General features: G+C 32.7%; 4 protein-coding genes across 4 annotated transcripts; 2 read left to right on the forward strand and 2 right to left on the reverse strand.

Moving 5' to 3' along the window:
• The first annotated feature begins 12,953 nt into the window (after positions 1 to 12,953).
• LOC149901585 (hemocyte protein-glutamine gamma-glutamyltransferase-like) lies at positions 12,954 to 30,654 on the forward strand. The gene is made up of 15 exons (XM_090110782.1): positions 12,954 to 13,045; positions 15,271 to 15,352; positions 15,969 to 16,099; positions 17,381 to 17,502; positions 21,529 to 21,661; positions 22,286 to 22,469; positions 22,835 to 23,052; positions 24,356 to 24,562; positions 24,825 to 25,044; positions 26,287 to 27,291; positions 27,853 to 27,973; positions 28,466 to 28,574; positions 29,104 to 29,264; positions 29,799 to 29,990; positions 30,503 to 30,654. The coding sequence occupies exons 2-15, from the start codon at positions 15,282 to 15,284 to the stop codon at positions 30,593 to 30,595; spliced, it is 2,967 nt and encodes a 988-aa protein (XP_089966908.1). The 5' UTR covers positions 12,954 to 13,045; positions 15,271 to 15,281; the 3' UTR covers positions 30,596 to 30,654.
• Positions 30,655 to 31,388: 734 nt separating this feature from the next.
• On the reverse strand, positions 31,389 to 43,518 carry LOC149901586 (BOS complex subunit NCLN). Its single transcript, XM_090111023.1, has 10 exons — positions 43,226 to 43,518; positions 41,604 to 41,791; positions 39,470 to 39,656; positions 38,142 to 38,269; positions 36,692 to 36,904; positions 35,850 to 36,071; positions 34,878 to 35,045; positions 34,440 to 34,527; positions 33,542 to 33,671; positions 31,389 to 33,002 (listed from the first exon to the last, which is right to left on the reverse strand). The coding sequence occupies exons 1-10, from the start codon at positions 43,398 to 43,400 to the stop codon at positions 32,861 to 32,863; spliced, it is 1,641 nt and encodes a 546-aa protein (XP_089967149.1). The 5' UTR covers positions 43,401 to 43,518; the 3' UTR covers positions 31,389 to 32,860.
• Positions 43,519 to 47,393: 3,875 nt separating this feature from the next.
• Nckx30C (solute carrier family 24 member Nckx30C) lies at positions 47,394 to 117,248 on the forward strand. Its single transcript, XM_090110591.1, has 7 exons — positions 47,394 to 48,074; positions 57,870 to 57,893; positions 83,039 to 83,198; positions 102,519 to 102,709; positions 104,428 to 104,566; positions 106,265 to 106,517; positions 116,893 to 117,248. The coding sequence occupies exons 1-7, from the start codon at positions 47,394 to 47,396 to the stop codon at positions 117,134 to 117,136; spliced, it is 1,692 nt and encodes a 563-aa protein (XP_089966717.1). The 3' UTR covers positions 117,137 to 117,248.
• LOC149901588 (uncharacterized) lies at positions 63,013 to 64,966 on the reverse strand. The gene is made up of 2 exons (XM_090111122.1): positions 64,957 to 64,966; positions 63,013 to 64,256 (listed from the first exon to the last, which is right to left on the reverse strand). The coding sequence occupies exons 1-2, from the start codon at positions 64,964 to 64,966 to the stop codon at positions 63,013 to 63,015; spliced, it is 1,254 nt and encodes a 417-aa protein (XP_089967248.1).
• Positions 117,249 to 117,588: the final 340 nt, after the last annotated feature.

Here is a 117,588-nt window from a genome sequence, read left to right on the forward strand (position 1 = left end):
ATCGAAGTCCCTGAATCAGTGATGAAAATCCGAAATGCGTCTCCCATTTTTCCACAAGGTAATTTCCTATCTACTGAAATCTATACTTATCACGTGTACGTACCTAATATTTTTATCCTTCAATATATGCTATTCAATTTCATTATCTATATTTAAGTACCTAGTTACTGGAGACTGTACGGTGTACTACCTTTTTCATCTTAACAGCTTATTTAAAGTAATAAATAGCACATTAACTCACAGTTTTTCCAACATAACTTCGGAAGCAAAACAGATGTAGGTTTTCCTTCATTTAAAACAAATAATGGAATCATCTGTACCACATTTAAATTAATGCAATAAAGTAACTTTAATCCAGATAAGGATAAAATAATAAAAATCATAAAATTCATGTTGACTGTTTCAAGTTTTCCTGTGATTTAGTGTTAGTTAAAAAAACAAAAAATGTTGGATGTAATTTTCATTTGTTGCATAAAATATCGCTTGACATAGAAAAAATACGATATATTTTTCATCGGTGTACAATCGAGTCCGAAATGTAATAAAAATAGATTGATTTTATTTATCTAAGTACTTCTATAGCTGTCGTTTAATACTAACGTTAAAATCATGATAATTTACTTCAATCATATTCATATATTTTCTAATGATTATACATCTATTAATAAATGTTTGATTTATGTAATTATTGGCGAGTTAATATTTAAATGATATGCTAATTACTACCTTTATCGTAATCTCTTAGAGACTGTCCTAACTTCTGTTATATAATGAAGTAATAAAAATTACGATTATGAGAGATTAGTATTTCCTCAAGTGTTTGTACATTGTACAAAGTACCTACTTAAACAGATTTTTTTCAGTAAATACCTACTTTTACCGATATCCTTATTTCGTAACAGTAATTGTGATTTATGTAAGGTCCAATTATGTGTATTTTTCTTAAAATTAAATTAGCGACATAGCGCACCTAAAATATAATGAAATTGAAATTTATTAGATATTATTATTAAATTTAAATGAAGAAGCACAACCATACATAATTAATAACCAAATAAAAAATATTAAATTAGATTCACTTATCATCAATAATTAATTAATACACGTTAAATTAAAAATAATATTGACAATTACATATTAGAAAATTTCCTGTTCATGTATCATTTAAATAGACATGATACACTGTGTTCGTGATTACGACCTATTGTTGTTTTCAATAATTATAAATCCTCATACATAAAATAATATAAAATACAATGTATGCAAATAACCTTTAATGCGTAATAAAAGAAACAGTAACTCAATTTAACGCATTTGATAGCTATGTACTAAGCCATTACTAAGCAATATTTTTTTATCCATATGAACTTAATATGACAAAATAATATGCATAATAAATCACCATTTTTGGGTAATAAAATATCTAAAAGAAGAATTTGAACGCGTGCCATAAATTTGTGGATCAAATAAATCGCTTCCTATTTTTCAATCGTTTCAGTAGCTCCGAATTCATCACTCCTCTTTTACAGAAAACTAACACATTTTTTACAAGGATTAAATTGTGTCTATGGAAAAGCTCAAACAAATTCTATCAGGAATAGTTAAGTCATTCGACTTAGGATGTTGTATTTAAGCCTTTATCTAAAGCCAATAAAGAAAAAAATATAGAAAAAACGTAACTTTGTGACTGTACCAAAAGTATTGACGCATTCTGTTTGGGCGCAGCGTAATGATAGGGTTGCCCTAAGCAGTTACCCACTTACAAGCACTTAACATGTCATTACGATTTACTGAGACAAATTACGGCTTCATATATCTTTGAGAAATATTTATTATGATTTCATGTCAAAGCTGAAAACGGAATTACCAATGACAACCATTAAATTGTTTAGGTCTAAAAGGATAAACAATTTTCTATTTAATATTTTTTCATTTTATGTTTATTCTTTAATACTTTTGTACGCAAACTGAATGCGAATTGGTTTGGAATTGGTAGATGCTACATAGAAAACGTCATGAGTATCATGATACAAGCTTCAATAGTCAGAATAATATTCTATACCTATGTACTACTTACTGATGCAAATACTTAAATCTTTAACGCGGAAGTGGTCAAACACATTAAAAACTTCCAACTTTATCATAAAAAACCCTTGCCTTTTCATGCACTATGTAAGTATATTCAAAATTCGTTTTTCATACTTTTTACCATTATAAAACATGTACAAACCTACACATTCAGTAGCTCTATCCAAAATCCCAAGATATGAATTACAATTTACTGTGAAAAATACCCTGAAAGAGTCCTTGTACCTTACATAGTATTTCAAATTTACAGGAAAAAGCACAGCCAATCTTCCAGACGTTACAGTCGATTACCGAAACTCAACGCACATCACTATATGTTCCTAGAACCATGAGTCCCTTTGTAGGTCACGGTGCTTGCGGTAGACGATAACATTACCCGTATTTGGTACTAGTGATGTAATTATAAATACGATAAAATGATTCATCGACCACACCAGCGTGAAACGTAATTAATTGTGATTTACGAGGGAATTATGACGAAAATGTCGTGTCATTGAGATTTTAAAAATCGAGTGCATTGCAATGCGTTGGGAAAAATAGATTTTGCTTTGAGGTATTTTTACGATGGTATTAATTATTTATCTGATGAGATGTCTGTTGCAATACATTATATTATACAACATGATCGATTTTAATAAATCAAGATTTGTACAATGTCCATACATTTAGATATTACCTACAATAACAAAATTTTAATTAAGTATTTGCAAAATGTGGTTTGAGTGGTTTTTGTAGCTGGTAATTTGGATTTACAAAATTTTAATTTCCTGTAGGATATGCGGCATAACGTTTTATATAGGTAGGTATACCTACTTATTTATTTTACAAATCTCTCAATTTTAGTTTTATAAGTGATATTAATAATTGATAAATGTTCCTAGTTACCTACGTATTTGTGTTATTTAATAAAATATGCTCTGTTGGAAGTTAAACAACTCAATTAATCACTAAACGATCATTGTCATGCCAACAATTACTCGTGTCAGAGCAAATTAAGCGAACACACATTAAAACATCAATCATATTTATTACTATTATTATGTTTGAATACTATTTTATATATTTTATTAACTAAGGAACTTTATCATTCCGGTATTGAACAACAGACGTAATTATCCTGATTTTCGAGACCTAAGTTACCTATAAAATCTATCTACTCATTTAGTAAATATTTGGTGTTTGAACATTTCCTTATCGCGAGCCTCTAGTACTTAAGTAAAATAAGTGTGTAGTTAAACTTTAAATTACTGCTTATACATTTACTGATAATATTTGCCCTGTATGTGACCAGGTTTATATTTACAAGATTTACTGAACTTTGTTGATATTATCTTTAACCAATATATCAATAGTATATTATAATATTCATTTCATTCATGCATTTATGCTACACCTTGTTTATTATAATCAATGAATGAATTTGTGTTACATCTAATACACAAATTCATTCATTGACACAGAACTGTTCATTGATTATATCGAATCTTGAACTTGGAGACAAATAGCTTATTTATTTGATTTAAAGTTAAATGCTTGCTTGAATGCATCTATTGAGAATAAACTTAATTTAATTATTCTGAACGAAACGAATTACTCAATTCGATTTTCCGCAGAATTCCATCGACATCAAATAAATTAGTAGGTAGTTAGTTAATATTACCTACTGTAAGTAAATGAAAAAAAAAATGGTTTTTGAGCTTTGCGCTACGTGCTTTGACGTAAGTAGTAAACAAGTAAGTATTTACTAAGGTTAAGATACCTATTTAGACAACTTTTTTAATGAACATCAAATTTAAACACATACATATAATTATATTTTATATGTATATCTCGTCAATGCGAGAAAACGATACTACTTTACATCCTTACCTTGTATTCCTTAATTTACGTAAACATTGATACTTATGTGTGAAAAAACAGTAATACGATACAATCAAGAATTAAGAGGTACTTAATACTTATTATAAAAATGCTTGCGGTTTAAAACTTTAAACAAAACATAAATGCATAAGGAAAGTTTTTATTGAGGTCGAGACAACCTTGTTCAAGTGATGCATTCACGATTTCTCCGAAACAATCTGCACTTTTTCGCATCATTCTTAAAATATGATGTAAATGATGTAAGACGACAGGAAAACGTTATGGGAAGATATTGATTTATAAGGTACTTAGGTACCTAAGTTATAAATCGTAAATATATAGGCACCTAAGTTCTTATCATTATATTTATGAGAAATCACTCAAATAATGTCTAAGTATATTACAAAATTTTATTCCATGACTTGAAGTGGACCCCGTAACTACCTACATAGCTGCTGTTGTTTAAATTTAAAGAAAATCTGCATAAAATAATACATACAAGCAAAATTTAATCCTAAAATTTTTATCTATATAAATAAAACCTTTTGAATCTGAATCTAGATGATCTAAATTTCGTTAAATTTCAGGTTTAAGCCGAGAAAGTGTAACAGATAAACCGTACAACTTTCAAGCAATCAATTAATAAAAAAAATTGCATGAAAGTAGTATTACTAGTTCTTTCGATAATATAATTATTAACAACTATTTTAGCCTTCAAATATTTAATCACTTTAATTATTACTTACTCTCTCAATATCATCATAAGAATTAAGACATATAACCATAAGTTAGATAAAACTCTATACTCTCCTATGTCCATTTGCAGGTCTAAAGCTATATCTGTAACAAATTTCATCGAAATCGGCTCATTAGTTGAGTCGTAAAGAAGAGACAGACAGACTTACGCATTTATAATATAAAAAAAAAAACTAGAATGCGTCATATAATTCATCATATCCGTATACTAATTATTAATAAGTAACAATTAATATTCACGCCTATAACTGGGGTTAATTGATAAATGATAATTATATACTACCTATGTACAGACAGACAGTACAATGACGGATATCAAACGTAATAAATGCAAAACGTAATAAATAATGGAATAGGTATAATAGAAAACAATTATAAATTTTTATTTAATTAATTCTTATTGAAAGTAATGATACCCAGAAATACTTTTACTAATTACCTACTTTACATACTGTCTGCTGAGAATTAAACTTAGATTATTTTTCTACTATTACAAAATTAAAACCGATGATAAAAGGGAGTCGGGCCGGATTTAGTTCTATTTATCGCTTTAAATTGTCTAAACACTTGCTCTGTAGTTTTCAAAGTGTGTCGTTGAGAGCTAAGGTTTTGCATTTTTAATGAATAAATATCATGTATCATACACAGTGGATGTACATTTCTTTGTGTATTTTTTGTTTCACTCTACAAGAAAACTTCTCAAAATAAAATTTTGCAACATTTAAAGTTTAAACACAAACTAACTACAACATCACTAAAAAAATTAATAAATACAATACTTAATTACCTAATATATTAGACTCGAATACAGATGTTTACTTCACATTCCAATATGGCTACTAACTAATTCAGATGCATTTCTATAAAACATTACTTAACAATGTCTACGCATTTTCCAAACACGAATAGGTTATTCGCACGTAAACTGAGTCACACTCGTGATATCCGTCTAGATCATCAATGATTGATCGTATTAATCATTGCATCGTCATGTATTTTGTAATTTTTCAAAGTACACAAAAAACATGCAAAAAGCATAGGCAAAAAGTTAGGTGACCCTTTGAAAATAATTGCCTCTGACACAGACTAAAAAAACCAACCTTAGAAAAAAATCGTTAAACTACATACCTACTTAGGTTATTAAGTAGGGTTTTCTGTACATAATAGATTTTTTTTTTCAATACTTTATTTCTTCTTGAAGCTTTGTATCTTGTACCCAGAAGCGTAGCGTGCCTTGGCGGGGCCCCGTATAAAAATTTGTTTGTGGGCCCTTAGGAAGGGTAAAGATTTCTCACAAAAGAAAAAAATGTTTGCATAAAATTAAAATAAATAGTTATTCATCATAATTATCTATCTGTCACTTATTCCAAAATTTTTACAAACAATTCAATAAAAAAATGCCAGAAAATTGCTTTTTTTGACTTTTGTCATTTCTGAAAAAAAAATTGGGAAGTTTTTAGTAATTTTTGCGCGGGGGCCCCGTATAATTGATACGGCAGATACTGCGGTAGCTACGCCCCTGCTTGTACCACAACACCAAAACTTGATAAAAATATTATGTTGATTATTTAAATGTATATCTTGACTATACAATAGAAAATAATATATATAAATTAATTCTGACCTTTACAATACATAGTAATCCTTATTTTAAATATAATTTATTCTCAGATTACACATAAATATATTCCTTAATTGACAATCACAGTTGATTAACTCCAAATCGATTAAAACAACACTGCAGTTGTAAAAACCGGTATTCTTGCATAATATGACCATAAGAATCGGAAACCGGACTTTTATGGGCATGTTAAAAATATCGATAATTTTGCATTTACAATAATATGGAGACTTGTCAATTCACAACTCTTATTTAATTTTTTGTTTGATTTGCATAAAAATTATAAATAGTTATGTAATGTAAAGTTGAGGGCGAAATTAAAAGTTTTTCTTATTTAAATGTAAATAGTAATTTCAGAAAGTCTAAAATATACATATATTTCCATATTTAAAGGACTGGAAATAATTATTTTTCAACAAATAACTGCACCAGCTTCAAATTCTCACAACTAAACATTTAAATGGTCCAAACCAGTCAGAATGCAACAGCTCTCAAATAATTCATTAAAATCGGTTTACAGTTGAAAGCTCAATACAATCGACTTGAGAACCAAATTCGAATAAAAATTACTTTAATTAAGAAATCCAATATTCAAAATGGTTACACTGTAAGAGGGTTTATTGCATATTCTTGATAGCCATGGACGGAATAATACAACCATCTTGGACATCGCCTCGTTATCCAAACTAGTCGAACAGGATTTGTCCAATGAGTATTTTAGGGTATGTTATTCGTGTTAACATAATATTTAAATCTTATACAGATAACGCATAAATTCTATAAAAGTAATATTTAATAAAACCTCTTACGTGGTTCTATTTTTGAACGTAAAACTGGAGATTTGAAAATAGAACTGCAGATTTCGCGGCTTTTCACGAACATTGTTTTTTCGATGATTATGTTTCGATAAATTTAAACCGCTGTTATTTACGATTAGAAATGAAAATTCCAAATTAACTACATGAGTCAATTTAAGTTTATTTTATCAAGAAAATATTAAAAACAACACTTGTAAACACTGAACAATGCTATAAGTGCTACTGCGCTTTTAAAATTTAATTGAATAAAAACAAATGATGAAATAAATCAATAATCTTCGTTACAATAAACAGGAATATTCAGCAATATGGAGAAAGCAGGTGAGCGAAAGTCGAATAATTAGTGTGTAAAATTTAATTAAAAATATCCTCAAGTATTATTGAATTTTCATTGATGAGAGAATGCTATTCCAGATTGTAATGCCCTTCTACTTTAATAATAATTAATGTCCGTCGAGTTTTACTGGTATGAAAAATTACAAATATAGGTCCCAAATAAGTATACCTAGTATCAAATATCCCATCCAGATCTTTGAAGTCAGATTGAAAGAAATAAAAAAAAATAGTTCGACTCGCAAGTTGCCGGTGAATTGCGAGTCGAACTATTTTTTTTTATTGTATTTGCGAGCAAGGTTGCAGGATGAAGCTAGCTAATATTTTACGGCTTGTCGCTACAATGTGTGATCGGAATATCGTATAAGAATTTATTTAGAAGCCATCAAAATAGTTTCACAGTCGAAAGTTGAACTGTAGCCAAGTAATCTAGACGGCCTGATGTATTTGATTGTATGTTTTCGAGGAACTAGTGTTAATGACCAGGTGAACTAATCTATATGTATTCTAGACGAGATATTTATAGATACTAATATTATAAAGCTGAAGAGTTTGTTTGTTTGCTTGCGCTAATCTCAGGAACTTCTCGTCCGATTTGAAAAATTCCTTCGGTGTTACATAGCCCATTTATCGAGGCAGGCTATAGGCTATATTATATCATCACGCTAAAACCAATTGGAGCGGAGCACTGCGGGTAAAACCGCGGAGCACAGCTAGTATTAGATAAATGGATGGATAAAAAATAAAAATCATACAAGTGAACTTAGGTACATATTACATACATACATACAATTTACATTATTTTAATTTACTTACTGTATGCGTAGTAAATGTTTGTCTGTCTTTCATTCTGTTCGCAACGGAGCAATTAGTGGTACCTTATTGCCGTGTAGTTTTTATTATTACGAGAGCGAAACCGTGGACAATTATTATATTTGTCTGTAGGTTTTAGGAAATAGCTCTTCAGAACTAGTCTACAAAATGTTTATGTAGTCTAGACTCTAGACACCTACCTAATATATTCCTTACGAAACTTGTTTAAAATTACAGATCAATTTTAAATACGTAACTCTAATACAAAAATAACAAATACACTCAGTTTAAAGTCTCTAGAGTATTTCTATTACATTCATAAAGATGTCCATAAGCAAACGTAAGTTCAATAGATAGTTATAAATACGATTAGATATTTATTTATACGTAACTACAACTTAGTAACTTCTTATAAAACCTAGTATAAAACAAAGACGCTTTCTCTGTCCCTAAGTTAGTCAAAGCGGGCGAAGCCGCGGGCGGTAAGCTAGTTTAAAATAAAACTGAACGCCAAAGCTAGACCAAGCATGAATTCTATCATAAAGTCAATACCCTCACAATACATATTTCTCATCCATTTTATGGTGGCTATCAAGGAAAAAATCTTTAAATACTATTAGGTACATAAAATAGTTAATAGACGACTTATAGTTAATCCACTAAGGTCAATAACCGTTTGACATTGGTATATTGTTCCAAACAATAATTTATATTGGAGACATTAGAAAACCACAAAATTGTTATTATAACGCAAAGGTTAAGCAATAAAATGAATAATTTATACACAGATTTTCCCATGTATTAAACCAATATTTTGGAATGTAACTATAAGGAATAAATCATAGAGTCAATAAGTTTAAAATATAGAGAACATTATAATGCTCTCCTAGGTTTTGCATACGTTTTTCATTGCTGCTCCACTCCTTTTGGTAACTATAATGCTCACTTAATGAACTATGCGACACAAAAATATCTTTCTGTTGGTACCAGCAGTTCCCGAGATTAGTGTGACAACCAAACAAACTTTTAAGCTCTATTATAGATTGACTCCTTAGTCGATGTAATAATGAGTCACAACTCACAGCCCTTTTGTTACGTGTGGCAAAACTATGATGAACTTCTCATTCAAAAGCAATGTACAAAGCCTAACTATTTATAGAATTATTATAATTCAATAACTAGAAATAGCTAACGTAGGAAGGATGAATAATTTTAGAAATTCCACGTCACGTACCTCATAGAATATTGTAGAACTGAAACATTGCTTGCTATAATATGGTATGGCCGTATGGGTATGAGAAATTACGACTTATAATTATTATTATGATATATGATTATAGTATACATATATACATTGTAATGTTTTGGGTATACGTACCTGTAAATTACTTGTGTTGGAAAAAATAAATTAAGAATAAAGAATAAAGAATATACGTGGCTCTATCGAATATACACAAAAAACGTAGAGTGGGTCAAAATCAACGCCTATAATAGTTGAATCTCTTTGGTCAAAATGCTTCGGAGGAGTTTAGTTACAAACATTGTTTAAATACGATAATTTTGTATATTACTAGCGGTTCGCCCCGGCTTCGCCCGTGGTACATATGAAAAATAGATGTTGGCCGATTCTCAGACTTACCCGATATGCACAGAAAATTTCATGAGAATCGGTCCACCCGTTTCGGAGGAGTATGCAGACTAACATTGTGACACGAGAATTTTATATATAAGAAGAAAGATATTATTAATAACAATAACAATAACAATAATCTTTATTTCCAAAAAATATAAGATGCATAGAAATTGAAAACCCTTGCTCCCACACTAGGATTCCCTGTGTCGTGGGAACAAGTATCTTCCAGTGGTACATTTTAATCCCTATGCTAAGAAAATAAACTATCACATTAAAAATCTTCTATACAAAACAATTTTTTTATTTATATTAAATACTTTGATACAATATAAATTCGTTAAGATATATAAATTCATGCTAACTACTTAAATAATATAGATTGATTTAAATGTTACCTATAAGCTTCATCCACACAAAAGGAGATAAACATATAAATTCATGCTCTCATCTCACAAATATAAGAATATAGTCTTTAAGATGACAAAGATATATTTTACTTTCGCGTATCTTTCAACCGTTCCAATAATAATTAAGATAACAATGTTTTATACTAATCATTAGAGATATCTAAATATTTGCGTCTATTTCTTCTATATTTTTCATATAAATTATATCGTACCTATTTTCAATCTTGATATAATGATTTTCTTCTACTTTATTAATTTTAATTTGTTATATTTATTTTATTATATCAGCAGGAAGTTTATGTTTATCACTTTCTAAATTCTACGACAAATGAATAATTTTTCGTATTCTTTAAAATTTTTAATTGTAATTAGCTAACTCTACTTTATCAATTAATATTTTTGAGAGATTTTAGTAGAGAATTATTTATTCCTACACTTTAAAAATCTTATACATAGTTAGTCTACAAATCTACAAATGAGCGATTAATCCATATGGATGTTTATGGATGTGTGACCATAACCATGACTCACTGCCAATTACCATAGACATTAGACAATGATTGGGAAACCCTATGCGCAAGGTGCAAGTAATGTATCAAAAATAGTCGTTAAATTTTAAAAATAAATAGACTACCGGATGTCCCAAATGTTTGCCATAAATATGTATATATATGTAAACTATTTTTGTCAATACATTGTACATATAACCAAAAATAAAATATTTATTAGATAATATGATCTATTATTGTAGAAAAACGAATTCATCACTAGAACATTACAAGAACTTACTTATTAAAATAGTTGAAATCTCCAGTAATTTCACACAACGCCATAGCTCAGACGAATATACAAAAAAAATCTTTTATTCTGTTGGATTTTGAGGTAGACCTCTTATTTTGTTTAATTGATGACTAATAACTTAAAAATTGGCTCAAATAAGTAATTTAGTACGGGAATCGTCAATAACTTGCTAGAGAAAGCTGTTTCCTGGTGCCAGTGTTTAACTCATATTATAGTAAACTTAAATGCAAATGTATAATGTACCTAGAATACATTACATACAATATTGTATGTATGCACCTACATAATATTAAAGTTCATTACGGTCCGTAAAAAATATTTGAAAAATTGAAAAAATAAAAATAATTCACAAAAAATGGCCTTGACCTTATCTCATTTTGAAAGGCTTATATTTTTTTAAGTTCACGAAAAATGACCTTGACCCTCAAATTTCAAAAAAGGACATTTACTACGTCACAATCATTACGATTCTAATGTCACGTACAAACGAATTACGAGGAAAGCCGCAGTCATCAACCGTCATCCGCGCGGCTGTGACGTGTCGGTGGCGGCCTTTGGGAATTACTATTTATTTGTATATCGATGTTTATTAATAGGATGACACTGAATTAGGCGCCTCTGCGTAATCGTAGGGTGACCATGATTGAGTTGGGAAATAAAATATCATGTTGTTATTCCAAGAAATAATGATTACATATTAAATTTTTAACATAGGTATACATTTAATCACAATTTATGAAATTCTCTTAATAAATTAAAAATAGGGTAAACATTAAATTCACTATCACAATCACTACGCCCACACCAAATAAAGTAATTTTCTTCCCCATATTAATTAAACTAACACAAATCTAATGACAACAATTTTTTTTACAAACGATTGGCGCTCTACGTGTAAATGCTTATATGTAATTTGATCTCAGTTTTGTCTTTATTAACAAACTTGAAGTTCATAAAGAGGATGTAAAATTATATTATGTTCTACGCAGACTATAAATACTACAAAGTCTAAAAACAACTACAAATTAGGTAGGTATAATTAAAATCAAATAGTATTCAACGTTCTCATTTAACAGATATCATGTCTTTGTAATCATACTTTTAAATTAATTAATACCTAGTTATGTTATCGTTTAATTTCTTTTCCATAATATTTTTTGTTACAGTAATAAGAAATCCTCTCAGTGTTAAAATTGCTTTTCATTGAGACTAAGTTATATTCAATGTGTATTCATGCAGTCTGTATAGGTCTATATTCGATAATTGGAACCATTTAGTTCAATGTGAACTTTGGTAAGTACACGCGTATAAAATATATAAAAAAAAGTTAAATTATACAAATAAATTCATCTGAATGTTCCAATAACAATATAAGCGCGAAAGTTTCTAAGAATTTTGGTACAGATTATTATTTGTTTCTTACTTTTTTACGCAAAAACAGCCGATTAGGTCTGAAATTTGGTACAGAGATAGATTATAATATTATAGTCTGTTCAAAGGTCATTTTTCAAGCGGGTACCACGTGAATGACGCTGTGATTTCCATCTAGTTTGTATATAAATTGAATTACAATAATTGATCAATAATTCTAATAATTATTAATCTACTCCTTCAGCAAATGTACATTTCTTCTCCTACATCAACATACTTGAATCCTATCTCCTCCTCAACATACTTGAATCCTAAGAATAATTTAAACCAAAAAGCAAATATATATAGTTAATATTGTTAAAATGAATTTATCCGCTAAACCCAAAAATCATATACACCACACATCTGAATACAACGTATCAAGATATATGCGGCGCGTTTTGACTGAGGCGTTAGTTGCGTGCGCGCACTTGTGTCGGCGGTTTTTGCTTGTGTTCTGTGCTGTGTTTGTGAAATATATTATTTTTGAGAGTTTATTTGAGAGGTGAATAAAATTACTTTTTTTTTGTTATAAAAAAATGTGTAATTTTTTTGAAAATCGTGTGTTAAATTATATAATTTTTTTGGAATACAAATTCGGTTTACTTAAAGATAACGTATGATCAAATTTGTTTATATTATGTATTTAAAACATGTTACAACAAATTATTAAAAAACTCTCTAAATACAAGTAGTCAAGAATAATTATAGGTATCTCAAATGATAAATACATAACATCCTTAGATTAAGGATTGGTTGGAGGAGATTGGAGGAGGTTGGAGGAGATTTAGATTAAGGAAGTTGGACCAATCCTTAATCTAAGATAACATCATTGTTTGATTTTAAATTATAATAAGACTTAAAAAAATGTTCTTTTGATGGTTTTTGTATTAAACGTTTAACAGGTTTGATAATGAGGACGGGATTGACCTCTACTTTTTGTAGCATATTTCGGTTCAAGTAATTCGTTTTTATTTCACGTAAATCAATAGCTTCTTGAGACGGCTTTCAAAGAGGCTCTTTGAAAACTACTTTTTTAAGCATCAGTATCCCTAAGTATATTCATTACTCAATGTGATTGTATAGTAGTAGAATAAGTAGGTAAATAAATAATTATGTTCAAGATATCTAATACTTATCATACGCCCTCAAATCAATATCAGCAAAAAAAAGAATCAAGCATAAGCAAGCATAATATCTTGTACTATAATAATTATAATAATCTAGAGATCTTCGGAATATTTGAAAATAATGGTATGTCAGAATTATTTACAGAGTTGCATTGTTCAGGAACTTTTTATGACTTCCGATTTTAAAATAGTCGTGTTGTTTCGAAAAGTCGATCGAAATACTAAAATAGACGTGTTATTTGCAACTGTGAATCAGTTTAAATATATTGTACTATTCATTTTCAAAACTAGAGAGATTTTTTTATGAACTACCAATGCTTATGAATTAGAAAGCATATTATATTAAAACAATTGTTATTTTCTTTTTTATTATTAGATTTTAAACTCAAAATGGCGCTATCTTAATCAATACGTTCATTTATGAACACATAACATACAAATATCAAATATACCATAATGATTATACAACGCAAATAATTATCGAAGTACCTATAAATAATTACAATGGGAACAATTCCTATGTAATTCTGCGAACATATGCAATAAAATGCTAAAAATCGTTTAACAATAATAACTTCTAAATTATACCTTTATAATTCTGTATACTTTTCAATCATAGTGATGATTTTGTGTGGGTTTGAAAATATTTACTTTAAACCAGTTTTCTTGTTGACTGTGTATAAAACAATTAATAGGCTCTAAGAGTTAAATTTGTCTTTAGAATTTTTAGAATAATTTTATTAGATATATTTTTACTATAAATACTCTATTGGATGAATGGAATGAGATATCTTTATGGAACAAAAATACAAATAATACTTATATGATTATTATATAAAAATATGAAACGAAAATTTATAGGTAAGCTCTATTATGGACCATTAGATTTCACGCATAGAGCCTCTATCTTATATATATATATATATAAAATTCTCGTGTCACAATGTTAGTCTGCATACTCCTCCGAAACGGGTGGACCGATTCTCATGAAATTTTCTGTGCATATCGGGTAAGTCTGAGAATCGGCCAACATCTATTTTTCATATGTACCACGGGCGAAGCCGGGGCGGGTCGCTAGTAGTCTATATATATGTACAATTCAAATTTTAATTAGAGTAAAATTCCAGAGCTCTACCTAATCTTACGGCTCTTGGGATTTTCTTTAAACAACTAATTTTCTAACAGTGCATTTAGATCAAACGAACATAGAGCTAGAGCATTCGAGCTAGACCATTATTTAGTTACGTTTTAGTCTAAACGAAAACTCGTATTCAGGGTTGTTCAGTATTAGAACATTGCATAGAATCTTTTCAAACGCACTAAGAACAACGAAAGATTGCTCAACACGTTTTTACACTAAATTATAGATTTTCGTTTCATTTAATTAAGTACTTAGTTACTTCAAAGTTATTATAAAATTAGAGTATTATGTGAAAACATAGAACTTTGGAATTAAATAGCAACTCTATGTAAAAACACCGACTAATTTATAGTAAATAACTTTTCCCATAAACTGAACAGTTACATAAAACGTTTATTTGTATACCTACTATACTTTTAAATTGTAAATATTTAACAAAATGTATTAATTTTTATCCAGGAATATAGAAAATGGAGCCCTTACTAGTAGACGTAGTACATTTTTATCCGAGAGAAAACGCACAGCCTCATAATACTGTTAAGTAAGTATGATTACTTTTAAATACTCCTATTTTTTCGGTTTATATAATAGTGTAAGGTTTTTAATGAACTATTCTATGAATTAACTAAGAAATAAATTTATTTATTGTTAAATAAAACCATACGCTAAATAGTACACGGTATACTATTCGCGTGCTATATTTTAGAAGATTTAATTTAAATATTTAATAGTTCTTATTTTATGTATTCCATTAGTAATTTAATTTCTAATTGTAAACTAAAAGCATTAAAAACCAATTACAATGCTCTACATAAAAATACTTTACGAAAATAGATTAATAGTTTTTTTAGGGACAGCTGATAAAAATTAGCAACATTCTGTTTTCTTTGAACGGTTGGCTGATGGTAGCGACTCTCCCTTCGAAGCCAGAGGTCGTGGGTTCGATTTCCACCCAGGGAAAATACTTGTGTGATGAACATCGATGTTTGCTCTGTGTCTGGGTGTTAAATATTATTATCTACATGTCTGTATCAGCCTTTTGGTTTCCATACCTAAAACAAGCGAAAGCTAAGGATCAGATCGTGTCCTGTGTGAAAAATGTCCTGAAATATCAATTTATTCTCATTTTTCAATATCATAAAATTTGATTAAAACAGATTCGAAGTAGTGAACGAAGAAACTCCCGTGTGCACGATAGTGAGGCGAGGTCAACCCTTCAATGGTGTGGTGAGGTTCAACAGACCGTATGATGAAAATGATGATCTGGTGCAATTCGTTTTTACCCTGGGTAAGATGGTATTTTGTAATATTAAGGGCCGACTTTTCAATCCATAGTTAAAAGTTATCCGCCCAATAAAGTATTACACGATAATATTAAAATGTCACCCGTAAACTGTCAAATACGGCCAAAGAATACATTTTTGAAATGGTAGTTTAGTACGTTATTCGACGAATAAGTATTAACCAAGGATTGAAAAATCAACCCTAAACGTTTACAGATAAATAATCAGATAAATTTAGCGAATTTAATATTTTAATTAATGTTTTACTTTACTACTTGAATTTGGTTTATTCTAAAGATAAATTTGATTCAGAAGACAGTTTTGGATATTATGTTAAAATTTTAAGCAGTTGATAAACCTTTCTATTTTATAGAAATGTGTGTGTGCGCATGAATTTTTTTTAAATAGGTAGGTACATGTAGTTTCCTAGTGGGATCCTAAAGTAAGTCTTTATAATATGGAGACCAGATCACTAATAGACTAATTATAGACTAGAACACATACCTACTTCGACACTTTTTTGTGTTTAATTATATCTATACCTACATACTAATATTGTAAATCTGAAGAGTTTGTTGGTTTGAACGCGCTAATCTCAGGAACTACTGGTCCATTTTGAAAAATTCTTTCGGTGTTAGATAGCCCATTTATCGAGGAAGGCTATAGGCTATAATATGTATATACAAGAGGATAAAATAGGGAATGAAGTTTGTATAAGAGTTTGTACCATGAAAATTAATCTATTCCACGCAGGCGAAGCTGCGGGCAACAGCTAGTTGCTGTATAATGTACATAGATAGGTACATTAAGACTGATACGAATTTCACACTCAATAAGTACTCGATCCATCATGTGCAAATAATTAGGGTCATTAACACGTCTGGTCCAGTCTACCTAGATCTCGACTAGAATTATATTTCTATTTCTAGCGCATATCTAAGTCTATAATGAGTATATTCATTTTTTTTTTGTTTTGTATAAATTAGCAATAAGTTTCCCATGTACATACTAGTTTTATTGAAGAGTAATAAATAAATAAATAAATAAAATATTCGTAGTAATTTTAAATACATTTTTTATTAATAGAGTCTACCTATAACGTGGTACTTTCAGTATTTAAATATTATATTTCTTAACTTTTTAACACGTATTTATTATCTTCACCCGTATGTTAGTATGTAACCGTCTCCTTTAGACTCGATTTTGGGACACTTTAAACGGACACATTTAATGCAAACTTAGTACCAAGGATCGGTGAAAATACCATATTATTTATTTATTTTAAGGAGATAAACCTGCGCTAGATACGCAGGGTTCCATCTACTTGAAGCGTGATGCTGTAACAGACAAATATACATGGACTGCAAAGCTGCTCAGCGTACAAGAAGATAACACTTTATCTTTTGAGGTAAGTTACAATTTCCTTTTATATCTCAATACTCCACTAGTTTTTCTTATTTTTTGTAATATTTTTCCTTGACATTTTCCTATTTAATACAAAAATATCTTTATATTAGAAGTTTCGAACGTAGTTCCTGAGAAATATGCAAACAATACAGCTTCAAAATATTAGTAGATATAAATTGGAATAGAACACTTAAACATTAAAATTCTAATCACATAGATGTTGCAGGCCAATTGTACGATTTCCTCATACAAATTTGATTATTTTCTAAACTTTATTTCAAAGAGCACGTAAACCAAATTGAAAACAATTGTGTAAAACTATAGTATTCATACTAAAGCTACTACGTTTCATGTCGTAAATTAATTTAGACCAAACAGCATTGGAATTTCTTAGAAGAGTTGCATGTGCATCTCACATTGGATATGATTTAATCGCTTACTCAACCGTTACGATTGCCAATTGGTAGGAAATAAATATTAATAATATAGTCTGTATAATAATTAAATAACTGTGACAAAGAATATTGTTATTTAAATAAGTGTGGGAAGATTTACGTATCCTTATTCCTTATTGACTATTTAGTAATCTGTCCTAATATGTGGTCAATTATCACTATTATCACAGTAGGTATTACAATTGTAATACTGTGCTATTTTTTTCAGTTTTCACGCCCAAACCGCACGTACAAACTTTTAAGAAAATTCTGCTTGAAAACTTTTTACTAAGTAAAAAGAGTAAAGACACATATTTGGCGCCAAATAAAGACTGCAAAAAAATAATCACCCCCAATTATATTATCTTAAACATTTTTTTTAAGTGTGGCCTTTGATATTTTCATAATAAAATTTAAATTCACAACAATTAAAATTTTTTGTAAGTCTCAGTTAAAATGCATCGCACTAGAAGCAGGAAATGATTACTGTTTATTTTATATCAAGGAAAACAAATTTGTAATTGACCAATTAATTAATGTTTGTTAAATTTGGATAGAGTGGATAAGCTTTTTAGTTCTTATTACAGTTTCAATACTTGATCGTAGCTATGTAGATATTAAAACAAGCCAGTTTTATAATTATAAATGCATGTGGCTTTGGAAAATAAAAAAAGAGTCTGTATTTGTTTTTTTTTTTATTACACATACACATGCATATACCCATAATGATTCGCAAATATTCATTTTGTATAATAATAAAAGATAATATTATAATTTATAACTACCTAATCCTCAGCTATTTATGCAGATATTTGATTAACATAAAACTATGATAAAACGTAAATACAAACGGATTTTATAATCAAACATTTATATTCTAATCTTTGAATAGCTTAGCCAAAAATATATTCACGTTATCATTGTATACTACGTATCATCATCATCATCAGCCCATATAAGTTCCCACTGCTGGGACACGGGCCTCCTATGAGGGTGCAGGCCATAATCCACCACGCTGGCCAGGTGCGGGTTGCTATACTACGTATAGGCGGACCCATAACATTAATTATGAATAGCATGGACGTATAAAAAAAGACGGACGCCGAACAAACAACGTGAAGCCACCATAGTAAGCTAGCGATCGTGTAAAGACAATAAACACGCACACACTCTCACCATAGTAAGCTAGTCGGCCGCCATTACATCGTGAACTACCGACTGATTAACTGCGTCACTGTTTCACAAAAAATATTTAAAATGCCGTCTTGCGTGGTTAAATGGTGTCGCAACAGTACAATTTTAAATAACAAAACACAAGGGATTACATTCCACAGGGAAGCAAGTTATTTCTTTTATGTTTTAATGCCAAAATTATTACGGCAAAATTTATAGAAAAAAATACAGCCGCCATTGTCATCAGGACAGCTGTTGCCATGGCAACATGGCACACACACATGGATGTTTCGCCGCCATTACTAGGCTTCACTCAATGTTTAGGCGATATACCGTCCGTCTTTTTTTATACGTCCATGATGAATAGTATTTCTTTACTCTATGATTTATGATGAGTTGTCAAAAGTATGGCGCCTATTTTAAACATTATTTAGGCACCGTAAATAATTATTTAAATATTGAATACCATAGTTATGATTAAAACAATGTGATTAGTAGTTATAGAGTCATTATAGTTATGGTTAGGTTTGTGTTAGTATTCATAAATTATATAATATTCATAGACATGAATGAACTAAATGAGCTTTTGTTTAATTTAATCTGTTTTCAATTCACAGTTTCATTATCATCTTTTTACGATCTAGTAATACGACTTAGGGTGCACTCACACACATCAGTCACCGTCAAGTCACCGATGACTGATCGGTGACGGTTTGTGTACGTATCCACAAACACCAGTCACCGTCATGTTGTCCGTCAGTCACGTCGCCGGTTTGACTGAATCATTGAACACATACATCAGGTTAGTGAGTGATTAGACGTGTGTCACGCTAGAGAACATGTAGCAATTGACGGTAGCACGACGCTGACTGAACTGAGACGTGACGGCACCGGGTGAGTGGGGATAAAAGTATGATACATGTATGGAAAGATTATTTGACGTGCCTGACCGGGGACGTCACTGATAGATTTCGTGCCGGCGACTGTCGTGTGGGAACAGAGTCATACTAGAACTATTGATACATATTTTTTTTTAATCCTGTCCGGTGACGTGCCGTGACGGTGACTGATGTGTGTGAGTGCACCCTTAATATTAATGTATAAATACCTAATTATTTATCTTCGAATAAACTATTAATTCTCAGGAATTTAGGTCCTTAAACATAAAATAAATCCTAGGACAACCTAGTAGCATAAAAATTCTTGATTTTAATTAAAAAAAAAACAAAATATCATAAATCCTAGACAGTAATGTGCAGTAAAAACTAATTTAAGTTTGTTTTAAATTTACTTTAGAACTTGTTTGAAAATTGCATACTTAGTGCATTTAAATCTATCAAGCGGTCAAATCAAGGTTATGTATATTCTCTGTGTTTGGAATAATAATTCGACGGCAACAAAATGTTAGAAATATTACAAACACGTATATACATCTGCGTGTGCGTATGAAAATTGGAAAATGACGGTGTGGATTAAGAATATCCGTTTAAATACAAATTATTGGTTTCAAACGCATGCCTAATAGATTTACTTAGTGATCTTAGGATTTGGGAAGTTTTATTTGTATTGTTTATGTTATTTATTTGTATGTAGGAGTGGCTATTTATTCTGCGTTACTTCCTAAACGACTAGACAGAATTTTAATAAACTTTTGGTCGTAACAATTGATTTTTAATTAAGTATTGTAAAAAAAAATATTTACATTTTTCTTTTAAATTTTTCTGATTCGGTCGAAGTCGCGGGATATCACCTAGTTATGAGCATATGGGCAAAAACTAATGACCGACAAGTTTCACACAATTATCAGCGAGACATCGTGAAACTGGTTTATTTTCGTCTGGATATCTTATATTAAATTTAAGTTATTACTTATGAAATATTTGACAAGTCGATTTATCAAGTTATTTTAAATTCTAAGATAAAATTGCTTTTAATAACCGGTACCTGTGACATGCGACACTATTGGTGATATGATTAAATTCATTTTTAATTTAAGTTAAATTTATTTAAAGGCAACTAAGTCCCGTTAATAATTATTTTGCTATACAGAAAAAATCTTGATTTAATTTGACATTACAAGCAAAATCATTTACATTTATTTATTTGTATTTACCTACTTAGTACAGGTAAAGATTTGTTAAGGTAAACCTACATTTCGCACCTAAAGGAAATAATGAATAAGGAAAAATGTATGTTTAAACAATTGCATACATAGTCATAATAAGGTTAAATAAAACCAACAATATTATTTAATTTCTTTATTTCGTAAAATATTACAAAAACTAAAGTTCTTCGATAATTTAATTTCATTTATTTATTCAGAACATCAAAGGTCCACTTGTATAATAAACGAGTACTTATATTTTTTCTATGCAAACATTCAAAGTGAAAATAACTATCGACATATTATTTTTTCGTAGATATCTACACCAGTAACATTGCCTGTGGGCTGCTGGTCATTACGCGTAGTCACCAGAACAAAGAGCTCACAATCCCGGGAAGTGTACGACTTTGACCAGGACATCTACTTTTTATTCAACCCATGGAACCCAGGTAAATTTAAATTTATGTAATCTTTATTTAGAATACACCTTTCCATGTAATAACGAAACATTTTGTTAGTTTCTATCGATACGATCCGAAAATTAAAGTTGTCATCAAACAATCTTTCAGCTATAGTCATAACCAAACGACCCATTAGCTATAACATAAAATTCAAACATCCTATCTATAACCATATCTAATATCAGTTCGAAATACCTATAGCAAAGCAAAAACTCGAACAGATATAGCAATAGCAATAATCAATCGAAAGTTAAAAGGTTATAACTATAGATAAGCCGGTTGGCTTTGTTGGTAGTGGCCCTGTCTTCCAGGCCAGAGGTCGTGGGTTCGATTCCCACCCGGGGCAAATATTTGTGTGATGAACATATTTATTTTCTCTGTGTCTGGGTGTTAATTATCTATATAAGTATTTATTTAAAATTATATATGTATGTTTATCAGCCATCTGGTTTCCATAACACAAGCGAAAGCTTAGTATGGGATCGTGCCGTGTGCGAAAAATTGTCCTGAAATATTTATTTATTTATAAAAATAATCTACATCAGCTACAACAAATGTTTAACCATAGCTATAACCAATCGAACTTTAAATATAACTTTTACTACATTCCAGACGACCAAACATTCATGGAAGACACGTCCCTCCTCCAAGAGTATGTGTTGAGCGATGTAGGCAAGGTATGGGTGGGGCCCATTAAGAGTACGCGAGGCAAACCCTGGTTGTATGGGCAGTTTGATGCGGCTGTGTTACCGGCTTGTATGTTGATGCTGGATAGAGCTGAAGTGCCGTTCCAACAGTGAGTGTTCTGTTTGTGTGTCTATTGTATATGTGGTCCATATTTATATGCCTACGTTTTTGATTTCAATTGGGAGCCACCTTCAAAAAGGTATCCAGTAATTTAAGAAGGATACATGGTGATAAAGTTCTAATACAGACATTCATGGTTTAAATGGATTATCAAATACAATTTCTGATTTATTTTCTTAGGCAGTTTACAGTGGATGTTTCACAAATTGTGAAATACAGAAAAATTTCCAAGCTATTGAGTTGGCTACATATTAAGAACTATCGGCATCTCTGTCTACCAAATAACTATAAGAAAATCCATCAGCTATGTTTTGCTTGTGAACTTTGCACCTTCAATAATGTTTTTTCTTACAGCCGCGGTGACCCAGTAAAACTAACCCGCGCGATATCCCGCGTAGTTAACTCTAATGACGAAGGCGGAGTACTTGTAGGGCGTTGGGACGGACAGTATGAAGATGGAACTGCGCCAGCTGACTGGGCTGGATCTGTGGAGATATTGGCACAGTTCCTGGAAACACAGGAGCCTGTGCAGTATGGGCAGTGTTGGGTGTTCGCTGGTGTTGTTACTACTGGTAAGTGTGGGATAGTGGGCGTGGGCAATGTGGGTAGTGCTAGGTATTTCCAGGTACAAACCACTGTAAGTAAGCTGACCCGTATAGTTATCGCTGGTAGTATGGTCAGTGCTGGGTGTTCGACCGTTGTTACTTCTAGTAAGTGCAGTAGCGGGTACATGGTATATGGTAATAAGGTGTTAGACTTCTGCCAATACCCATTTTTAAATCGGGTAACCTTTTAAGCTGGTGGGTCACCTGACAGAAAGCAATCGCGACAGCCCACACATCATAAAGAGCTCAAATACGACATACAACAGTAATACGAATTAAAATTAGCATAATGGATATTCCCTCAGGATATCATCAAGTAGCCATCTGTAGTGTGTTCTGATTTCTCATTGAGATTAAACTAATATTTATTCAAAGTTTATATAAATAGTTAAAATGAAGCTTAAATGTGCTGCGCAGTTAAGTAAATAATAACTCAATTTGTCCATTATCAATATCAACGACGCAATCAATCTATTTGAATTCAAAACAAGTCACGTATTAGATGATATCCTAAAAGTCGTGGATTCTGTCCAAGTCTTATTAATATTAATAAAGGAGGTTTATGTTAAATTAATCTGAGATACAAAGGTTATCTTTTATTCTGTAATTAGGATACATGAATAGGTTCATTGAAATTGTAATTGCTTGTCTTTGAATTTTATATTTTATTCCTCGCGTATTAAGATGAGTTTGTTTTGATTTGTAAAAAGTCAATCATCTTTGTAAGATCTGCACGTTTAAAGTAAAAACGTGACTTTGATCAATCTAAGTCTAAATCTTATTTAGAATCATAAGTAAACAAATAATTTAGAAAATAGTTATATGAATAGGAAAACGAACAGCCGATACCTGTGCATTTTCATTTGTTTTTCATCAAGCAGATAAGAGATAATTTTGGGATTGCCAAATTATTCAGAGTATTGCAATCCATTCGAAAAAAAACATAATATATTTTTTGTTGTTGTTTATTTATTATACCTATTCTGACGACGCGGTTGGCGCAGTGGTAAAGTAACTGCCTACTGAGCCGACGGTCCCGGGTTCGATCCCCGGTCAGGGCAAATATTTGGGTGATGAACTCAATTATTTGTTCTTGGGTCTGGGTGTTATTATATATATATGTATTTATTAAATTAAATATTATATTTATCGTCGCCTAGTACCCACTACACAAGCCTTAATTGAGCTTACTGTGGGACTGGGTCGAATTGTGTAATAATGTCCTATAATATATTTTATTTATTTATTATACATATATTTATCTTTATAGTATGCCGTGCACTCGGCATTCCTTCCCGAGTGGTATCTAATTTGGTATCAGCCCACGACGCAAACAGTTCACTTACAGTGGACAAATATTACACTGAAACTATGGAAGAAATGGACTATGATCCTAATAACCCAGAAGGTGCTGATTCCATCTGGAATTACCATGTATGGAATGATGTGTGGATGGCCAGACCTGATTTGCCACCTGGTGAGTTAGATTTTTGCTCTGGACTGTTATTTCTATAAATGTTTTGTAATTTGATTTTGTTATTCAATTTTGCTTGGAATTGTCTGTTCTGAAATTTCACATTCCCATCTCACAATTTTCCAAATGGTCAACCATTTAACAAAAGAAGTTTTAAGAATTTAAATGCCTTTAATCTATCTCTCTACCCCATTTTTTATGTTTCTATTTAAGTGTTTAAAGTGGCAAAAAAAAATGTCTATAATTTAAAAATCATATTTACCAGGCTACGGTGGTTGGCAAGCAATTGATGCTACGCCACAGGAAACATCATCAGGCCAGTTCCAATGCGGACCGGCTCCGCTAGAAGCGATCAAACAAGGAGTGATAGGTTTAGGGTATGACGTGGAGTTCATGCTGGCTTCAGTCAACGCTGACCTGATGAGGTGGAGGAGAGACCCTGAAGAAGAAACAGGGTTCTCTATGGTGGATACTAATAACTATCAGTAAGTATTCGTCTTACAATTTTCAGCAAGGCTATAAAGTATAAAGGCCTATAAACTTGCCAAGTCTTTACTGGTGCGTCCTTTTACGTGCACCCCTTACGTGTTATGTACTGATTCTTTTTGAAGTGAAAACTTCTTTAGCGTCGTTGGGTATAAAATCTGAAACTCGCGTCAGGACACGTGGCCTGATCGAAAAAGCGTAAGACGGACTTTTTTTTTAGCCCTTATATTCCATGCGTAAGACGGATACCATTCCAAAATATCAAACATGCTGAACGTTAATAATCAAGTTTTCACTTCTGCCGGCACTCCCGGAGTGCAACCCGTCTTTTTTTTATATGTATGCCCTATTCAACTTCCTTTAAGTTTAGGTATTTTATCGTGCGTTTCCACTTTCCTATATCCATATCGTTGTTTATGAATTAAATTAAAAATAGGCTCTTAAATCGTCCTTGTCGATATTATGATGGACTGTCTTATGCCATTTTTAAGCTATTGCATAGCTTCTATCGCGGGCCTTGAGCGCGGGGACCGAATCCAGAAATTGCGTAACGAAAAACCTCACGCTCCCCACTCCGACGGGCGCGGAGGTGTGGCTTGAAGGCATAGCATCCAATAGCTTTATCGCGGCAGTCCCCGAGTGCCACACGTCTTTTTGAAGTGAAAACTTCTTTAGCGGCGTTGAGCACTTTTTCTGTAATGGGTATAAAATCATAAACTCGCGTCAGGACACGTGACCGAAAAAGCGTAAGACGGATACCATTCCAAAATATCAAACATGCTCAACGTTAAGCGCGTCACACACGGTGAAGATACTATAATATTTTATCTTAAGATACTGTTATATTTTATATTACAGTATCTTAACGCATCCGGTATCAGCGTTCGGACCATCATTTTTCTTTTTTTCATTGCGTACTAAGACTCCTGTAGAACCGCCATCCTGTTACAAATGACCCACAAAATTTCGCGTCATTTGTAACAGGATGGCGGTTCTACAGGAGTCTTAGTACGCAATGACAAAAAGAAAAATGATGGTCCGAACGCTGATACCGGATGCGTTAAGATACTGTAATATAAAATATAACAGTATCTTAAGATAAAATATTATAGTATCTTCACCGTGTGTGACGCGCTATAATCATAAAGTTTTCACTTCTGCCGGCACTCCCGGAGTGCAACACGTCTTTTTTTTGGTTTAACTCTCATCTCTATTAATTAAAAGAAACATTTCCCCTACAGCATCGGTCGCATGGTGCTCACAAAGAAGCCGTTCGTGTTCGACCCGCTGGGTGACGCAGACCGCGCTGACGTCACGGCGCTGTACAAGCACCGCGAGGGCACCGCGTCCGAGCGCCTCGCGCTGTGGAACGGCGTGCGGTACTCCGAGCGGGCCAAGAGGTGCTCTACATGTCACTCTACACACTACACACTACACACACACCGCGCTGACGTCACGGCGCTGTACAAGCACCGCGAGGGCACCGCGTCCGAGCGCCTCGCGCTGTGGAACGGCGTGCGGTACTCCGAGCGGGCCAAGAGGTGCTCTACATGTCACTCTACACACTACACACTACACACACACCGCGCTGACGTCACGGCGCTGTACAAGCACCGCGAGGGCACCGCGTCCGAGCGCCTCGCGCTGTGGAACGGCGTGCGGTACTCCGAGCGGGCCAAGAGGTGCTCTACATGTCACTCTACACACTACACACTACACACACACCGCGCTGACGTCACGGCGCTGTACAAGCACCGCGAGGGCACCGCGTCCGAGCGCCTCGCGCTGTGGAACGGCGTGCGGTACTCCGAGCGGGCCAAGAGGTGCTCTACATGTCACTCTACACACTACACACTACACACACACCGCGCTGACGTCACGGCGCTGTACAAGCACCGCGAGGGCACCGCGTCCGAGCGCCTCGCGCTGTGGAACGGCGTGCGGTACTCCGAGCGGGCCAAGAGGTGCTCTACATGTCACTCTACACACTACACACTACACACACACCGCGCTGACGTCACGGCGCTGTACAAGCACCGCGAGGGCACCGCGTCCGAGCGCCTCGCGCTGTGGAACGGCGTGCGGTACTCCGAGCGGGCCAAGAGGTGCTCTACATGTCACTCTACACACTACACACTACACACACACCGCGCTGACGTCACGGCGCTGTACAAGCACCGCGAGGGCACCGCGTCCGAGCGCCTCGCGCTGTGGAACGGCGTGCGGTACTCCGAGCGGGCCAAGAGGTGCTCTACATACATGCTGCTCTACATACAACATGCACGCGTCGCTCTACAACAAACACGCAATACACCAAACTACATATCGCTCTACATACCACTCTACATGTCACTCTACATACTACATGCAACACCTCGCTCTACATATCGCTATATACACTGACTGCTCCTCTACATGTCGCTCTACATACTACACGCAACACGTCGCTCTACATTCTGCACTCTGCCCGTCGCTCTATATAATAACTATGAGCTCTACATTCTGCACTCCCCGTTGCTTAAATACCATCAGCTGCGTCTCGACATGTCACTCCATCTATAATGCACTCTACTCATCGCTCTTAATACAACATGCAAAATGAACGCTCTACACACTGCTCTCGACCCACCGCTCTCTATATACCGCCCCACTACATTCTACATGACGTTTTACATAAAGCTCCGTTACACACTAAATACTACATACTACATTCTACACGATGCTCTACATACCACATTCTACACGATGTTTAACACGCTATTCCACACAAAACCACTTTCCCTAAATCAAAAATTTCCCCATTCCAGGTACTACGCAGTAGCGTCCTCACTAACTAACGACGTGACGTTCAAACTGCGAGACATCGACACAGTGCCCATCGGCAAGGACTTCAGGGTCACTGTGGATATTGAGAACACGTCTGATCAGGTAATTATCCATACTAATATTATAAAATGCGAAAGTAACTCTGTCTGTCTGTCTGTTACTCAATCACGCCTAAACTACTGAACCAATTTGCATGAAATTTGGTATGAAGATATTTTGATACCCGAGAAAGGACATAGGCTACTTTTTATTGCGAAATATGTACCACGGGCGAAGCCGGGGCGGACCACTAGTATCTTATATATTATGAAAGATTTATAGACTATTTAAAATTTACTTAGATTGTATGGTCCTTCTAGCCGGATCTAATTATTGATTCAAATAATCTCGCGCACTGTTATAAAACTTTATATTAATTATTTCATTTCTCATTTATTCAAAATTGAACTTATTGACACTAGATATTTGTGTTTCTAAAATTGTTGATCGTTTGTTATAAGTAGCAGCTTTGAATATTTTTAGAAATTAAGATTTTTTTTTGTAGAGTATTCATTGGAAATAATTAAAAAAATAATCTTATTTGTTTTATCGCAGGGTCGTAACATAAAAGCAGCGTTATCAGCCACAAGTGTCTTCTACAATGGTGTTAAAGCTGATCTGCTAAAAAAAGTCGAAGGCAAAATCTTCGTGGGACCTCAGAAAAGTATGTATTTTTTCTTTCAGATAACTAGTTACTTATTTTGAGATCTCAAAAATTATATGGCTCGAGTAACTAGTCCATTATCATAAATATCAAAAACATTTCAAATAGAAAGCGATATAAGCGATATTAAATTGAATTTTTGTGTTGGAACACAAACATTCGATCACGAAGCGGGATTCGAACCCGCGTCTTCCGCCAAGATCAGATTTTATTTCGCTTGAATCGAATTATTTAGAAATAATTTAATACTTAATCATTTTGAGTGCTATAATTTCTAGCATTGAAAGCTCTTTTTAGTAGTAACTACTTCACTACATTACTATGTAACAGTCGCTTTTTCTGGTCCTATGTCCCTATGTATGCTTAAATCTATAAAACTACGCAACGGATCTTGATGCGGTTTTTTGTAATAGATAGTGATTCTAGATTCAAGAGGAAGGTTTTAGTATATAATTTATTAAGAATTAGACAAAGCGGGCGAAACCGCAGGCGGAAAGCTAGTAAATAATAAACCAAATTTATTTTCTAGAGGAACAAGTGAGCATACTAGTAACAGCAGAGGAGTATCTCCCAAAATTGGTAGAATATTGCAATGTGAAGATATCAGCAATGGCCATAGTGGACGATACCAAGCAGTCCTGGGCTGATGATGATGACTTCCAAGTGTTGAAGCCTAATATTAATATTAAGGTAAGTGGTGAAAGGAAAAAATGGGATTTGTGTTCGATAAAATATTTAGTTATGATTATATTACTTATGGTAGTATTAATTTGAATTCAAATTCAGGTTAAGGTTCATAATGCTCTTGAATAATCTTGATACGGTAGACGTTGGATGAGATTGTCATTTAGTTATTTACTATGAACAACATTGTGTACTGTTCAACGGAGTCGTCAGTGGATAAACATCATCTCATATTCACAAGCCAAAATTATAATTAAATAAGAATAAATATTCTTAATAACTTCATTGGCTTGGCTTTGCTACATTTTCCTTTTATGATATTTTTTTAAAGAATAGGAAAAAGGCCGGATTCGAACCCGCGTCTTTTCGCCATACCAGGCCAACACCTAGTCTCTTAGCCATTTTTCTGGTGACCGATTTTTGTCTATTCTTTAAAAATGTATAAAACATTTGATTGTTATAAAACTAAAATATTAAATGTACTTAGGAATAAACAGGAACTTTGTTGGCTTTTGCCTTACTTTCTATATTTCTCCCCAGTTCAACGAGGACCCCATCCTCGGTTCCCCCTGTACCCTGGAGCTCTCCTTCCCCAACCCCCTGGAGCACCCCCTCACGGGGGGCGAGTTCCGTCTCTCCAGCAGTGGGGTCACTCCCCGCACTGTGAGGCTGCCTGTAGGGGATGTTGACGGGAAGGGGTTGGTTACTGCCACACTGCAGGTTCAACCTACTGTAAGTATTTATTAAATTATCAGCGATAACACAATGCTATCATCATACAGTGAATTATAATTTCGGTCACGGTTACACTACCGGTGCAGCCTACTGTAAGTAGTGTCATTAATTAAAGTGCGTCACACACGGTGAAGATACTATAATATTTTATGTTAAGATTCTCTAATATAAATATTACAGTATCTTAAGGTATCCGGTATCAGCGTTCTGACCATCATCTATCTTTTTGTCATTGCGTACTAAGACCCCTGTAGAACCGCCATCCTGTTACAAATGACCCGAAACACTGACACAAAATTTCGGGACATGTCATAAGTAAAGTCTCGGTGAGTTCCTCTCCAGCAGCAGTTCATGTTATATTTTTATTCTACACACATCATAAATTTTCAAATAGAAACCTGTCCTATGCCTACTTCTTTAATCGCATAATATCTAAATTGTACGAGATCTAAATATAAAAAAATAAAACTCAAATTCAATTTATTAATACTTTTTATTTAAAATTCTAGAAACTGGGCAAGATTAACTTCGTAGCAACGTTCAAATCCAACGAACTGAAGGACATCAACGGAGCGGCTTCTGTTGAAGTTTTCGACGCGTAAAGTAATTAAGAATATAGTATTTCTATTTATAATCTGTACGACTATTGATAAAATTGTCATATTATGTATTCTTATATTATCTGTACTTCCTTCCTTTATTTTGAATAAAATATTGTTTAAAAGCAAGCTAATTAGAATACATTCAAAACTTTACTTTGAATAAAAAATATGCTACAAACTTTGTATAAAATTGATTGTTTCATGTAAGTAGGTTTAAACATTATGAAATATAAGTATTTTTTGTAAGTTATCAGAATAGAATAAGCAATCATACTCATAGTGTAAGTTTAGTGCCATAAAATGGTGTGTATGGTAGCTTTATCTTATATTTTGTATCTGTATTTTTACAAGGAGAAAAAATAAAAAACTGTTATAAAAACAAAGAGTTTTATTTATAACTAATAACTACCACTTATCGCTTACACCAAACCACAAGACAATATTTTGTTCGAATTCATACACCTTAAAATAAAGCACATTCTTGAAACATTTTTCTTCAATTTTTACATAATTTACGCACATAATATTTGGAAAGGAAATCATACAAAAATGCAAACCCATGCAAATACATTTGAGATACCTTTAAATAAATAACGATACATATTCACGCATATTGACATCACCAAAGTCTATGGAAAATTAAATGCATTTTGCTAGAACATTCCTTGAAGTTAGATTATAATATATATTTATGAATTATTTTCTACTTTTGTTTGAAGTTCCATAATATCAAGATTTTAAAACAAATCCATAGACTTTGTTGATGTGTTTTAAAATTGTAAGATGTACTTATAATTATAAAATATGATAGTACAACGGACGAAATTATATTTTTGTCTTTGATAATAATTTAGCTTACTGATATATAAAGTGAATAAATTAATCTTGCTTTGAAAGGATTTTTATTTATTTGACAACACAAAATAAATCAAATATGTCTTATTATGAGCAAATATGAAAATCATCAAAAAATAACACAGTTAATATGTACTAATTATAGGTACATATTATATTATAAACATTGAACGAACAAAAGAAAACTATTGAATAGCTTTGTATTTCATTTTAAATAAATAACTATTTTAACCTTATATGTATGGTTTTGTCACACAAAACCTTATTTGACACTGAAAAACTGAGCAATAAAATATGAATATATTAGGAAAATAATAACTATTTCATATATGTGGATCACAATTAACGCAACTGTAGTTGAGGTAACATTATTAATATATAATTCAAAAATAAATGAAAAAGCTAATTCATTTGGTCTTAAAAATAAAAAATATTCTTACAATAGTGACTCTACGGTTTTAGCTGTTCTTTACTTGACAATAGATTAACAAAAGTTAAATATGTACTTTATTAGATAACTGACTGTAGTCAGACTAGCCTTCCACATAATACAACTTGATCTTAAAAAAAGAGCGTGTGTGCCGAGCACACGTGTCAGAAGTGAAACTTCTTTGGCAAGATTCAAAGGTACCTAAATCGTGGACTCTATGACGTGACAGTATTGCCATGACGCGATCTAGAAATGTTATTCTCAGGGCGGCTAAAGAAGTTTCACTTCAAAAGTAAAACATGTAAATAAAAAATTTACTGCTAATTATAAAAATTGAATAATTGGAAAATTAAAGGACTTTTTTTCGATTGAAATAATTTTTGTACAACTCTTTATTTTGGAATCGAGATTAATTCAATATACATATAATGTAATTCCATAATTTTTAGAAAATCTAATTTATGTAGCTTTATTTATCAAATTTTCTTAATCGAAAGTATTGCTTTATCTGGATGAATTAAATATCTCTCTCCAATATTCTCTCTTATATCTGTTATTTACTTATATTTTTTCGTAAATACATACAATATAATATGTTTGATGCAATAAATTATACGGATTTAAACCCAGTTATATGTTTACACTGTTTACTTTGCAGGAACTTTAGGACGGTAAACAAAACATAATATTATTGACCTGCAAATTTTATCAATAACTGTTAAGCGGTTTTCAATCCATTTAAAAACTTTTACAGCCACCCTCAAAATCCCTATTTGGTATTCATTTCTTACAATAAAACGATTTTTTTCAACAATATACCAAAACGTTCAAGTATAATTTTGTACTAAATAAATAAAAAAAAAAAACTTGGCGCCCAATGTGGCAATAATAAAAAAAATATTGGCGCCCAATGTGTCATAGTTTTTTTTAATAAGTGACGATAATAAAAAAAACGTGGCGCCCAATGTGACATGTTTTTTTTAATAAACTTTTTCTTTTCCCGTGATAATTTTCGCATACTCTGTGTAAAAGCGCGGGAACAGTTGTATCGCGAAGTAGACTAGAGACAGATACGCGACTATGGCTAGTGTTAGAATGAGATCGAATACTGCTGGTTTAACGCTGTAACAAAATAAACACAAATTAGTATAACTTCTATAAAGTTTCGGTCGAATTTATTCAATTTTTCAATAAAATGACAGCCATCAAAATTAAAAAAGAGCGTGTGTATTGAGCACAAATATTAGAAGTGAAACTTCTTTGGCAAGATTCAAAGATAGCAAAATATGCCACGTATTGCAACGTGACGGTATTGCCATGATGCGGCCTTGAAATTCTACTCTCAACGTGTCTAAAGAAGTTTCACTTCAAAAAAATAATGAATAGAAAAAATCGATCATAATATCCCTCCTTACATCGAATCAAAATGTGGTAAACATTTTTTTTTTTTCAAGTTTTAAACATACATTCAACACTTTAAGATAGTGACACTTTAAATTTCAGAGATTTTAATTTACTATAACACTTTTTTCAAAATATTATAACCATTTTTATGCTACAAAACTGAAAATGAAACAACTTGCACTTAAGAGTAATTCTATCTATTATTAGTCTATTATTAGATAAATCTAATGAAATACTTAAATAGTAATAAAACCCACCTATATACATATAAAACGGCCTTGGTCGGTCCGTACAACGCGAACTCCGGCTCACGCTTGTCCACCGCGTGGCTCGAACTCACTACCTCCATGTAACGGGATAATGCTCGCTCTAGGGCACCTGTTATACCTGGATATAGGAAATTAAATTAATCCATACTATATATATAATATTATAAATGCGAAAGTAACTCTGTCTGTCTGTCTGTTACTCAATCACGCCTTAACTACTGAACCAATTTGCATGAAATTTGGTATAGAGACATTTTGATACCCGAGAAAGGACATAGGATAGGTTTTATCCCGGAAATCCCACGGGAACGGGAACTATGCGGGTATTTCTTTGACTGCGCGGGCGATGCCGCGGGTGGAAAGCTAGTTAAATTATAATTAAGGATGAAATAACACGTTTTTTATGATTTTCATGGAAATTTCATAACGTTTTGTGCATAAATATATATTTTTTGTGTAAAAAATATATAGTTAACTAATAGAAAATAAATTTGAATTAAAGATTATAATATTATAAGATCAAATAATAATATCAAAAAGGAAAAGCTACTCGAATTGAGTCTATATAGAGACGAACATTATTGTACTATAAAATTATTTGTGTCCGCTACAGCCTACAGTCAATGTTCAAACAAAAATGAAACGCGAAAAAATTCATGGATATGCATTATATAAAGTACTAGCTTTCCGCCCGCGGCTTCGCCCGCTTTGTCTAAAACATAATAAATTATATACTAAAACCTTCCTCTTGAATCACTCTATCTATTAAAAAAACCGCATCAAAATCCGTTGCGTAGGTTTAAAGATTTAAGCATACATAGGGACATAGGGACAGAGAAAGCGACTTTGTTTTATACTATGTAGTGATTATTATAGATGTATTTACCTCCAGTCTGTGTAGTGAGAGTATGCGGTGAGCGAGATTGCGACGACAAATATTTATACCACTGCGCCACTGACGACTCGTCTACGTTCTGTAAACGTAATAAATTAATTATTATTGCTACAAATACAGTAATTTGAAAGAAAAATAATTAATTTGTAGTCATTTTTAAAAACTATACGTCACTTTGACTATATAAAATGAATCTAATAACACATACGACTAGATTAAAATATCAAAATATGTCCGAAGCAGAACTCTACCTACGCGTGTAAATTGGAGAGATTTCTGGACGAACCTACGAAAAGTGAGACTAATTATTTATAGCACAGTCAATACAATTTGTTATATTTTCAAATAACATCGCATTATTTCTAACTACCGGCAAAAATCAATAATTTTTTTTCCTGGTCAATACATGAACATATAATAAAAACTTACCAACGCGTCATCATACAAAACGGCATCTTCTTCATTGGTTTCATCAGTAATATTATATACGTGAGATGCGAGCGCTCGCGCAGTGAGCTTAATGTTTTCCATCAAATTGTGCACAGCCGTTTCCGAGGGCGTGTCTAGGAGGGAACTGCGCGATGGCGATTTGTGACTCTGAAATTATTAATTACATTATGATATGATGCTTGAATTAATTTTAATATTTTTGTGTGTTTGTTTTTACGCGAGTTTTATATGTAGAAATTAAAGATGTAAATGGATTTTATGCAGTGTACGAAACGTCGGGATAATAATATATTGAATAAATCGCGTTTAAAATCTTTAATTTCTAAAGGAATTAATGATAATTATCTATTTTGCTATGTAACGGATTAGCTTTTGCACTAAATTTCGTCCATTGAGTAGATAATAATATATCTACATTTTAAGTCAAGGATGGGTGAAAATTCATTAAATTTTACTGTGTAGTTTTTGTGAACTTTGTAACTTGAACGTGATTTTTTTCATTTTTAAATTGACATTATATGTAGCACCTTATAATCAGTGTGATTTTTTATCATTTGAGTTATAGCTGCAGCGAACTGAGGGGCCACTTTACCTGCAGCGAACTGAGGGGCCACTTTACCTGCAGCGAACTGAGGGGCCACTTTACCTGCAGCGAACTGAGGGGCCACTTTACCTGCAGCGAACTGAGGGGCCACTTTACCTTGACTTGTAGCCACTTTAACTCATAAAAAAAAAATTGGTTGTCTGTAAAGTCGGTTTACTGACGATAGTTGAACGTGACCAAGTCCGATTGTGCTTCTTTGTCGCTCGTTCCGCGCTCTCGTTCGCACTTCAAGCCTTACATGGAACGCCTCAGATGAGTCAGAGCGAGGTAACGCCGCATGAGTCATGTTTTTTTGTATGTGCAGCCGGCTTTATCAAATTATAAGACGTTATCACGTTAAATTGTACCTGCAGTGCGCTAAGCGTCAATGCGGTCAATCGTCGAATGCTGAACCGCTCGTGAGGCCAAGCTAACAGCTCGTCCGCGAGGTTGATCTTCTTGTGTAGAGCGCGCACTTGCAAACGGGACAGTATAGAGTGCGCAGGGCTCCCGGGACGAGGGGGCTTCGATACGTGCAGAGATGGAGCACCCGAGGTTAGTGAGTCGAGGCATAGCACGAATGATACGTCCTGGAATTGTAAGGGATTCATGGCAAAATTTGTTTAAAAAATTGGTTGTTTGTAAAGTAAGTTTACGATCGAGATGTTTACGTGATAACGTCTTATTGGTGGCAGCGCTCGAGATGAGACGGGAGATCGGTCCGTCTCTCTCTCGTTATACCTGCGATCGCGCTCGTGAGGTTTTGGTGTGACACAAGTTTCTAAACATGTCACCCGACTAAAACGATTTTAAAAACGTTATCACGTCAAAAGAATAATGATATATCGAAATTGTATTATTGTAGATTGTGCTATAATGAGTATAATTTGTAATTACAATTTTGTAATTTATATTACGTGATTGTAATTACAGTACTGTAATTTGTATAACATTGTTGTAATTAGAATAAAACTAAAACTCAATCATTTAATTATTCAAGTGGGCTTCGTTTAGAAGCGCTTTTAAATTGTCAAAATACAGAAAAATAATAACTTACCTAACTACATACGTTATATACACGTTTAAAGAAAAAGTAACCATACTATTAGAAATATTTTAATATTTGTAAAAAAAATATTGACACATTTTCAATTCAAATAACGACAACACTTTTTTTTACCTAAATCACTAATAACATCCCCACACAAACCTGCAGCAACGAAGAATCAGCCGTATCCAAATGTTCCTCCAACCATTTCTTAGTTGCGAAATAATTCAACGAGTGTCCCGTGGACATTAAGGCAAATATCAAAGTTGGTGCGCCTCTCATAGCGGGACTGGAGTAGAGGCGAGAGAAGACACGGGCTAACTCTAGTAGTGCTACCGCACCGGAGGCGTTTGAGTCCGCACCGAATGATAGATCCTGGAATGAATGAACGAATTAATGAATAGTAAGAAGAAAATCACTGGTTACCAAGTAAAAAAAGACAAAAAAAATGTATGCGTGTACTAGAGTACACACGTAAGAAGTGAAACTTCTTTATGACCTTAAAAATGTCACGAGTATGGCGTAACGCAAAAATGTCACGCATACGGCGTAACGCAAAAATGTCACGCGTACGGCGTAACGCAAAAATGTCACGCGTACGGCGTAACGCAAAATGTTACACTAAATTTTTGTCCAACCCCGATAAAGAAGTTTCACTTCAAAAAGACGTGTGGCACTCGGGGACTGCCGCGGTAAAGCTATTGCATGCTATGCCTTCAAGCCACACCTCCGCGCCCGTCGGAGTGGGGAGCGTGAGGTTTTTTCGTTACGGAATTTCTGGATTCGGTCCCCGCGCTCAAGGCCCGCGATAGAAGCTATGTAATAGCTTAATAGTAAGAAGAAAATCACTTGTTAACAAGTAAAAAAGATAAAAACTTATTATTTTATAACAAATTTTGTTTGACAAAAATATATAATACAGGAGGTCCTGAACTCTCAGTAGAGTTGAGGACCTCCTATTTTTTTGATGTCGTTTAATAAATTTATATATATGTATTTGCTGAACAGGATTTAAAAGTTATGTTTTGATCAGTTAAAGCCAGGCAGCCTGACATATTTTCGACTATATTTCAATCATCTGTCGAGTGAGTAGAATATTGCCACTCATTGCTGTCAAACTACAATAATTGAAATTGAATTGAATAATTGAAATGAATTATCCACAAAAATTATTAGAAAATAAAAAGCCCATACATAGCAGGAACATCGTAACTAAGTAAAAGATAATTAATATCAAAGTCATTCAAAACTAAAAGCTACTCACAAAGCACTCGAGTACGACGTCGACCTTAATACTTTAAGTAATTAATAACTATTATTTTATATGTGTATGTTTATCATTTAGTAGGTATATATTATTAATTATTAAGTAATATGTATGTTTATAAAATATTGTTTAGTTTTTAAAATAAGATTTTGATGCCTCCCTTTATACAGCAAACACTTGTCCTTTGCCTGAGGGGTCGCCTGGTAGAGATCACTCTGAAGTGATAAGGCCGCCCCGTTACACATATTTAAGCTGTAACTTTGTGATTTATTATTTACATTTATATTTTATAAAATAATGTGTGTAATGAAGTGTCAAATAAATAAATAAATAAATAATACTCACGGGTACAATGCTAGAAGCGTCATAATGTGCAGCGATCACTATGGTCTGTGTGGCTGACCGGCCGACCAACTTGCCATGTAGTGACACTGGCTTCGATTCCAATTTGTGTGGCGCTGCTGTTGACACCACTAAAATAAGATAACAGATTATTAAATTGAGAAACTATAACTTATAATTTGTAACCTATAATACTTCTAAATATTTTTACAGAGATACTTCATCACAGGATATATTATATCATTTCGTAAAATTTTTTTTTTTCAATAGATAATTCATAATGAAATGGCAAAATTAATTCAGTTTGGTCTTATAAAAATTTACATGATAAATTTTTACCATATTAAATAATTTTTCCTAAAATTTTTGCAGTTGTGAACAAAAGTGAATAGGCTTTGTCCCTTTTTTATTTTATTATCTATACTAATATTATAAAGCTGAAGAGTTTATTTGTTTAGAAAGAAAGAAAGAAAGAAAAGTTTATTTAACACCACACACATAATAAAAGAAAAGAAAATACAAACTAAACAAAAGCAACAAATAAAATAAAAAATAAAAATAGTGACTTATTCCTAATCAGTGTGGCGCTAAAAAGGGTCGCTACTCAGAATGTGCTGCACTTGTTGTGAAGCGCTGATTTTCAGTAGCCCCTTGTTGGAGTGCCAGTCAATAGACTTGAGTTATAAAATATGTATACATAATATTATAATTTCTTATGTATACTTAAATATAGATAATAATATAAATATATAATAATTCATAGATACACAACACAAGTACAAATTAATAATAATAGTAACATAAACAAAATAATTTTTTACATATTATATAGATGTGAAATACAATATAGCACAATAAACAATGAACACAATCGTACCCTGTAATATCCTATGCGAATAAGGCTGGTTACGAAACTCGGTAAGAAGCTGTTTTTTAAAGCCATGTTTAAAACTTGATAAGGACCTCGAGTTTCGTAATGGAGGTGGTAAATTATTCCAGCACTTAGTCGCACTATATTTAAAACTACCTTTAAAAATCGAAGTATGGTGTTTAGGAACTGCCAGTTTGACGAGAGACGCCCTAGTAGTTATGCCATTATTACATCCCATCCATGTCAGTTTATTATAGAGATACGCTGGGGCTTTGGTTTATTTGTTTGAACGCGTTAATCTCAGGAACTACTGGTCCTATTTGAAAAATTCTTTTGGTGTTTGATAACCCATTTATCGAGGAAGGCTATACCACCCTTAGACCATCAGAAGCGAAGCCACGCGGGTGAAACCGCGGAGCGCAGCTAGCTATAAATCTGTTTACAATTTCATTTTACTCACCAATTTGATACCCATTAGACGAGACAGTATTAAACATAGCTTCTAGCGCAGTCCCCGACTTCTCATCTGTGATGAAGCTGTGCTGCAGATCCTTAATGATGTACTCAAACTCCGGAGACCATCGCGCAAAGTATACTGGTATGTTGATCTCTTGTTGTGACATCACCGCTTCGAGGAGGTGGATATGCTGGAAAAAGCAATAAATTATAAATGAAAATAGTTTTTTGTTGTTGATCTAATGATAGTAAAAGTATATTTAAAGAAAAAAAGGCGTGTGGCACTCGGGGACTGCCTCGGTAAAGCTATTGCATAGCATGCCTTCAAGCCACACCTCCGTGTCCATCGGAGTGGGGAGCGTGAGGGTTTTTCGTTACGGAATTTCTCGATTCGGTCCCCGCGCTCAAGGCCCGCGATAAAAGCTATGCAATAGCTTAAAAACAAAGTATGTTTTATAGTTTATATTGTTACTATTCAAACTATATCTTAATCACTTTTAGCAAAGTTAAGAGACCAATGAAGATGATTTCTTTAAATTAAATACTGTAACATATAAGTTACTATATTTTCAACAGAGAATCTGTTACATAAGTTAATATGTAAGTAATACAAAATTTGCTGCACCTTCCTTGACATTTATAATAAGTTATGCTTACAACAAGGTTCTTACTTACATTGGATTAAAACATACCTTTTTTTTTTATCGTTGGGAAATGCATTTACGCATCCCCCTCTACAGTTTTACTGCCCGAGGGGGTATGTGGGACTCGCTTGAAGCCATACCCACTAAAACCCAACGGTGGCCACCGTTCATCTTCGCCGACAGGGGTTAACAGCCAGGCCTTGTACCCCTGCCGCCTACGTGGTGAGTGCCGCAACTGGGCGACTCGCCCAAGCCCCTAATTTGGCAATAGGCGACGGTATCGCATAATGATAACGCTGCCCTATTGCCGGGCTATCGACCCTCTGTCGCAGGGGGGGCCGGTTTACTTACCGCGAGCATATCTGCAGTATGCTCGTCTCTACGTAAACCTCCCCCTGTGCTTAGTTGTTAGCTCTTGTTTCAGGGCAGACGTTGGACATACTGACGCCTCCGTCTACCAGGTCTCCGTCGACGCAGAGGATCCGCCGCTGGGTCATTTTCCCGGGCCCTCTCTGCATCTTCTTTCGCCTTCATTATGGTTTCGCAAAAGGCTGCGACCATCCCCCATTTCGCGTCATCAGCGACCATCATCTTCACAAGGTCATGCAGGGTTAGATCGTTGTTCGCTCCCAGCAAGCCCTCGAGAGACCTTCTTTCGGATGTCCAGGCTGGACACTCGACTAACGTATGTAGGGCCGTGTCTAATTGGCTGCTGCAGTGGTGGCAAGAGGGGGCCGGTTCACGTCCAATCCTATGCAGGTAGCTGCCGAAGCATCCATGCCCCGACAGGACCTGCACAAGTCGGTAGCTGAGTGCCCCCCACCCTCTCTCTACCCACTCTCTTAGCACCGGGCTTATCGCGGTGAGAGTCCAGGCCCCCACGCACGATGCGTTCAGTTCCCGACTCCATTCTCGGAACACCGCGTCTCGAGCTTCCTGCTTCCAGGCATCGAGCGTTTCGGAGGTCAGCTCTAAGCCCCTCCCTCTTGCTTCCGCTCTACGCCAGTAGACATCCGCCAGGGCGGCCGCTTCGAGGTGCCAGGGTGCAGTTCCGGCTATAACACACACCGCATCATACGAAACAGTGCGATACGCCCTTGCAACCCTTATGGCTATCACTCGCTGCGACCGCCTCAGCACAATAGTATTGCGCGTTAAAAGCTTGTCCGCCCATACCGGGCACCCGTACAGCGCCTGTGAGCGCATAACTCCAGCAAAGAGTCGGCGACATGCTCCGCTCGGGAACATGCTCTGCTCGGGGATTAAAACATACCTAGCACAATGAAATAATTTTAAGAATTGAGACAATTTGGTGATTAGATGAATTCAATTTCACGGTTGGCCAAAATGCTAGGGTGTTGCCCTAGAATCCCACCGAAACGAAATTTTCGAAATGTGATCGAAATTTTCCTATTCTATAAAAATTTCTAATTTATAAAGCATTTGAATGCTATAAAACTAAATATCAAGCAATACAATACTTATTGTGCATACCTCCTTTTCATCGTCAGTCAAAACCGTGTCATTCTTGGGCAACAAGAGCACCAATGCGCCAGCCTTGCCCCTAATCTCAATGAACTGTTCAATGGTGACGTCCTGAAGCCGGGCGACGACGCAGTGGCGCGCCGTGCTCCACGAGGTGAGGGAACGACCTTCGAGGTTGAAGCTTGAGCTGCGGCAGCCTTGCATTGGGAAATATAACATTTTAATAGTTTATTGTACACGTAACAGTAACTAGATGTCTCCCATCGCAAAAAACCTACTAATGTTATAAATGCGAAAGTTTGTGAAGACGAATTTTTGATACTGTTTCACGCCAATACTATTGAACCAATTACAATGCAATTTGGTATGTAGGTGGCTGAAGATCCAGAATAAGACATAGGCTTTTTATCCCGGAAGTCCCACAGGAACGGTAACTATGCTATATAACTTCTTTGAAATCGCGGCAAAGCCACGGGTAGCCACGGATAGTTGGTTAAATATAATTTATAGGAGAGATTTAGAAGGTAGGAGAAAGTGCACATATGAAGTAATTATTAGTATATTCCCATTTTACATTATGTATTATGAGGTAAATTTTACACTTACGATAAAATAATAAGTTAAATGACTCTTTTAAAAACTTAGTGTACAGGAACTTAAGATATAATGCCTGAATGATTTGTTTTATTTTCAAGAAATTAGTTTTGAAAACAAATTTAAGTTTTTAAATTATGTCAAACACATAATTTGCAAACATGTCCAATCTGAATTCACCAAATAAATACTGAATTGATGAGAAATACATAAAAAAACATAAACAGTAAGTTTTTTTTTTGGCATAAACCAAATATGTAACGGTACATACAAAAGATTCTCAAAGTTTGATATCTACATTCTAGATTGTTGATAGCAATATATAAACATGTCCCAAATATAAAGATAAGAAGATTTGCTTATTTGTCTGTGTAAATTTTTCGGTGCAAATTCAATGCATGTCATACTCTGAATTAGCTATAGAGATAACTATTATTATTTTATTGTGATTTTTTACTAAAGCCTGTAAAAAGGCTGATGAGTTGTCAGTAAGCAATCGTCACCACCCATGAACATATGCATGGCCGCTACAAATGGGTGATGAAATTTTATGGGACAGAATGAATGCTTACAAGATTTAAAAATGTCAATCTTTCCTATCAAGGATGGATAAACTAACAAGATATATTTACATACTTATATATAGGTACGTACCTTGACAATTTACAAGATTATGTGATTAAATATGTTATAATTTACAAATAACTTTTTTTTTGAGTTGTAATATTATTGAAAGTGGGTGAGAGATTTGTTATTGAAACTTTTTTACTCTATTTTATGAGAATTTATGCGACATAAATATCTGGAATTCATAGTAAAGTAGAAATCATTTTCTTAACAACAGTTTATATCTTGTACTAAACTGTTAAATAACATAAGTAAATGGACCAAGAGATCCCAATTAATCCAAGTTGATTTAATAGCTGTGAATTAGAAGATAAATTTATCTATTCAGCCAATTGGCTGAAAAAGTAAGAAAATAACCTAAAAATAATTGAATGCATTTATTGCGCTAACAGAAAAACTAAATAACTTACCGTGTGGAACAGTGTGGAGATCATATTGTTGCATTCTATACACCGAAAATTCGTGAGAAGCAGCTACAGGATTCACAGGGGACATTATGATAAAAATTGGGAATACGACTAGTAAATAATAGGGTAAATAGCCCTTGAATATTTCGGCAAAGCCGTCTGCTTGATCGAGCCACATTTTGGCGACTGTGCTGAGTGTGTTTGTAATGAAATTAATACATAAAATCAATTATTAATATAACAATCCTATTATACGAAACCCTACGTGTGATAACTCGGTCAATGACACTCGGTTTTGCGTGACTTAACAACGCAATGTTGCCATTGTCGTATTGCAATAATCTATTTTAATTGCCACTGCCATAGACAATATAACTAAACTTACATATTTGGAAAAAGGAGAAGGGAACATAATTTCGTTATATTTATTTATTGCATAAATATTGTATAATTTTTTACAATACGTAAAACATCTGGTAAGAGTTTAGGAATGTCTTTTTCGGTTTATAAGTAAGTACAAGCTTTGATAATTACTGACTAGATGGCGTTGTGTGCTGATGGTGCTAGACACGTGCTAGAGAATATAAAAAAAGTTATTGCGTTCGACCATGAGAAAAATGCATATTGGTAGTTTTACAATTTTTTATTATGCTCATTACTTTCTTATTCGTAGTCTGCTAATTATTTTATTGAATTCAATTGAATGTCAAAATAAAAGCGGCAAGCGGTAATTTCTAGGATTCAGAAAAAATGTCCAAATTCGTCAAGCGAATTTAATTATGACGAAGCATAATGATTTGCTGAATTAGACATTATGAGTGAAGTTGGTAAAGGAATGGAAATCCAATCCTGCATAATATCCCAGCGGTTACCACAGAGCTCTTATTACTCACGTTAGAACTTTAAGCTCCCCTTGCGGATATTATAGCTAAGTACCAAATGGCTTCATTAGGTCATATTAGGTACCGCAAAAGTAATTTTATTAAAAAATGTGCCTTTCCTCTAGTATTATACCTATTTAAAATAATTTATTTTATTATAAGTATTTTTTTATGTAGGTTTAATTTGAAAAAAATGTACTTACCTCTGCCCAATTTTTTTTTCTTAAAATTCGAAACCCGCGGTTCGTCTCGAGGTTCGTCTATATAACCATAAATAATAATTATAATATCTAAAATAAAAGAAGTGAAAAAGAAATTAGAAATATTTTTTTTCTTAAAAAGGTAAAAAGAGTGTACAGTAGTTATGTAAGTAAATACATGTTTTAAAGTAATTTGATTTTAACTATATTTATACTATATTTATTGTTGGACGCGCATTCCATTGGCTGAAAAAGAAAAGTTATGTAAGTTAATTACTACGATACTTCTTGACATGAAAACAAATCTTGAAGGGGTTTAATCAAGGGATGGGAATTAATATATCGGTTTACTCGCGCGAAAACGTGAAGGTCTGCGAATGCGAGCGTAATGCTCTTAAAATCTATCTATAAATGTATTTAGCTATACATATATGTATATTTGTAGAGTCTATAAATAGGTATCTATTAAGTATTAATTATTCTATTCATGTTTGATGTTAGTGCAACGTTTGTAACCAAGCTCATTTGATATGGCTCTAACGATTTTTTACATTTGTTTCTGTAGTGGGTTTTAAAATTCGAAATTCGAAATTGTGTTCGTTTTTTCGGGGCAATTTTATTATGTGATTTTACTATATAGAATTAAAATAAAATTAATAAAATTTTAAATCTGAAAATGAAAATAGAAGATTGGAAAGTTAATTACGTAAATAGGCTACTTTTTGTTTCTATCGTCATGATTCATGAAACATCTCGTTCCCATGAAAATTTCTTGTAGTACGCGGGTGAAGCCGCAGGCAGTAAGCTATATTATCATAAAGTTGATTAGTAGAATAAATTTTTACAAGGCAGCTAGTTTTTAATATAAACAAACCACGAAAATAAACTTGCTGGTTAACTTTTTAATACAATGCATATTTTTCAGATTTTGAGTGAAATGTTGAATGAAATCCAGATGAAAATTAGAATACTACCAATAGTGAGATATATATATGACAAAAAGAACACGGTTGACTTTTAAAAATAGTAAGTAGGTACCTATCTTTTAATATTTTAACTTACAATTTAAAAAAAAGCTATCTCGCTACATTAATATCATATTGTTTATAAATCCAAGCAATTCCGCAGTATAAGCGTATAATTACAACGATTATGAACACAAAGGCAAACCACGCATCTCATTAAAGCACGTAAAACAATGCTGTTTCTGCCATTAATAATTGTTCCTACAGTTTAATTGTGGCGGTGTAAAATTGCATCTCAACTTCTGTATTAAGTTCCAAACGGAAAGATTTTTCGGATTAATTTTTTTTTCATTACTTAATAAGTACTACGAATATTTAGAATCGACATAATAAAAAAATGACATCAAACAAAAAAAAACTTAGAACTAATTTTATTACCTATCATTATTTTAACCGAATTCAAAAAATTAGGAGGTTCTCAATTCGGTCGGTATATTTTTATTTTTTTATTTAAAAACTAGTAGTATAGTGTATTTGAAAACTAACACAAGTTGTAATATTAATTAAGAATTTTAGAGATATACATTGTTTTGATTTAAACATAATATTTTATAGTTGATAAAAATAACTCCATCATATTGGTAATGTGCGTAATATTTCAAAGCTGCAATAGACGAGCTACAACCAAAAAGTTAGTTGGTTCTATTTTACTGCAAGCTAAATAATAAATTGGGACTAAATTTAAAGTAAGAAATCTACGTTTGGTTAAAAAGAAATTCGAATAAAACAGAAAGGACCTAGCCGAAAAATGTTATTTCCTAAAAAATCTATAATTTGGATTAGATGCTTATTTTTTCATAAAGTATTAAGTTCATAATTTTTTTAATATTTAACTAAGTCAAAATCTTAAAAAAACCTAAATTTTAAGGCTTTATGTAAATACTGTATTAGGCATTTCTATAAAATACAAGAAAACAAAAGTAATAAAAGAGTGTTAGTAATTAATCCTACTAATATTATAAATGCAAGTTTGTGTATGTGTTTGTTACTCTTTCTCGCAAATACTACTGAACCACACATATAGACTGTAACTTGGATTAACTCATAGGATAGGTTTTATCCCGGAAATCCCGCGAGAACGGGAACTATGCGGGTTTTTCTTTGAAAACGCGGACGAAGCCGCGGGCGGAAAGCTAGTGATACATAATATTAAGCTTGTAAGACGTAATAAATGCAGTTGTTAACCACAAATGAGACCATTCTTATAATATTTTAGAAGAAAATAACCGTAAACGATATATCGGAAGGCATAGAAAAGAGAAAGAATAATAACATTTATTTTAAAGATAAATATTTTGTTCTGCTGTATTTTTAATATTATTTCGATTTATTAAAGCTTTACTTTACTATTTTAACATTAATTTATAAATAGAATAACCATTGCATCAAATAAACCTACTTTTAAAATTCGAACGCTATTACGGCCTTCTTTTTTTAATCGATTCTATGCTGCCAGTCGGTTTGGCTAAGATAAAATGCGTCTTCCCCTTAAGAAAGCTTGTATAATACGCATGCAGTTTGTAAGAGCGGTCGACCGGCGGCGGCGCGGCGCACTGCGGGTCTATTGAGCGGGGCTGGGTTGGTAGGGGTGGGTTCGAGCGATGTATCGATGTCTCGTACGATGCTCTATGGTTGATGTTGTTTATGGGTTGTGGATAATTTTGTTTTAGGGGGTTGGATAGAGCTGATAGAGGAAGAAAGGGAATGATTTATTTGGTGTATAAATATAGCTTGTTTTGATAAGAAATGGTATGAATTAATATTAAATATGAAGTAGGTACATATTTTACATTGTGAGTTGTCTCTCTGAATGAGAAATAGTAGAGACTCTTTATATTAAACTATAAAATGAAATAAAGTATTTTCTTTATTTATAACTAGAAGAAAGCAGCCTACAATTGCAAATCAATGAAAACATTTGTTTTAAATATCATGTTCTCGATGAATAGTATCGATACAACCCCAGCACGCAACTCGATTATCTGCACGCTCGGGCCTGTGTTCCGATCGTTCAAAGTGGGGAGCGCGTCGTACACAGTGTGCTCGCAGCCCCCGGCAGCGCGGCATGGGTGGCGCGCTGCTGCTAGCGCTGCTGGCGGCGGCGCGGGCCGGCGAGCCTAACGCGACCAACGTCACCGCCGACCCCGAGCTCGAGGAGAAGGCGCCGCTCTTCCCCACCGACCTGTTCACCGAGGAGCAGCGCCGCTCGGGCGCCGTCATCTTCCACGTGATAGGCATGGGCTACATGTTCGTAGCCCTCGCGATCGTCTGCGACGAGTTCTTCGTGCCGGCGCTCGACGTGATCATCGAGCGGCTCGCGATCCGCGACGACGTCGCCGGCGCGACGTTCATGGCCGCCGGCGGCTCCGCGCCCGAACTGTTCACCTCCATCATCGGCGTGTTCGTCTCGTTCGACGACGTCGGCATCGGGACGATCGTCGGCTCGGCCGTGTTCAACATCCTGTTCGTGATCGGTGCTTGCGCGCTCTTCTCGCGCACGACGCTCAGCCTGACGTGGTGGCCGCTGTTCCGCGACTGCACCTTCTACTCGATCAGTCTGCTCGTGTTGATATACTGTTTCCATGATAGCGAAATATACTGGCAGGAAGCCCTGGCGCTGTTCTCCCTGTACGGGGCGTACGTGTTGTTCATGCGGTGGAACCAGCCCGTCGAGAGGGCGCTCAAGAAGCTGATATACAAGAATAAGGTGACGAGAGTGAGGAGTACAGATCAGCTGATGCCCACGGTGAGCTCGCCCGCACAGACCTTGCATGCACTGAATTAGATTAATCCGAGTCGATTAGGGATTGATTAGAGCCTGATTTTTGGGGAAACCCTTTCATGTTTAGTGGTTATTTAGATAGCATCGATGTCGTGAAATTATCATTGTTGTTGTGTTGGCTATTAGCATTTATAAATCAACGATTATGTATGATCTGCCTTAATTCAATTTTGGTGTATCGCTTCCTTATCTCTTGCAGCGTATTATTATGGGAGATAATTCGAAGAAGCTGTTTATTTTATCTTCATACATATTATCATATTATTTACTTGAATATTAAAATTCTGCTTATACCTACTACGCAAAAAATAAATTTAACACCAATAAAATTTTTTACAACAATATATTGTCGACTATCAAATTATGTACGCTAACTATAATTTTCTAATGATCCCACTTAAGCTTGTTTATAAAAGGGTGTAAGGTTGTTTGATATTCGTTGTTATGACTACTACGTTACGCCCTGACTCGGCTCTTACATAAGCTTCGTGAAAACGTGCGTATTTGATTCAAACGATTGAACGTGTATTTTTATAAAAGCGAAGTTCGGAAGAGAATTTGGGTTAAGCTTTATGTGGGATTGCGTGAGTCCCACCCTGCAATCTTTTGTTGATATGCTTGATTGATGGAAAATTAATGAAATGAAATGGATGTAGTTTGCCAGCTCGGTAATTGGCGGAATTGTTTGCAATATTTAAAACTGATAATTACTTACTTGCCTGCTTGAATAATGTAAATTAAGTTTTCATTATTCTATAAAAAGCACATTAAAAAGTAATTTATTTATTACAAGAAGCATATAATAAAATTATAATATTAATAACAGTTTAAGTTGTAATTCAAGGTGCTTACTTATAATATTGGGCGTATGTCGATTAATTAGTACCTAATTATATTTATACTTAACTCTTATCGTTCTTATGGAAATGTAATCACATTACGCAACGAATGTGATCCATTAAAATACTTTAAAATTACGGCAAGCGAAATTTTAAATTAAAATGTTTTACGCATTAAGGCCGCTACGAAAAATCTCTACGGTGATAGCTACGAGCTACGAGCTACGAGCTTTCGCTACGTAATAGGTTAATGGCTTAAACCTGGCTGTAATAGCTGGGCCATTAAAATGATGCATCGTGTTCCGGCTTAACTCAGGTGACGCGATTTTTATGAAACCTTAGCCCTTGGTAAGCCTATAAACATGAGTTGGCTTTAATCGTATTTAACAAAGCTAGCAACCAACATAATATCCATATATCAATTTTATAGCACCTTTTAATATGTCATGTCGTTTTAAAAACGTTAAATTTCATTTAATATAAAAGAATATAAACTGTAAGATTATATTATTCTGCTCATTATAACATAAGTATTTGTTACGAGAAAGAAAAATTAACCTAGGACCTAAACGCCTCCGTTTACTGTTATATGTTTTCAAGTTTAGTTTAAAATCCTATTTTGAGAACATTTTAGAAATATTGTTGCATTATAAACATCCTTGCTTAAATAAAACAAAAATAAAAATACTTACATCATTTACTGTTACATATTTTCAAGAACTTTGCACATTACGGTGATATAAATCATAATATGTTTTGGTGAACGTACGATTTTAGATTAAAGAAAATATACATTAGGTACTACTGCCTTAGCGAATAACACAGGTGTCAGGTATTTAACATCCAAAATTTTTCATATTAACACAACCATCTACCATTTTTACCTCGCTTACAAAAAAAAACTGGATCTTTGTTTCTCTAACAGCTGCAACATCATTAAACATACAGTAAAATGTTAAATTAAAATGACATTCAGTTGAAATGCTTCAAGTGCGCGACTTTGCAATTAGCGACGGTAGTTGCATATTCACTCGAATAAAAACACACTTGTAAATGTCATGAAATGTTCCATCTTTAGTTGCGTATACTATAGTAGTATGTGACATTTGCACTAGGTCATTTTTTCTGTAATTTTTTGTATGCAACTGAAAATGTCAGGTGATGGATTTTAAGACATTAAAAAACTAGATGATGGTAAATGATAGGTAGACTTAATTGCATTCTTACATCAATAAAAGTCTACAACAAAATTCTTTCTAAATGAAGCCGAATCCATAATTTTCAAAGTAAAATTAATACAAAATGATACAAAAGTATCCTTAAAATAAAAGAAGTGCCTCTTATAAGAGGTGTTTAGCTGTCAAAATCTGTCTGTGTCTGTCTATATGATCTTCATACACAATTAAACCGTAATAATTGTGTACGTGAGCTCCGCACATACAATCATAAGGCAATTACACGGTTCAACGACCTTAATGATTCTGTCACTACATTTGAATTTGTTTTTTTTACCGCCCTCTATAAATATACATCGTTGTTGAAGTAAAAGTGACCAAAGATTATGGAATTGTATACTGTATCGTATTGTATCGTAATGTGTTAGTGGTTTCTACCTAATTTATGTTTTCTCTGAGAGGCAGTAACATATTACATTTATGAATAGTAAATATTGTGTACTATGTATGTTGTAAATGTAATGTAGGAAGACTCATCTTTCAACATTAACCGTTATAAGCAAAGTCTCTACTACATGACCCATTCTGGAGACCTTAAAATGACTAAGCAAGTAATTATAAGTTCTAGAGTGGGGAACAGTTAAGAAAACACCGATTTAGAAATTAATTTTATTCAACACGGACTCTACTATATTCTGGAGACCTGATGATGGCTAGGGTGGAGAACATCTCACCTACAGAGATAATATAAAAGATGGAGTACATTATTTGACGTAATTCTATAGAACGGCCTCTACCATGTCATGGTGTATTGAATGGTAATGGTGACCAGGCAAATGTATTTAGCGTTCTCTGTATATCTCTTCATACCTAGTAGACTACAAGCCCGCATATGAAAAAAATATGGGTCAAATGAACCACCACGGGACATATCTAGTACGAAAGAAGAGCAAAAAATAATAAGATTCATCACTATGCCGTCACTTGTAAGCTGTCCAACTGAGTGCAGATGAGAATTGAAAAGTACAGGTAGACTCGGTAAATTTTGGTCATATATTTTTGTACGGCATTCTTAACAATCGATAGATCCATTAAAAATAATAAGAAACCGCTCAGTGCCGTACAAAAATGTTGGTCCACCAAGTCGGAATTTTTATTTAATTTCCGAGAGTTACCGGGGGTAAATTTGGTCATTTGACCATGTACGGCATCTGTGTCATACTATTGCTAGACTGCTTTTAATCCATTATTCCGCAACGCCGTACAAAAATCATGGGGACAAGGGGAAAAAATCGAGAGTTGTAATCCCCTCTCTTTCCCCACTCCAGGGGGTCATTTGACACAACACGAAATAAATTTATTTTTAAAGTATTTTATGCATAGATAATATTTTTTCATGTGCCGTACATTTTCGTTGGTTCAAAGGGGAAAAATCTGAAAAAGAAAAAATCCATATAACGAAATGTTTGCTATATATTTTGATAATAAAATATAAATATACATTAATATTAAGAAGCTCGAGGTGGTTAATTATCACCTTGGAAAGTCGGAGTCAAGTGGAAAGGACTCCGTTAAATTGATGAACTAATAAAAAAGCTATGAACGAAAAGATGTGAATTATATGCAATCAGCCCATGAATACAGGTAAAGTCACAAGAAAATGCTAGTATTATATACATATTCAAAATGTACAAGTAAAGCGCTTTCAAATGATACCAAACACGGCATATTTATCTTAACTTTATTTTTTTACTCTGTATGTTTTGTCCGCTAGAGGGCGCCACATTAGATTTTGTGAAACCCCATATAGCCTTTAGCTAGCTGGTCGCTGGTTATCCAGTGAACAATTCAGATGCTTTTAATGATATGTTATTTGTCGAATTCTGATAAGTAGTTTAGAAGTTACGAGGGAATAGATGAACATACATACATGACCTGTCAAAACCATAACCCTCCTTTTGCTTTGCCGTAGTTGGGTAAAAATATGTTAATGCCGTACTGTATCAAATGGCCATAAAGCACCCTTAAAATTGTAGCTTTCGTCGCTTTCATCAGCCTAAAAGATGTGGTCTGCACAAAAATGTACGGCATCGTTTTTTCCTAATTTATCTATGTGAATACTATTTAAAACAACGAATAAAGTGTAAAAAACTATTATATTTCATTAATCTACGATGTTTAAACTTTAACAAAATTTCTGGTTTTGCATTTCTCTATAACTTTTTTTAGAACGGTTTCTTTTGAACGGCAATACTATACAACAATTGAATTTTACAATATCATGTTAAAAAAAAAGTTCCCGTACAGGGTCAAATGACCTTACAGCTCTTTATATCAAGAATTCGATGAAATTAAGATGATTATTGGTATACATTTAAAAGAACAATTATTTTTTGACGGCATTGCTTTTAATAGTACTTTTGGGTGCTAGATAATGTTTTGGAACCGAAGCCGTACTTAGTCAAATGACCCCCTAGAGTGGGGAAAGAGAGGGGATTGCAACTCTAGATTTTTTCCCCTTGTCCCCATGATTTTTGTACGGCGTTGCGGAATAATGGATTAAAAGCAGTCTAGCAATAGTATGACACAGATGCCGTACATGGTCAAATGACCAAATTTACTCCCGGTAACTCTCGGAAATTAAATTAAAATTCCGACTTGGTGGACCAACATTTTTGTACGGCACTGAGCGGTTTCTTATTATTTTTAATGGATCTATCGATGGTTAAGAATGCCGTACAAAAATATATGACCAAAATTTACCGAGTCTACCTGTACTTCTCAATTCTCATCTGCACTCAGTTGGACAGCTTACAAGTGACGGCATAGTGATGAATCTTATTATTTTTTGCTCTTCTTTCGTTCTAGATATGACCCCTGGTGGTTCATTTGACCCATATTTTTTTCAAATGCGGGCTTGTAGTCTATAGTAGGAATATATGCATGCAACCTACACACACCGAAAAAAATAGGGGAACGGACAAGAAATCACGTTTTTTTCGACTTGTTATGTATTTTGTAGTTAGTTCGGGGTTAATTTTTTAAATCCCTTACGTCTTTGAAATGATGACGAGAAATAAAATGTGTTTCGATTTTTAAACATTAAAATATTATACCCCTTTAAGAGTTTGGTGCCTATTTATCGACTATATAGCAGCTTCAAATCAAAAATATTATAACGTATTTTAAACTGAGTTTTTTTTCTACTGTTTATCTTTAAACACATTACAAAATGAGTGATTTTCCTGCGACTGAAGTTACCAGAGCCTATGACTATGACTGATATGGGTCATACCTTCCGTACAAAGAATACAGTGTTAGTTGTGTCGGTATCTATAAAAACTCGCATAGTTCCCGTTCCCGTGGAATTTCCGGGATAAAACCTATCCTATATTACTCGTGGATAATGTAGCTTTTGAATGGTGAACGGAATTTTTAAAATCAGTCCAGTAGTTTATGAGCCTATTCATTACAATCAAACAAACAAACAAACAAAGTTTTCCTCTTTATAATATTAGTGTAGAAGAAATCATCGGTTCACCCAGTTAAAAGTGCGGAGGTAACGGAACCAACAAAAAATTCAGTTGAATTGAGAATTTCGTCCTATAATGGCGTCGGCTAAAAATGTTGCTATACGTTTATGTCAGTTTTGACTTTCCTACGATTTTATACAATAATATAAAATTAAATGATTTTATACAATATAAAAAAATTGCTGATTTTCGGCGGTATGGCGACCATTTGGAACTGTCTGAAAAGTATGGCATGGCGATTTTCGTACATGGCTACTGGACGATGATTACCTGTGCAAAAATTAGCCTGGTACAAATGGTTGAATTTTTTTTTAAATCAACGCGGTCGGTATTGTGGGCTGTAAATTACACCGGAAAAGTATGGCATGACACTACCGCCTACTTCTTTTTTATGGGCTATCGGTAAATCCTAAAATTTTTGTGTTACAAATCGTTTGCCTTCCGTAATTTATCCGACGAGTTCGACTAACGCCCACGCGACTAGTATGCCGGTACCACTGTTCTGACCATGATTTTTCTTTTTGTCATTGCGTACTAAGACCACTGTAGAACCGCCATCCGGTTACAAATGACCCAAAATTTTGTGTCAGTATCTCCCGGCTTTGGATTGTTTTGGACCCTTAAAATATACGATAGAACAGCAATAAATCTTTTTTAAAAAATATTCAAGGCACAGGGAAAGTCTGGTTACTGTTTTATAGGTATGTGTTTTCTGATAATATTTTACTGTCAAAAATTATCAACACTGGATATTATTCAATGACGCCTTTCAAAAACAAAACTAATTTACAAACAGATTTTTATATCTTTACATACCTATTTTTAACTTTCATTTCATGAACTGCTCATGTAAATACCTATTACAATCTGGTTTAATTTAACAAAACATTCAATTCGGTGAATTATAGCGTTATTTTGCAAAAAAAACCGCACGTACAGTCCCCCGTCCGAGTCGAACTGACACCGTCAAATTTCGTCGAAAATATGCAATAGAGGTGAGGTTTTATGTGGGTTTTATTATAAATTCGAGTTTTTTCTTGATAATTTAACGATAATAATGAAAATTGAAAAAACAATCAATACAAATTGTTACAAATATCATAACATATTTTTTGGTATAAATTTCATGTATAAATATGTAGCCGTTTTCCTAACAAAATGCGTTTTATGTTCAAAAAGGGGTTGATTTCTATGTATTTTTTTTATGTTTAGGCCGTTCTAAACTGAAAAGTAAACAATACAATTTGTTAATTATATCCTTGAGTATCACATATATTTTTTTTAAGAGAATCGTACCAACAGTTTCCTCAACAAAATTCAATATGTATAAGGTGTTTTCCGGTTTTGACCATAGTAATCCCAATAAGAATCTCACCCAATAATGATGGAATTAATCGATTCGTGGCGATAAATTTGTTATAGTTTCTGGCATGTTCAGCCTATTAAGATTGGCCGAGCTTACGAACGGGCATAAATTCAATGTTTGTCCAATGTTATTGAAAGCGCCATGCAGTCTGGAACTACGCCAATATCTACAGGATAATGTCCGTCAATGCTTTTTAGGTTCTATCAAATATAAGGGTTCTAAGTTTTTAAATGTGGTATCGTTTTGGCGAGATCAAATGTGTAGCTTTACCAAGACTATTCAAAAAGGTATTCATGTTAGTTTATTTAGTAATTAAAATATTAGCTTTAAAAGGATCTTTTGATTTAAGTTTTTAGTTTATTTTATATCTTAACTAAATAAACTTAAATACGACATTCCAGCAAGCGTTACGCTTCATCATGGCTTCATCCTTTCTCGTGCGTACCAGCAAGGAATGGAACAAACTTCCGGACTCCGTATTTCCCGATAATTATAATCTATACTTGTTTAAAAGAAAAGTGAATTTATTAAGTCAGCATGCTCCATATTAGACCACGCTCGCCGCTTTCCATCAGGCGAAGCGATGGTCAAATGCTTGCCTAATCTTTAATAAAAAAAAATAGATTTCAAAGATTTGGTTGTATAGGGTAACGATAAAATCCGTGTATCATCGGTTAAATTAATCTCGCCTTTTCGGGTATTTTGTTAAATTCACTTATTAAAGTGAAACTTTTATTACATCGTCTCAAACTTTTTGGTCTGTGTAGCACATGTCGCGTGACGGTCGAACCGTACGATAATTATCGTACAAATACGATAATTTTGTGCCTAAGTTTCACTTTTACCGTGGTTTCATAAAACCACACAACATTTTTTTTTGTTTTGGTATAACGTTTTATTAAACTGCTTTAGGTTTGTTAGCTGAAAATGCAAATACATATTACTACCTTTAAGTATAAATATGTGCAAGCTTAAGGCAATAATCCGGTACAATTCGAACGTCTGGGTTGCTGTAAATACCGGTATTGCTTGGAAATACCTAATAACGATACCCGTTTCGGTGTAGAATATAACGAAAGTGCTCCAGGCGAGAGATAACCGTAAAAGCGTGTAATATTTGTCATTTATACGTATTTCCTATTCGACTAGACTCTTACGTATTACACATAACCATGGCAATACTGAGGTTTAAATAAGTGTATGAATTACCGAAATTCAAACGTTTCATCATAAAAATATGAATATTGAATACCTATATGCACTATGTACATATCTTCAAGTGATATAAGATGAACAAATATTTTGAGACTATTTCTTATCTTCGTTTTGACATATAAGATTTATGGACTCTATGAGGCATTTTATATGAAACAAAGAGCATAAAACGTTATATTAATTAATAAAAATTTAACAGTAGTTTTATTCCCTTAAAGTGCACTTTTACATGCTCATAATAATATTAATAACAAGTTTTATGTTGGTTCCTTAATTTTTATTTGAAGTTTTTGTGGTTTTATTTTCTTAATGTCAAAATTATTAATATTAAAAAATATAACTAATTAAGTACATACAGTGTCTGATCTATATACAGAATAACATATAAATACATAATATGAGCACTTTGCAACAAAAAAAAAAAACAAAACACAACGCTTCCGTATTTATAGCATTGAAGAAAAAGGCCCACAGATGGGATAAGATGGGATTACAAGAGATATATAGGTACAAGTACGTGGTCCTATTATAAGCGTAATATATGGGGTAACCTTTAAAAATCGTATAGATAAATGAGGATTTGACACAACCTAAACAATTCTAAATTGCATAAACATTAAACCCTAATATAAACCTCTCCTAAAATTGTTTCGAAAAATTTTTAGGGCAAGGCTAGTCACCAACTGATCAAGACATAGAAACATAGAAGCTGTGATAGATGTTAATATGTATATTATCTTAGTTATAATACAAACAAAACTGCTATATCTCAACTCCAAAATACCATCGTCATTGATCTACAATGGTAATTAAACCTTAGAATAGATTGAAATATTTAAATGATCAAATGTTTAAAGATTAAATAAATCTGAGAAAATTAACGTGTATAATTTTCAAATTTAATCTGTGTGCTTTAAACTTGGAAATAACATAAAATTAAATCTAAAAATACGCACCAGCAAGTAAAATATTACAAGCACAGATATTTCAACTTACCTTGACTGAAATATGCTGTCGCAAGATTAGCTCGAATACCTTGTTAAATAAAGTTTAAAACACGTAGCGGTAGAACTTCAAATACGTATATCACAAAAGAAAAATCTATCGGACGTCCGCAGTAATTTGTAAAGATTTCGATAGCTCTCAGCATCGGCTTCCTTTGTTCTTCCACTATGCTCTGATTCTTAACTGGGAATCCCACTTTATATAAATAGCAGAGTCGGTATATCGTTATTGAAACCGTTTTTTATTTCGTTACCGATGAGTGCAGATATCGGTATCGGTATGAATTGGAACTTTATAAGTGAAGCTTTATTGAAATACGCCAAGAAATACGCAAATAAATTATATAAGACTTAAAACATTACGGACAGACTTGCTTAACAAATTCATTTTCAGGGATAACAGAATTCTTAGTTTTGCATATCTTTGCATTTTTTACATCGCATCGTTAGAAATAGCGATAACTAGTTTATTTTGTTTAGGAACGAAACAGCACAACTTCAATCTAAACTGCCTTATTCTTCTGTAATTAGGGTCTATATTTTCTTGTATCTTGAAGACAATTTTCTGCCTCTATTTTCTCTATACTTCCAATAAATGTCGTGACTGACCGCGGCCTATTTTTCCAGCACCAGACTGCCGCTCAGACATTGGTGAGTTATTGCCTCCTTCTAAGCATCTTTTCTTTCTTTTCTTATGCTTATTCTTGCTTCGGTTAGACTCCCCAAATTTGTCGACGCGAAACTATGAATCGATTAGAAACTGTCACATATACCTACTATGATGTGAAGAGATTTATTCAGACTATAAACTAGTAATGCCCAAAGAGAATACAAATACTACGTGTAATGGCAAGGAATGCTATTGGTATAATCGTTTATCCTATTGTCAGAATAATTCCAATCTACCTACAAGTATATTTCATACATTTAATTAAAGATTAGGTAAACATTTTAACCGGAACGATGACCCATATCATATTGGATTGTACGTTTGGTAATTGATTTTGTATTTGCGAATTTAATTGCAGTTTCCAATCCTTTTGAACGATTTTACGTTGACAAATTTGCAGAGACTCCATGCAAGTAATAGGGTATGTCACTGAATTATTAAGCACGGTTCGGATGAAATGAGCATGATTTAAAATATTTGAACTATACAAACAATTCCGTAGTGCACGCTTTATGAATCTCTGCGTATTTTTCATGCAATATTTTTTCGTAATCAGCTGTTTTTGCACGTGGCGAACCGCCATTATGAGATGCATACGGTACGGTTAAGATATGATCGTCTATTATAATTTGTTAAGCTTTTGCTTGTATATTATTATATTTTATATTCCAAGTCATTTTAGGTAGGTTTTAAGGTAAGAATACTTCGCTCCGTTTTGATCTAGGAGCACTTGGCACAAAGTCAAATTGGTGCCAAATTATCATCGTTAGTTGAGTCTGCAGGTAGGTAGGTGATATTATTAATGTATTTTTAAACGACATTATTATTTTTTATATAACCAATATCATTTTCATAACATTATCATGAATTATTTATTTCAATAGTAATTAATTACTTACGAAAAATTTTATGTTAATAAATGTTTATCATGTTTACAATAATTGTTCTTCGCAGTTTAAGAGGCCATAAAAATTTATTTAAACCTATTACCAAAATACAACTTAATTTAAATAAGAAGAATAATAACATCCATAAAATGAATAAAAAATATGTATAATACACTTCATGTAATTTATAGCATATGAGTGTATTGTTGAAATGTTTCCAAATTGCTAGAAAATGGTAATTTTTCAATAATGAAACCACCGATTTCGTAACGAAAAGCAAAACATTTTAGAGAATTGCACACAAGTGGACAGTAAATTTATTTAATAGTCAATGTTTTAGGCACACAACACATATTTTACATGTGTTTACTGTTTAGTTCGTGTTGCATTTGTCGAATAAAAGGGCAGATTGACCTCCGTGACCTAGTAAAAGTTTTTTCATATCTACAGAGATAAGAAACTCCAGCAAAACAAGCGTGCAAACGACATAACTACGAAGTTTCGTGTACAATATTAAGATTTAAATTACGCTCATATCTATTTGTGAAACAATACTACATCTATAGCATGTCTAACAATTTTTTTTCTATTAGAATTTTGGATTCGATTCGTGAAACTAAATAAGATCTAGCCTTGTTCTAGCGTATCTAACAATAAATTTAAACAATATTTTCACATCGATTCTATCACAATTTTGTCATTAATTTACGGATATTATTATTGGCTTACCAGAGCAGTCATTTTAATCAAATCGAATCACGATAACAGGGTAATTTAGGTTTCCATAGGTCATAATATTATGAACCATTTGATAACAATCTCTCGCGGTATATTTGGGTATTTTATGTTTGTGATTTTGGTTAAGCTATTAGCTTCTGTATTATGAGTCGTTAGAAATTCAAAACAAGGGAAAAATTGAAGCTAGCTTGCACTGATCAGAATAGCAATGTTTTTAATAATATCAAGTACAAGCTGTCTCAGTAGACTTTGTTCAGCCTTATTGCCCCTTTTTCGTGTTTTCTCTCCATAAGAGCCTTCCTTGTTCCTAAACAAAAACGTTAAAAAAATTAGCCGAATTGACTGAGCCATTCTCCAGTTTTACGCTTATCAACACTTTTGTAAATTCTTTGATATTATGACTATGGTATCTTTAATAGTGGTCCGTTTTAATTCCTCTATTTAATCTTTATAAATATTTTCATTTTGCTGTTTAATGTTTACTTTCTGTCAAATAAATATAAAATACATTAGAAGATTCCTAATCTTTCTACGTAATTGCTTTTCAGTTGCAGACATTCAACAAATCCAACTGAAAATGTATTTAATCGAATAAGAAAACATTTCATCCTTTGCATTCTCGTTTTAAAAAAAAGATAATATAGCGCGTCTTTTAATATTCAAATATACATAGTTACTATATGAATAGTTTTATATGATACTAGCTTTCCGCCCGCGGCTTCGCCCGCTTTGTCTAAAACAAAATAAATTATACAGGGTGTCCCAAAAAGTAGTGATATACTGAAGCTGGGAGGTAGAGGACTTAGAGGGCTATCCGAATCACCCCCATGTGTGTTATGCGATTTTTCGTATTTTCGGAGTTATTACATTTTTTTCAATTTTTCATCTATCGCCGAGTACGATGAGATTTTTATTTATGGTGACGTGAATTATTGCGCTAGATGCTTGATTTTTTTTGTGTGCTAAGCTGAAAGATAGGCCAATTCAGTATGGTAACATTTACTATCGTTAGATCTTCGAATGGAATAAAAAAAAGAATTAAATGCCAAGAAAGATAAAATTACCCAGTATGTTCATAACTTCAAGGGCCCATAAAAAAATAAAATCACATAAAAAAGGTTTTCCATTTGGCTTTTAAAAACTTGCTCTATCGATCAGGTAGCTACCCTAAAAATTTCATTTTATTATTCTGAAGGCTTCAATCGAAAAATTGAAATCTAAATGTGGTAAGTGCAAAATTTTTATTAACATGATGATTATTAAAACCAATAAATAGGTGTTTAAAAATGTTTTTTTTTAAAATAGCCCCGCTGTTGCTCAATGCAAGTGCGACATCACCGTAAAAAGTTGTCTTTTAAATGTCTGAATGCTTTTTTATCATTTTTAATGGTTTCTTCTGCTACTATGAATTTCCGGGTTATTTCGTCCAAATTGGGGCATAGATTTTGATTTCAATTTTTCGATTGAAGCCTTCAGAATAATAAAATGAAATTTTTAGGGTAGCTACCTGATCGATAGAGCAAGTTTTTAAAAGCCAAATGGAAAACCTTTTTTATGTGATTTTATTTTTTTATGGGCCCTTGAAGTTATGAACATACTGGGTAATTTTATCTTTCTTGGCATTTAATTCTTTTTTTTATTCCATTCGAAGATCTAACGATAGTAAATGTTACCATACTGAATTGGCCTATCTTTCAGCTTAGCACACAAAAAAAATCAAGCATCTAGCGCAATAATTCACGTCACCATAAATAAAAATCTCATCGTACTCGGCGATAGATGAAAAATTGAAAAAAATGTAATAACTCCGAAAATACGAAAAATCGCATAACACACATGGGGGTGATTCGGATAGCCCTCTAAGTCCTCTACCTCCCAGCTTCAGTATATCACTACTTTTTGGGACACCCTGTATACTAAAACCTTCCTCTTGAATCACTCTATCTATTACAAAAAACCGCATCAAAATCCGTTGCGTAGTTTTAAAGATTTAAGCATACATATAGGGACAGAAAAAGCGACTTTGTTTTATACTATGTAGTGATAGTTAATCAATGCATTAGTTCAATTAGAATTTAGATGAATAAAGAACTACGAATAATATACCAACAACAGACTCTTAAAATTAAGAATAATATAGCAGTAATAATAGAACACTAAAATAATAAAAATGCGATCACAACCATTTTTAGATTCTCCGAACGAAAATGTAGTTAGAAATTGAGCAGAATCAATCATTGTTCTCTCCCACGGGCGTCCCAAATTACTTACTGGATTTCCTGACGTAAAATTAATCATGTTATGAAAGCGAAAGGATGACTTGTAACTTCGTGTATTGTGCGTACTGCGTACCTAGTCCATTTACGAAGCATGCTAGAGCGTCCTTTTCATTCAGGGGGTGCGAGAAAGGGAGGCACGGTGAGGGTAAAACAAAGGATAGGTCTATACAAGTAATGGCCAACGAAGACTTGAAAATTCTAGAAGAAAGAATATCTTTATAATAACGACTAGCTTTATGCCAGCGGCTTCTTCACCTACGTTGAATACGGGGGTTCTCGAGAATGGCTCGACCAATTCGGCTAATTTTTGGCTGAAAAAGGGGCAATAAGGCAGAACATCTGCCGGGATAGCTATTATCTAATATATTCTTAGGCTTGAATAATATCTACAAATAATTAGTTAGTAATCGTATAATGAATTGACCCAATTTGCAGTAACAGTTGCTACCATTCATTCTAATAAAATATTAAATATTGTTTGTTTAAATATTGTATTGAATATTGTACCAGAAATTATGCGCATGTGTACTACATGTATTTCTTAGAAAATGTACCTATTGTAATAAGTGTGTCAATAGTTTACTATCTTTGCTAATTCGGGACTAGACTGCGTAACATGTTATAATATTATTTCCACATCTATATTTTTGTTTAGGATTAGTGTATTTATATATTGTTGGCAAATGACCCAGTTTTCCTTTATCATGAAACAACAATACTCAAACGAAATTGTTCAAAATAGTTTGCTAGATTTAAAATAGAATTGAAAATGGTCCGTATCTGGCATGGAGTCGAATCTAGAATATCTTTGGCCTCCGAATTCAATGCTATCTTTATGATAAATGGCATGCTATGCCAAACATCTACAAAAATTTATCGTGATATCTTCGCATTCATAACTCACGTATGTATGAAGGCCTTCATTTATCTGGGACGTGAGGATTCATTCTTATTAATAATTTTTATAAGATTATGTAACAGGACAATTTTGAGGAACAACAGAAAATATAAAAGTATTTTTATATTTAAAATGTAACATTTTTTTGAAACAATAGTTCTTGTAGAAGATTTAATGGTTCTATTTTAAATTAAATTTGATCAAAATATAATTAGAGTCAAGTTTGATTACAATAAAATTATATCTATCAATTATACTAAAATTATCTAAAATAAAAAATATCAGTTTATTAGATATTTCACTTTTTGCGTTGCAAGTTTTGCTTATTAGCGTCAGTCCAACAAAACCTAGCAGGGATTCTACCAGGCCTGTCAGTTCTCACACCAACATTGGCAGTCTGTTGAAACTGCCCTAAACCTTCACCACGATCCATAATCTCAATGCTTTTATCATCTTCAGTTTCATCTTCCTCCTGCTTAGGACTCAATGCAACTACTACGCTCTTACTCTTTCTTCTCTTTCCAAAATGTATTTGAGCCACTTCTTCTTCAGAACTATTCTCTCTTGTTATAACGTCTTGTTCTAGTTCCTCTAGTTTTGATATTTTTACCTTTTCTTTATCCTTATTTTTAATATGATCATTGAACAATTCTACCTTTCTCTCAATAGATGCGAGTTTATCTAAAATATATTCTAGTTTCTGTGTGTTATTTTGTACGTTCCTTTGTATGTATTGTAGATCAACGTTTGCATCGTTTGTTTTATGTAAATCTAAAATACATTCTTGAATGGCTTTAATTACTGGCGTTCTTATACTTTCGCATAACAGACCTTTGTCTTTTTCATTCATAAGATGTATTTTTATTTTAGCATCATCAGACGTATTAATTTGTTCAGCTAATGCTTCGAATGATTCAGAAGCAATCAAATGTACATCATTGTGTTTACTTTTGTGACAGCATCTTTCTCGTTTCAAATTCTTCTTTTCTGAAAATTCCGATAGAGAACAACAGAGCGACCTATTTTCGTTTATATCGTCCAAAGTATTATTTTGCGATGAACGACTAATAGATTCCCGCGTACTAAAACTGTGAAGGCTTCTTACTTTTTCATCTTTGAAATTATTCGCATTTTTGGGTTTTTCCTTTTCATATGTTACGTCCTTATCGTGTTCTAAATTACCTTCATGTTTCTTACGTTTCGGTACTTTCTTTGTTTTGATGTTGTAATAAACGGGATTTGTAGAATCATTAGTGCTCGGAGGTATCGTTAGCGGAATTATATCTTTCGCGAATTTAATCGTTTGTTCAACAACTGGATCATTAATATGGTTAATTACTTTTGTTTTGTAATGGCCGTGATTTTTTTCTTGGTTATACTGTAAACACTTGTCTGATGTTTTTCTTTCGGTGGATTTATCTTGAAAATATGATGTTGATGGAAGATATTTTTTATGAATGTACACTACTGGGTTATAGGATCTCTGGTCCCGTACGTAGTTAGATAAGTTAATGCCTTGGATCTCGTGTATGGAATCGTTGGCTGCAAATTATAATAAACCATTAGTGAAATTATTAATTGCAAAAATTGATAACATAGTAAACACAAATGTAATGAATGGAAACCAATATACAGTGTGTCCGGACATGACATACCAATATTTGAAGGGGCTATTCTCCAGGTATTTTTATCGACAATTCAACCCCTCTACAGTCCCCTACCTCACCCCCCTCAAAATGGTTTTCGAATTTTTTAAAGTATGTTTCATCACTCTTATCAATTAAATTTGTTTGGTGGTCCCTAGAATAACTTGTTATTGTTCAAATAAAACCAAATTTAGTATTTTGTGACACTCACTTTCGAAGTTATTACAATTTTCATAAATTCACTATCCGAATTGATAGGTTTGCCATTTTGAGGGGGGTGAGGTAGGGGACTGTAGAGGGGTTGAATTGTCGATAAAAATACCTGGAGAATAGCCCCTTCAAATATCCGTATGTCATGTCCGGACACACTGTATTGAATGGGACAATCCTTATTAATAATACAGTATCAGCTTACACTTAACTTTGTAAATTAATGAAATTGTAAGTACAATGCTTAAAATGGCTGGACCGATTAGCAATGTATTTAATTCGTTCAAACGAAATTATTTGCGGCAAGAAATATAATATCAAAACTTAGATTTTATTTTGATTAGCTGATCTTAAATAGTAATTAGAAATTAAATACTTTTATTTACCCGAAGCCATTAAAAGTTTTTATCCAACGTTTCACTTTCTTTTGAACTCAAAGATATAACAGATTAAATTTTGCACGTATTCAAGATATCTCCTAAATACTTCTGAATGTTTTGAAATATTGCGAATATTTAAATCTATGCCGGTAATCTCAGTGACATTTCGTAGATTTATTAGACGTTTTGTGGATACAGTTTTTAATGTTTTTGGTTTGAGGTTTAATGTATTTGTCTATACAATACATACAATACAAATATTATAAAGAGGAAAGGTTTGATTTTTTGTTTGTTTGTTTGTTTGTATGAATTGAATAGGCTCCGAAACTACTTGGCAGATTTGAAAAATTCTTTCACTGTTGGAAAGCTACATCATTTCTGAGTGACATAGGCTAGGTTTTATCCCGGAAATCCCACGGGAACGGGAACTATGCGGGTTTTTTTTTTGAAAACGCGGGTGAAGCCGCAGGCGGAAAGCTAGTGTTGTATAAAGTATCTACAAAAATCTTCTAAAAATACCATAATTGTATTTTTAAATTACAAGTAGATATTATATATTGTATTACAAATAGGTATATTTATTTGCGAACTACATTTATCTAGTAATTTATTTATTACACAAAGTTATCTCATGTTTACAAAGTAATATTTAAATATTATTACAACTGAAAATCATTTACCAAATCTATTTATAAACATATTCACAACAGTTAACTTCACACATTTATGACAATGCAAACAATTATGAAACATGAGCAATTAGTCCAAAATATCAGTGATACAGAACAATGAAATGTGGATGAAATTAATTGCACACACATTTCTATTCATCACCTAATTAAATTATGCCATTACTATCGCTTCCAGCTAATTTTATAAGTTTCCATACTATTACGTAATGAGATGAAACGTGCTGGATAATTTAGTATTCTACAGCTTTAAGCTAGAGTATATATTAGCGTGATAAATCAGAGATAGGACGTTCTTTGACAAACGACAAGAAATCTTGGCTCGGCTCAATCGCTTTTACGCTTTTTAGAAGCGAAATTCGCTAATACGTTTTTCTGTAACATGTTTCTGGGTCATTTGTGTGTCGTGACATGACGAGAAGTCATTTGTTCTGCTTCTATGTATATTCAGTGGCTACATGATTCTTAATGTATGTCGAACGGTTGTTACGGCGTAAATATTTGAGTGGAACGAATTTGTGTACTATTAGGGATGTTTAGAGATTATATACGACTATAATCGAATAATTATTTTTACATTTACGTCGAAATCTATCCAAAAGTCATACCTACATAATATATACGTACTTAGTTAATAAAGTCAAACGTTATAAAAATAATACACATAATCTTATGACCATAAGAGTCAGTGCTTTTGAGCTTTCCCCTAAACACAAATAGAAGCTTTTACTCCTCGTATTTAAGTATACAATTGAAAAGATTAAAACGATCTAGTTACTCCGTTAAAATAATGCTCTTTAAATTATTTAGATATTCCTAGAAAATGTAAACGAGCTGACAGTATGAGCGGCAATTAATCAAGAGCTTTACAACGCATGACACGAGAAAGTTTCCAATCCCCGGGATAATTTTTCAAACAGACAACTGTTTCAATAAAAATATATAGGTATGCTTTTTCAATTATGAGTGTTAAGTTGAACGTTTTAATATTCGTAATGGTAATTATTGTACAACTTGTGTAGAGTTTGTGTTGTCATTATAGACAAATGAAAAATGTCATATCAACATACAATTCGTAGTAATTATCCTGAGTTATTTACAAACATAGTCCACCGTTAAATTGCATAAATAGGTAATGATTTTTAAATGTTTCAATACTACAACTTTACATAAAATCATTATGTTCAAAAAAGAAAAACCAAAACAGCTTACATTAATCGTAAAACAAAATTTAAAAGCCAAGTTAGCAAAATAAATTGATAATTTATTACGTGAAAACAGAAAACCACACAAAAACAGTGTCATAATACGTCGGAAAATGTGCTTACATTCTTGTTAAATTAAGAATGTATGAAATCACACCTCACCCCTGCTCGCTCAACAATTATTAAAGCAAACGTCGACAGGTTTATGTAAACAGACGTATGTTACAACTGATAGGGTTGGCAACTTTTATAAATTTATAACTACTTATATGGGATAGGGCTACCTGCTTTTTGTTTAGTGATTCGAGTTTTAACGCACTGATAAAAATGTTAAAAAATATGTAATAAGCTGGCATAAATTAAGTTGAGAAGGTTAAATACATACAATTGTTTTAAAACAGATATAATATGAATAAAAAAATACTTGTAAATGAAATGCTACATGGAATATTACTTTAATTTGAACAATAGAAGAAATATCTTTGAAATTGCAATCTGCAATATTGTAAAACAGTCTTGTAACACGGCATTGGAATTGTAATCTAGAAAAATACTGCAGTATCTAAACAAAAGCAACCCGAGCGTTTATAAATGAAATTCTAGAAGGTTTTCAAGCGAATATATTTGAAGAAGCCGTAAGTACTCGAGAGAACGTTACATGAAACAATGAAAGCAATCCGAATCAGCATAAATAGATTCTGTATCTATAACATTGTTAGAGACCGTAGGAGATGACAATATTCTCGCTGCAGAATTGAATTAGAAATGTGAGGGTTCGCAATACATGGCCTACGAGTATACTCAGGATCGGAAAGTAGGAAAATGTATTATATGCCGTAGACACTAAAGAACATTTGAGGTAAATACAATAGCTTACAATTGAAATGAGATGCTCCGAGCCAAAAGTTCTGTGAAATAGGTCACCGTGTTATCACATCGTGTTCTAGGTATATATTTTTAGATGTTGAGGTTGAATTTAAATGGCTACGAACCTCGGATAAATGCTTTTGTAGTATAGTCGGAATTTAAGGTGACCTTCTTGTTTTTTTTTCTCGTGACATTTATGCAGTTTGAAAAGATTTTTTTAGTGATTTTAAACTAGTTTGCGTTGCGTCGATAGCTATTTTTATGTGAAATAAATTAAAATAGAAAGATAGTAATCGTTAAACGGTTAATTTATTGAGAAAGAAAATAACAATAGCGAAATAAAAGCTTTGTAACAATGGACTGAGTCTTTTCTAATTAAAATGGCGGTTTTGTTCGTTAATACATATCTTAAGAAAGTTCCATTGTTTTGTATGGAATGAATATCGTATCGTTTACTCTTACATTAACGTAATAATATACTTTGGTATACAATGGGTCAAAGAATTAAATCACGAGACTTAGGGCCGATTTTTCAATGCTTGGATAAAACTTATTCGTCGAATAATATATAAAACTACCATTTTAAAAACGTATTCTAATTGCCCGTATTTGACAGTTTACGTGACATTTTAATATTATCGTGTAATACTTTAAAATCGGCCCTTAGACTGACTAAATCAAATCTAATAATCAAATAAAAAATTTTTATGTTAGGGTGTAAGTTCACACATTTATAAAAAGTATCTATGTATTTTCATATCTTTATTGAAATAACTACTGAAAATACTAAGAACGACTTTTTTAAAGTTACATTGAAATAATGCGTTGTTGAAACTACGCAGATTTCTATTATTTCCTCAAATGTTATAAATGCAATAATTTCTTTGAAATTGTTTTATAATACATTGCAGAATACATTTATATAACCATAAATATACAGGGTATCCCACTATTGGTAGGTATACTAAGCGCGAAGAGACTTGTAGTTTTGCATACACTGAAAACGAAAAAAATACTTACCAAAATTACGTCAAAATTTTTTCCTATCCATGTTTTCTTCTCTAGCTTCACGCAACCGGCATAATTAATTTATTTATTTATTTAAATTAAATACACACAACAGGTCACGATAATATACTGCTTCGCTAAGTTTGTCTATAAAAACATAATCTTAAACGATAGCTCACGTGCTGGTGGTATAGTTGGGCGGGTTGCTTGTTATGGGTGTACACATAGAGTTTTAAGAATTCATCTTTTTGAAAAAAAAATTGGTCTGGAATTTTAAAAGTATTTTTTACGTACTCAGCGTATGCAAAGCTATAACCTCCTTTAAGCTTAGTATACCAACAGTGGGACACCCTGTATAGGTATTAATATAACAATAAAAGTGTAATTGAATAAGTAGGATTATCCATGCTCAATCTGTGATAGGTTTTGTGTCTGATTTTATTATACAGAAATAAATAAATTGCGTTAATCCATTACTTACTTTATACTTTCATCGACTTTAATTCTTTTATGAACACACTTATTAGTTCACCTGTATTTGTATGTCACCGACTACTTTAGACTCGATATTGACCCACTTTAACACGTTCACTGCGGCACCTAAAATGCCAAACTTACCGTTGTTGCGGCATGTCTTCCATACTTCACATCGGCAAGTTCACCACTGTGCGTCATGAGCCATTTTTATCACATCGCACCTTCTGACTTTGAAGGTTAATAATTTCATGAAATTTCAAGATATTTCAAAATTTTTTTTTCAGATAATAGTATATATAGTCTAGTATATACCGCATGAATAGCTTTTAGTTTGACCGAATAGTTTAAAAGATATGAGGGAAAATGTAAACCCCTGATTTTGTGAAAAATTATTTGCCATCCCGCACTGCGTTGATACGGCATGTTTACAGTAATAGCGATGGGAAACACTGTAAAATAAAACATCGATATCGATATAAATCAATTTTGTATATTTCAGTCTGTTTTTTAACAGATAACGAGATCGTCGATACAAAAAAAAAACACATATAAAACAAGGTACTTGATAGAGTACTATCAGGAAATTGTTCAGTAACTTTTGTTTTAATTTGTTCAGTAACTTTTGTTTTAATGTTTTATATTATTTTCACAACTGTCATCACATTTTTGCATTTATGCTACGAAATAAAAGAAAGTAAAAAAACTAAAGCCTTTAAGGTATCATTGTCATTTAAAAAAACTCAAAAGAAAAGTGCTTCGGTCCTGGTGCATCACTATGCGAGACTGACACGCGGCGCGCTCGCAGTACAGTGCGGCATGAGGTGCTTGTCCATGGCAAAATATTTGACATGCCGCACACAAAAGAAACGGTTTCTTTTCTATGCGTTGGTCCAATATTTTGCCATACGATTTTTAAACGAAATTGAGTCCTACTTCAAACTGTGATCACAAAAATATATTTGTCTCTTTTCTAGTCATTGATTAACATATAAAAAACCTCGCCGCACCACGGTGAAAACTGCGATTTTGGGCGCCGCACTGTGGTGTAGTCGCTGATGGCCCGATACTGGACATGCCGCAGTGAACGTGTTAAACGAACAGATTTAATTCGAACTTTGTACACTTATCAGGGATCGGTGACAGTATAGTTATAACATAAGTAAAAAGCGTATTCTTAATCTATTTTCAGAGTAAAATAATAGAAGGTTTATATGGTTGAATGATTTTCTAGTCTACAAGAATAACATAGAAACGAGCACTAATATGTCCTTAAAAAGCATAGGTACCTGAGTATTGCAGTTGAACATGTACGAGTTACGACAGAGCCCGCATATTCTTTTGTATGCCGTGTACAATAAAAAAGGAAAAACAAAGTCTATAAATAGAGATTTTTTTTTAGTTTTTAACGAGTAAACTTCAATTTATTTGACGTTTAAAATGTAAATACAAAAAATGTAGAAATAACGTTCGTCTACGAAACTGCACTATTTGATATGAAAATAACGATTTAATAAGATAAAATATTAAAATATTTCCTTATCTATATCTTATATATAAAATTCTCGTGTCACAATGTTAGTCTGCATACTCCTCCGAAACGGGTGGACCGATTCTCATGAAATTTTCTGTGCATATCGGGTAAGTCTGAGAATCGGCCAACATCTATTTTTCATATGTACCACGGGCGAAGCCGGGGCGGACCGCTAGTAATATATAAAACTCAAAGGTGACTGATATAGTGATAGATCACTATATCAGTCACCTTTGAGTTTTAACGCACAGCCCAAACCACTGGACGTATCGGGCTGAAATTTGGCATGCAGGTAGATGTTAAGACGTAGGCATCCGCTAAGAAAGGATTTCCCGAAATTCTTGCGGGAACGGGGAAAAACGGGGATGCACGTACAAAGTCGTAGGCGGAAGCTAGTTTAAATATATACTAGCATTACAATTTACAATAGATTTCGACACGTGAAGAAAACGAAATACTAACGAAAATATGTTTGAACAAATAATAATTATGTAGTTATTATTCTTATTTTCGTTTCCGCAAATTATCCAACCATTTCACTAAGTAAACACGGTCTTTACGGAGTCGTGAAGTGTTTACCGTTTACATTACAACAGGGAATACTAGGCGATATTATAATAATATTCATAAAATTGAGATGTAATATAATAAGATGGTTTTTTACTGTTTTTTAATAGTTTAGTATTTTGTTGTGTTTGTACGCTTGTTAAATTTGAGTTATTGTGTACATATGTATTGAAATTTGGCTTTTAATATTTCTTCGTTTCTGTTGTAATTTGGTGTGTTAATTGTCATTTTAAGGTTAAGTACATCCAAATTATGTTATTTAAAAGGATTACGTGGATAGTTATTTTAATTCTGAGGTATTTAATATTCTGTTTTAACCTAACAATATTAAACTTGCAAAGAAACGATTTTATTCTAACAAAACATTACAAGAATACAAAGTAAGCAACAAAGATTTGCAATTGACGGGCGTAAAAAGCCCTTAATGAAGGTCAAAATATCCGCAAAGAGCTTCCTTGAGATTTCTGACGCAAGACAAATCCATTGGATCTAGGGATTCCGGAAGAAGCCATAGAAAAGGTTATCTATCCCTTAACCGAACCCTGAACCCTTACTGATATTCCAACGTATAATAGATAAGTTTTCTTACCCGCATGGAATGTCAAATGATTGATTATTTATCTACAGTTTTTTATTAAGCTGAAGGGATTGTTAGTTTGATTTAACGCGCTAATCTCAAGAACCTCAGATCCGATTAGAAAAATTATTACTCTGTTTAATAGTCCATTCATCGAGGAAGGCTATAGGCGGATAAAAACGCAGGACACAGCAGTTGTTAGATATTTTTGCAATGAAGCCTCTCGTAAATGAAATTGTTATGTAAAAAATGTATTTAAATAATATACCTAATGACGTCATAGTTTATAAACAAAATTCTGACCTCATCTGTTTTTCTAAACAAAATAAATTAAACCAAAATAAATCTTATCCTATTTACAGACTAAACGTAAACATGTCTTATTTATCTAAACTAAAACAATAATTCGTGCATTACCAATTATTAAGCCTTCTATTATAATATTCTAGATCTCCATAACTCTATGCTGCATTACGTCAACTGCAAAATTCATTCCTAATGACAACTTACTACGTTACACGTACCTACTACTTACACGAAATATTTAATAACTAGCTGTTGCCCGCAGCTTCGCTTGCGTGGAAGAGATAAATTTTCATGGTATAAGTTTTCATCCCCTATTTTACCCCTTTAGGGGATGAATTTTCTAAAATCCTTTCTTTAGGGGACGCCTACGTTATGACATCTACCTGCATGCCAAATTTCAGCCCGATACGTCCAGTGGTTTGGGCTGTGCGTTGATAGATCACTATATCAGTCACCTTTGAGTTTTATATATATAGATCTGTGGTATTACTAAATAAACTATCACAAATCCTTTTATAATACAAGACATATCCAACTTCCCTCGCATTGAACATTTGCAGAACTTCTAAAGAAAAATACTTTTACAAACAGATCTTACGCACGCGAGATATCTTGTGACAGCGTTTCTCAGACCTATTTTTATAGCCCTCGAGGCGGGGCAGGTCAAGTGTAACACGTTATAGATGCATATTAGAATAACCCACTTTTTACTTTCTTATGGAAATCTTGTGTTCACGAAATTTACAAGTACTACTAATATTATAAACGCGAAAGTTTGTCAGGATGGATGTATGTGTATGTATGTATGTATGTTTGCTACTCTGTCACGCAAATACTACTGAACCGATTACAATAAAATTTAGCACACATATAGAGGATAACTTGGATTAACACATAGGGTAGGTTTTATCCCGGAAATCCCACGGGAAAACGCGGGCGCAGCCGCGGGTGACAAGCTAGTAATTTATAATACTATTTAGGTAGAGTATTCATCTCAATGGTTACAAAAATCTGGTGACTGTAAAAGTGTTCAGTTTTTATTTACGAAATTAAATATTCCTAGGTGTAATAAAACCCATAATAAAACTATATAATTCAAAATATGACAATGTTCGCATATTATATTAAAAGTCGTCAATATGTGCAACGAAAGTGCTACGAAATTATTATTTATTCTTACTCTGGTCTAAAAGTATCACAAAATTAAAAGATGTTACTCATTTCGTCTTCTTGACATTATCTAATTTATATTGTACTTAATTACGCATAAAATCTAATCTCAATTTGTCCATTTACAAAAAAAAAGCAATAAGCATTTAATTTGGACTGTAATGTCAACGGTTGATCGTAAAGATTGCACTGCCTTTATATATAAAACATTTTTTCCCTTTATTCTGTCACTCTTTCTTCACTTGTCGAATCTTTTATTACAAGATACATTCCTCTCTCAAATAGATACTATATTCGCATTCGAAAAAACGAAGGCTTTTCGACTTTATTTTACGAGTAAAGTACTTTGTCGTGTGATTTTTGGAATGACGATTTTGGAGAACCTAAACTGTATTGGCTAGAACGATTCTATTCAACTCGATGTACTCTACATGTCTATCTATATGACTCTTTATATCTTTATCTCTATGTCTTTTGTTTAATAACATAACAAGAAAAACATTGCATTCTTTTTTTCCTATAAATAATATAATCAAGACTTGTAAAGCAAGCAAAGAAGATCTTAAAATTATACAAACCTCGTTTAAACTGTTCTAATCAGTATTTCATAATGAGCGCAAAATTTAATTTAGAAAGCAAATGTATCTTGTTATATGTTCTGAAAGAGCAGTCAGATTACTCTTTCGTTGTCCACATAATACCACCGCATAATACTTAAAACATTATGAAGATACTATAATTACAACCATCTCTTACGCATGAAACATATATTTTTTCAACTAAACTTCTATAAAAGAGACTTCTAATCAAAATACATAACAAATTAGTTTACCACCGCTTCGTAAAGCAGTTTCCACTTAGAAGTAAGTTTTTACAACAACAGTACCTAAAAGAGAAGACATTTTTTTAGAAACCTAAAGTATATATGTATTATACTATTCATCTTTACATTGTGGTAACATAAAATATCTTCCTGGATATAATAATAAGATCCGTATAACATTCATCTATATTCTATAACATTACTCTTCATACAAACATCATGCTATCAACACTCATTTATGCTTCAGAGCTTGGAATAAAACTCTAGACAGACATTACATATAGTTTCATTGTATCTTAAAGTTTAGCCATTATCAAAGATTATTGATTTGATTTGATTGATTTTAGAGATTATTTTAGTAGCATGACAATATAGTGAGAAATTTTAGAAATTAGAAAACCTTAGTATGCGGGCGAGCTCCTGGTATTTAAGTTTTATAATACATATAAGTTAGATTCTTGTATGGTTACTCTTGTAAGCAGATTTTTTATCTTTGTCTGTTTTACAATATAAGTATACCTATTATAAGTTTCATATACATTGAAATTAATAGTATCATTTAAAGTTATGAATAGGTATCTACATTGATTTCCTATTTCTAAAATCTTTGAAAAAGAAAAAAAAACATAAGACATATTCTAAAACACATTTTACGAGTTCATTTAAAATAAGGTTTGTTTCATATGAACGTTATTATACATATTATTACAAGTTTTCTTACAGCAAGCAGAAAAATGGGAATAACATGAAGATTACTTTACACATTGGTATAATTTGGTGGACAACGGCTTTAACATATAATATATTATTAACTATGTAATGTTCTTCACTATCACTACATAGTATAAAACAAAGTCGCTTTCTCTGTCCCTATGTCCCTATGTATGCTTAAATCTTTAAAACTACGCAACGGATTTTGATGCGGCTTTTTTTAATAGATAGAGTGATTCAAGAGGAAGGTTTTAGAATATAATTTATTAGGTTTACACAAAGCGGGCGAAGCCGCGGGCGGTAAACTAGTATATTATACAAAAATACGAATATGAAGTAGTGGCTTCTTATGTAGGTTACCCGGAACTATTATAAAAATTTGAATATCACATTAAAATTTATGTTTTAGAAGCTATTCGAGCATAAACAAAATCTACAAAATAGTTTTTTTTTCAATTTTGAATCTTGTGTTAAATCTAAAATAAACCGATAGTTAGAGCGATGAAAACTTTATTGAACACTTTTCAACAAACATCGTGTAGCGATATTCTTCTTAACTTTACAATCAATGATTCCTATATGTAAAATATTATTTGTTTTTATAAGACATATTATATTGAGAAACTTAAGTACTTTAACTGCTTATGAAAGCACTCCTGCATCTGACAGCAACATTAACTACAAGTCGCATTTACAAAGAAATATTGTAATCATTTTAATAACCTTTCAAAAAAATATAGTGTGAACAAAATAACACTTAAATTCAAGGTGAAGGTTTTAATTATGAAATTTAACAGAGATATTCTTGCAATTAAGAACCATTGAGTTTATTAAATTAACATTCTGATTCGACTGTTATAAAATTTCAACAATAATTATTGAGCTTTCGTTATCAGAAAGGGGTTTGGGTAAAGTTGGCGTCGTGCTGAAATTTCGCGGCCAGTGATAAAACTTGGATATTTTAAAAGAGCAATATATTGTGAGCAAAAGCTATTATGGACTTAAATCTCGAAACGTATTAGGAACAGAGATAGGTATTTGGTTTTGTATTTTCAGGGTTTGGTGTGACTGATTTTTTTAAAGGTTTGGAGGTTTTTTTTATAATATTCATATTTATAGATGCAGAAGTGATGTCATACGTTTAGGGTGTAATATCTTCTTGATTTCCTATATATCTTTAAATTATAATGTGTAATGCAGCTTAAAAACACTGCTTAACTTTATTCAATACTTACTGATTCCATACTCTACCAAAACGTCTTTCTCTACAAGTTGATATATCAATTAATATTGATTAAAATAAATAACGAAGCCTAGGAACGTAGCATATTAAATAAATTCCAATACCTATACCATAGATAATACACTACAAACTAATTTCAAGTTATATTTTTTGATGTCCAACAAACATCTACTCAATCCATACTAATATTATAAATGCGAAAGTAACTCTGTCTGTCTGTCTGTTACTCAATCACGCCTTAACTACTGAACCAATTTGCATGAAATTTGGTATAGAGATATTTTGATACCCGAGAAAGGACATAGGATAGGTTTTATCCCGGAAATCCTACGGGAACGGGTTTTTCTTTGAAAACGCGGGCGAAGCCGCGGGCGGAAAGCTAGTCTTCAATAATTTCAACAGCTATAACCTTGGCTATAACCAACAAAATTGACATATTATGTATACGTATTTGTAGTAAACAATATACATTTTAATTGTTCCATAAATGTGGAACAAAGCAGGGGAAACAATTTGCCAGCAGAAATATATTATAGCGAACAGTGAGCATGAAGTGAGTGTGCAGTTACGTCATAGTGCTGGTAAAAATGAATTGTAGTGTGCTTATTATTTAAACGGTTTACGGTAGTTATGACGTGATGCTGTTTTTGAAAGAAATAAGGAAAGAAAGAAAGCATTTATTTCAACACACAAACACACAACAATAAACAATACAAATTAGTACGAGGTATATAAAACAAATAAAATAAAAATGATATAATCAACTTAATGTGTGGTCGCGTGCGTCAAAAAATTAAATATATGCTTTGTTTACAAGAGAAATTAAAAATCTATTTAAATTAAATAGATAGAGTATCAGTTGTTACTTTATTTCTAAAATCTAAATAAACTATTTAGATACCTACTGTTCAATTATTAGGTATCTAAACGCAGTGGTCCTGAAACGTTGGTAAAAGTATGATAAATATATGAATATAATGAGTTAGTAGATATAAAAAACCAGTTCCAAAATCAAAAGTTTTAACAATATGAAAATAGTTTGGGGTTGCAACGTGTACATTACTGGTTTATCTTATAAATGTAATCAATTATTAAACTGATAGTTTTATATTAATGAATTTTTGGTCTAAAGTATTGCTTTAAAGTATAACATGTGAAAAACTATACCTAACTCATAAGATCCGATAAAGTTGTAATTACTTAAACGGTACTGTACTCTGTATAAGATACTTTTAATCAATTTTTCGAATAGGGATATCCCACAATTTCAATATCTTAAAAAAAAAAAAATAATATTATTATCTAGTCTACAGTCTACATTACCAAGAAAAAATAAAATAATATAAATGAAGTTAGTATTTTCTCGAGGACTCAGGTAATTTCCAAGGTACAGTTTAAGCCAATTAAAACTTGTTTCTTTTATTAAAATAAAAAAATAACAAAAGATGGTAACGAACAATTGTCTTTTGCTATAATAAGATTAACTCTAAAGAATGAACATAAAATTGAAATGCCGAAATAATTGAAATCAGTTTCTATTTTAAATTAATTTTTATCCGTAGATTAATTTTTATAAAGTATTGTATCCTGATAAATTAAAAATAAAACGATTATAAATTAATTTGAAATGATGAATCGTATGTTAATCGTTATCGGCATTCATTTTTATCGGACCGACATTTTTTATCATGTTAACCCTTAATTTGGCACCGATAAAAATATTCAAAATATATGAATTTGACAATTTTGTGGTTTCAGGAGTATGTCATAAAGTTCTCGAAAAATGAAAAAAAAAATCTACCATAGCCCACTGCTGGGAAAACTGGTGTCCGTCACAGCGGACACTGCCAAATTACGGAAAATAAAAACCACAGTTAATTTTATGTTTTTTTACTAAAGAAAAATACAGAAATGAACATTATAGAACTATTTGATACCGGAGTACAGTTTATTTTATATGAAAATTTAAAAAAAAAACAATTCATGTTTATTTTGTATGAAAATTAAAAAAGAAGTCTAAATTCTTCTTCTGTTAGTTGAATTGACTTGCCGGTTTTTTGAACTGAATATTAGTTTGTCTGCTCTACGAAACTAGTAAAAATATCTTGAGAAAAAAAGGTGAAAGAAACTCAAAGGTGAATCATCTTCTGGCATGTCTATGTAATCATCCTCCTCACCTTCTTCTATTGTCGCTTGGTGACGGAATTGAGTTACTCTTCAATAATTGTAAGTCAGCTGAAAGTTGTTTTTTTTTTGGTCTTTTGGCTTTGACTGTGGGTGGTTTCTTAGATCTTATTTTTCGGGTGCTAATCAAGAAGCTATTGGTGTTATAGGCGTTGCAGGTAATCTACGAATAGCAGATAGGGATAGAACATTTTCAAAAAAAGACTCGCCAATTTACGCACGAAAGAATCTGGTCATCAGCAGGTCTATCAGAATCTTCGGAGTGTAATTCTTCATCGTCGGATGTATCTCTTGTTATGTTAGCAAGGGAAGATGGTGCAGGAGAAAACAAGGGGTGGAAGAATTAGTACTTGCATCATGCAATTCAGTTTCCAAATCTGATATTTCGCTAGCATCGGAAGGTGCATGTTCATTCGGCACTAAAGCAATAATTTTACTTGCGCGGTTAGGCTATTGGCAAAAAAAAAAAATCCAAACTCAGAACCATAACCAAACAAACAGAAGCACACACATTTTGGCGGTGTCCGCCGCAGCGGACATAGTAATAAAGTGATACTTTTCTATACAATTAGCAATGTCCGCTGTGACGGACAAAACATTTTGGTTACAAATAAACACCATAAAAATGTAATAAAGTGTGTATGTTTTTGTAAATAATGATAGAAATGTTTATTATCTAATAAATAAATATATAATTCAATTCATTTTTCCACAAAAAATAAGAAAAATAGTTATAAATACCTTGAGCAAAACAGGTGGCTGCCTTTTCGCAGACATTTTGCGTCCCAACTGACATATGCAATGTTGTCACAATCATTACTAAATTTTTTTCTATTTGTTTATGGTATAAATAAACATTTAATCGATTAGAAATCGATGAACATGAAATAATAACTTGGCAGGATTTATTTTAAATAAGTGTCCGTCACACCGGACTATGCCAAATTAAGGGTTAAAAACTTAAACACTCCAAAAGGCATAGATTTTAAAATGTATTTGAATGTGTAAAACCAGCTACTCACGTACCTGCAGCGGGGGCAATTTTAGAATTGGACCCTTAATTGGCTCCTTAATTGTGATGTGTATACTGTATAGGCAAGCAGGGGCAATTTAGAGAACAACTGAAATTGCTCCAACCGCCGAACAACCGTGATTTTTCCAATATTGCCCCTACGGCAGGTACGTGAGTAGCCCCGTGAGTAGACCTAAGAAATTTTACAATACTACACTGTAGAATATAGGTATAGCAAGACTAAGGCATCCCACGACCTATATTTGCCTCGTATACGCGGACCGCTAAAAGGCCCAAACATGCCTTTGTCTAGTTTCTAGTCCACATTATAATTAATCTTTATTTTATATTATGTTGTCTTTTGCAGGCGCTTATATTATGAGGCGGTATTATATTATGAGCCAAATTGTACCATGTATTCATAATTTTTGTATTAACTTGTGTTTTACAAAATTTAAACACATAGATATTGTTATAAATTCTTCACATAATATTCTTCAAATATAAATAAATACAGCTCTTTCAATGCATAAAATAACATAAAAAACATTAAATTTCAGAATGAATTATCAGCATTTCCTGACAAACGTGAAAACATTCTTTAAATTTGAAAAATATTGAATTTGTGAACAATACTGAAACCAATAAGACATTTTAAAATATTCTATTCCATGAGCAAAAATTATAAATTACACATTACACATTATAAATTCATGACAAAATAGTCCCGTAAATTCTACATTGAGAAGAAAAACTAGTTGTAAAAGCGACGTAGGTTTTCGTCAGAATAATTGTTTGCTGACTGAGGCCGCCAATTGCAACGTTTTCGGGACTTCTCGTACGTGAAATTAAAAAACTTTTTAGTTGAATGAATGTATGAATATTATTCATTTGGTTTTGGAAGATTTTTTTACTGCTCCATGTATTTAAGGAATAAAGGGTAAATAAAGGCCATACTGGTAACTATTTTTTTAAACTATGATCTGATTTATATGTCTAATACAGACCCTAAAAATAAAGAGGAATTCCATAATTATTGTCCATTATATTGTGCGAAAGCGTAGCACATCTAGTACAGCTGAACTGAAAACAAGAAGCAAAATTTCCATCAAAAACATCAACCCTAGATTAATTTAAATAAAAAGTATAGTTAAAAAAAATAAAAGAAATGAACCTAATAAAACCGTGATAAAAAGGCGTCTATGTCGTTTTTGATCAATTTTCATAACCAAAGGATATCAGTGCTGCTATGGATGGATGGATGCATTTAAAAAGGAACATGACAGACAGAGCACGATAATATTTATACGTATTATGTATTTATAGAGTTTATCATAGACATGTGTAAACTCATCCATGTAGGGTTTTGCGTGCAGCAGGTATTTACTAGAATTAGCTTTAAAAATAGTATTGAACTTGAATGTAAATTCATTAACCGCTTCACGCACACACGACATGGTTCTGACGAACTAGTAATTGGAAACCGTCAGTTAAACGCACCTATTGGAATCCAACAGTTTTTGAGCCATGAATTATTATTGGAGTGCGGTTTTTTACGAGTTTTACTTGTGAAAAAGCTTTACGTATGGATAAAAATATGGTTTTTGAAGTGTATTATTAACAATTAATTAAGAGGTAAAATAGTAAGTTATTTTGATTTTATTGACGTGATGTTTAAAATTCAAAAAGAAAATCTGTGGAAAATTTTAAATGTAACGGTATGTAGTAGGTCTAATATTGTTCAAACTGGCTATTGTAATATAGCTATCTGTAGTAAAATCATTTTTATTAACCATTTTCAAAAGGGTAAAATATGAATCACTACAAAATTATGCATATACTAAATCAAAAGAACTATTCTCTATTACTGAATAAGACAAAGTTTTCGCAGCCTCAACCTACATTCTCAAGCGGAGACGGCTTTATTTCAAAATTTTTATAACGTTTGGCAGTCGATGGTTCTAGATATGACTAACATAAAATGATTAAACCGTTTTTGTAAGATGAAATTGAGATATTTAATCTTCTTTTATATTAAGCAAAGAAGCTTGTTCATTGGCTGCAATAAAAATGCAATTAAAATTTTAATAAGTCGTGTATTTATACGCACACTCTGGTAAATGCAAATATTATTTTAAAGTTACAGACATTTATTTTGTTTATTTGAAAATTGTAAATACATCGTAGTCGTTAATTAAAAAAAAAGTCCTTTACAAGCAATTTACATGAATTGGAATTTGGAACACTCGCATTGATTAATAATTTAATAATTTATAATAGAATTGATTAATAATTTAATAATTTATTTATTTTAATTATTTTATTATTAAACTCTCGCTCTGTTATAATTAAATATCATATTTCTTAAGGTTCCGTATGTATCCAAGAACTGTCTTGGTATAAAACTTAGTATCTGCACTTGCATAGCTGGAGAGCCTCTGACATTTCGTTTGTTCTACTTCTTGCTCCAGTTTTGAATAAAGCAAATATCTAGACAGTTTTATTCGTGAGCATAATGTGTTAGCGTTTTCAGAGCTTTAAGAGGTTATAATATTCAAAGAGGTTCTTTATAATTTATTAAGTTAATCTTTTTTTTTAATTTCTGTTCTAGAATCATTTTTGAAAATGTGAATTTTTATTTGAAAATTTAAAGACATCGATCGAATATTCTGGTTTATCGTTGTTAAAATTCTTGAAGTTTTATAGGGAGGTATTTTTTTTAATTAATTATGTAACGAGTATAAGTTTCACAAATGTTATCGTAATGAAAGAAAACAGATATTAACTAGCTTCATACCGTGCGTTTGCTTGTATAGAATCTAGAATGATAAGAAGCTCGTTATTTCAGACTATATTCTAAGTAAGTTATCTTAGAAAGAGGTAGAAAATGTTGAAATGCAGAATGAAATTCGACCTTCTCAACCTAACGACTTTGAATTCACGTATCGCGATGGAACACATACTCAACAAAACTGCATTGTAATGCAGAAGAATGACAATCGTGCTGAAGAGACACTCAAATACATATGACAAGACGACCCACTGCCTACTTATGTCCAAGTATATATAAGTTTTATATAGCAAACTATAAAGAACATATATTTTTATTGCTTCTTTGCATATGACTGGAATATGTTTAAATTCGGATGAAAACCGTCCGTAAATGTAGTAAAATGAAACAGCCTTACATTTAAAACGATTCCATCAGCTGAGACGTAGTCTTCAATTTTCCTCGATAAATTACATAACATAGACATTTTTAATAATAAAAATGATTTTTAGTAACGTTACAATAAAAAAGTGGCGTATATTCGTAGGAAGTTATCTATATGGCAATTGTATTTAAATTCTGTGGGTTAATTTATTGTAGGGATTAATTTAAATGTGATTGATAACATATTTCAAAGCGAAATGAGATGATACATTTCAATAAGACGTGTATATTCAATATTGCATCTGATCCGCAAGTAAACAAATAAACTTTTCTTAGAACATGCGAATGAGTGCAAACTTTTTCAGTACATTCTATCATCTTAACCCAGAAGTTTTTAACTTTGTTTACAAAATAAAACTTCTATCTTTACCTTTTAGATCATGTACCATTAACATACCTTGTCAGACCAATAAATTTCTAAATACAAACCAAATTAAGTATACTTTGTCAGACCAAAAATTCAAAATTCCATTCTACCCGCACTAACCAATCTCCCCTCCACAGCACGGCAACGCGACAACATCGAGCGAGACGTCAGTCGGCACGAACACGGCGACGGTGGCGGCCGCGCCGGGAAGCAGTAAAGCGCCCACTGCTAAGTTCAGACATGGATTGCTGCAGCTCATGATCCACACGATCGATCCGATGCACGACGGTGAGTTAGGTATGCACCGCTTCGCTTTCTTTTTTCGCTTAGTTAAGGTGATTGGGTAATCATAGGACATGTTAAAGAAAGAAACGTTATGTAAAAGGAATACAATTAACTAAAAACAACTTGTATAGTGTATGTCGTGTAGATTTCACTTACCATGCGTCAAATTTTATGTATGAAGAACACATAAAATTCACAGATTTCAGAATATACAGGAAAATTAGCTTTTGAGCAAGTTTATGTACAAAAGTGCTCAATTAAGAGCTTTTTAATTATTGTTATGCTAGGCACACTTTTGAAATTAAAATTATAGCATTAAGGTGATTCCTACGATCTGTTCCCAGCCAATGTCCCGCTAGATGGCGCTGAATTCTACATTTCTAGTTTATTTGAGTTTTTGCGTAATTGGAATAGTCATCAAACCTAGGAATAGTCATGGCGGTTACTGAATATTATATTTTATTGAAATATGTTATATCATAGCCTTAAAATCCACCCAATTCGGTAAAATTATGCGTTTTAACATCTGTCATTGCATACAGGGTCGTTTACACACACAGACGTATACAAAAATGATAAAGATTTAACTCTAGATGGCGTGAATGTAAAGCGCGTCACACACGGTGAAGATACTACCTATAATATTTTATCTAATCTAGTAATATTTTATATTACAGTATCTTAAGGTATCCGGTATCAGCGTTCTGACCATCATTTTTCTTTTTTCGCTGTAGAACCGCCATCCTGTTACAAATGACCCACAAAGGAGAATGACCACGGGTGGTATCGGTAAAATTTTAGTTGTGCCACGTATTCGTTATATTGTTAATTCCTATTTGTATTTATAATGATCATATGTATCAATATTAAGTCTTAATTAAACCGGATAAATTGAAATAATAGTAAAAGTAAAAGTTTTTCTTTTGAAACATGTATGACTACGTATGGAATCGGTAAAATACTAGTTGTGTCACGTGTTCGTGATATTGTTAATTCCTATTTGTATTTATAATGATCATATTTATCACTATTAAGTTGTAATTATACCGAATAAATAGAAATAAAAGTAAAAGTTTTGTTTTGACACATACCTATATCTATCTCTCTTGCAAACGTCATATGTCATAGTTTCTATTTGAAATGTCAAATGAATGTGTTCGACGCATTGTTCGATGTTATTTTGAAATAATGTTTAAAATTACGATTTACTTTTCACATTTGTCTTGTAAATTAAAATATTACCTATGTAATAAATGTAAAACTTAACGTTCATCGTTAGTTTAAACTCGATTAAGTAGTTTTTTGAAGTGTTGAATAAAACTATTGTTTTATTTTTATTGTCGCGAACTGCGGCTTATTTACATAAAAACTTTAATCATATCTAAAAGTACTAACATCAAGCTTTAAATTGAGCTATATTTCATCTTGACACAATAAGTTTGATTGCGATACCAAGTGCCATAGTCACTTGGGCAATCTCCTGTGGTTTTCATTTTTCTGTATGGGTAGACAAAACTTCAAAACGCCACCTGCTACGGTTTATATTATGAACGATTAGCTTTCCGCCCGCATTTTCAAAAAAAACCCGTATAGTTCCCGTTCCCGTGGGGTTTCCGGGATAAAACCTATTCAATGTGTCCAAGTTACGTTCTATATGTGTGCTAAATTTCATTGTAATCGGTTCAGTAGTATTTGCGTGAAACACACACATACACATCCTCACAAACTTTCGCATTAGTAGGAAGTAGGATTGTTATAAAAATAAAAGTTATATTTGTTGGCGTAAACTATTTTATTGTAATTTTGGGAAATAAATAATGTCAAAATTGATTACCTACAATAAAACGCAGTTGTATTTTATTACCTACATTACACTATTGTTTTTTTTTATCAAAACATGTATTTGAAGTAGCAAATATGATATTATGCTGATCCAAGCATTTTCACTCAAAACTAATATCACTAATGATTTGTAAAAGTAAATTATTTCAATATACATTTCATAACCAACAAGTAAGAATAATTATTCATACAACAACAAATCAAAAACACTATTTACTATGGAAAAAAAACCAGGAAGGTGAAAAACATATTTACGATTTCGATGCACTCGACTTTTAGTAAAATAATAGGTAAAAATATTATTATGGTTTTGATCACAGACATATCTGTGGTTTTGATTTTAGCTACTAGTATCAGAAAGCTGCGTGTTCAATGCACGTCGGGGTCCCACAACTGTGGAGGAAGGAAGGTAGAATACCTCCATCGAATAAGTGAAGTTTCTCGACATACTCGATTTGCCGGCCGGCCTCAATGAAGATTGTCCGAAAGTTGTATATGTGCTCTGTAACGAAAAAATTTCGCTAGCGCGATTCAGAGTGAGGTGTCGTACAATATACCTAATGAAGTTTTTCATCTTTTTATTTTACTGCAAATACAAAATAAAAATTAAACAATGGTAATGTAAATTCTAAACAAACTACTACCAAAATACAATTAGAACAAAAATCATTTGACTGGTTGATTTCACCCAGAGGCCAGAGGCGGCTCGTGACAAAATTGTATGGGTGTTCACTTGAAATAAAACAACGAAAATACAATAGCGTAGCAGGATAATTTATTACAAAAAAAAATGAGCACCACATTTTATAAATGACTATAACACTAAAAATTACAAAGTACAGGCTATTTCAAAACGAATTCAATGATTATCAATAATTAGTAAATCACCGAATTTGCATTCGCGAGCGTACCTACGCGTAGGTATCCATAGTGTTTGTACTAAAGGAATGGCAACGTTGCGTGAGACTCAAAACGCTACCTGCTAAGGTATGAACGATTGTTATAAAAATAAAAGTTATACATATTTGTTGGCGTAAACTATTTTATTCATCATTAATTTTGGAAAATAAATAAATAAATAAAATAAATTGATTACAATAAAACGCAGTTTATTATTTTATTACATTAGTACTTACACTATTGTTTTTTTTTTTATCAAAACATGTATGTATTTGAGTAGTTAGCAGCATATAATATTCTGAATTTCTGATCCATGCCTATTCACTCAAAACTAATAACACTAATGATTTGTAACAGTAAATTATTTCAATAGGTACTTATTTGAACATTTCATAACCAACAAGTAAGAATAATTCGTATACAAGATACAATAACAAATCTAATACACTATTTATTTTTTTATTATATTTCATTATGTGAAAATAACCAGGAAGGTGAAAAACATATTTACGAAAACAAAGTAACATATGGTTTTGCTATTAGCTATCAGGAAAAAAATCGTATTGGAACAAAAGAAGGATTGTAACTGAATTAGGTAATTAGGTATGTTTGTTTCTGGGTGCACCGTTTTCGACGACGCGACGGCCGACGCGTGACGTAAACGGAGTAGGTACTTACCTACTTTGCTAAAACAAACTAAGTAATAAAATTGTGTGTCAGTCTGAAAATTCGCTAAAGCATATTTTACCAATGTTTGCAAGTTTGTGATTACTTTGATAGTTTATCGATTTATAATAATTGTATACTTAGATCATTGTTTAAAAATATTCAAACACAATATGATATAGGTACTGATTTATCACTGGTTTCAGTGATGAACTGATGAGTCAATGTTAGCCACAATACTAATCACTTTCGTCATACATGTGTATGAACTATGATTGATGTGATTTGCAATGTGGTGAAATTTCATAAAAATCACGGGCCAATTTTTTGTTTTGAATCCCACCGAAAATACATATATTACTAATTGCGTTATTAGAATAATTAATTACTATACCCACGATCAATTATTACAATTTACAATATAGTCTCAAATGCATACTAGAGAAATATTGCAATTTGAATCAATTAAAATGCATAGCATACAAAAATAAATTCACAACACAAGAAATTCCGCGCGCAAATCATAGCGCGTGTCAATGAAATCAAGAATGTAATTTTATATCAAGCCGACGACGACGCCGAACTAAAGTACCTACAGTACCATTTACCTTCAGTGTACAATACAGTTTACAGAACTACGACGGACGAACAATAATGAGTAATAAATTGTTTACAAAAAAAAACATAGTTTCTAAGGTCATTAGTTTTATTTTATTTTATTGTTATTTTCTTTGAACGATTGGAAATGAAATTACTCAATTTTTACACAGAACTTTGATTTATTAGAATTATGCTCATTATGTATAAGATAACGAACGCGGATGCACGACATCTAGCGCGTCAATGTCTAAACATCGCCTTTCGTTTAGACATTGACGCGCTAGATCTGTAATAAGTATATAGTCTATGCGCTAGATGTCGTGCTTTATGTCGTGTTTCGCTTGGCAAAAGTCACGCACACTACTGTAGAAGTGTCAAATTTTTCCGGTATTTTACTGTTGTTTTTCTAAGTAAATATTGTAAATTATTGATTAAAAAGGTCGAACGCGCACACATTTCATTATAGAGAAGTGATAAAATGATTAGTTTTAAAGAAATAGTGTCTGTGTTAAGTGTTTAGAGGTAATCAAAAATGTATGGAGGGACGGTCGGAACATCCACCTTAAAGAAATAAATTTGTGTTCTTCCAATCTTCCAACTACCTAAAACATTTAACACTTCAAAAGTTTCCTAGAAAAGTGGCAAAAGAAAAATCGTCATCTAAAATTCGCACAATAGTGGAGAAGCTATTATAGCAATTCTCAAAGCATTCATTGAGATAGCAAAGACACACAGAATTGCTTCTGAATGCCTCACTCAAAGATGGTAACTTCGCTTTACTATTCAATAAGAAGTCTTTGATTGCCATTCAAAAATATTGCATGGAAACTCAACCTCTGTTTATAAGACGAAGAAAGAAAGGAACGTCGTTGTGGTCGTATATGAGATTTGACTAACGACTAGATGAAACTAGGCAGTATTACTTGTATCATTATAATAGTTTCAATACGTTTTCTTTTATAGAGCATTCGGTAAGAGCGGTAAATAAATACAAGTGTGTGTTTTTATGTAGGGTTAAATAAAAAATGTTTTGCTAAGTTCTTATGATTGCCCAATCAATTTTAATTATAAATATCTGACAATACATAAGCATACTTTATATAACCGAATTGAAAAATAGAGGTGAACTTTATACATATTGCCGTAGTATTTTACAGAATTAAGTGCTCAAATTGTAAATTACGCTAATGTACTGTAATTTTATGCTTAATTAATAATAAATGATACAGTTCAGATTTAAAGCAAAATGGATAAATCGTATGAATTTTTAACTTTGTAAGCTTTAATTAACACTGCTTATTTTAATATATTATGGAGCAACACGGAAAGGATATTTCTTATTTGACAAAGAATTTGTTTAAGATTTTCTAGTATTCTAAGTAGTTAGGAGAAAAGAAAATACAAGGTTCTATGGAACAAAACCAGCTACTCTCTCGACTAGCTATTACTGTTTTAAATAATAAATAGATATTTACCTATTATTTATTACATTAATTACATTATTTTTAATCTACATAATTATATGTCAAAATAGGTAACATATTAATTATAAATCCCCACAAATAGAACGGATAAAGGATTAAAAATATAGATTACATTTTTATGGTAGAGCCGTGTTGCTCTTTTCACAAGCAATTTTTATTTAAATTTGCCTAGTCACAACACGGCACACTTTAAAGTTCTTTTTTAACGTTGGTAACCCTTGAGTGCTTGTCACTTGTCAATTCGCTTATCCGCTTTTCTGTACATAATTTCTTACCAAAATATTATTTAATCTAGCAACACACACACACCTCTTAAATATTCTCGCAACATATGCATAGTTATTGCAACATAGTTATAAAATGTTTAGATCAAGATTTATTTTGTGTTTTAACATTAAAAAGCTCTATTAAATTATGATAATGCGTTCATGTTTAAAAAAACTCAAAATATACTACCGTTTGTATGGATATATCACTAGGGTACCATGATTTGACAAATTATCAATTTCAACAGAAACAATGCAATTATCCAAAATCCGATTAGTAGATTTTAATTAACGAATTTACATGCGCAACTGAATTGTTTTAAACTCACGAACATGTTTTATATGTGTCGTTCCTATTTACATTTTAGAGCTATTACGCACTGTCGACCAGTCGCTGGCGACTCAGTCGCCGGCGACTGTGACTTACTATAGTTTAAATAGGGGCTTGCGCACTGAGTCGCCAGTCGTCCCGGCGACTCGGCGACTCGCCGCGTTGTGGCGACGCACAGGCGACTGGCGGTCGCCGGCGACCAATAGAAGCACGGCTTCAAATGGGAGCGTTCGCACTGCAAGCAACTGTCGTAGCGACTCTTGTAGGGACCGGATTCAGCACGAATGTACTTAGAATACTGTCGCTCGGCTTGGTTTCCTGCCCCTAGTTTCTCTGTTTTGGTCGCCGAGAGACTGAGTCGCCGGCGACTGGTCGACAGTGCGTAATAGCTCTTAAAATCGAAGAAAACTCTACTATCATCAACACTGATATCTATAAGTGTTTGTAAAATATAAAAGCTTGTTTAAAGAGTTTTTAGTATTTTCGTTGTTTGTACTTTGTATAAATGTATTTATGTGTAAAATTAACCAATATAAAAACATGTACTTAATCATCGTGGAAGAAAAGAAAAAAAAGAGAAGAAGAGTCATCAAAAGTAGCACATGCAGGTTTTAGTAATTCAAAGTACTAAAGTTTTTATTACTTGAGTGCTTTTTGTTACTATTGCCTGCGTATGCTTACATCGAAGAGAGAAGACTCGTCCAGTTTCTTAAAGAAGAATGAAAAAAACAGAAGAAAATATAACTTTTATGTAGTACCTATACTGATTATGCTGTAGATATTATAATGTAAATAATTTGATAATTAAGTACGAATGTATCGAATTTTCTATGATATGAGATGTATGAATGTATTTTTACCCGACTGGGAAAGAAGGACGGTAATGTTTTTCGAGTGTATATATGGCACGCCCTAAGGCCCAAACCGCTGGACGGATTTTGACTTTCGAGGAATCGTTGTAATCATCAGAAAGATGATTGTAAAATAGGCTATATAAATTAACAGTCGGGTTTTATTTTCATTATAATTCTTATTTCTCTATAATTTTGTATACAAACATTTTGATTCATTCAAATATTAAAGCTACAAATTCTGAAAGCTTACTCCAAAACAATTACGTTCCTAGTTCGTGGAATCCGTACCAACCGAGGTTTTCTTATATCTATATATCGATATACCTATAGTCCATGTTATATTTAGAAACGTTGCATTAAGTATAAACTTTTGTATTAATTGGAATTGGCTCAATTGTGGCTGTAACTGAACAATTATAATTATGAATTTATTTTAAATTACAAAGAAATAACAAAATATTATATTATCTGATGTAGGTAGTCCACAAATAAGCAGTTTTTAATATAAAATTAATTAATACAACATAATAAACCCCTACTTATAGTAGGTAGTTGTCTAAATTGTTACCTACTTAATATAAACGTTCAAAATATGTACATTCCTGGATGAGCAGACAGACAGATTAAAACAAATGTTTTTTTTATAAGGGCAGGGCCATAAATTATAATAAGCACGTTAAATTCTGTTCTAAGAAATATACATAAAAATAAGGGGATTTTCTGTGGTTTTTTCATAAGAAAGAAAAAAATACGTCACCTGATATTATTTTCATAAGACCATAAGTCCATTAGTAAGAGAATCCAATATGGGATTATAGATATGGGATTGTGGTGTATAAAGTAGAAGGATAGTGTGACAATATGCATAAAATGCAATATGATATACTAGCTCTATACCCCGGCTTCGCCCGTGTTTTTTTAAAATGGTAGTGTTTTAAACATTTAATGTAACGTGTAATTGCTGTAAAAGCTTGATTTGTTATTTATGGTAACCAATGATTTTATTGTCAGCTTTGTTTATTACGAAAGTATTTTTTAATTTTATTTCTAACATAATATACATATTTCGTTAGTCATTAGTATGATGTACAACTTTCTAATAGAGAATATTTTTATTCTATTGACTTCCTTTGACTCTTAAACACAAGTTTAATCTATACATAATAGGCCTAACAACATCATATACCACTTAAATAAAACCGTGGAACACAGTATCAAATTATATCAGAAATAAGAAAATTCAAACACCTTTGAATTTTCTCACCGAAAATGCGTCACAACCAATACTAAATTCCGTACACGGAAGCCTACGAGATAAAAATAATCAACATTACAAGTAAGTTAGTTAACCCAGCGCCGCTTGGTGCAAATCGTATCGATTCTGTGAACTTGGCAGCTTTTCAAATACAATCAAAACGTGAGTTACGGCCAATTGGCAGACGTTTTAAAAAACGCAGTTGGTCTGTGTGGATGTTAGGAGATTGGTTTTACATTGGATTTTTTAGGTCTATGCGTTATACTGGGCTGTTATCTATACTGAAAAGCCTATCGATGACTAAAATAAAAAAGGAAATCTGTAGATAGCTTTAGCAATTGCATATTGGTGCGTAGACAACATAACCTTAAGTTTACGATTAGGACATAAATCATGCCAATATTTTCACATAATGCTTTCTTTCTCCCTGAAACCAGACTCTTTGATACAAGATTTGATAGTTTACTAAAAGCAGTCAAACTTTTACGTTAAATTGTACCTATTCAATTTTGAATCTATTCTTCACCAGATTCCAATCCGAATAGGTTTTTTTTTCTACAATACATAATATATATAGTATTTTCACTCCTTAAAATATGTCCTCTCTATTTATCTCTTCTTCCACTACAGCCAAATTAACCTTATTAATCCCAAAAAAAACACTAGTTCTCGCGTAATCACTAACAAACACGCAAACTTTAGCATTATTACTTGCAAATGCTAAAAGATGAAACAGAGACCATTCCGACCGCACAAAGTTTTCTGATGAAATAGGTCTATTGTTAACCGCGATAATCCGAACCGTATATTTGCTGTTATTTACATAAAGTCCCAGGCTTTGTTGTGGTTATCGTATTTTTGCATATTTTCGAGATCCTGTATTATAAAGCTTAAATTTTAAGAATGTATATTTGTTACTCTTTCACGCGAAAACAACTGCCAGTGATGAAGTTCTAGCTTGTCTACCACAAAAACACATAGGTACCTTAGTTTTATAAATATTTGCTTTTACACTTCATAGCTAAAATTTTCTAATTTAGAAACATTTAAACCCATTGTAATGTGATCTACTGAACTTTTCATTCGCTAAGTTAGTTGTTACAAAGATTTAAAATGTATTATTAAATAAATAAATTCTTTCGTCATAATATATCCTGCCTATTATTTTCTTTTTGTACTCGTAATGTTATTGTTTTTAATAAAAACCATTCATGTTCTATTAATATCGATATGAACACATTTGAATGAAGCACGTACAGTACAAAAAATAAGGAAAGCTATAATCTGACTATAACACGTATGCAATAGGCCAATAGCCCTTTTCCTTTTAATATTTACAACTTCTCTGCTTATTACTATTAAAAAAGCAGTTTATTTAACAAACGCTAAAACAATTAGACTACATTTAAAAAGTAGAGACTTTTTAACGGATTTTAAACGCGATTTAAAAATTATATATTTCCCGACGTTTCCCAGTGACCACGCTCGCTGTAAAGTGTTCTAAACGTCGGGAAAATAATATAATGAATAAATCGCGTTTAAAATCCATTAAAAAGTCTTTAATTTCTAAATGTATAATACTCGCGTAAAATCAAACACTAGAAAATACTAAATTAGACTACGTTTTTATAATAAACTCGCAAGAAACAACTTATTATTCATTATTTTATTTTAAAACTAACAACACACCACAACAAAAGCAATTTATAAAATTAAATCAGAATATTCTTCTTTCTATAGATACATCATCCAATTCAACAGAACATTACTGGCATTTCCCCAAACGAAAAACTACTATGCACATTTAGATATGAACCTTGATATTTATATTTAAATCTAAATATTCTACTCTAATAACATCACGACATTCTTAGCAGTTTAAAAGCGTTGACCTCAATATTCATCCCCTTACGAACTCAACAAATACTAAACAATACAACTGACTACAATTCTAAAGCCTAATGGCAGCTGGCCAAATGGTTGAGATTCTTAGCTTGCTTTAATTCATCAAAATGCTGTTAAATGGACAGGTGGATAAAATATTAAGCTGACGCATTTTTATCGGTTCACGCGTGATTTTCCGCTCCGTTGTTATTTAAAAGTGGTTAAAAGAAGACCCATTTGGTGGAGAATGCAGATAAGAGAGACCAAGGTTGTGTATACGCGTTTTAAAGAAAAAAAAAATGAAACTATAGATGTAACTTTTAACAGACAAAATCAGAAATACTTGGAATATAACTCTTCTTCTTATCCTATTATGTGAATGAATTCAAATGGTTTTTTACTTTTGCACAATACTAGCATTATTGTGTAATTTCTTTCTTAAGCTTATTATATAAAATTATGTTTTAGAACAAGCTATGATAATCCTCTACAATATATTTTCCTGTTCAATAATTATATTAACAATTATACTAGAACTGAACCAAACTTAATGTTAGTTAAACATATTTCCTAGACTTCAATAATACTGCACTAACTTAAACATATTGGAATATTTGTGTATCGACAAATGATACTTGTCATGCTTATTTGTATGTAAATTTGTATACAATTGTATAATTACCGTAATCACATTTCTTGTTCTTTTTAAAAAATAATAATTATTAATAAAAAATTTAAAAGAATCTTTACATGTTTCGTCGTAGTCTTTGATCTAAAATAATCTTGGACATAAATATTTCTCATCTCTACAGGGGAAATGTTTAAGAGATAGCAATACATACTAGCGTACATACTACGTACTTGCATAGGTTTAGCAATACATACTATCGCATAGAGTATAGACCATATACTCAGATTCAAATACGATCACCACATTATTGATTAAACTTCGTAAATTTCTTTGAACATGTTTGAAGCTGCTAACGTCGATGGCTACTGTAGACACCTATTGCCATTAACATTGGATGGTGATCCTCGTAAAATATTGTTTAACACTCGTCACTCTGAATAAGCTAGGTCACTCTTTAGTTCACCATCTGAAGGTAAACAATGTATCTCTGCTTTATCATAAATTAATATGTTATAATAACTGAGCTCCACTGTACTTGCTTTTCACGCTTAAAAGTCGCAACAGTTGATAAACTATTATCATTAAGACAAGACCAATGTAAACCCAGCATATTAAGGTTAACTATATTTTTGTTTATAATAATTCTTGATGGAATTTTAAACGTTGATCACGCTAAAAATAAGGTTTTAACACGTTTTTCTTATCTTCATGTATGTTTGTAATTTGTATGTAACCGACTCTTTGACTCGATTATGATAAGGGCCGATTTTTCAATGCTTGGATAAAACTTATCCGTCCAATAAAGTATAACACGATAATATTAAAATGTCACGTAAACTGTCAAATACGGGCAATTAGAATACGTTTTTAAAATGGTAGTTTTATACATTATTCGACGAATAAGTTTTATCCAACCATTGAAAAATCGGCCCTAAACGAACAGATTTAATTCTAGCTTTTTACACTTATCAAGGAGAACATAAAATAGTTTCATTAGTGCGCACGTGTTTCTTCATGTATTATTGACAGTATTATTTAGACATGTATTATTTATACATGTAACATAAAGACGTGAAACCGCACGCATACATTACCGTGACCTCTAAAATAATTACGCTAAAGTAAGGTAACAATGCAGTTCTGCATCCAGCACTTCGCCGAGATGCCATGGCCGGCGAGCTCGAGCACCCTACTTGTAACGCGTCCGCTCTAGTTAATGCAAATATTATATTTTGGATAGCAAATGTTTTATAACGATGGCTTGGCTTTTTGGTTATCGTTAATGCAACTTATTTTATAAATATCGTTTACGTTAGACAAAGAGAGGAGGATGAATCATGGCGCAGCGTTGTAGATATTTCATAGATAATTAAGACAAGCAGATAGTAGTTCTGAGATATAAATCTATCAAATTCGATTTGATTTTTATTGATAATACAGATAATCTTAGTAATGACTTATACAATGGTTAAGTGTGAGTAAAGCCTTTGCTTAATCACTGGATTAACTAACTAATAAGGTCTAGTTTAGTATGATGGTTTATTTTAAATAAAAACAACAGTTCTAATAAGAATGTTTAATACAAGCTATAACATCTATCTAACAAAGCATTTTGCAACTGCACTTTTAATACGATACTTATACATTAATACATTTTATTAGAAAAAGAAAGGAAGATCATTTTATTCACTGCACAAAATTGCAATAAACACAGCACACAATACAATTAGAATAAGACACTTCAAATCAAACTAAATAAATGTACAGTAAATTCAGTATTAAATAATTAAACTAAATTATATAGTGCAAGCACCCACAAACTCTTATAAATGATATTTCAAACTATCATTATACATAAAAGTGCCAAACAAGTCAGTCAACGAGGCAACTCCAATGGCAACTCTAAAGAAACTCAACCTTCATTGAAGCAACCAACGATATTAAAATAATGACTGTCTTTACTGCCTCGGCTGTTTATTCATTATGCTATTTGACCGCTTTTAAATAGGTCACAAGTCATGGCTATATGTTTTATAACCTCACATATATTTATGCGCAAATATGGTAAAAACTGATGCAAAACGTGAGTTGAGATATAAAACTTCCTATGATAACAAAAATAATAAATAAAAATTATTGATTTATTCGTTTATCCTTTTAACATATTAACATAGTGATAATTCCAGTTTGAAATCACTCGTTAATTAATGTTACGAAATTGCTAATCTATACATATGATAAATCTGTAGAAGGGTCAATTCTGTACATTGAAAATATTGAAAAAATAAATAGCAGGGGGTGTTACTGGATCGATACCAAACCCAAATATGTGATTAAAAAAATTTTTGTCTGTCTGTCTGTCTGTATGTGAAGACATCACGTGAAAACTAACGGTTCGATTTCGATGAAACTTGCTATAATTATACCTTATTATCCTGGGCGTAAAATAGGATACTTTTTATCCTGAAAAAATACGAAGAAAAAAAATAATCTTAATTTTTCAGTTTTATCCATAGACATTGTTCTGTAGAACAGCGAACACACGTTGGGTATTATTATAGGCCTAGCCGTATTTGAGTCCAATAGATATTTATAAGATGTTATTGTCAGAGTTACTCAAAATGGAGAAATAAACCATCCACACGAAGACCGACATCCGCGCGGACAGAGTCGCGGGCGGAAGCTAGTTATCATAATAAAGCCTTGAAATATCGTCCTTCCGATACAAATAAATAACAAGAAATAAACTGACTATTTAATCACCTTGTTTTGACATTTGAGAATGGAATTCCTCTATCGAAAAAGGGAGGATCTTCGACCCGTATACTCGACTGTAAGGTCCCAATGGATGATGTTGGAAAGTATCATCTGTAACGAAAACATTTCGCTTACACGATTCAGAGTAAGGTGTCGCTATTCAGGTATTACAGACTCGGGGTTGTATCACAATAATATAGTTAGTTCACGCGATAGAAACCTTAAAAGAGTTAAGTTGTTTACATGTAAATCACATTAATAGTAATCTGTATCCGATATTTTGTCAAGCTGAATTAAGCCTTTGATTTATTTGGATTATGTTAAGTGATGCGAGGAAATAAAATGGGAATACTGAGGTTATGAAACTCTTGTTAGATAAATAGATAAAATCCGTAAATGTGTGTTTAGGTCTGTATTTTTTGCGTGAAGGGACAAATATTTGAATTATCTATACATACTTAATATTATAAAGCTGAAGAGTTTGTTTGAATCTCTTATCTCAGGAACTCCGATTTGAAAAATTATTTCGCTGTTAAATAGCCCATTTATCGAGGTAGGCTATTATAGGCTGTATTATATAATCACGCTAAGGCCAACAGGAGCAGAGCTATGCGGGTAAAACCGCGAGGCACAGCTGGTGTATAATATAAACAGAACATAAAAATGTGCTCCCTTCCTTATTAGCTGTTCTTATAAATTAGAAATTAACTTTATAGACACATAATTTAAAAGAAGTTGAAAATTTACAAAATAGAAAATGACACAAAAAAGTAGAAACTTCGTTATATATTAATAAAAGTTTTAATTTAAAGAGAAAGTACTCTTTCTTTTTCCATTCTTTCTTAGTTTTAAACAGTTGCCTTTGCTTAATCATTTCCAACTATATTCAAATAAAGAATATTATCGATCACTAACTTTGCCCCGCGGTTTTACCCATAGTGCTCCGCTGCTATTGGTATTAACATAATAATATCGCTACCCTACAGCCTTTCTCGATTATGGACTTTCTAACACTGAAAGAATTATTCAAATCAGAACATTACTTCCTGAGATAAGCGCGTTCAAACAAACTCGTCAGCTTCATAACCTTAATATACCGTATATAAATCTCGTGTCACAATGTTTGTCCTCAATGGACTCCTAAACCACTTAACCGATTATAATAAAATTCGCACACCATGTGCAGTTCGATCCAACTTGAGAGATAGGATAGTTTAAACATGTAGGTACCACGGGCGAAGCCGCGGCGGACCGCTAGTAATATTATAGTATAGATTACTAGTTGTCCCCGCAAACGTCGCTCTGCCATACTCTTATCACTTAAGGGTATAAAAATAGATATTGGTCGGTTATCTGATCGGGTATATGAAGAATGAGCACACAAAATTTCATGAGAATCGGACCAACCGTTTCGGAGGAGTATGGTAATTATTGTGCCACGAGAATTTTATATGTATAAAAGTTTGGAAAATCCAAAATCATAGAGAAGAATATTTACGGTCTTACTAATAAAATGTTACCCATTCGCTTTGCAATGGATTAGTTATTGTAATAACCTGTCTTGTTTTTATGATTGACGTTTCATGTGAGCAAGAGCAGGACACAGCTATGGTAGAAAATGGTAGAAATTTATCCATTGTTTAACTTTTTATTAGTAAGGACTTTAAAACTCTTATATATAACATTCTAGTTATGATATGATAGTATCACAGTTGACAGATATATACTACGTACAATAGTATTGAGTGCACGTCAACAGTTATCTAAAGTGTAACAATGGAGAGTTAGGTCACAAAGGCTAACTTTGTATTTATTACCAATAGCGATGTCCACAAACTTGACGCCATTATCGAAGTTGTTAAGGCAGACTATACTGTATAGAATAACTTCAATAGTTAATATGAAACATAATACACATGATTGAAAAATTTTAGAAATAAACTCTGAAGAAATTTATAAATTTACTTTGTCATTATTATAGTTATGAAAAAGGGTTAAAAATTGAATATAATAATTATCTTATTGTTTACTTCATACAATTTCCCTAGTAAAGAAGTTCATTTGACTAAAACTTAAAAAAAAAATTCTTACGTACTGTATTCTCACAAGTCATGTGATATTTGATTGTTTCACATACACTTTAATACAATTTTTAAGATTTTTGTCATTTTAACATGCATATAAGTTAAAGCATTTGTGAAACTAGCATTAATAATAATTATTAAATAAAAGTTTAATTCACATAAAATACAAATGTAATTTACGAAACGATAAAATAACCAAAATTAGCGCCCATGAAATGTGGAAGGTTTTCGCTCTGAATAACTCACTCGTAGCACGCCGCTACGAGGCTCTACGTTACGTAGAGCCGTAGAAGGCTACACGTACTCTACAGCGTACTGGACAATTGCCAAACAAACTACCGTAATAATAAAAGTTTTTTTTATGTCCCCAAAACTGGGCGACTGTTTACTTTGAAATTTAAATAAAATTGTGGCAGGCAAAGGATTTTACGAACTGTAATTTGGTTAGTTTTTTTCTTTGCTAAAGAAAGATTAAAGTATTTTTTTTATTTCTTATGCTACACCTTTTTTTACTAGTAATAGGGAATATCCCAATAGCTAAATCAATTTAAATCCCAGTAAAATGTTGATAAATTATTCAAGGAACCCGCGATACACTATTTTAATTATTAAATTAATATGTTATGTCTATTATTTTCTGTATAATATGTATTTACTATGTAGTTATAGTATATTAATATATTATTCTGATTCATGCACTTTTATTTATTATGCACCACCATGATTAATTTAACTATTTTCCTCGTCTTTTTTGGGTTACCTGGTAGAGATCGCTGCCAGCGATAAGGCCGCCTACTGTAAATTGATTAATTTATTGTTAAGTTTATAAAATGTATCATATCTGGTGTATAATAAAGAATTTTTCATTCATTCATTCATTCATTCGTTTTCTAATCTTTATTCCAATTACATTAGCATTATTAATAACCATTTGGAAAAAAGCAGTAAGCATTTCCGTATTCAGTAAATAATGAACCATACCAGCTGACATGCATTTATCCTACATTTGCCCGGGATAAAGTACCCAAGTCTCTGAACCATAAAATCGCGGCAATATATACAAAAAATGACGTCTATCCGTCCCACCGTTGCGGAAACTGGGACAAACATACTTCCGCATTAATATCTATAATACTAATAAGTAATATTATAAAGCTGAAGAGTTTTTTTGTTTGTTTGTTTGAACGCGTTTATCTCAGAGACTACGAGTCCGATTTGAAAAATTATTTCGGTGTTAGATAGCCCATTTATTGAGGAAGGCTAAGGCCAACAGAAGCGGAGCCACGCGGGTGAAACCGCGGAGCGCAGCTAGTTATTAATAGCAGACTACTTGTATGAGAAAACCTATTAAAAGTTTTGGTAAATGGCTTACGTAATAAAAAAGCAGTTTAAGTTTAAATGTTTTATGAAAATATAATGCTTGTGTGACTTGATACTTTTATTGTGCTATGGAAAATAACGAAAAATACTCTAGTAAAAAGACGAAAAGATAATTTGTGAAACAGATGTGAGATGCATCTGTTTCATCCCGCAAGAGGAACGGGACTTTATTAACGGTAGTGCTGTATATCATCTTAAATTAAGATTTGAAATGGAAGTCAATAATTAAGTTTATATTATGTTAATAATATAGCGGACATCATATGTATAAAATTCAAAATGCATGTTGAATTTTCACGTCACAGTTTTTTTTTCCGTCACAAACGAACGAAAAATTGTTTATAATATTAGTTTCAATATTCATCCTAAATTTAATCATACTCGGATTAAAAAGCTGTTCTATATTCTATATTACATCCCACTTAATATTAAGCCTTAAAAGTTCTACTAAATTATATTGACATGTTTTTGTCATACTACACCAAGGGTCCATTTCCCTTCAAAGCTCCCTAAAGGACCTCTAAAAGGGTATAAACCGTTTATACTAATAGGTATATTAATCGGGACATGAGGAATTAAACACTTTTTGATAGTCAGTCTATGACCACACTCGCCGTCGTCCATTAGCGAGTTTATAACATCAGGCAATCAATATCTTTAAACATAATTTTAATTAAAACAAAACACCTTTTGTCTAAAACTATATGTACTGTATAATTGACATTTAGTCATAACTAGCTTTCCGCCCGCGACTTCGCCCGCTTTGTCTAAAACCAAATAAATTATATACTTAAACCTTCCTCTTGAATCACTCTATCTATTAAAAAAAACCGCATCAAAACCCGTTGCGTAGTTTTAAAGATTTAAGCATACATAGGGACAGAGAAAGCCCTTTTGTTTTATACTATGTAGTGAAGATGGTACAGTGTGTACACGTACGTTATTAAAATTTTTCGTTTAACTAATTTTTCATAATATGTTCTAGTTACGTATAATGTTAGGATAAACAAAAGTTCTTAAAAATAATGTGTAATCTTTATTAATAAAAACACAAGAAAAAAATAACCGATTAATCAACAACCAAAACAACTATGATTAAGAAATTTAACAACAGCAAAGGAACAAAACCTACTTTAAACCCTAACTAAAGATTTAAAAAATTTTAGAAGGATAACAATAGCAGTATAAAACACCTATTCCCACATTGGAACGCCTTTTCTTCAAAGGCTTATATTATTTAAGTCCTAAATTCATTGTCAATGAGTAAAGTTTGGTTCCGGAACAGGCCATATCGCGCGGTATCTGCGCGGCTTGACCTACTTCTAAGGGACCAATTTTACTTTGTATACTTGTATGAGACTTGTACACAGAACCGTAGCAAGGTTCTGAGGGGCCCCAAGCCTGGTTGGTATAGGAAATATAATACAATAAATATATACGGAAAATGGTAAAATATACTTACCTAGATATTAGAAATATTGAGTATTAATTTTTACAGTTGTTCTTCTTGGGCAATGGTATGATGTACAAATTAAGTATATTTTAACATTTTATGAAGTTTAAACATAGTAGCATATACTATACGCTATTCAAAAAAAACAAGGGGCTGCGTATTTCTAGTGCCCCAGGCGGCCCGTTTCGGCGGAGGCCCGCGCTACGCCAACGCTTGTACATCTTTCTTCTCTCGAATAACATATTTTACTAGAGTGTAATGTTAACTGATATACGTTCTGCTGAAAATTGAGGACTGCTTAAGGCGTGAGGGCCGATGGGATTTGTATTTTTTCTGTTTTCGTGAACATTCAATTATTATTCTGTCCGAGAATTGGATAATATTCCTGTAAAGCATGCTAGTTTGACAATAATTATAATTAATTATAATAAAAACGTTCTTTTTCTTATTTTATTTTATGTATGTCATACAAAATAAGACAAAAATATAGTAAAATTAAAAAATATATATTTAAAAACGGCTCGTTGGTATAACCATAATTATCTATACCTACTATAATTATGTAATTATCCTATGGAAATTACGTTAAACACCGTAATGTCAAATTAATTAATTAAGTAGAAAAGGCCTATAAACTTATTATACCAACCAACCGATATTACCCTCATAAACAATTATAGTCTTAATAAATCCTTAAAATATTGCACACATTATAACTAAACAGCAGTTTTGTACTAAGAAAAGTATTACCAACCCTTTAATACTCATAATAACCAACCAAACTAATCCCACTTGGCTCGATCTAGGTAAAGTAGACGAGAAAGCGACCACACTTAAAATATTTCACACATTACAACTAAACAACAGTTTTTTACTTAACAAATCTTTCCATCCAAAACAAAATCTCGATAAATTCATATACTAATCCCACTTGGCTCGATCTAGGTAAAGTAGACGAGAAAGCGACGCAGCTGCACGCTATAGCGTCTCTGAAAGTGCTGCTCGAAGCAACCAAGCCGACGGCTGGCGGCGCGGGCGCAGCGGCCGCGAAGAATGCAGCTGCGACCGCCAAGGAGACCCCGCTCGATCTGCCGAACGGGGGCTTGGCTGATGTTCAGCTGGATGTTATAGAAGAGGTACGATTTATTGTGTATTATGTGTTATTTATTTAAATATTTCTGTTATATGGTTCTATAGATAATGGCAATTCGAGCTAAGTGCATGTTAATATGGATGCGTAAAGAATTATATAAAAATGTAATAAAACATTAGCTGTTGCAGATTTTCGCGGGAAAAAATATATAAGTAGGTACTGTCGATGACTCTAAAAATTGTTGTTTCCGTATATTATAATAGATAAGCTTTTTTAATGTATTAAGCGAGAAATAGACATTTATAAATATTCATAAAATATTAAATCCTATTCAGTAATACGAAACAGTAAGAGATACATCAATCTACACTATTCTACTAAGAAAAGAAAAAAACAAACTCAACTAAGAAAAATATAATTGCGAATTGCGACAAAAGCCCCGTGTGTATTCAAAAGCAATAAGCCATGCGCCTATCTTTTCATCACTGACCTTACACAATTATGAATACACACACAGACTTATATATAAATGCGAAAGATGCTTTACGTAACCCACATGTAACTTAGCCCTCGATAATCCAAGAGCCCTCCGCTTTTTGAATACTGTGTCAGTCGTGCTGTATCAACCCCACTCCGTATTGCTGAATTGATGTTGAATATAGTCAAATTGTATACAAAACTGACCTTTTAGCTATTTCTAATAGACTTTGCTAAATAACGGACTCAGCGATTTCTAAAATTTTGCATAAATGTAGTTTAGAAAGTTTGGCATTGAAAGTTATAAACTTATAAAGAAAAAAATATTTTTTTTAATCTATAGATATGAGTAATTACCAAACTCACTGACCAACCAAGGCTCACGTTCCAATGTTAATAACGTAATTTAAATACATGGTAACTGATAATACTCTTTGTCATAACATCAGAAATTATTTCGAAGTCTTGGGTACCAAGAAAAACTAATTTGCCTATGTTTTTGTTTTTTCTCTTGTAACATATTTCTTTATTTTCACAAATAGAATACTAGCTTTCTCGCTATACTATTTGTAGATCCGAAATTATATCCTTGCCAAAAGTTTTCATAAACGTTTCCATATTTTAACCGTAAAACTGTAACACATAAACACATTCATAACATAAAATTATGGTTCCACAAATAACTTTAACAAATAATTGAAATCGTTTAGCCAAGAAAATTTCAGATAAAACGGGATGGAAAACAGCCAAGACGGTATTATAAAGTAGATAAATCACCACGATACAAGCATTAAATGTTTCTCTTACGCTCAAGTTTAAGTTCAAGCTATCTCGTAGTTAGCACTTGGCAAGTCCTACGACTTAATACTCTGCGCGGTATTTACCATACACACATGCATCTATAGTAAATGAGAACTGCATTTAATGAGGTATGACACAAGATGAAGATCTTTGTTTATTGAGGCTCGAACATTTTAGTTCTTCAAATGAAACTTTGGAACTCTTTAACAAAAATTGTAACCTCCGGATTAAAAAAATAAAACATATTTGACCATATTTGATGGTGTTTAGAAATTATTCTATGCACACTAAACTAAACATATTGCTTATATTTCCTTAAATGGCGATGATAGCGCTTCTTAAAAAAGGCTGCTTGAATAAATGATTGAGTTTGATATTTTGATTACGAAATTAAAAACACGATATTCTTCCATGTTCCATCATCCCTTTCCCAATCCCCTTTTGTTGCTTTTAGAAATATTGAAGTTCTTCATTTTGTTACAGATAGGAGACCTAGAGGACGACACGACGCCGTTGGACATGTCATGGCCCTCTGGTTTCCGCAAGCGAATAACGTATCTGTTAGTCGCGCCCATTGTCTTCCCGTTATGGATGACCCTCCCGGACACGAGGACTCCGAGAGGTAAGGCTCAGTGAATAAATAATAATAGAATTATCATAAGAATTAATGAGATAATATTATGAAAGGAAATTATTATATGGGGAAAAAATAAAGGATGATTGGGCAGAACTTATAATTCTCTGATCACCACATTATGGGTAGTGAAATTATATACATAAATTATAATAAGAAAACCATGTGTCAGCATATGAGCGTTTTATTAAAAAAGTGCCATGTGCAAACTTTTATTTTTCTCTGGCCATGCGAGCGAAGCCGTGGACAATATCCAGTCAATAATTGACGATACTAATGTTTTCCACGATAAGCTAATCTTGACAGAATGCTAGGAGATTACGCCAAGGAGATGTATCTATAATGACAGTGTTAAAAGATTAGGCCAAGGCAATTTTGGCAGCAGTACGACGTTGACATGTTTCCTAACACGTACCATCTAACAAGGGATCAAAGTTCAAACCCACACCTTAAGATATGTGGGAGTAGAGTAGTGACAGAGAATATGTCAAAGCAGATTTATGGCTTATCTTTTAAGAGTACTTCTCTAAATTCAGCCGAAATAGCAATGGCTGTATTTATTTTATGTATTGGCTATAAGTTCATAAAACATTTCAAAACCTTTCAATAAGATTTGTCATATCTAAAGTACCTTATACTATTACATCAAGATGTATTGTAATACTTCTATCATATACCAGACTAGCTGTGCTCCGCGGTTTCACCCGCATTTCTTCGCTCCTGTTGGTCTTAGCGTAATGAAGAAGCCAGCCTTCTTCGATAAATGGGCTATCTAACACAGAAATAATTTTTCAAATCGGACCAGTAGTTCCCGAGATTAGCGCGTTCTAACAAACAAACAACTATAGTACCTATAGATTTGCAATACAAGCAGAATCCCAAATCGACGCAAATGCATTCCTTAATCCCTAGCATTATGATCAAGGCCATTGCAAGCACATAACATAGTTTCTAAGACAGATAGCGTATATTACGTGTGAGATGCGATCAGTCAGGGGTTTAATGCAATTAGCAGCTGAGCATTCAGAGCCGATTTGATATTGACAAGCCTCCATTACGCGGGAACAATTGAATTTGCTGCATTATTACTGCTATAGTGTTGTAAAATAATTGCCTATATAGTTCTATATCTCCTTGATGTGTAGGGCCAAAGTCTCCTAGTTTAAGAGTCCGGTGTTCCATTCCTGGTTATTAGAAAATCTTTTCTTTTTTTAAATTACCTGTTACATGTTTATAGATGTCGATTTTCTTCTAAGTAATTGCATTGATTGAAATATAAAGTATATATTGTAAGAGTAAGTTTTAAGCACGTATAATTCCGATTTATTTTTAGTCATCCATTATAAAATGTAGGCTTTAAATAACAGTGAATTATCATATTTTATTACGATAAAAAACTAGACCTTCTTCATATAATTTATGATATTAAATCTAGTTCATTAATTCCAACCATTTCTCAAGCTAAAATGTCCATAACTTTAAAGATACTTAAATAAACCATTGTGGTACACCAAATAATATCCATAATATTCGTCAGAGTGTAGCTCATTTGACTCACAAAGTACAAAATATTATATTTCAGTCACATTATTCAGTAATCTTATAAAAGAACAACATAAAATTTTCAAAAATGTCCAAGAAACAGAAATGTTTCTTCTCATAACAATATTATTTCTTTCTTTCCAGGGAAGAAATTTTTCCCCGTAACATTTATAGGTTCGATAGTATGGATAGCGTTTTTCTCCTACCTCATGGTGTGGTGGGCAAATGTGGCGGGGGCAACCGCGTACGTGCCCCCAGAGGTCATGGGGCTAACGTTGCTCGCTGCGGGCACTTCTGTGCCTGACCTTATCACTTCTGTGATCGTGGCCAGAAAGGGCTTCGGAGACATGGCTGTGTCCAGCTCTGTAGGGAGCAATATATTCGACGTAACTGTAGGGTAAGTAGTTGTTTATATATTTGTGTGTAAGTATGGGGCAACTTCATATTTGCCCCTAAGTGATGGGGCAACTACGTATTTGCCCCTAAGTGATGGGCAAACTACGTATTTGCCCCTAAGTGATGGGGCTAACGTTGCTCGCTGCGGGCACTTTTGTGCCTGACCTTATCACTTATTTTTTAATGTGTATGTAATTTTTATTTGTACATCTTATGATAAGTATGTTTTTGTTTCTTAACTTAGTAGGCATTCGTGTATGAGCAAAAAATGACTTCATTATTTTGTATGCCTGTTACATGCTGGTGCGAAACCTTTTTGTTTGGGTAAACGGTTAACAGTTTTTATAATAAATGTAACTAAAGTCAATCCTTACGATGGAGGATTGTCGTATAATAGTTTTCAACAAAATCGGTCCACACGTTTCAAATATTTGCTGACACATAAACATACAATAAATTGGTCTTAGGCATAGTTATAATTATCAAGTACTTGTTTACATGAGAATCAGACACTTCAGTCTTCAACTTTATTATCCCAGATTGTTCAACTATAGTATTACAACAAATACTACTATACAAGTAGTTGCTAGTATTACTAAGAATTAATTTACATAACTATTCGCCCTTATAGCTCAATCTACATAGAGGGCCTTACTATAAAGTTATTGCAGATAGAAGCAGGAACGTTCGTATTAATGGCTTTCCGATACAGATTTCCTAGGATTAAATTCAGCTAGATACAATTGCAGTGCTGATATAGCGACCTAATTAGCTTGAGACGTTTTGATGTATGTACCTGTGTACAACGTGAATGGTTAATGCGATGTTGATGAAATTGATGATAATTATAATGTGTTAGGTTTGATATGAAGTCAGTTTGTGTTTTATATAACTTTCTAAATGGTGAAAATTGACAATGTTTAAACTTCAAAGAAAGGAAGTATCAAACAATTTTTGAAGTGAAACTTCTTTAGGCGCGTTGAGAGTAAAATTTCAACGTCGCGTCATGGCAATACGGTCACGTCATGGAGTAAGGCGACGATTTAGGTACCTTTGAATCTTACCAAAGAAGTTTCACTTCTGAGTTCTGACATGTGTGCTCGGCATACACGCTCTTTTTTATTTGAAGTTTCCCAAGTGATACTAAAATCAAAATCGTAAAATTTAACTAAAACATTGTTTATCTTTGATGGCAAATTAAAATCAATTGTAATGGTACAATGAACAAAACAATTAAAGTAGACAGAAATCACAACAATATAAAACAAATACAATACAATACAATTGTTATTTATTCATTTCGTAATTAATATAGCAGTCGCTACTTTTTTATCTTTGAAATAATTTATAATAATAAAACTTGGTTGAGCTGTTAATTGCTATCTTCATTGCAGATGGAAATTTTCTTTTTTTTCTATAATTCTAAAGCTCTGATGCATTCCACTTGAAGTAGAAACCAATATTTTTATTGCAGATCATTCTAAATCGAATATATTATGTATTTTATAGAAATGTTAATCTATCGAAATCATTAAAATTGTTAGGATTTAGTTAGAAACTATTCGACCTATTTCATAAGTTATTTAATACAGACATAGGCTGTATTGTATTTCTAAATTAGGTCAGATAATCTTTTATCCAAAGAAATGCTTCTCGATTGAAAAGCTCACGTGTTTTAATTATTGAAAAGATTCTAAAGATATTTTTCATTTCGTTCGAACAATATGAGGGTTAGAGACCCCTTCTTCTGACTATAATTACAGGCCTTGCTTGACGAACTTTATACTGCGGCATTTATCTACTTGTCTATACTAATATTATAAAGAGGAAAGGTTTGTAATTATGTATGTAGGTATGTATGGTTTTCACGCATAAACTACAGGACCGATTTTGATGAAATTTGGCACAGATAATCTTTAGACCCTGAGAAAGAACATAGGCTACCTTTTAATGCGAAATATGTACCACGGGCGAAGCCGGGGCGGACCGCTAGTTAAGTAATAAAAACGGATGAATTTTCAAGTTTAATTTTCAAAACGTAATATAAACAGACAGGCTTAAATTCTTCAACAAATAAATGTGGCAAACGCAAGTAAGATTCTCAACAATTTCATGCAATTATAAACAACTATTATATTATGTTATTGTTTTAAATTAAAATTTCAGTCCTATCTTAGCGGGACTTCTCACAAAAAATAGCGCACATAACCACAGAGTATTAAAAAAATGCAGAGTAAAAATATACTCGACCAAAATGGTTACAACGAGTTAACTTTCTCAAATAAATATTAGCAATGGTCACTGCGACGTTAAATGAAGACATAACTTCAAAACAACGGGACGCCGACCTTAAAACCTTAAATGCAATGTCTCTGGAACCGAGCCAAAGGTTATATAAAATATGCTGAGTGTAATTTTCTTTTCCTTTTAAATTTGCAGCGTTGATATATAATATTTGTTGGAAGCTATTAAAAGCGAAATAAAAGACCGCATGTTGTATCTGTTTTTGAAGTTTGGAAACTATTGTTAGCAAGTGCAATTTAAAAACAAGACAATGTCACCAGGGAATTCTATTTTTGAAGTGAAACTTCTTTATCGGGGTTGGAAAAAAATTTAGTGTAACATTTTTTCGTTACGCTTGACATTTTTCCGTTACGCGCCATCTTTTTCTTATTCCTATCATGCGTAATTCGACGCATTTCTGTAGTTGCATATAGTAAATTATTTTTTGAAAAATAAGGTCAAATAAGTTTCACTTCTTACGTGTGTACACTAGTACACGCACACATTTTTCTTTTTTAACGGAAAGAATTGTCGTAGGATATGCTCCAGTATAAATAATTATTATTAGATAGATACTGAACTATTCAATTGAATTGACCAGATTTCAAAACCGCCACGTACGACTTTTGTAGACTGCGAGTTATCTATTTTCAATAGGAGATAGGGGGAAGGGATCTTTATTGACATAAATTGGCTTTATTTCTCAAAGACATCATGCCATTTCGTCGAAGTAATCATAAAAAGACATCATCATTGCGCAAAAGCTCCAACAACAAAAGTACCTATTAAACCGTTATTCCACATTCTATAAGTGCTACTTATAAATCTATATACAGTACAAAACTACGTCAATCAGAACGAAGAGTCTTTAAAAGGCTAGAAAATGTTCTAATCTCCACGTGAACATCATCTGACTGCAAAATGTCAAGGACTGTGGAGTGTAGAGATGCGGTTCAAGGCTGGGCTTTGTTTTAAAAACATTGTGATGGACTAAACTTCAAAAGTGGGCTAATTTAAGTATCATTTTGAATTTATTATGAGGTGTTAGGATGTTTTGTATTGATCCGGTTCAATTAGGGTAAGGTGCCGGCTTCTTGTTTTATAAGATGGTATAAGAATTAATTGCTTATATTATGGTGTATTCTTGTTTTATTTGACTACAGTCTTGTGGAAATGTATGTTAGGCATCTACTCAATTACGATTAAACTACTAAATAAAATTTTATAGGTATCTGAGATCAAAGTGTACATGCGAAGTTGAGGAAATCAGTAGAATTTACAATTTTATGCAGAAAAAAGCAGTCAAGGCTCTAAATAAATAATGATATTCGGTAGGTATACTATATAACTTCAACTTCTATATAATCTCTCTAGTGCAGAACGTAGAAGCTGTCACGATCTATAAAATAAAACGGAAAAATAGAATTGCAAAGGAAATACTAAAATATACATAAGCGACGCTACGGGCGCAGCCTAGTATTGTTCATAGATTCTCTTTCCTTCCTTTGATTAAAATTGCAACGAGCTTAACTTCAGCTCTTTAAATATTTCCTTTGAAGAATATGGATTAAAAGTTCCGTATAAAATCGGGGGGTAGGATATTCGCAATTTTCAAACGAATTTGCCGGTTGTTTTAACATTTTAAACAAGAATAAAATAATGTATGTTCTAATTTTAAAAACTAAAGTCTAAAGATTCGGCTTAAAAGGTGTATCGAAAAGAAAAGCTAAAAGACCTAGAAGAGAGTCAAAATAAAAACCCTCACATTAATTCATATAAATAAATAATCAAACAGTTGCATTAAATCATATAAATAAATAAATAAAAAAAATCAAACAGTTTTTAAATTAAGCTGCGTAAACTAGCGCCATCTAGTGATGTAATTACAAATATTGTATGAAATCTGTGTAACTTGCTGTGTGCCTAATTAGGTTCGTAAAACGACCGCGACTTTATATAATATGGGCTCAATAAAACAATTTAGGCATAAATATTGAAATTTTATATGATTCTTACTATGTTTAATCAACTACGAGTAGTTTTACACTTTAATGAAAATTTAAATGTGAATTTCTCTACAGAAACTTTTTTACTCATAATCACTAGCTAAGCCCCGCGGTTTTGCCCGCATTGCTCCGGTCCTATTGCTATTAGCGCGATGATAATATATTATAGCCTATAGCCTTTCTCGATAAATGGGCTATCTAACACCGAAAGAATTTTTAATATCGGACCAGTAATTCCTGAGATTAGCGCGTTCAAACAAACAAACAAACTCTTCAGCTTTATAATATTAGTATAGATTATAGATAGCTATTAACTTTATCTAATTCAATACTCTATTATTCTCTATTTGCCACAGTATTCACGAAACCACACCAATACATTAAAACCATTACTACTGACCTGCTGTTCCCAGATAAACTACCACATAAATCCTGGCACATGTGTTTCGTTTTACCGCATTCACTCATAACTAAAATGGGGCTTATCGCAATCAGAATACAGAACAAAATCCCGTGACGCAATATCACAATATATTAGGGAAAATAAAATACACGAATCGAATGCAATTGTACTGTTTCGTGCAATGTAATAAAGTTTAATATCGCTTGTATGTGATATAGTTCAATTGGTATATTGTGCTAAGCGATTTTATAACTAAATATTATTCCTCCAAAATATATTTTATTATAATGAAGTCGTTATTTACAATAATTGCATCCGGGCGTGTTAATTATTTGTTTACTACAAAAATATTATTGGTGCGTGGTTTGCTGTTCATGGATTTGTTATATTATACTAATTTGTGTTACTTAATGAATCATAGACTACCTACTACTTCGGGACGTTTCTACATCTTTGAATAATAATTGCAATTTTTATATGCAAAACACAGAGAACTGTGAATAATTTCATCGAAAAGTTAAAAATAAAGCTTGCTGCTTGCTTTCCAAATGATAACTACATATTTACGTATAATATGAGCAATATCTTATTTAGTGTAACATACATTTACCTATACATTTAATATAAGACAAAATAGTACCCTAACTGATCTCCACGACAAGACATTGGCTGTGTTCCGCCGATATTCTGTAATCCCCTTTACATGATATAAAGCTCTTACTGGAATGCTTATGGTGATGTAACGTAAATACTAAATACTGTAAATTCAACAAATAATTATTGTACATGTAAATAACGCTTATAATATACAATTTTGAGGCAATTTTATGATTCTAATATTCGTTTTGTCGGTAATTCTGACAAAGGCCGTAAATTATTTCTCATACCCCTTATTGAAAAGGATTTCAACTTATATGATATGAATTTTAATAACAAAATAAAAATTGTGAGAATTTATGGATGGCATACACATTAATTCTTACAATTTCTTCAATCTTGTACCACAGATTACTAAAAAGTTACTAGTTAGATAACTTTTACATAAAAACTGCGAATCTTGTATTAACTCTATCGGCCGTTATTTGCAAGAAAAGCTTTTTTTTCATAATCCACAATCCATTTGTTAGTAGAATTAGAAATAACTTAATATTAATAATAAGTTATTTTATTATAGTGTAAATTAGGTCTAAGTTAGGTTAAGATTGTGTTAAGATCATCACAAGACACTATACATAAGAATATATTGAAATAATATGTCTTGAAAAATAACACTAAAGCGATAACTTTACTAAAATATTAAAAAAATATCGATCGTGTAACCGTTTTATCACCTTCGTCCCTTTTCCCATTAATGGCCGTACATTTCCGGGCAGTAAGCAATTTCCCTTTTATTATTCAACTAGCGACCGTCCTGGCTTTACGTGTGTAGTTACACCCACTTAGGTTATGTATTTATCAACACATCTATACTAATATTATAAAGAGGAAAGGTTTGTGTGTATGTATGTATGTATGTATGGTTTTCACGCATAAACTACTGGACCGATTTTGATGAAATTTGGCACAGATAATCTTTAGACCCTGAGAAAGAACATAGGCTACCTTTTATTGCGAAATATGTACCACGGGCGAAGCCGGGGCGGACCGCTAGTTTAGTAATAAAATATTATTGAAGTACTCTTATGTTTTTATCTTGACTTTACTTTTTATATATGAAAATTCATGACTAGCTATCTGTTCCGGCTTTTCCCGTCATACCTACTTATTACACTACCTTACAGACGTTTATTATAATACGGCATTTCAGCACTCAGGGACCACGTCCATATCAAACGGTGAAAGTATTATTGAAATTGATCCAGTACCTCCTGAAATTAGCGTGTGCTAACGAACAAATTCTTTACCTTCATATAAAAAAATGTGTGCGTGTACTAGTGTACACACGTAAGAAGTGAAACTTCTTTATGGCTTTATTTTTCAAAAAATAATTTACTATATGCAACTTTACAGAAATACCTCGAATCGCGCGTGGTAGGGATAAGAAAAAGATGGCGAGTAACGGAAAAATGTCACGCGTAACGAAAAAACGTTACACTAAATTTTTTTCCAACCCCGATAAAGAAGTTTCACTTCAATAAAGTATAGATTCATATTACTATAAAATGAAATCATCTGCATCAAAAAATCAGACGCTAAACGAAATTTTAATTTCGCTATACAGTCATTAACATCAAAGGCTGCATGTTTGTCAATCACGACGTACGCAATTACTGAGCTGATGTTTTTGTCATTTGAAAGGGAAATTAATTCGCCCGGAAAGGGACGTAGGTCTATAGAGGGAGACTAAATTGAAACAAAACCTAAACGAAGCAGGGAAAGTAATTAAAAACTTGATAACCTGCCTCTGAAAGCCTACACATAAACATAGTCAAAGCAACAAAAGGAGAGGAAAGAAAAATGTTCATTTAAAAATTGTTTCAATAATAAAAAAAATCTCATAACTTCTGCGTTCCTTTGAAGCCAGTATGAATAGTTTAACCGTTGTGATACAATTTTTATATCAAACGCTTCCTTCGCTTTTATAATATCGGAAAATATGCTCAATGTAGATAAAATGCATTAAATAGGTAATACATAATTTAAAAGGTATTTTCTCAAGCTTTCAAAATTACTAAAAACTATCGTATTGAAAAATAGGGCATTAAATTGCTGGTGAGTAAGAATTAATCTTTTAAAAAATACGTATTATAAATCAAATTCTTTCAAAAAATGAATGAAGCTGTAAACAATTACCACTTCAAAATAAAAAAAACACGCACAATGCCATATTCGAAATTTAAAATCAACCAGCCATTTTGAAATGATTAAAAAAACGAACAATTTTCCACAAACTCTTCCAGACAATCTCTCCCCACGAATGCACTTTTATTTTTGTCTGCGCTTCGTCTGTGTGCGTCTGATGCATCTCGATCGATAATGCACTTTAATATTGCATCCCTTATTACCAGAGTATAAGGTTTAAATTCCCACATACTTTGCACAAATAAGATATGAGGGGTTGAACGAAATTCAACTCAAGCGAGTGGCGATAAAATTGATTTTTCGTTACATGCAGTCTATATCAATTGCTTTACCTATCTACTATTTAAATATATTGTACTGAGTTTTACAAAGTTCGAATTAATCCGCCGTAAACCGGATTTCGTTAAAATTACGTCTGAAGGCTTTTTAGTGTACAAAAGTTAGTTTTTTGCTTACTTACAGTGAAACGGAGAACGCTAATTCAGTCTACTTTTAATTACCGACATTTTTAATTAATTAAGGCCAAGCTTTAAATTTATAATGTTCCAGAATATAACGTGGTGACGATTTATTATTATAATATTAGAAAATTAGGTACCTAGGTAATTAATTATGTATTATTTGTTATTACTTTGACTAAACTTTTACATTGCTACTCTTGATGTACTCAGATAAACATAACCCGTTTAAAATGTGACTAATAAGCAAAAGATTTAAACAACAATCGAAAGAGTTTTCACAAATCCATAAGTCAATCATTATAACCAATCAGTTTAAAATACTTGCAAATATCTACAATATTTAATAGAACAAAAGTTTATGTACTAACATAACCTACGTGCGTCTGTGAGAATAAACATTTTCCGTCTCTTTCAAGTTAATACATTTAAGATTGGTATACGACTCGCATAAGTCAAATAAAGCATTGATGACAGGCATTCAGTGTAACCGAAGCGATCGTAAAAGCCGTATTTTTGATATAAATCAAGAAAAGTGGAGCAGAAAAAATGCCTATTCACGATTGCCAATAGAACTGTGTCCTATTTTCGTTATATACAAGCTGAGGTTTTGTGAATAGTTCACAAGTTCAGAAATGTTTTCATTTATTGATAGATGTTACAATACGTTTTTATTTTTTCACGGGACTCGGGGTTCTGGCCCGAATTGGGTTAGAAGTAAATAGGGACTTTCTTTTGGAAAGATGTGTATATTTTATTTAACCGTAGCACATAAAGGGTACAAGCAACATACGTACATTGGTTTTTAATTAATCACCTATATATTTCATTATACTTTGTTTTTGTTTAAAATCAGACACGAAAACGGATACCGTAATTTAAAGACCAAATACTAATAATATCAGAAACGTTAGAAATCAAATTTAACATTATTTACTAAAGCCTTGACCAAACAAAAACAACAAAAACAAAAATTACGATACTCCGTTCTATAAAAGTCGTGCTAAATCGTTTAAGAGCAGGTCAACATTATTCTGTACTAGCTGTGCTCCGCGGTTTCACCCGCATTGCTCCGCTCCTGTTGGTCTTAGCAAGATAATATATAGTCTTCCTTGATAAATGGGCTATCTAACACCGAAAGAATTTTTCAAATCCGACCAGTAGTTCCCGAGATTAGCGCGTTCAAACAAACAAACTCTTCAGCTTTATAATATTAGTTAACGCTATACATAAAGTCTTAAATCTTTCTTAGTCGAACTTTGAGAAACCAAAATGCCAATAGCATGACCTAATGTACCAAACGATCCCTCCAGGCGCCTTCTGATATTCATCCACGCACAAACCTTGGCCCAAATGTGGGGTCAACAAAATGCCACGGAACCGACCTCGCGTGTTAAACCGCTAGTTTTCCCTAATTTTAAACAAATATAACTATTAATCTTTGTTGTGAGCTAATTAACGATTCGTTTAAGCATTTAGAGCTCGATTGTATGGCGAATAGAAATGTTTTAAAAGGCGTTTTAAAAGAGTATGCCATTGTTACTTCCTATAAATACAGGAAGTCTTTTTACTGAAATCATTAATTATGTAGGTATCTAGCTAGTCACTTGTATTTTGAAAATAAAAACAAATGATTTTTTATTCAAAACGCACGTGTCAGAAGTTAAATTTCTTTGGCCAGATTCAAACTACTAAATTCGTCGGGACTCCATGACGTAACGTACAACAGTATTGCTTTTTAATTTTTAATTTTACTCTTAACGCGCCTAAAGAAGTTTCACTTCAAAATTATACTTATTTTATTGGTTACTAGCTTCCGCCCACGACTTTGTACGTGCATCCCCGTTTTTCCCCGTTCCCGCAAGAATTTCGGAAAATCCTTTCTTAGCGGATGCCTACGTCCTAACATCTATCTACCTGCATGCCAAATTTCAGCCCGATACGTCCAGTGGTTTTGCCTGTGCGTTGATAGATCACTATATTAGTCACCTTTGAGTTTTATATGTATGTATGTTACGGCTAAAGGTAGGTGAGAACATAAACTTAAGATTAGCCGGCTAAACTTAGGTTTATTTTCGACGAGGTGTTAATGTTAGTTTGTTCTATCTTTAGCCGGCTAAACTTAAGTGTAACCGCAGAACAGGGCGAGTGTTTTCTGGCACTGTGCGGGCCCCTCAAGCCCTCCACCGGCCCGGCGCTAACCAAATCTACCCACCCCGACATTTTTAGCCACGGGCCTGCGGTTACACTTAAGTTTAGCCGGCTAAAGATAGAACAAACTAACATTAACACCTCGTCGAAAATAAACCTAAGTTTAGCCGGCTAATCTTAAGTTTATGTTCTCACCTACCTTTAGCCGTGACATGTATATAAGAAGATTTCTGGTTTCTCTAGCAAAATTTAATAATAAAACTCTAATTCCAGGTTGCCGCTACCATGGCTCCTCTACGGTCTGATCAACGGGGAGCCAGTCAAGGTGAACTCCAAAGGTATGGTCTGTAGCATCGTGCTGCTGTTCGCGATGTTACTCTTCGTGATCCTCAGCATCGCCTGCTTCAGGTGGAAGATGAACAAGGGACTCGGCTTTACGATGTTCCTGCTGTACTTCGTCTTCGTCGCGGTCAGTTTGGGCCTCGAATACGGCTACCTTCATTGTCCAAGCGAATAGGACCGTTCCAGAAACAAGCGTACTTATGACGTGTAGTGGATAGAATAATACTTGTTTTGTATTTTAAACGTTTTACTGTCTTACCACAAAAAAACTTTAGACAGGGTTTAACTTTAAGCGCGGGTCTCTTTAATCTGGTTTTGTCCTATTTAAGTGACAGATCCCTGGTTTAAAGTTAGACTGTGTTTATATTGTTTTGTGGTAAGACCAATAGTGTTTTGTCCATGTTTTGCGGATTAATAGATCGAACTCCATCATAACGATCGTTAGTATGTATTTTGCGATCGAATTTGCGATATTTTGCCAGATATGTTTGCGCATTCATTGTTATTTTAGATTGACAATATCGAGATATAAAACGATATTGTTTTCTTCCAATATACAAATTGAAGCCAATGTTTAAATAAAAGAAATACTTAAGGCGATACGGTATGGTTTACGAAAAATGTTAT

This window comes from Colias eurytheme, chromosome 16 (assembly GCF_061535395.1).
Source record: "Colias eurytheme isolate Ceu_HAF_F1 chromosome 16, ilColEury1 Martin Lab GWU primary, whole genome shotgun sequence".
In the NCBI taxonomy this organism is placed as follows: domain Eukaryota; kingdom Metazoa; phylum Arthropoda; class Insecta; order Lepidoptera; family Pieridae; genus Colias; species Colias eurytheme.

Excerpts from the sequence above, each read along its gene's own strand:
- LOC149901586 (XM_090111023.1), bottom strand. The coding sequence starts at position 43,400 with ATGTGGCTCGATCAAGCAGACGGCTTTGCCGAAATATTCAAGGGCTAT. Across the intron at positions 38,270-39,469 it reads GTCTAATGGGTATCAAATTG|TGGTGTCAACAGCAGCGCCA; the intron begins GTGAGTAAAATG and ends ATCTTATTTTAG. Across the intron at positions 36,072-36,691 it reads CTGATTCTTCGTTGCTGCAG|GACGTATCATTCGTGCTATG; the intron begins GTTTGTGTGGGG and ends TTACAATTCCAG.
- Nckx30C (XM_090110591.1), top strand. The coding sequence starts at position 47,394 with ATGGGTGGCGCGCTGCTGCTAGCGCTGCTGGCGGCGGCGCGGGCCGGC. Across the intron at positions 57,894-83,038 it reads AGACTGCCGCTCAGACATTG|CACGGCAACGCGACAACATC; the intron begins GTGAGTTATTGC and ends TCCCCTCCACAG. Across the intron at positions 104,567-106,264 it reads GGACACGAGGACTCCGAGAG|GGAAGAAATTTTTCCCCGTA; the intron begins GTAAGGCTCAGT and ends CTTTCTTTCCAG.
- LOC149901585 (XM_090110782.1), top strand. The coding sequence starts at position 15,282 with ATGGAGCCCTTACTAGTAGACGTAGTACATTTTTATCCGAGAGAAAAC. Across the intron at positions 15,353-15,968 it reads CAGCCTCATAATACTGTTAA|ATTCGAAGTAGTGAACGAAG; the intron begins GTAAGTATGATT and ends TGATTAAAACAG. Across the intron at positions 27,974-28,465 it reads TTGAGAACACGTCTGATCAG|GGTCGTAACATAAAAGCAGC; the intron begins GTAATTATCCAT and ends GTTTTATCGCAG.